This window comes from Suillus fuscotomentosus (genome assembly GCF_016647785.1).
Source record: "Suillus fuscotomentosus strain FC203 chromosome Unknown F5891scaffold_112, whole genome shotgun sequence".
In the NCBI taxonomy this organism is placed as follows: Eukaryota; Fungi; Basidiomycota; class Agaricomycetes; order Boletales; family Suillaceae; genus Suillus; species Suillus fuscotomentosus.
In genome coordinates, this window is record NW_024539624.1 from 1 (window position 1) to 139258 (window position 139258).

Sequence of the window (139258 nt, forward strand, 5' to 3'; positions counted from 1 at the left end):
CGAAGATTGTTGCGATGCTCTACAATATATTGCTTTAAATACCATTCTCATTTGTTCACCGGTTCGCTGATGGTGGTCGTTTGGAGCCATGATGTGGCAATTATGAGACTGCTCGTTTCAATCTATCAGAGACATTGGACGAATTTAAAAAGCTGACTAGACTTGCGAAAGAACACGATAGATCAGAGTCCCAGTGAAAACCCACCTGGGTTTCCCAATAAGTAAGCCATATAAGGCTGGGCGATTACGTGTCTCGACCAGCCTCATCAGATTCTGTAATCTGTAGTATAGACTTTAATGAAGACTTTGAGATTATTAAATTGACTGAAAAGGCAACAAGTGGAGCTTACAGAGAATCTCCATGCCGGACCTGTATCTCAGAAGAGGATACAGGAATTGTGTACTGTACTGCAAGCATTGATGGTGAGCCTATCTCGTAGATTATATGTAGTAGATCTTAGTAGAAGGATCAACTTGGCACTCCAATCATAACATGATTATATAATATCCAGGCAGGACTACACTTGGTAAGTGCGCTCAGTTCAAGCCACCATGTTCATCTCAGCCTTCAATGCGACTTACCGGCCCCTTCTACGGCTATGAGGTGGAGGTACACTTTGAATTCGTACATGGTTGTCCGTGAATTTTGTAGATTAACACCAACCATGAACACTTGAATTGTTATTGAAGAGTCGACAATTGATAAGAACATGCTGCAGTAAATAACTACAAAAGCGTTGGCTGGAAGTAAACCAGAGCCTTCAGCACAAGTACGGTCTGGAAAGTAATTGAGGCGCAAAAGTTGGGCATGGCGAAGGAAAAAGATTGAAGCCTTTATCCTGGAAATAGCCTACGTGTGAACGAAGTAAAAACTCAACAAATATAGATGAGAACAACTTCTTCGGGCACTACTTAAGTAGCCCGCATGTCCAAGCTTCCTCCCAATCGAAGGAGACAGTGAACTGGATGGGAGAATACCCTAACTTAGTACGAACACCGACGGACACAACACGTCCTTCCCCACTCTCGATGTAAGCGCTTATGTCCTTGGGTTCCCAGTAGGCCGAGCGTGGGGGATCGAACAACGTCAACAATTCAACATCCACGTTCTCCTCGCTCAGACACGTCTTCGCAGCGACCGTGAGCACGATTCGCGGCAGCACCAACGAAATTGTTTGAAGGTGTTTAAACGATTCCCATGGGACGCTTGTCATCCATTCAGGCAGTGGGTATTTCCGATGTTCTAAATCATCAAAGCAGGGATCATAGGTAGGGAGTAGATGGGTTTGTGCTCTTGCGGGGGAGAGGAAGGAGAGGCGAGAAATGGAGGCGAGGAAAGCGGATCCCTCAGCAGTGCTTGTGAGAGGGCGCCATCGATTGAATTCTCCCACTAACGTCAAATTGTTGATGCGCCAAGGTGGAGGGACACGGATTGGGTCGTTCGTGTTGACGTGGGAACTCCATGCGGACTCGAGGCAGCCATAGAGAAGCCACAGGCTTTCAAAGTCTAGCGCAAGGGAGGGCGCGGATAGCACCACTGGCGCCAGTAGGCTGAAGTCAATGTCACGCTCAGACGCGGTGGATGAGGCAAAGCTGCTATGGACGGGAGCTTGCGGGGGAGGTTCGCAGATTTGTCCAAACCAAATCCTGTCTATGCGACCAGCGTAATCGAAACGGAGGTCATTTTCTTGTAGAGCGAATACTTGCTGCATGCGCAGAGCACGCACGAAAGCCGTTACATTGTTATATTCCGGGAGCAATATTGTGCGCAAGAGTTCGGGAAGGACGGTGCGTCTGACGACTTTGGAGACGCGGCATAGTGAGAGGGCGGATGCATATGGATTCTTTGGTACATCGTCGCCAGTTTTGACGAAGGTAGGTCTCGCGGCGTGTGCAAAGATGAGAAGAACGAGCTCCGTCGAAAGATTCCCAAATGGAAATGGGGAAGTGGCTTGCATGATGGGAAAGAAGGGTGTGAAGCTGGTTAGATGATGTATAAATTTATGTTGGGACGCACCTTATATACCAAGATGATCCATATGTGGATTGTGGTCCGGGATAAAAAGGGCGTTGAACGCCAAGGTCCAGTCACTGCGGCGCACATTGTCCACAACGGAGATATGCCAGCGCATCTGAGAAATCCAGTCTACGTAAATTTATTGTTCCATTCGGGTGCTCAAGTGCAGTGCGCTGTGGCTCCGTGGAATTCACTTACTTATCAGCGCCCACGAGGAAATTCTGTTCAACTTGAATAGGGTGCAGGCTGTCCTTGATACAAAGTCACTGGCTGAAATAGGAAGAGCCTGGTACAATCTTCCGTAATCATTAGACTTCGTCAGACTTCGTTCACGACCTAATGAAGCCTTCCCTTTGTACGTACTACGTACTCCCACTCGCCAGCGAAAGCGTTTCACAAACCTTCTGAAACACATGGACCTAAATGTTACACAGCAGTACCTCATGCACATGTCCTTCAGCGTGGCCTTGAAACCCGGTTGGAGGTGATGCATATGATGTTACGTTGGCTTTGGCGTGTCGGAGGTCTAGATATTTGTCTTCTCAGCAGATTTTTCAGAAGGGTCTTGGCTGTGTGGCGTAGTTCTTGACAAGGCTTCCATTCTTACTGCTTTGTTACAGCATCCTAGTCTTAATCCATCAGCTCATGAGGAGGCTACTAGCGAACTTGAGATGAGATAGGTTTCTCTGTGACTCGTTGATTGAGCGTGAAGGTAGGCTAAAAGCTCATGGAACAAACGCTTAAATTGACTACTTGGTAATACTGACTCGGAGTATTCAAGTTAGTGCTCTTGAGAATTGCTCTCAGCTCAGACTCGTGTCAGTGTCACTTAGTCTTCGACGCACCACCAAATACCTTGAGCGAGCTAAGCGCTTACTATGCATAGTAGCTCTGCGATGAGCGCTCGGCGCTGGCCGTACGCCATGCGGCCACAGCACGCACAGCAAGTACATACTGGAATCAATTCGAGCATCCATCCGAGCATCCTTCGGATTTGTACTCATTCCACAGTTGCTTCACAGCCTGGTCTTTGCTCAGATCGTTACCGTCAGACAAACTAACGACGCCAATTGTTTCACGACTTATCGATTATCCTTCCCCTCTTCCCTCAAAGTTTCAAGTTGCAGCTTAGGCTTTTTCGATCAACGTTTTCGTGCGTCTTCCCTCGAGATAACCAATATGATGTCTAACATAATCACACTGTTGATTCTTGAACACCAGTGCTGGTGTTTCTATTCCAAAACTCACGGCCGCCCCATCAGTCGTGTCTTATCATCAACCTTTCATGATGAGTTACCACGACCAATGTCAATATTCCATTTCTCAGTGTATCTTTCACATTCTAACCTCATTAACAGTCCGTGGGGATCTTCGATCAATCGAAGGAACCTGGGAGAAGCTTTCCCAGGTTGCTGTCAAGGGCGCTGAATACGACTCCCGTGAACGTCAACCCCATCCAAAATGTCTGAAAGGAACCCGGGTGGACCTCCTCGACTTCATCTATGGGTTATTAGACAAGAAAGAGAAAAATCGTATCATCTGGCTGCACGGCACGGCAGGCGTCGGAAAGTCTGCTGTTGCGTTCACTGTAGCTGAAAAGATGAAAGCTCTGAAAATGACAAAGGAGACGAAAGTAGAAAAACGACTCGGGGGGACATTCTTTTTCTCGCGCAAGCACACGAAACGCCGCACTACTGGATATTTCTTTGCGACGCTTGCCTACCAGCTTGCTACCAACTTTCCCAGCATCCGGGGGGACGTGAACAAAGCTATCATTGAGAATCCCGCCCTTCTAGATCCTGACAAGTCTCTCCGGGATCAGATGGAGTCGTTGTTTCTCCGACCTCTCCGGAAGCTTTTTCTCAGACTTTGCGAATGTCCGCCTTTGGTGTTTGTTATCGATGCCCTTGACGAATGCACATCCGAATCACTCGAATCTGAATCACTCGATGAACCCACCTCCGAAAGCGAGCTCGCCGATCTTATCTTCATGCTTGGCGAAGCTCTTTGTGAACCTGATCTCCCCATCGTCCATATTTTGCTCACAAGTCGCTCGGAAGAGCATATCCGCAAAGCTATGCAGACTGAAGAGATGAAACCGCTGGTATGCGAGATACCAGTGAAGACTTCTGGAAAGGGCGTTGCTGCCACCATCTCATTAGACGGCGCAGATGTTGACAATGACATATACGTTTTCTTGCAGTACTCGTTCAGAGAGCTGGAGAGTCGCCATCCAGATTTCCCACAACCATCGGGCGATCAACTTGCACGGCTAGCGAGCCGAGCGGGGAGACGTTTCATTGTTGCATCTACGATGATGAAGTTCATTGACGATCGAAATCATGATCCCCGTGATCAACTTCAACTCATGCTCGAGCTAACAAGCGAGATGCTACCAGGGACGGAAGTGTACAAGCTCTACGACCGCATCCTCTCCACGTGTGCCGACCCGACGCTAGCATATCTGCACTTATCCGTCATTGCTGCCCTCGCAGACCCACTTCCGATGTCGCAGATCTCAAAACTTCTCGGCCCTGGCCAGGGCAGGGACGTCGAGACAGTACTTACGCAGCTACGATCTATCATAGATGTTCCCACCGACAGCAGTTTGCCTGTGAATATCTATCATTCGTCCGTTCGTGACTATGTCTCCCATCGCTCAAACTGCAGCCTCCGTCAAGTTCAATACACGCCATCACCGCACTCCCTACTCGCAATTTCCTCTTTCCGCTTGATGATGCGAGACCTTCCAGATCGCACGGCCCTCCTAGATGCACTTTCAGAATTGAAGAAGCACAGTCAAGCCACACAACCCCAGGACCCCCAGAACTTGAAAAACTCATTATCCTCCATCGTCCAACCACCAGAGTCAATGCAAGTTCTTATAGGTCTGCTATGGCTTCGTGGACATCGTGGCTCAGAGCTGCAATTCTGGCTAGAGACTCTGGATGGGCATGCCTGGCTGCAGACTCAGGAAGGGAAAGACTGGATGCTGACCGACGGTGGGAGACACTGGTTATCAACCCAGGGGGGAAAGGATTGGTTGCAGACCCCAGGCGGACTAGATTGGCTACAGACCCCAGCCATGAAAGTCTGGCTGCGGACCCAGGGCGGGTCGAATTGGCTACAAACTCAGTCTGGAATAGACTGGCTGCAGACCCAGTACGGACTAGACTGGCTGCAGACCCCAGATGTGGAAGACTGGGTGGAGACTCAAGGTGGACGAAAGTGGCTGCAGACGCCGGGTGTGTGGGAGTGGCTGCTGACTGAGCGCGGACAGATTTGGCTGAAGACACCGGGCGTACGAGACTGGCTGGAGACACCGGGCGGGAAAGATTGGCTGGAGACTGGTAAAGATTGGCTGGAGACCTCGAGCGTACAAGATTGGCTGAAGACCTCGGGTGGACAAGATTGGCTACAGACCACGGCCGGGCGAAACTGGCTGCAAGCCAGGGACCATACAGACTGGTTGCAGACTGCGGGCGGGAATGACTGGCTGAAGACCCCAGGTGGGAACGACTGGCTGCAAACTGCAGATGCGAAAGCTTGGATGAATACCCCGGCTGGGCAATTTTGGATCCAAACCGTTCATGGACGGGAGTGGCTGACGACCCGGGGCGGCTGGGAATGGCTGCAGACCCCGGATGGCGGAGTATGGTCTCAGGCCAGGCGAGCCGCCTGGAATAGACGATACAGAGGGCTCGATGTGATGAGTTTGAGGCGATCTCCGCCGAGCCTTAAGAAATTCGTATACAACCAGTCAAACAACAACTCGGACGATGAAGAGGAGTATTTAAACCTGGACGAGCTAGCCTGGCTGCAAACGGGAGATGGGAAAGAGTGGCTGCAGACGCCAGACAGAAACAACTGGCTGAAGACTATAGTTGGGAAAGAGTGGCTGCAGACCCAGGACGGGCGAGAGTTGTTGCAGACTGCGGGTGGGAGAAACTGGCTACAGACCCTGGGTGGGCGTGCCTGGGTGACGTCTGTGGATGGGCGCGCCTGGCTGCAGACTCCGAGCGGACGAGAATGGCTGCATACCTCAGGTGGCTATGCCTGGATACGGTCATCGGGTGGTCAAGGCTGGCTGCAAACTCCAGGCGTGCAAGAGTGGCTGCAGACCCCGAGCGGTCGAGAGTGGTTTCAGACCCTGCCCGAGTCGTTTACCCAGCCCTCATTGCTATTTTCTGTATCGTATGCACTGATCACCCAGCTATCCTCACAACCATCCCAAAACAAGGGAGATCAGCTGCAAAGCCCGGACGACGGGGCTTGGTTGAAGGTCCCAGGTAGCCTACATTGGCTACAAACTCTTAACGGACGAAAGTGGATGCAGTACCGTGGAGGGTGGGACTGGCTGCCAACCCGAAATGGGAGAAATTGGCTGAAGGACACAGGCGGTCAAGACTGGCTGCAGACCTCGGGCGGGCGAGATTGGCTGCAGACTCAGGGTGGTCAAGACTGGCTGCAAAAGGATGGTCGAGGCTGGTTGCAGACTCAGGGTGGCCAAGACTGGTTGCAAACACCACATGGTCAAACATGGCGTTTGACGACTATCTGGGTGACCATCGAAGAATTTTCGAGCACATTAGAAGCAGTCAGGGAGTACATAACCGCCCCGGAACTGCATTTGCAGCCAGCTTTTCAAGCAATCCAGCAGTTCAAGTCCCTGCCCGATTTCTTGATGTTCCCGGCATTCCTGGCGTTAAGGCATCAAGATCATTCCACCTCCACATTACTGCAAAGTTGCCCACCAGTTATAGAGATCATTCATGCTATGAAAGCTTTTTCAACTTTCGCATACGAAGCACGCGCACGCAGTCGAACAGCTTCAGAAGCCCTCAACTATGCATGTCAACACTGGGCTATCCATCTCTCGCGAGCTCCAAATCCGTGGGACGAGAGGCTCGCCTATCTGTTCAAGTCTTTCTGGAACCATTATCTCCTCTCCTGGCTCGAAAAACAGTGGAGTTTGAAAGATTTGCAGTCTTGTCTCACTATTTTATCCGAAGGCCAGAAACTTGCGATGGTAGGTAGTTTCCAACGTTTCCTAGACTTACAACAGCAAAGTCTGACCTGCGCATATAGGAACATCTTCTCCAGGCTCCAGTATCATCTCAGTCACGAGTCTGAAGGTGACAATCTCAAGATGCGACATGCCACAGTCTTGCCGCTGTACACATATTCATATTTCACGTTGCTCAAGTATCTATAGCATGCTGTACAAAATTGTAATATTTATAGTACCATAGACAGAGTGATATGAACGAAGGATACGAACGTTACACAGGCAGACGTTTGACTGGTCACTGGTCACAAATATCGTCGCGAAAGAGATAACGAAGTCCGACCCCAGAACAGATGCAACCATGCAAGGAAAATACCGCAGAGGCCCCACTGGGCTCTGCAATGAGGCAAGTGCAATAACCTAGCTGAAATGCACAACGCATGTCGATGCGAGATCCTTCGGAACTACAATCGGAAAAGCTCGTCGTCCTGAGATGCGATCACAAAAGATTAACATCCGCGAAATCACGCGCGTGAACTGTCAGTAATAATATGACATAGATGGTGCATTAAGATGTTTTCATACTCGTTCCCCATCAAGCGACGATCCCCCTGCTAAATATAAATCTAGTCAATAAATTATCATCCTGAGAGGCAGAATTGCCTACACAGAACCAACGGCATGGAACAACCAGCTCCAGCAATCAAAACCCGGATATTGCATGAATGAAAATGGGATGATGACTGACTCGGAGATCTGAGACGAAGACTGTTGTGGAAAACCTGACAGACCACAGCAGAAAATGGCACAGGTCCGCACTGGCAGAACAAGGAACGAGAACTTGTGCCCAACACTAACTTGAACTTGAATGTGCCAAGATGCACATGGATGACGTATTCACCACACCTTCATAAACCACGAGAAGTAGGATTGGTCGGAGACGTTGAATCCGAACAGATAGAACCATGAGCACAGGGCTAGCCTTTTACTAGTAGCGGGTCGTGACGAAGAAATCAAGTGTTGCGCACTGATAGTCATTGCTAGGATGAATATTACTGGAATCCATTTAATTTGTCGATTCGCAGGGGTACTGTCATCTCGGATAATTGTATCGAGTAGGTTCCAAGTAGGTTACTGGAAGTTGGAACAACGGTTTTACTTGGCTGACTACGCTAGCCAAGCTTCTAATTATGTAATTGGCGTTTCTGAGAGTATGAGTCGACGGTCCCGGAAATGTGACATAGGCGTATGAGTCAAGTTATCGATGCGCAGTGCATACCTCTCGGCGTATCCGATGATATTCTAGGTTGAAAGAAATTCTCAGCTTCGAATTCACGGACGCTTCACGACACGTACTAGGATCAGGTAACGTTCCAAGACTTGGCACGCGACCCACGCACGAATCCAACGTCCAGTTCAATACATAGAATAATGCTACAGGTATAGTGTATGATCCACAAATGCACAGTACGGACAGCAATGCTAATGACCATGCGAATATAAAGTGTAAGTATGTATGTAATAGCACCACCCTCTCTCACGCGCTCGCAGCAATGACAGGCGGAAGCTCCATCGCCCTGCCCTGCCCTTGTGGACTCGGCTTCTTCTTGCTTCCTCCCGCCATACCTAAGGTCCCTCCACTCCCTGCTGCATTGCTCCCTCCACTCGACCCATTAGTGCCACCATTGCCAGCTCCAGTTCCGCCAACATCTTTGCCCTCCGGGCCAAGCCCATTGAATGCACGCATCGGTTCCACTGGAACGGCATCCGACATACCAGGCCCTGACATTGGTCCTGGCTCCTTCGCTTTGTTCTTCTTCTTGACAGCCCCTGCAGCAGCGCCTGTCTTGAGTACCTGACCCAAGGGTCCAAGCTTTGCCTGTGCAGGTGCGGGTGCATCGTCTGGGATCGTGATGATGCGTGCGAAATCGCCTGACGAATTTGGTACATAAGGTAATGGTAGAACGCCAGGGTGAGGAAGGAAACCAAATTGAGGGCCCGGTGGGAGATAAGGAAGACCTTGGAGGGTGCCAGGAGGTGCGAGTGATGCAAGCCGCACTTGAAAGTAGTGACGCAATAACCCAATCTGGTCGCCCACATTCTTGCTCGTGATAGGAAGTAAGGGAGGTGGTGGTGGATATGGCGGTGGTGGTTCTTTGGGTTTTGCTCTGAGGGTGGAATAAAATCAGGCAACAAATCGGGAGACTGAATAGACAAGACGTACTCGATAGCGGCCCCTGCTGCTCCCCGTGATTTCCCTTTGAGTAGCTTCTTTGGGATAGTGAGACTCGATAATCCCAATTCGGCAGCAATGCCAAGCTCCCGTAATCCGAGAAAGTCATCACCAAGTGAGTCCGAAAACCCACCCATGACAAAGGCACTTTCGTCCTCTTCGTCGTCTTCACCAGCAAACAGCGCATCGTCATCGAGAACTTCTACTTGCGTCTGTGCATGTGGTAAGTACTGGGAATTTAGCCAAGAGTAAGGGGAAAGATCGACTAACAGCTTCGCGGTATGCTCCAACAAGCTTTTTCTCGAGGTCAACAAGGCGTGAACCGTGCCGGACGACATCGTCCTTGATGTACCGCTCGAGATCTTGGATTCTTGTGACTCCACTCTCGAAGAGTGTATGCAGGATGATTTCCTATCATACGCTACTAGTGAGTTCCAGGTTAACGACGAAAGGGACAAGGTGAGAGGTACCTCTGGCGTCATGCTCTTCGCATACTTGTCGCACATAAATCGTAGCGTTCGACCGACGTTAAGAAAATACTCGGACGTTACCCCTACCAACACATCCAGTGCAGCACCTGATGTCCCTGGACACGAAGTAAAAGTAAGTACGCCAGTCTCTAGCCGCCTATCACACCAAACAAGATGATGACGAGCAAAGGAGAATATGGAACACACCTTGGAATCCTTCATGCTCCAACACCTTCCGATTCATCCATTTTAGACATTCGTCAGCGTTCTTCTCACCAACTTCTAGTTCAACTGGTCCCTTCACTTGTCTAAGACCAGCATATCTCGATCGCCAAGGCCGCTCATCTATAACCTCGTCAACCATGCCTTCTTCCCCTATATCTGGCGGCTCATCCCCCATGCCACCTTCTTCTGCGTTAAGGTTGAGCGCGGCAAACTTTGCATGCGTACGTCGGACCCGTTTGAGAGTTTTAATGTTCGTGTTCATAATACTGAGGAGGGTGTTGGGCGCGGGAGTATCTCTGTCCTTGTACTTTGCTATAGATTGGGGGCGGAGTTTCCGTCGCTTGCGGGGCCTTGTAAATTGTGATGAGGACGCTGTGGGCTGGGATTGCGGATAGAGGGTCAATGCAGCGAAAGGCTGGGGAAGGGCTGGAAGTCCATTGGCGAGAAATGAGTCAGATTGAACAGAAGACCACCAGGTCGAGTTCGGGTCGTTTGCCGTGGGAAGAGGCGCAAAGGGAGCAGGGATGAGACGTACGCGTTTACGAGGATGATAAGATGAGCCGTTTCTGCATCGAATAAACGAAGAGGTACCGCAGTCAGTATTTGCCGATCAATGCACGGAGGATGTATGGGTAAAGGAACAAAATGGTGAGGCTCACAGCTTGCGTTTCTCCCCCAAGTCGTTATCTATTGACATTAATGCTTCGTCTACTTCGCTGTCATAATCGTTTGTAGAAGCAGATGAACTGTACCCATTGGGGATGCTTGATGGACCAGCTTCTGACTCAAGTGCACGGAACGCAGCCATACCGTGCGGCGTACGTTCAAGCGCAGGGGAATCGGCAAAGGGGAGATCCATGCGTTGCTTTGAGGATTGTGGTACTGTCAATGACGGAGATCGTCTGTGTGTGTATGCCGTGCCGTTAATCTTGGGCCGTGCCGTTGCGTTAGGTCTCATGGCGACGGGAGAAGCGGAATTTGGAGGCTGGGATAGAGCAGCAGGTAGGGGAGGGTCGATTCGTTCTTTGCGGTCAGTGATATTCTTCAGTAGTCTATCGGCTTTCTTCTTGAGGCGCATTGCGCACTGACGGAGGGGGTGGTCCTGCGCGGCACAGTGGGCCTCACCACGCGTTTTCACGACGGTGATACATACCTCAGTCGCATTGTAGGTGAAACAGTTTGACCATATCAGATCTAGATCATCTGCAAACTCGCGCTTGGACTTGTACTGCTTTGATTTGACCTTCTTGAGCATGGTTTGAAGGTCCATGGGGTTTACGATCACTGGATGGTATGAGACGAGGTATGGTGAGACGGGATATATGGACGCACCATCGTAATAGTCGGGAACGTCAGATTTTGCGACTGGCTTAAGGAATGCCTCCGCGTCATGATTATCCTGTGTATGATGTCAGCGGGGTAAGATAGCGTCGATCCGCCTACACACACACCATAGTCACTGTACGCAGATCATGAAGCAGTCCCTCGAGGGAATCATAGAATGGTTCGGATACCTTGGCATCGAAGCTTTGACGCTAGAGCGATTTAATGCATTATTTCTGCTTTAAGCACAGCACGGAACAACAAGACTCACGCGTGCGTCCTTGACAGCACTCAGAAGTAGCCTAAGGTCAGACGAGGGCTTGACCTGGCTCTCGGTGAGTGTCCTGAGGAGATTCTGCATACTGTTAGTTGTATGTGTGCGGATGGCTTGACGTAGCTTACATTCATCCTCTGGTCGCGCCGGCTGGCGTTAACGGCGCAACGGACTCAGCGGGACAACTGCCTTGTTCAGTCGGAGTTTGAATGCGTATGGAAGTCTCCGACCCAAACAATATCTTATGCTAATGGTGGGTTCAGCCTATGGTGGTTGGCTAACTTTTGAATCGATCAAGTAGTGTCTTGGCCAGGCAGCAAGGTATGTATAGTATAATTATTGTGGACTGTGGACCGTGGTAAGTTTTTGTATTACTAATTTTTGTGCTGTGAGCACAATGATCAACTTGCACTTCCAGCGTATTTTTTAGCTTTTAGAATATGCGATCTCCATGTAGATACTACCAATGACCGAGCTAAGAAAAAACTAAACATATGTGTTTCCCTAGTACTTGCTCGCAGAAAACAAACAACAGATAAGGAACGACCTTGGTCCGAAAAATAACAAAAGTCTTGATCAGGCCAAACGTACAGAAAGTAAGACAACCGATTGCGAGAGAACCATCATAGGAACAATGCGAATGTGGTACAAACCATACTAAGAAAGCAAGACAATATTTGATCGGCGTGGTGATCAACGGAAATGTTCGATATCCTCAATCGCAAGTGAATGTCCGGACTTCTTTGTTTGTGAACCTGCAGCAATATGGATATCGGCATGAACTCCATTATCATAGGCTGTGTTTGATGAGGGAAGACACGATAGAATAAGGTAAACATTAATAACAAGACACGAGACAACATGAGATAGCAACCAGTATAGGCCTATACAAAGGCGTGCAATCGCGAAGTAGGTGTGTCACATCATCAGGACCAACTTGAGGTTCCATGTCTTGTTGTTTGCGACGCCTAGGAATGAGACTCAGAACGTGTTGATACTGAATTAGAGAGAAAGTTTCACCGTAATCAGGCATCTACAGATGCAGCGGATAGGAATGTGCTTCGAAACAAACTTTAGAGAGGTCAGGATAGAATAAGAAGATGAAGGATTCACATCACGATAGTGTTTGGGAGCATCATCCCGTCCTACGCGCTCCAACGAGGGACAACGAAACAGAATGAAAACGCACTAGAAAGTTCTTATACACGATGCTTGAGGATGGACTTCCCCATGCTATATGATGGGACACTCGGCACGAGAAGTCTGTCGCGAGCTAGTAGGACGTCTGAGGTAGCCACCATACGTGAAACCTGCCTGAGGCGTCAGCCGTTAAACAGAGAACCGAGGTACTTAGGCATACTCTTGATCATCAGACGGGAGATACCAGACAGGCTGATTGTCAGGTAGACCACGAACGTTTTTGATACCAGAGCATGCAATGCCAACAAGATAGAACAAGAACATGCGTACAATTAACTATATCGTGATGTGACATTACAGTTGATCCCGCCACTGTAATGTAAAGTACAAACATCTTACCTTCCTCAGCTAAGCGTATTTCCTCTTGACGTGCCTAGCAGTTGAGATCATGCTGAATGAGCGCCATGGCTTTCGCAGAGCGAGGTGTAAAGAACACTTGAAGGGTTTGGGGTGGCTGCGAGTGTGCCTATCCAGATTGGCGCCGAACATGATAAGATATGCAACATACCTGATTGTGCCTGATAATGGATCAACCTCAGGTGTGATCTCGTTGATACCGTTTTCGACGACTTGGAGATATCGAACACGGCCAGCGAGATCGCAGTGGACGTCCGGACAGAAGCTTCAGCAAGGTGGAGACATGTATAATAAATGCAAGCAACATCAGAATATAGGTCGGTTTATCGGCGCTTCTGTGTGTTGTGCAAACCAGGAAAGATAATGGGGAGCAGAGAGTTAGCATGGCACCAAAAAAACTCCACACCTACGTCCCTCAGAGCTAAAGCAAATTATGCGAGGCTGTCTCAGGCTCCAGGCGAAAAAGCGTTCATGGTCGAATTACGAAAAGTGAGCATATCTCTGCGAGTTATTGAGCATGGAATTGGCTGGCATTATATTCTGTTAGAACATCGAATGTGCAAAGGGCGGTACCAACCAAACGTTAGGTATTATCAAAGAATGTAGATACCCATCATCGGTATCGTGCACGATGGGGGAAACATGTTAAGATATATACCATTCGGCAACTAAAGAATCCGTTAAATGAGATACACGGACTGGTAGGGATAACAGCGTGCTATTATGGGATTCGCTGGCAAGCGCACCTCAGCATATGGGAGAAGAGCCTCGGTCTGTGGAGGGAAGACGATCAGGGTCATTTATCCAGCATGTCCATCGCAGTCTTAACAGAGTTCAGGACGATGATGTGCCGACCCAAACCCTTAATATGCGAGATGTCACCAGCAGAGAAGACATTATGATGCATGATGTTGGCGAAATGGGAGGTACTCACCATGCTTCTTGCCCCAGTTCTTCTGTCCGAACACCCGCATTAGCACTGAGAATATATACTCCGACACAGGTAAGGCAAAGGTCAAGCCAAGTGACGTTGATGAGTGTCAACATGTTATACTAGCAGAGGACCAGAGTGAGATTGTGTAGTCCTATCAATTGGCTGGCCATGTGATAATACACCCAAACTTTGCGTAGGCTTCGTTATTGTCTGTAATCAAATATATCATCGACCCCCGAGTAAGCGGAAGCCTGCAGGTGTTTAGATCAACTAATCAAAAACTTGAAAGAGTATCACCAGCCACTGCGTCTGAATTTTCCATTTCACCCATTACCGGCCGGTAGCGAATTGGTGACAGGTAGGAGTTGGGTAGGAGTACTGTGATTTCATCCATGTCATAGTTGGCATCGGGTCACTCTGCAACAAGCCCGAAATGAAAACTTTCCCAACTAGAGTGAATGAAGATTGGCGTGTTATTCCTAGTTAGTTACAGGGGAATAATAGGATTGTATGGAGAACAAGGAGTTGATATAGCTGCTTGAGGGTCTGAATGAGACGAATCAGGTCTGGTAAGTTAGAGACGCACCCAAGGTGATTTCTAGGAATGGGTTTCTTCATCTGGATGGGGATGATAAAGTGGGGCGGCAGTTGTAAGCTGCCGCATATATTTGAAATACCAAACATTTTCAAATTTCGTTCTTGATGAAGAGCTTGACTAAAATATTGTGAGGACGGACTCGGAATGATGTCGAGGGGGGCGTTGTTGATGCTTGTTTATGCGACGACGAAAGCTTTCCTGGACATTCTTTATACAATTCTTCAACTGACGAAATTGCTAATATACTCTCATCCGACGTTACGCTCCGCCGCGTGCTAGACTGCTTTGTTGTGCAGCGGTTTTGGGACATCCCTTGTGGTCTTTTTCATCTATATTGAGAAGGATCAATAGAGATGTCTGCAAACCCAAGGCTACATCAGCAATGATCCGAAAGGCTGGAGATGATCTCCAACTACAACTGATTTACAGGCAAACAGGTGACGGATTTGGACATGTGGAGTGGACAGGTATGTTTCAAAGGACAAAAGTGTAAGTCACAATACAAAATGTACATTCACTACATAACGCTAATGCTACAACTAGTTGCTATTAAACCCCGGTAACGAGCATCGTCGAACTCTTTGGTTCAATTGACGCCTTGCAATCATGTTACTCCAAGTGAGCAAGTCATCTCTTTGCGCCAGTATCATCCTGACCATGATGACCATCACCTGTTGCCTTTTTAGTAGGTGCCACCTACATCACATCACAATGACAATAAGCATCACATCACGACAATACTATAGCATCCCTAACACTCACCACAATCAACCGCGCCTCCCTTGGCACCGCCACCCTCCTCGCTCTCCGTATCTCAAACTCAGGTTTTGTCCTATCGAGTTGCGCGTACGACGGCCGATGGCCGTTCCGGAGCTCGTACGTTGATTGTGCGTGGTGTATCTACGAATATCATGTCAACACAACGATCATACAATAAAAAGCGTGCTCAGACCTGTTGAGTCATATCTTTCAATGCTAAGTTCTAACGCGTAGCTCTCGGCTGGAAGACACGTTTTTTGTTTAGACCCAAGAATTAAATACTTCGCGAGCTGTGGGTGAACTTCATAGCACGAAAATAATTGTCTAAGCAAACGAACAAAAACTTTAGTGGCATAGTGAGTGGCGTCTGCTTTGCTTAAATACCTCTTTCCTGAACATGAGAAGGTCATCACTCGCTCTCCTCACTCACGTTCTAAAATCTTAGCTTGCATCAGATATTTCCAGGACTATATCCTCTTACCGTATAAACGTATAAACGGGTCACACACGTTACAACCACATGGACGCACAACGTTTCGACCCCCTGCGGCGTACAAACATGGTCAGTATTTCTTTTGGTTTCATCACCCTGCGTTTCCTAACATTATTCCTTGTTATTCTCCAGAGACTTGCCTCGCTTTTCAAAACCCGCACTTCAGATTCGACGCCGATGAGGCAGGGCCCTTGCGTCAAGAGCGAGAAAACGAGCGCGAGTGATGTACGGCCGGACCACGAGATTGTAATCGATCCTGTTGAGGGAAAAGATTCTGATTTGAAGGGGTCGTGCCCACCCTCTAAGGACACATGCACTACACGCGTCACTACGCCTGTCGATATACATGACTCTGTCGACAAGGTTGCCACACATACCATCACCCGCTCTGAGCCCAATCCCCGTGGTGGCGCTCCTATAGTATCTGTCACAGAGATAGTGTACAGACGCCCTCCGTCTCACACAGACACCTCCTCTCCCTCTCAATATTCGTCATCTGTGTCACCGCAATCCATCCCTCCTCCAGGCTTCAATGACTCCGCCGAGACGGTTGCCACAGGCACCATCATCCAGTCTGATCCCAATCCCCGTGGTGGCGCTCCTATAGTATCTCGCGCACAGATGATGTCCAGAGGAGTGTGGTCGCACTCTCCGTGTCGCACACAGATGGTGTTCACAGGGGCGGTGTCGCGCTCACTTCCCACAAATGCCTCCTCTCCCTCTCAATCCCCTTCGCCATCTGCATCATCGCGATCCACCCCTCCTTTAACCAATGAGTCCGTTGATGTGCTTACCACGCGTACCGTCACTTGCCCTGATCCCAGTGGTGGCGCTCCTACAGTATCTCGCGAACAGATGGTGTTCAGAGGGGTATTGTCGCGCTCTCCGTCTTGCTCACAGATGGTGTTCACAGGGACGGTGTCGTGCCCTCCGGCTCGCACGAACACCTCATCTCCGGCTCGCACAAACACCCCCTCTCCCTCTCAATCTTCTTCGCCATCTGCATCATCGCGATCCACCCCTCCTCCGGGCTTCATAAGGCGGGTGTTCCGAGCGCTCGACCGTTTCAATACATCCTCAGCTTCTGGTAGCGACGCGGATGACCTGAAAGTGCACAAGAGGGAGAGGCACGTGTTGCTGGCGATTGTTAAGGAGAGAAGGGGGAAACACAAAGATGATCGGGTGTTCAAGGATATCGCGGGGAATGACTTTCCTGCTGCTGGTGTGAGGGACAGCACTTGAGTTTGGGTCCTTGCATGGCGTGGGTTAGATCCTTGTGAATAGTTTTTGCTGCATCGCTGGACGCTCTATTGTATATATTCTGTATTACGCTCATTATTCACTATATCTGCCAGAGAACTGTTCCTATACTTTATTTTATATTGCTACTCATCTCGGACCTACTTGTTCACTATGCAAGTGAGTGTTTACTGGCAGGAGGGAGTTACAACTGCAAAGATCGGTTTCCTGCCCAGTTTTAAATAGGCAATATAACATGAGGCTGAATTTCCGATGTTCGAAAAAGGCATACACAATTATGAGATTTCTAGAGCCCTGAAGGCCTGATGTCTATCATGCTGTGCACACTGCAGGTCGGCAGAGGATGATGCGAGGGCTCACTGGCAGTCCAACAGGCTGTTATCCACAAGGTCGAGCGTGACTTAGATATAAATGCTATACAATGGCGAAGACTACACGTGCATTGGGAAGGTAAGTCCGCGCTGGACCGTCAATTTCACCGTGATCAGCTCTAGTAGACTTCGTGTTGCTGGCAAGACAAGGAATAGCTGCGGAGCAAGTACTATCGTCATAAAATTTTCAACTATGTCCAAATTATGTACCGTAATACAACCCATCGTGTAGTAGTCTGTTCTGACACCCATGCCCGATGCCAGTGAGGCCTCAGAAATATATCAACCTGCCATCAAGAAACAACCATGGCAGAAATCGAACATATGGAGTATACTTCGCTCTAGTCTCGATAAAGCGCTCTGTTTCCTCTGGTGTACAAGGCTCCTGTAGCATGGAAGCAGGGAACGTGAACAACTTCACCCATATACCTGAATCCTTGGGCGCACATTGAGCGACCGGCCGGGGTTCGGTGTGCGGAAGAATTTTGATGTGCGGAAATGCCAACGAGAATGTTTGCAGTCCTTTGAAAAGAACACGCGCGAAGCACAAAGGCTGCCAGTAGGATACAGAATCTTCAAATTCAAATTCGCTAACACAGTTGCACTGGAAGGGCAGGCATTCTTGGAAGGATGTGGAAAAGAGTAGGGTGAGGTGTTGGATGGAAGCGAGGAAAGCATATCCATGGACAGACCCCACGAAGGGCCACCATGTATGAGAGAATATACCCAATAGCGTCAAACTTCCCGTGCTCCAAGGAAGCAATGAATTTTTGTGGTCGACATTTAAGTCGACATCGGAGTTGCACGCATGTTTGAGGCATTTTGAGAGAAGATTTAGATTATTAAAGTGGATTGCGAGGGAGGATGCACCGAGAATGACTGGAGCGAGCAAACTGATATCGAGCTCGCATTCAAGCTCGGGCATAGGAACGGGAAAGTAGGGAATAGGTGGGCTTTGCAAAGGCCCCCGAAAGTCTCCGATTGAGATCATGTGCACGCAAGATGCATAATCAAAAGCTAGATCATGTTGTCGATCGATGTATTTTTTCTGCATACGCAGAGCCCATATGAAAGCAAGCAGTTGGCGAGCTGTTGACAATAACACTGTATGAAGAAGTTCAGGCAGCACAGCGCGCCTGACAATTTTGGAGACCTGGCATAGTGAAAGGGCAGATGAGTATGGATCTCGGGTGAAAGGCGCATGTTGAGCAAAAGGTGGTTGTGCCGCAAGCTTGAAGATGATGAGGGCGAGCTCAGTCGGAAGGCCGTTAAATCCAAATGATATGGGAGTAGGAGGTTCCATGACCGAGCGAGAGACGAACCTGGTTTGGATACTTGTCTCCTGAATTCCGCAGCGCTGGAGGTGATTGGATGAGATGGAGCGCAGGTTCAAACTCCGCTAGGTCGAGTTGATTATGTAATTTTACCTGAATTGATTGTGCCTTGTGTTCGGGCTTTGACTATTACAAGCCTTGGGGATTGTTGGATGCTCGCAGTGGACCCTGCTCGTTAACAATCACGTTGACTAGATCAAGCCAATTGCAATTGCTTAATGTCTGGACTAAAAACACTCCCCTTTTGGCAAGTGACTATGTGCAACACATCAAGACAATGAAGAAGACGGTCCACAAAGAAACCGACAGTGGGTCAACCCAATTTTCTATACTGCCACATCCTCGACAACAAAGGACGCGACACCAGATTTGCCTATCACGATGTGTGAAATGTACGGGGACAGATTTGTGCCTTCGAGGGATGCTGGAGATATGTGAACGAGCTATCACTTGATGGATGAAAGTGGTCCTTCAACTCCTTCAAAATCTCAAATTATACCAACAGAATCGGATGCTTTGAAGGGTCAGTCACCTTGGTTGTACTTGAGATGGCCAGCTGACATGCCCATAGAACAAGCAAACACAATATTTACATCCATACTCCACACAGAAGTGACCCCCCCTTCCCCACGTCGACCCACTTCACCCATCACGGAATTGGGCAGGAGATGTTTTTCATAGATTATTTTGGCAAAATTTAACCAAAAATATGTAGATTATACTCAAAGATGAAGCAATGCATGAGCATCAGCAAAATGACATTTTACGACAAGAAAAGTTCAATTCTGATGAAGACATGCATGTCTTGCAACTGTGATACTTAGTAGATAACTTATTGGAGAATGCCCTGCATCTCTCCAAAACAGTGGTCGCCCGCTGTCTTTGTGATGGTCATTTGCAATGACAACCAATCAGTAAACTAGAGTTACAATACCTTACAATACCCTCATCAGATTGGCATAGTACTGTATTGCAGTTGTCTGAGCTCGACGTCGCGATGGCCATTTACAACGACAACCAATCAATACATTAGAGTTACAATACCCTCATCAGATTGGCATAGTACTGTATTGCAGTTGTCTGAGCTTGACATCACGATGGCCATTTACAATGACAATCAATCAATACACTAGAGTTACAATACCCTCATCAGTTTGGCATAGTACTGTATTGCAGTTGTCTGAGCTCGACGTCGCAATGGCCATTTGCAACGACAACCAATTGGTACACTAAAGTTAGAATACCCTCATCAGATTGACATAGTACTGTATTGCAGTTGTCTGAGCTTGACGTCGCGATGGCCATTTGCAACGACAACCAATCAGTACACTAGAGTTACAATACCCTCACCAGATTGGCAGGTACTGTATTGCAGTTGTCTATCCTCTCAGGTTGTATCCGCCCTTACCACTTTCCGTCAGATACACAAATCATCAGTCATTGCGATGGGGATGACAAGTGTTACATATATATTGATCAAGTACATAGTTAAGCATAATTTGTTAGTATGTACTAGCAAGACTTCAAATTGGCAATCAACAACATGAACACCCCTGATATCATTAACAGAATCACTACCAAAACACGATAGCAAGCAAAACAAATGAGCACGAGGGTGATTTTTGCATTATATCACGTCCACCACGCACGTCTACATGGACAAAAGCAAATAAAATAAGCTTAGGACAACAAGTATACCACACAGATAAACACCCCTCCAAACCACCATGCACATACATTCTATTTTTTGGGGTGGAGGGCAGCCACGACCCCAAGGTCCGCCACGGCCCTGGAATGAACCCCTGGACTCACTGTTGGGCGCACCACCCCCTGGATGACTAACAGGACGATCACCACGCTCCTTCCTTGTCTCAACGATGATCCGAACACTGCCCTCAGGACTATCGAAGCACAATCTGCCCTCACTACCAGTGTTAGTGGGAAGCGATGCAATGATTGCTTTCTTAGCAGCATCAAGGCTATTGACTCGAGGAAAGCACAATCTCGACATCCTTGACGGTACCCAAACGAGCCAGAAGAGTTATCAGTTGCTGTTGCGACATGACTTCTGTTACACCCTAATGAAAGATATTGTGATGAGTGATGCGCATAAATAGTTGTAGGAGGAAGACATACCTTCACGAAGCACTGGGGGATTGTGAGTGCATTTGCAGAAGCGATAGGCGAGTGTGGGTGCGAATGCGAGTGCTCTCTCCGTGGAGCGGGAGAAGGGGCACCACCAGCCGGTGGTGTTGGGGATGCTGCAGAAGCAGGGACCTCGGACATCCCTTTCAACTCAGTAGCCACCTGTGCGCCCCAGCGCTTGACAGCGCCGAATTTTCAGGAATAACTTGTTTTTCAGCCTGTGTGGTCATCGTCAGTTAGCCGCTCTAGAAGAGTGAATAGAACAAACCAGCAGTAAACTCTGAGGCTTAGGTAAGTATTCCAGTGTGTCAGAGTAAACACCTGGTCCGCACCTCAGAACCACCTGAAGGTCCGAAGAAACAAGCAGTTCCAGATTGTGAGTCACCATCAAGATACAAAGAGCCTAAGGCATCTATCAGACCATGTAGGTTGGATTCTGCCATCATAGGTGTTGTGTCGATACTGATCCTGCTATCAGCTTCTTCGTTTGACCATTTATTGGTCAACAGTGGGTGTGGTTGAGTTGAAGTATTGACCTGCAGAATTGCAAGAGCGTCCTCAAAAGAGCGCATTCGTTCTTCCAGCTTGGCGGCCTTGTGGCGCAGATATTCTTCAGCAACACCGACGAAGCTGGTGGAGATGCAATATTCAGACTTGTTACACCCGTGCATGCGGTGGCACCATGCTTACCGGCTACCTTTTCCTGGAGGCATTGTGCCTATGCATCATTCACATGGAAGTTTGGATGTTTGACGCCATGAATGAATTCTTACCATTAGGGCAAAGCATACTGCATCCTCTTTTGACGCAAGTAGAGCATGGCACTGTGGGTACGATCAGTCCGATGTCCAGGACCACTTTAAAGTGAAAGATTTACCTCGCCTGTCACATCGGGCTTTAGAGTCAGCGGCAGCGAGGCTGGCCCACGTTTTTGGAGCTGCAGGTTTTGGTGCAGGAGCTGGTGCCTGACGAGCAGGTGCCTGTTCAGGGGCTGGTGTTGGGGTAACCAGAGCGGGAGGTGCAGGCGCTTGTGGCAGCGCAATCAGAGCAGGAGGTTCAGGCTCTGGCTCAGCTTCAGGAATAGATGGCTCAGGGGTATGTTCCATCTCAGGTTCGTGATGGATCCCGTTGACCTCAACTGGAGCAAGTTCGGGCTCAGGGGGGGCTCAGGGACCATAATGGTTGGCTCTTCGACTTCGGGTTCAGGAGCAGGGGGCGGGGGAGTTGACTTGCATACTGATTCAGGTGCAGGTTCAAAAGGTGCAGTAGAGGAAGCCTCGGGTTCGCTGGCATCATCTTCAACGGTCTCCTCCTTCAGGAAGCGGAAGATGTTGTTGAGAACAAAATAACTGTTTGGCTGCTCTGCAAGGAAGAAAGTTTGCATGAACTTGCGCCAAGGGTCGCCATGATTTGACATTTCGCCGATAACCTGAATGATGATACCACCATTGGCACTAAACTGGGCGTCGACTGAGTGGATGTAGACCTTGCAATCGTCGAAGCCAAGAGAGGTAATCTTGTTATGGATTTCCTACATAACTTATAAGATTTTGGGGAGGGTGAATAGATAAAAATAGAGATACCTGCTGGCCAAAGCATGCCTTGACATCCTCGCCCTCAGTACCATGAATGAAGGTTGAGGTTTTTGTGTAGAAGCAATGCAAATGATTGGGATGCTCATTAACAAAAGTGATCAGCTAGGTGGGAAGCACCAACAAGGAACATGTGACCGAAGCCACACTTACCATGTCAGGACATGGATGTTTCATAGGGTTAGGGTTAGTTTGATTCAAAATGATGGATAATAAGGCATGTTCAATACACTTAGCCCTTCGCTTCTTGAGCCTTGGCCTGGGGTATTAAATGTGATAAAATAATCTAGTTAAGAGGTGTTGCCATCGCGAAATACATAGTGCAAAGGAACCTGAAAGCGAGTGGCTGACATAAGTATGGGCAGGGATCGAAGCAATATTAATGATAATATTCAAGCTATCAAGTTATTCATCTGCTCCGTAAGTAATTGGTTCATTTCACTTCGACATCATCAAATAAGTCCAGGACCAAAGCTGGCGATCATCAATGGAGTTATGAGTCCCGCCCCAACAACGAGGGCCAGCCCACATCCAATCCTTGTGGCTAAGGATAGCACGAAGTCAGCCATGAAGACACCTGCAATAAACCTGAGGATTGAAAATGCCAAACTGTAAGGGTCATGTAAGTGGTACTTGATTGCAATAAAACTTCGCTTACCTTGTCATAAGCAAAAAACTTGGTATACTTGCCAGTATTGCGAAACTGACCATCTTCCCTTGCAGGTAATACATCTATCAAGTTGAGAACATCAGGTCCAGGTTGAAAAAAGATAAACGAACCGCAAATTCAAGCGATCTTAATCTGTGGCCAAAATGTTGCCCCACCGTGCACGCAATGATGCAGTAAACGCTGAGAATGAAGGAGATGGAACACAACGTCTTTGTTGCGAGTTGTACACCTAATTCTGGGATGGCAAGGATGCTGGTGTCTACTGCCATGATGACACTTGCCTGTCACAGCAGATTAAGTCGTAAGTGTTCCTTTTTGGATTTACAAGATAGTACTTACTACCGTAGCTTGAGATTTAGTCTGGGTGGTGAATTCATCTACAAAATCCCTGACGTCCACACCATTCACAATACCATTGATGTAGATGTTCTTGAGGCGTTTGAGGACCACCATCGGGATCCAAAACATAATGACTTCAAAACCAGTCAAAAATTGACAATGTTGCTGGTCTTGATTCCTCTCTGCGAGTGAGTGCGTTCGCATCAGACGAGCTTCAGGTTGACCGTGGCGGTTGAGGTATTCGTGATGGCCTTTTGAACAATTCGATCAGTGCATCCAATATAAGGTATCAATGATGCACGGAGTATATGCAATAATCTGCCTGTTCGTTGTTAAAGATAAGTTTGTGTTTAGCAGTTATTCACAGCTCACGCACCACAGATTACGATAGCTGATTCCGATTACGATAGCTGATTCCTCAATGATCTCACTAGGCTTTGCAAGTTCCTCTGTTTCAGTTATTGAATTGAAATGCAGATTAAGATGAGGACACACACCGGTAATGGCCAACTCAGCGGCCATTTCTTTCATCTGGTTCAGAGTCCAGAACAGCGAAGCCGCCGTTGACTGTTCCATGGTCAACACTTCTGTGTTTCATTCAGCCTATCAGCTCATTCTGGTTGGGCGCTGTGATTCTAAAGAACTTGCCTATGCAGTACCAGTTCATTTGAATCCACAAAGCTTTTACATCTGCGATACACTGTAGAAACAACGATACAGAGAGGAACAAATGAAGCTCCTGACTGTATCTAAAAAATGTTGTAGGTCGTGCATTGCCTAGTCTGCATTACTTGAGGAGACAAGCGCATTCGACCCTAAAGGGAAGCGAGTGCAGTGAAGATCTAGAGGTACACGCTGAAGCGAGGCGTGAGAAAGCGCAGGTGCACGCAAGGTACGAAGGCGCGGGAACGCGCGCGCGTATTAGCGCGAAGCGTGGGAAAACGCGCGCACATGTTCGGAAATGAGAAAGAGTAAGCTTAAGTGAGGATATGATGTAAGACAAGTGAAGAGAGGTGCAAAGTGCAGACAAATAGATTTCAACTATGTTCTTCTAGGTAGATAGTGGGTGGAAAGTATAGTAAGGTGGAAAGTTCAGTAAGGTAAGGTAAGTTCCAAAGTTAGTTGAAAAGTAAGTTGTACTATGTACTGCTGGCGCTTATATAGCGCGCCTAAGCGCAGTCATGCGGAGCCAAAGCGCTACCGAGTAGGTATGTAAGATATATATGGGTGAGAGTCCATGATAAAAATAAAGATGGAACAATATGCAGATGAGAGAAATAGAAATATATGCACTAGAGAACATGGTAGACAGTGGATGGATGCATCTGGATGGCTGGTGCTATAGGGCGCTCAAGCGCGGGAACGCGTGCGCGCGTATACATTGCGAAGCGTGGGAATGGTGTGCGCATGGCGCGCATTGCACGGGAAAGTTGCACCTCATATAGGGATAGCTGCGGGTAGCGCACGGAGTGACACTACAAGTTCGTGCTATGTACTCCTTAGTGAAAACTTGTCATATCACACCATGAGACACACAAGTCTCTACAGCGCATTTCAACTCCTCGTGGAAAATACTCAACATGTTTCCTATGAAAAAAATGAGGTATGTTCTCCATCAAGCTTATCAATCGCTCACCAATACTGGGCCTCTAATTCGAGTCCTGTGCGACTAAGTTAAAATCAAAAGCTTACAGAAAGGAACTTACTTTTGTGGGTCCAATGCCATGCCGTCTTACATTCTTGAAAATGAAGGTATCCACCTACCGGTTCCAACCAGGTAATGATGCGCTTCTCCGGAACCACATAGTAGTATGGAAAGATTTCATTACCTCTCACTAACATTGGCTCGACAACTAGGAACCACTCTTCATTGTTTAGCTTTTTTCTTGATGCGTCGATCCAAGCTTCGAGCCTCATGAGCTGGTCATCTGAGTAAGTCCTCATGTTCATTTCGGCGTATGTTTTCTTGATTTCTATGGAGTTAGTATATGTAACTTGAATTTTAGGAACTACTCACCCATCTTGCATTATAGTTATATACAGCTCCTGACAGATGGACTATCTTGGTCCAATCTTGACGTGTTTCACACCTGTCGATGACATGGTAAACCGATGTCGCCACACACAAAGGTCACAGACCTAGGCATGTCAACCTGCATCATTCCAACGGTATAGTTATGATGGAGAGCTTCCCTACTAAAGCAAGTCAGTACTCATCATTCGTCTCAGGAGAAACATGCGCTCACGGTAGTGTTATTTCGGTGTACCGCCAGAGCTGCATTGGCCATATAGGTACACTGCGCATGAGCAGCTCCTGTGAGTCCATTGCTGCAGTTTTAATCTGGGGATAAGAAGCTGCCAGTGAGTGAATGGCTAAAGCTTCAATGAGACTCAGGACTGAACGTACCGTCGTGGTCATGGCTCGATGTGTCAACGTGGTAGCACTGGTGAGCGGGTAGTTCACACGATGATTGGTTGATTATCTTGATAACTGATTAAAAGCGCCCGCTAGGAACAACCCTGAGATTGTAGATATAATTAGCATACATGCCTTGGTGGAATGATTTAAAAATGGCATGGCACAATGGTCTATTACTAGGTAGTAGACTTGCTTGTATGTAGTCAGATACTGCTTGACAATGCATGATGGTATATATTTTGAAGGCTCTTCGAGCCGAAAAGTAAAGTACATGTATGCGATGGTATAACACAGTGATGGTAGTTCTAGGAATGTGTAGTCGTTGCCCCAGCAGGTCAAACATAACGACTCAGACATGCTACACTACGTGATTGAGAGAGATTCTAATGTACATGATATACCACAGTAAATTCAAACTAGATCTAGAGTGTTCTTGAGAGATCGGTTCTGATTTGAAAATAAAATGTTTACCCGAAGTGCTGATTTCACAGTGTTGGTGGCCTTATTTCTGACGTCGACGAGTTTGGCCTTGATCGTCGTCAGACGTTGTGTTGTCACTGGCGTAGTGATGGCCGATTGGTTGGGTCGCTGGAGAAAATGCTTAAGCCGTCGGCAACGTTAACTCAGTGGTCTTACCGAATCCAACCAAAAGTCCACCTGCGTCTAATGAACTCGTTAGCTATATTCCGTCGATCATACGATACTTACCAACACCTTTCTGCCTTTCATTGGCAGCTGTCCCATAGAGGCTGTGTGCGGTACACAAGACATCGAGTTGTTTGAGATTGTAAGGGTGGGGGGATATTGGATGGCAGCGGCGCACGATTGACGGAAAGGGGCCTGAATTAACATAATGATCAGATTCGTCGTATGATCGGCAATGACAATCTGGCCGAAGCAACAAACAAGCATAAACACACACCTATGAGTTTCAATAGCACGTGATGCTGAGTGGCAGCCGCAACAACACGTGATGCTGAACAGCGTTAGGTCTCCTTGAGATGATTGAGTGAGTGAAGCACTTCGTGGAGAAATGCAAAAAGAGAATGCGACTCATCAGTCGAGCGCGTCATTCAGCTCTCAATAGTATGAATCATGCTTGTCGCTATCGTGTCTCCAAAAGCATGTCAATGATGATTACAGTATTCATTGATACACATACCACGTCTCATATGATACATACAAGTACAAACTGAGTCCTGGACCAATAATCTCCATCAAAGCTCATCCTCGTCAAAGCATGAATCATCCACTGACTTCCCGACTCTTTCCGAATGGAAGGATGTGAAGCTCGCATAGGGAAGACCAGGGAGACATTCATCCACCTGTATGATGGGTTTAACATCCTTCAAAGTTCTGATTCGCTTATTGTTCATGGATGTTCTAGGGCCCAAGGCCTTCGGGTCCATAGGTAACACATTCGCAAACCTGAAAGTTCAATATATCATATCCGACATTAAATTAAAGTGAGGGACACTGACCTTAAAAAAAGCACGTTCCTCATCGTGTCCTGGAACTCGCGAAACTGGTCCAGGTTGTCATACATGTTTGTTAGGGCAGCCACAATTATGTGATACATAAGGAACAGTTTTCATCCAGGAGTCTTGGGTGGGCGCCAAAGATGTAATGTATGATAGATCTAGAACAGTAACACGACTTTTGTTAGTGATACAGGCAACAAACACGCGGGCACTTACGACTGTTACAAGAGTTCCAACGAGACATTTAGCTAGAATGTTCTCCTCCCGAAATTCTTCTGGAAATAAGTCTGTGATTCTGCCTTTGCGGTTGCCATCAGCCAAACCATTCAAGGTTTGTAGCGACGACACCCATAACAGCTCCTTGAACATATGCTCCCTGACGATTTGAAGAATAGCTCGCTCAATCTAAATTTCAATAAATCAATAAGTTAAGTCGCGTAGGGTCAGTCTCTCACATCCTCTTGGTTAGTTGAAATGAAGAGTTCAAATAACTCCTTGACCCTCAAATCCCGCTCTTTGTCCGTGTTACCTGAGAATCCTGTTTCTGACAAAATGCAACCTCGGACGATCTTGCGAAACTCAGAAAGTCTGTTCTCGACATAACTAGAGAACTGCTCACATCGATTAGGAGCGAGCAACGGTGAGGCATGGAAAAAATGCACAGTTAGACGAATGGTGTCCCATCTCAAGGACGACTGCTGTCCGGACTTGGTCTGCACGATTACTGATTGTAACATTAGTTAAAGACTCATATAATTGCGAAAAGATACTCATGCGGTGTGTCAACCATATCTTGTAGCATTGTGTGGTCAAGGGAGATTGCCTCCAAAAAGCAGTTGGTGAGCAATTTTCGATCCTCTCGCTCAGAAGGATCAAACAGATTTCCTAACCCGAGCCAGTGGCTACCAAGGTAAAGACACTTCGTTATAAACATTGGACATTTCCAGGCGGATTGGCAGACCGCTAATTTGATCGCCTTCCTCTCGTCGTTTTCGAGCGTGATATCTGAACCTTTCCACACTAGGGCTTCGTGCGTTACAGTCTTGCTGGTGGGTGTGAAGTTTTCAAAGGGAATGTCATGGGCTCCTGGTGGTAAGGTGAGTGGGTCTTCGGTGTAGTAACCAACAGATGCCATAGTAACAGGGTAGTCGTAATCAATCTCATCATCATTGTTGACGGACCAAACTGATGGAGGCAAGGATACAGGAGTAAACTGTTTGGCCATTGGGGCGTTGTGAAATACCAGCTGGGGAAGAGGTGCAGGGCCAATGATGGTGGGAGGTGGGTAACCATATGGGAATGGTGCTGGGTTGAATCGGATGGAATTGTCCAAGTTACTGACCTATAAATAGAGGAAATCAATCCTCGAACTGCTGCAAGCTGAAGGTAACACTCACAAACCACACGAGGCTGGTGGTCCCTATCACATTTGGTCAACAAAATTGAGTCTCGATTGTCCGAAGAAAATCACCGTCGCCAAAGTATGATTATAAGTCAGGTTCTGAATTTCAATATCATGTATTTCTCACCTGCTTCTCGTACACAGTCCAAAATGCTGTGTTTTCCATGAGGGGGACAGCGAGTACACCAACAATGCCTAGAATGTTGACCCGCTGTAGAAACAACAATACAGAGAGGAACAATGATGCTCCTAACTGTATCTAAAAATGTTGTAGGTCAAGCGTTACCTAGTCTGCTATTCTTGAGACGACAAGTGCGTTCGACCCTAGGGGAAGCGAGTGCAGCAAAGATCTACAGGTACGCGCTGAAGCGAAGCGCGAGAAAGCGCAGGTGCGCGCAAGGCGCGGGAACATGCGTGCGTATGCGGAAATTGATAAAGACTAAGCTTAAGTGATAATATGATGCAAGGTAGGAGAAGAGAGATGCAAAGTGTAGACAAATAGATTTCTACTATACTCTGCTAAGTAGTAAGTGAGTAGCAGGAAAAGTAAGTTGTAAAAATGGAAAGTTAGTTGAAAAGTAAGTAATAGTATGTACTGCTGGCGCTTATATAGTGCGCCTAAGCGCGGTCATGCGGAGCCGAAGCGCTACCGAGTAGGTATGTAAGATATATATGGGTGAGAGTCCATGATAAAAATAAAGATGGAACAATATGCAGATGAGAGAAATAGAAATATACGCACTAGAGAACATGGTGGACAGTGGATGGATGCATCTGGATGGCTGGCGCTATAGGGCGCTGTAGAGAATCATGCCTCTCATGGCGTGATATGGCAGTTTCCACTAGGGAGTATACAGCACCAACTCGCAGCACCACTCTGTGTACTGTCCACAGCGATTCCTATATGAGGCGCAGCTTTCCCGTGCAACGCGCGCCATGCACGCATAACTTCCCGCGCTTCGCGATGTATACACGCGCGCGCTTTCCCGCGCTTGCGCGCCCTTTAGCGCCAGCCATCCAGATGCATCCATCCACTGTCCACCATGTTCTCTAGTGCGTATATTTCTATTTCTCTCATTGCATATTATTCCATCTTTATTTTTATCATGGACTCTCACATATATATATTTTTACATACCTACTCAGTAGCGCTTCGGCTCCGCATGACTGCGCTTAGGCGCACTATATAAGCGCCAGCAGTACATACTATTACTTTACTGAACTTTCACCTCTCACTTTATCTAGTACTTACTACCTAGAAAGTCGCAATAGAACTCTATTCCTTTACATCTCGCACTCTTCTCTTATATTGCATTATATTATCGCTTAAGCTTAGTCTCTCTACCATTTCCACACGCGCGCGCGCGCGTTCCTGCGCCTTCGTACCTTGCGTGCACCTGCGCTTTCTCGCGCTTCGCTTCGGCGCATACCTCTAGATCTTCGCTGCACTTGCTTCCCCTTAAGGGTTGAATGCGCTTGCCACCTCAAGCATAGCAGACTAGGCAACACTCGACCTACAACATTTTTAGATACAGTTAGGAGCATCTTTTGTTCCTAGCAGTATTGTTGTTTCTACAGCACTCAAGCGCGGGAACACACGGGCACGTTGCACGGGAAAGTTGCGCCTCGTATAGGGATAGGTGCGGGTAGCGCACGGAGTGACACTACAAGTTCGTGCTATGTACTCCTTGGTGGGAACTGCCATATCACGCCATGAGAGGCATGATTCTCTACACCGCATCCCCGAGGCACATACTGGGCACTACGACAAATGCGATGAGAGACACGACTGATTTTGATGGTCACTCACATAAATCGGAGAGATTGTACGGTGGTTGTGCGCCATATACCCCATCAGAACATAGCTTTCTGATTCGTCAAAGCCGACGAAGGGGTGCTAAAACGACAAGTTAGAGGGAAACAACGTAGTCGATAGAGAGTAGCAAACTGGGTCATTCTAGGGCAAATGAATCAGAGCGTGACACCTTATACACAATACGGAATTGACATACAGGAAGTTGGATAACCTGGAGAACTCGACTGACTTGAGGAAGGTACAGATAAATCGGAGCAGCGACATCCACTATTTCCAACCGAATTATCAGCGAGAAGTGTTTGTGTCACATTGAGTCAGCTCACTTTGGGTGTCTACCGAGCGAGTAACGAGGGTTTGGAAGAGCAAGACCTGGATGAACGTACCTTTTATGTGAAGCTCCGTTGCAGAGATTGCACCCTGTTACCTGAAATCGGCAGCCAGAGAAAAATGGGGCTTGACCAGAAACGAGCAAGTGCCAAATTACCAAATTACCCCTGAAAATTATGAAGGCTGTGCCAGAATGATCAATGACTGAATTACGCGCTTAAAGACATGAGTTGTGCTGCCGAAATAAATGAATTTTGCGCCAGGATCTAGAGAAGATCGTCAGCCAAAGAAGGACGGGCTAGCTTGACGTACTCGGAGTGATGCTGGCGCAATATGCCAGGAATTAGCGAGAGCTAGCCCATTGGGCCAGCCATGAGTCAGTGATAACTGATCAGGGGTTATTTTGCGCTCAATGTAAGATGCTGAAGATGCTGCGTGTATCATTAGTTTTCATAATCATACTCGTGATTAGTAAACATCTTGTCGAGCACTTCTACAAGTGATTCTGTGCTTCCATTTTGTTCTTGTTGAAAACAAGTCAACTCCTCGACGCCAACATGCTCCTCTTCATCCTCTTCATCCTCCTCGCCTTCGGCAATTTCCTCGAGACTTTCTTCCCTGTCTGTGCATTTGTTTTCCGTCTGTGTTGTCACAGGAATTGCCTTTGCGATCCTCGCCTCATGAGAATACACGTTGTCATGCATGGTATGTGATTCATACCATGTCAGATATATATAGAGAGTGATAAGGAAGATATGAGAGACTGTCTAGCCCTTTGTCACTAAGTTACCTCTCTATTTTTCCTTTATTTCATTGTCTTGTATTTTATTTCTCACTTTACAGGCTTATTTTACCTTGTATTTGTATCAAGCATGTGACCTTCTGTTTATTTCTCATTGTTTATTTTTATTTGGCTTCTTTCAGCCACCAAGTTTTGTATCTCTATTTATTTCTGACTGTTTATTTGTATTTGGCTTCTTTCAGCCACCAGCTTTTATTTGTCATCACATCATGTGACTGGAAAATATTCTGGTTTGTAACATTATTTAAGCTGACTCAACATGTTTAGTCATGATTGGCCATGCTTATGTAACAACATTTAACATGACTCAACATGTTTAGTCATGGTTTGTCATGGTTTCTAATTTCTTTGTAAGATTACACTGTATTTGTAATGTACTTAGTAATAAGCTGATTCATCACCTGGTTTGTAAGCCACATTCTTACCAATCCATCTGATTAATCATGCTTAGTAAGGGGGTTCCCAAAAGGTATAAAAGGACCCCATTTTCACCCATGAAATACAATCCTCCCACTTGACTCTTATCTCAAACCGTGTGAGACCACTAAGACTTAAAGTGCAGGCCAATATAAGTGCCTTGAGATAATCTAAGATATCATTATCTATTCTAAAGTTATATACTACCTTACAGGGGTCGACTATATAACTTTCATTATCATTATTCTACTCTAGGTTATATACTACCTTACAGGGGTTGACTATATAACCATTGAACAGCTCTCATTCTAAGCTTTACGTGTATTCATAAGACTCTCCCTTTCAACGGAAAGTGAGACACATCTAAGGACGACAAAGTTGAAACAGACTTTCATAGGTTGAAACACAACCTACTAGGCTGAAACAAACCTAACGAATTTATCCAGAACACAGAACATTCCACAACAACTTCGTATAAGACTACACAAGAAGAGGACAACAAACTAAATCCTCCCAAGAACTCACCACGTTACCTCCCATGAAGTAGACAAGTCGGAGACCGTGGACTTAAGGACTGGCAAGAAGTCTTCACCATGTATAATTGTGTTGTCATTATACACAACTTTCATATAAGACCCTTAAGTAACAAGACAACGTGCCCCACTCCAAGGCCGTAATGATAACACATTAAGGTGTCTCAATCAGCAAAGCTGGGTGTTCATGTTAGTAATGAATATACAGTGTGAGCAAACACAGACCTGTTGATGTAATACTTGTGCCAGTCATCCTTATCTTTCACAAGAGGGGAAAGACCATTTCCATCACGACTGCGCTGGCCTCTAGAAATGGTGGGTATAATGTGACATGCTCTGAGAACGACTTTAGGGTCTACAAATCCAAAGGTGTTTTCCTTTGCAAGAGGCATGAAACAAACTCGGCCTAGCGTAAATGTCTCCCATGAGTGACTTTGAACGGTTTCGTACCATTGAATGAAAAGGAATTCCAGTCGATGGGATTCATACACGTTTCCCACACGAATAATGTTGACGTGGTGTATACCAAGGACTTTGGCATAGCAATAGTTGTCATTGTCGTCGTCACGATCATCGTGATGCTTAAGTATCATAACATTGCAGTGGGGCGTCTTTGGATTTACAGTGTCCTGCGCCCTGCGAACATCATAAGTCGTATAATTGAATTTTGCGAGGTTGTGGTGATAAAGCCTGTTCTGCTTGAACAGAATGGAGTCGCGCTCTCAGTCCAGATGAGCTGATGTGTGCCCAGGCTCGAGGCGATCCAAAATATGATCTTTTAACCGAGGCAAGAAGTCCTGCGCGCATCTCAGAATGATGTCTATCAAGTTAAAAAATTGATTACCTTCATGGCGGGATCTTTCGCGTGGCTGCGCAGGTAGTGACCAAAGTCATCGTACATCTTTTCACTTTGGCCGATGAAATGATGTTGTTCGGGATTGCTCGTTATTTCATTCACCTCTGCATGTGAGGCTTGCTGTTTTTGCCGTTGCTTGATACGGTGTAGAGAATCATGCCTCTCATGGCGTGATATGGCAGTTCCCACCAAGGAGTACATAGCACAAACTTGTAGTGTCACTCTGTGCGCTACCCGCAGCTATCCCTATATGAGGCGCAACTTTCCCGTGCAACGTGCCCGCGCGTTCCCGCGCTTGAGCGCCCTATAGCGCCAGCCATCCAGATGCATCCATCCACTGTCCACCATGTTCTCTAGTGCATATATTTCTATTTCTCTCATCTGCATATTGTTCCATCTTTATTTTTATCATGGACTCTCACCCATATATATCTTACATACCTACTCGGTAGCGCTTCGGCTCCGCATGACCGCGCTTAGGCACACTATATAAGCGCCAGCAGTACATACTATTACTTACTTTTCAACTAACTTTCCATTTTTACAACTTACTTTTCCTGCTACTCACTTACTACTTAGCAGAGTATAGTAGAAATCTATTTGTCTACACTTTGCATCTCTCTTCTCCTACCTTGCATCATATTATCACTTAAGCTTAGTCTTTATCAATTTCCGCATACGCACGCATGTTCCCGCGCCTTGCGCGCACCTGCGCTTTCTCGCGCTTCGCTTCAGCGCGTACCTGTAGATCTTTGCTGCACTCGCTTCCCCTAGGGTCGAACGCACTTGTCGTCTCAAGAATAGCAGACTAGGCAACGCTCGACCTACAACATTTTTAGATACAGTTAGGAGCATCATTGTTCCTCTCTGTATTGTTGTTTCTACAACGGTGTAAATGCGCTTGGTGACACTCGATCTGTGTCAACTGGTGAACAAAGGCCCGTCAATCAGTACGACAGTACCAGCCTTTTGGGGTATGATGCTCTAATTCTCCCTGAAAATAATTGAGCTAGGGCACAGAGGAGCAGTGAGCTATTGACTGACTGGTTCAGTGCTATACGAATCAGTTGTTCCGAAGTGACATATAGAGGCTACATAATCCCCAAGTGCGTGAAACTTATAGGTCCGGAAATTGAAAGACTTTTTCCTCCGTGGCTGCCTTGGTGTAGGTAGAGATTGAGACTGCTCCGAAGTCGCTTTTTCTTTCCCTTTCACGCTGGTACCTATCCTAGATTTTCGAGCCGCAGTTTTTTGGCCAGTCTGATTCACCTTGTCTGTGGTGTCTGACCGTTTGGCTGCTTTCCTTGCCAGCCGGCGAGACCGAACATCAACTTCACGATCAAGTTCTTGGGTGTGGTATGTGGCACACACTGTCGCCTTAAACTGATGGAAATGATTGCCGAGATCAGTAGTTCATTGGTCCAGGATATCTAGGGTTAGGTCAGAGTGCATATGAAGTTTCGCCAGTCCGTGCCAGTGGGCCATGATGAAAAGAAGATTCATCACGATTTTGTTGTGATTTCCGGGGAGTAGGCCATCGAAAATGGGAATAGAACACTTGAACAAAATTAGACAAAGACCTACAGGAATTGTTCCAGATACATACTTGTAAAAGATCCTCAAAATTTCGTGCTGCCATGTTTGACATCTCAGAAGTATTTGCGGAGAATCGTCTAATGGTTGCTGATCCAAATGAGGGGACTAGTCTGTACCTGTCAAAGTTAGTTGATTGTTAGCTGCCGAGTAATCATCAATAATGTTTGGCACACCTCCTATCAAGTTCATGGATCAACTCCTTGTTGAAGGCGCAAAGAATCCTTAATAAATGAATCAGAAGCATACGCCATACGCCAAGCTCAAACTCATGCAGCAGATCAACCACGAGCACAATGAACATATTGAAACCGAATGAACTAAGGCAGTCCGAAAACGTGTTCTAATTAGATGTTAGTGAACTCACGAAACGAAATCAATGATCATGCTCACAGAGGTTGGTACCCATGAATCACGCTTCAGAAGGTCCTCAACTGCTGTGCTGTCTATGCCGTAGTTCTCCTCGTAGATGAAGCCTCGAGCTGTTTTCACCAGTTGACTCCTTGAGGCATCGGAATGCACAAGAGTCACGCGCTGCTGCCTATCGCGGGTAGGACCTGCGTTTAATGCCGTCACAGCAGAGAATTACAATCCCATGCTCGTATGCCTGTAAGAACTCAGCATCGAGTAAAACCCTCCATTGAGCTTGAAAGAGTTCATGATGGCAATGAGTAGCGCATTCCCGGCTGACTCCCTTGCCTTGGGTGTAAGTACCCGTAAAATCTTTAAATGAATCTGGAAGCTGTCATCCATCAGATTCAATACTGGAGATGATAAATGACCTGCATACCTTATGAAAACATGCTACATGATTACACAGATTGCAGGATGGTTTACACCGACGATACTTCAATTCGTTCCCAAAGTACATGTATACCGGCCACAGTTTCGTGTTACTGAAACTCGTTAGGTGTGTAGCATCAGACGAGAACATGACTGCGACAACCACACAAGGTAAGTCACATCCCGGTTCTCCAGGAGACGACTGAAGTTCGCTGTGTGCATTCATGAAGGCTGGCGAAGTGTATAACTCGCCCTGGATATTGACTTCACATGGAAGATGCGGGGCGCTCCATCGCAGTAGGTAAGGCTCGTAGTGAAATAGCTCGTTGTCCTGAGCATTCGAAAGCTTTTCCCAGATAACAGAAATGAGAGGTCGATAATAAAGTTCCGCTGCGACGTAAGGCCGGGCACCTGGCTGAGCAGTAGTCCGAGAAAAAGGAACCTTGATTGTTACTTGCATTTTACGCCAACCCGCATCCTCATCCTCCCACTCATCTTTTTCATCATCATCATCAACGCTTGCACCAAGATGCGAGTTGATGTTGTCCCATGACATATTTCACACATCATCAGGATCAAAGTCAGGACACCCGACGATACCAATTAGTTCCTTGAAGCTCGTATGTGACTTTTGCGCACTGCCATTCCAGTACCAATGGCCGAGTTGGAAAGAGGATTTGTTGGGGTATGGATGGAATGACACTTTGTGAGACTCAGCATGAATATCTGGTCTTGCTGGAGTAACAGGAGGAATGAAACTGATATCGTGGAGCATAATGACCTCCTCCGGGTCATGAGACGGGGGAGTTGATGAAAAAAATTGGCGTATCAGTCCAAAGATATTCTTTGCTGTGCGGAAAGGAGGAGCCCGCAAGGATGTACAAGTAGAAGTAGTTGTGTTGGCAGGATTCACAGGTGAACTAGACTCCAGTTGTTGTTGTTGGGAGGTCGCACTGGATGGAACACTCGGGGGAGGCTGCAGAAGTACATTGTCGTATTGTCTGTAGCGCAGTGGCAAAGAAATACCAACACGTTGACTCCACCGCTATGCCAGCAATAACCCCTCGTCTATCTCCATAGGTATATTGGTTTGTGAGCTGGGTGCAGCATACGATGAAGAGTCTGCACTCGATGCCTTCGGAGGTGGATGGATTGTGGATGGGGTTGCACGAATGTTAGAAGAATCTGCAGATGACACTGCGTCGATCTGATTGGAAGACGGTGATGAGACTTGTGGGCGGTGAAATCCCATGCTTGAAGACTGTCTGCTAGTGTTGTTGTCAACTCGGGACCATTTCACAGAGCCCAGGAAATCCCTTGCTTTGCATAAAGCGGATGACAAGCGTTTCTTGCCTTTTCACCCTTGGCTGTAAGATTAGACCTAGTATTTGGCAACTACCAGTTTTCCCATAGACACCATCCTTGGCAACTGCCAGTTTGCTTTTTTGACCTATTGCATGGGACTTTGCCAGGGCCCTATTTGGGTGGGTGTTTTGGCTTTCACAGCTGCATTTTTGGGGGTTTTCAAACTCAGCTATGTTTTCAGTCACAAATGTGTTTTCCACATTTGTCAGATGTTTTGATATGTTTTACTCCGCAATTTTGGCCTCCCCACATTATTCCCACACTCCGCATTTTTCGCATTTTTGGCCACCTACTGTGGGAATTACCCCACAACACCCAAAACATCACCCAATATGGTACACCCCACAATTTAATTATTCCCACACCCTCCCCACATCATTGCAGCTTCACCACCACACCACAATAGCTCCCCCTTGATATATAAGTAGTAGTTTAGTATATATATGTATAATATAATATAATAGACTGCTTTTTTTATTTGTTTGTGTGACTGCTCCTCCTCCAGGGGCAATTCAACATAGAGTAGGGTGCAAAACACTTTCGCACTTTTGCCCCTTTGGTGGGGAAGTGTTCTATGATATTCAGAACATATTTATGAGCATATATGAGTAGATTCCCATCTTTATTTGACCCCCTGAAGTGTCCTACATCAATAGATATAGCACATATGCAAGAAAACACAGAATATGTTCCCATTCAATTATTTCTAGGTGAACAGACTTGCAAAAATGATTCCCAGCATCTATTCAACAATAGGAACAATGTATCAGAAGCACAGGACCATAGGACAATATCCTGTTGCATGGTGTGGCCCCCCTCCCCTGGTGGTTTACCCCCTGTGAAATTTTTTCCTGTAGGACCGGACCTCAATTGAGGTAGGGGGTCTATTCCTATGTATATTTGGAGTAGATTTATTATATAGCTGGCCCAGGACACACATAGGATCTTGCTACAGGAACAAAAACATGGAAAATCACATTTTTGACATTTTTGATGTTTTTCAGTATCTTACTCTTGCATATATAATCCAGCCTGCTCATATATCATTATAATAGCATCCCACAGTAGGTGGCCAAAAATGCGAAAAATGCGGAGTGTGGGAATAATGTGGGGAGGCCAAAATTGCGGAGTAAAACATATCAAAACATCTGACAAATGTGGAAAACACATTTGTGACTGAAAACATAGCTGAGTTTGAAAACCCCCAAAAATGCAGCTGTGAAAGCCAAAACACCCACCCAAATAGGGCCCTGGCAAAGTCCCATGCAATAGGTCAAAAAAGCAAACTGGCAGTTGCCAAGGATGGTGTCTATGGGAAAACTGGTAGTTGCCATATATACTAGGTCAAATCATCAGGAAATCGGCGAGAACTTGGCTTTTGTAGATTTAAATGGCAAGTTCGGACCAAAAGTCAACTGGATTATATCCGAAGACAAATGAATATATATGCAAAACATCATGCCATCCAAAGATAAGAAAGTGCAATATGAACCTAACTTTGATGAATGTATACTAATCTCGCAATGCCTTATAACTATGATGCTTGATAGATATACCTTTGTAAGAAGTCCTGCATCTCTCCAATTCAGTGGTCATCTATTGCCTAAGGTAAACTTTGTTATGTTTATTTGCAATTTCAATGAGACGGCAATCGTGAGTTACACGACCAGTGTAATACTTATCCAGAATGGTTGTTACTCATAGTGATGATAGAGCCAGGGCAATGCCTTGTCATACACTAGCATTTTTCGACCGCAATGGTCACCTACTGCCTAAGTGGAACTTTGTGATAGTTCTTTGCGTTGTGAACCAGTTGGTTGCACAAACAATGCCAGATTGCCTCCAAACGGTCTCCCTTTGCAGTTGTGATGGTTCTATAGCAATGACTTGGAAATACACTAGCAGTTATCGATAGCAATGGTCGTTAGCTACCCAAAATAAACATCATTGACGGTTATTTGCAATGCCCACCAGTAAGCTACCAACGTTGTACCAATTGTTACAAACCTGCTGGACAACTACTGTATCCACGTGATGAGTTAGGGTGCCTGTTGGATATACTGACAACCTAGCCCGGTACAGCAAGCATAGATATTTCATATCTTTTGGCGCCTGTTCTTGCGCAAGGGTAGAAGTCAGTAACGGGAGAAGTGAGTGGTTCGCTGATTGGAACCGAGTCAGCCGTTCAGTGTCAACCTTGCTGGCGCCAAAAATTGACATTATATCACATGTATTATTACAGGATAATCAACATTAATAGTACAGGTTGAAGTGAAACTGAGATAAGATATGTACCGTAAGATAAGAACAGAGGCGATCATCCCCAATAACTAGACCCATGTACTCTACTATTGGTATATATCACTTCATATGTTTTGCAGGTTCTACCAGACATAGCTGATCGAAACCCAGATTTACAGTGACAGTTTCGCTAAGTCTAAGGTCAACAGTCTTTTTCTTGGTCCAACAATTTACAACAGTTCCAAGAGCCCCGCGGTGAGCCCCGTCCAGAACGAGGCACTGTTGGTTTTTCTTGCATGGAGGAGCTGGGCTCAGATCACTGGCGGGGATATGATGGTGTTCAATAGCAGCACCTGCGCCGTTGGATGTACAGAATGCGGCCACGTGACCCTCAGGTGCCTGTCCGTTCTCACCACAAAATGAGTCGGGACAAGCTGTCGATACAAATTGCTTGTGTAGCCTACCGTGGAGGAAGTTAGGCGACACCTTCAACAACACGTGATACGTTGAAAGTGTCAATGAAAAGTCTTTTGACATCAACCAAGGTATTGGGCCTAGAATGAAATAAGTAGACATTGCGATGCCAAGACTGAGGACGCACTGTTGTCCGGCAAATTCTCCGCTTCGGCGTTCTGGGTATCGACAGCCCAGGGATCGTGTGTTGACAGAGAGGTGGGATTGGCGGTTGACGTAGGGTTATATGCCTTATCAACATCTAAACTTTCGGACCAGGTGGACCATGCGTTGGATGGCGATGAGCTGGGACCTGTGAGATAAACCACTGGACTGGAAGCAATTTTTTCTTTTTCGACGGGTGGGGTGGTGGAGCGAGGTGGAGGCGCCAAGTATGATCGTTTCCTCATTTCACAGAATGCGGTTAACTCCGGACCTTCGAGCATCGCGCCATTCAGTCTCATTCCATACCTAAATATTGTAAGCTTCAGAACAATTTGAAAATAAGTGTATTACTCACTTGGTGGCAACTTTGTGCAGTTTGAGTCCGGTGCGCTGCTGCCCATGCACAGCAACGATGCAAGTCTCAGAGGAAAGAGAGTGGAGCGTGGCTCAGTAGCCCTTCCGGTCGCCCCCAATAACGAAAACTTCCTGGCCAATATCGTTCTGCAACGAATCCAAGAAGACGTTGCGTATCTTAGTTACAAATCTAATTGGGATGCGGAGCTGTTACACGTGTCAGATGTATTCGAGACGAAGTGAACTATACTTACGAGCGATCGGTCACTATCGCATAATATGGTCAAATGAGCATTTGGAATATCAACGCTGTGCACGACCCCTTTCGCCTGGTACTCCGGTCCGCGGGCAACAGTCACGACATCTCCAGGCCTGACATCATACCCCTTGTCCTTCGTATACTGGATGGTGTGGGTGAGGCTCGTCCGCCGAACCATTGCCACAGGAACTGAGATACTGGAGAGTCCAGAGCTGGTCTCTCTGCCGTCCTGAGTGAGGACATCCCGGAACCACAGATAGGTCGATCTCTTGGCATACCAGTCCACGACGCCGCGTTTCCCCATGTGCCTGCCATCCAGCACTTCTATATAATCTCCAATTTCGATAGAGTCGGACTCGGGGGGAGGCTCGAGATATTGTTGCATGGGTATTTGTGAGTGCATGGTGTGATTCAAGGGACGCCGATCCAAGTAGTACTTGGAAACCTCCACCTATATGTAAATGTCAGTCAATTTCGTAGAAATGTATTTGCGTCAAGACATACCTGTTTGTTGGTGATATCTTGACAAATGTCAAATACATCTTGCCGCATTTGAATAATGTGTCCTTCTATTCCCAAGTATGGACCAGCTACAACTTTGACGGTATCGCCGACCCGGAATACGCGCTCTATTTCTTCAACACGAACCTCTATTTGTTCTGGACGTCCATCGAACGCGAACTCCAAGCTCGCGGAACCAACTGTATGATCCGTCGATATGACCTGACCTGACTCCCCACGAAGAGCACCTTCAACGACCCTCGCCCAATCGCCCATGCGCAAAAATTGCATAGAAAACGATGCGACAGTTTTCTTCAGGAATGGTTTGTCCCATCCGGATTCAAGATGGAGTCGGATGTCGTCAATATGAGGGGAGGCAAGAAGTTCGAGGTTATCGCGGTGGAAATCTTGTAGTAGGAGACCCATGTAGTAGCTTTGTCCTTCGTACGTTCATCCTACTACTTTGTTATCACAAATGATGTCGGAAACGGCCTTGTTGGTCGGAAGGCGACATCGATCAAGCAGAGCTCGAGTTCCGCGAGGCATTGAATAGGGAAAGCGCAATGGAGGAATTAGAACCTTGACCAAATTCTCTGTCTGGGATTCTACTCTGCCTATAGAGCCCCTGTGTGGGCCGTGCCTGATCCTCACCCAAGCTGGGCTAGGTAGTTGGAACAGTGAACCAACGACGGCTTCACGTTCTGCATCCGTGATGCGAAGACATTGCTTCACGGCGAGACCGTGTGAGGCAGGAAGTGAGTCACAGATGCTTTTGGGGCTATCTGCGACTACGTAAATTTGGCCTGCTACCCAAGGCGATACAGTAACAGAGAACTTTTGGTTCCTAAGGTGTTCAGCGATATATTCAACGGCAGTTCCTGCAACGCAATGAGTGGTATACTAAGTAACTGCGAAATAAACATACTTTGAATGTGAAGTAAATACATCCTGCTTGAAGGTGCCGAAACTTCAAGTGAGGATAAAGGGATCAAGGCCGCTCTGGAAGTGAGCCCATGACGACATTGAGATGAGTTGCCCGAATTCTCTTTGAACCTATTGGCTAAGTCGTCAATTTTTTTGGCCAACTTCTCTTTTGCCGATGGTCCTGACATGCGTATAGCCTTCTGCAACTGCTCCGACTCGGAGCGCCAGGCCTCCTCCTCATCACTCCCATCTTCATCATCATCTTCAGCCTCCATGATGATGTATGGATTGTGGGTAGACTATGTTTCCTCTTTAGTATACAAGATTATCAGCCATAGTGTTTTACTTACTTTACGTAGTCCATGTGATCGCTTTCTGCGTGAGTTTGACAAGCGGTTGACCGTCTTCGATGCAGGAGAGGGAGGGGCAGGGGGTACGTGTCTGGCCATGAGTCGGTTGAGGTTGACCAAGGATTCGCTGTCATCTCCTTCGCCAGGAGAACAAGGCACGTCGGGGTTCCACCCAATCATCGGCAGAGTATCTATCGCCAAGGTACGATGCAAGAGCACTATCCATTTCAGGCATCGTCATATCGGTGGTGAGGAACTGTTGGAGAATTCCCCATGCTTGTTTATCGCATAGTGCCGGTGATGTCTGATTGCCTGTATCATACCATTAATGACGATATCGACAACACTGTATTATGACTTACCTTCTTCAATCCTGAGCCGCTTCGAGGCAGGTTCGTCATTATTGGATCGGGCACGTTTGGACATATCCAAGATTCTTTCTCTATGTGGGTATATGTAAACTTGAGAGTTACTAAAATGAACTTGAAACCTCACATAGTATGTTTGATAGTCTATCGGATAGGATACGTTCACTATAGTTATTTGAATATCTGTACACTGTATCGTATCGAGGTAATGGTAGGAGAAAGAGGAACTGCTGATGTGCAAGGTCGATATTTGTAGTGAATCACTATTGTAGATTAGCTAATACTCACTGGTAGTGTGGATTGTGGACATCAACGGCCGGTGCAAACACTGGCCAGTTGTGGTCCGACAGCCTGATTGAATTGTCGAAATGCCATTGTGCTCTTGCCCGCCCTCCTTGGGGCTATAGTATGCTAAATAAGACAATTCCACAGGTGATTGAATAATATACATAACTATTGACGGAACTCAGTGCCTGCCCACCTCACTTGTAAGTATAATATATTTAAATTATTGTGCCGTGCCAAAGCTGCAGGCTACCGCAAGAATATTGGACGTTCTGCTCCACCATTTCACCTTCGTGCTAAATATAGAAGGTTACATTGTAAATATACTTGTGTCGAAGCTTAGACGTCTAGACATGAGTGTAACGAGGGAGTCGAAAAAAGAGTACAACACAAAAAGGACATGGGTGATATACTGAATGACAGTACACATTCAGACCCAGCCGGCGATGCCCGACTTGTCTAGTGGCTCGCTGCCGCTGAATTCCGGCTGAGTTTCAATATGTAGTCATTCAGTATATCAGCGTGCGCTTCCATTGTGTTGCACCTTTCCAACTTCCCAATCGCAAATAAGGCTCAGTAAAGGTAGGTAGGTAAGGCTATTAGTTTTTCTTCTCTTTGCTTCCTGACGAATACTTCAATTGCATAGCTGGGTGGAGCGGGATATGTCATTCTATTTTTATGACTCCGCCTTACCCGAACGGTATCCTCGAAGAATTCAACTCAACCCCACACTTTGATGAGCCTCAGGGACTTGGCTTAAACGTGGCCTGCGGGCACTTCATCGGGCCCGAGGTTAATGTTCATCTGTTGATGCTTTAACGGCTGGTTTGTCTCCCTCATTCAAAGACTTAGCAGAACGTTTTGCTAATCTAATTCAACAGGTCACTCATCTGCTAGAGATACTAAAAAACCGGGGCCAGACACCACTCAGCTTTTGGGAAAGATTTCAGGCAATTCAGAGCGCCCAGTTTTACGGTGGTGAGCTACCTACCACCCCTGACACTGATCACAATTCATACTTGTTCGTGCACATGCTATTGAGTTGCCAATTACATCTACGCTTTGTTTCAAGTCATTCGTATTTTGTTATTTTGTTATCCTTCTGTAGAATTAGGACAAGGGCACCTTTATAAGGGTCCAGACGATGTACTATGTCGCTCATCTTTCAATATCAGTAGTCAATGCGGCTCGAGGGCTATATTAATTTTGATGGCCAGCCAGATCTGTTGACGGCCAGCCAGATCTTTTGATGGCCAGCTGTCAAAATGTATTATTAAAATTTCCAGCATTTGCTGTTGCGAATTCTATACAAATCTCGCTTCAGAATGACCAACAAGACTTAATTTACCCATCTGACTCCAACCGTCATTTGCATGATGATGTCGGCCCCCTCCTGTCTTCCACCATTCGACAGTTTAGCTGCCCGAGTCGGCATGTTTGAACTCTCTAACATACTAACACATGCCAAATGGCTAGAATTTTTCATAAGGCTCATACCAACAGAGAAAGTAAGTTCATAATTTCTACAGCATCTATTGGCATGTTCTGATATTTTGTGTAGCTCCGGACTGAATTATATCTCCTGCACTTTGTACTCAAAGGTCGGGTGTATCTCGGTGACATCTGGCAAATAGTCGCGGGACGTATGTTGGAAGCGCAGAAGGAGGAATCGTTGCGAAGTACTGCTGGGGATAATACAAACCGCTGGAGCATAGAATGAGATTACATGGAAGAGAAGAGAGACCGCTGTCAGCTGGAAGTGTCTCTGTGCAGCCAGGCCATTGATCATATACAGCAGCGCTGGGCTATACGTGAGGGACTGTTATAACTTATCACTGCAAATAGTGTGGTCTGACATAATCACTCAGCAATGCGTCCTATTGCATTACCAGTCAATGACGATGCCTATTTCTCAGCAACTTCACGATGCATCACCAAACCCACAGCCACCTATTCGGGAGCTGCGCGAATCAAGTGTGAAACTTGGTTAAGGAGACAAAAAACCGACCCCATCCCACCTAAAGAAATTACTTTGATCGAAAGTAGCTCGCCCCTTCTCGGCTCTCCTTTAACTATTGGTCAGTTTGCTCTTGTGCACCTGGAACAACGAATGTTGGTGACTGTGAATGTCAGTGCTATCGTTAGTTCGCTTGGTTGTTCTTACGTTCTTTGAAGTACGATGACCCATTGTTCAGCCTGCAAAGTACATGGGTTACGATGTGCCTCCAAGAGGCCTTCCAAGAGGCGCACAAAGTGGAATTATCCACACAGGCAGGACTCATGTCAATGTACCTTGACCTAGGAGGATACCATACTCACCATCGCAATGCTCAATCGGAGCTATTCTTCTTGCGAGCAAAGATGCGCCGTGCCCAAGCTGAGGCAGCTGTTTATACACTGGCCCTTGAAAATTCCCCTGCATCAACCTACTCTGACAGTGGTAAGCGCGAACTGGTCGAAGTTTCATCAATGGCTGATGGGACATTACAGATATAGACTCGTCACAACGCCCAGCTCTGCCGCAGCATCTACCAGAGGAAGTGCATCGCTACATGGAGTGCATGGATGACGAATCAATTGACACTCGCACCAATTCTGACTTATGGTAACCGAGTTGTGTTTATTTCTGCCCGGTGTGATATGAGCATATACCTTTACATTTAACTACGAAAGCTCAGGTGTAGGAATACTTCCATGGCCCAAGGAGTATGGGCCAGAGGGTGCGTCGTCGTATATTTAACGCCACTGCATAAGCCGTCGCAGTGGTTATCAGGCGCACGTATCTTTATATCCCTTTATGTCTTATCAACATGTACCATAGACCTTGTTGTAAGGTTAGTACGAACATCGATCAGGCTCGACTGTACTTGTATTAGTACAAGCAATCTTTTTACCTTTGAACGTTCACTATGAATTACAATGCGAAATGTTTGTGTAGTACATTTACTGTTTTGTCAAGAGTAGACTCAAACACTGAGATAAGTGCACGGCGCATTGACTGCAAACTGCCAAGCACACTGAAAGGGAGCAGGTGGATTTCAGGTGGAGCTCGCACAGAACAGGGCTTGTGCACGTGCAAATTGTTTCCGCAGGATTTAACTTAATTTAATAATAAAATTTAACGCTCCATGCTTACAGACGGTGGAATGTAGCATTATCATCAAATTTGGAAATTGATGACGTGTGTTGGATATTACGGGGGTTGCCGGCTGAGTTTAATTTCTCAAAGTCGATCATTATAAATACTACCCCACTTTCATCATTCTTTCCTTTTCCCATTTTCATCGAATCCGTGTACACACACAGTTACGATATGGCTACGACACTGTACCTATACATAAGTTTGATTAGTGCAAATTTTGTACCAGTCAAGGACGTTCACTTACACTACGTACGAGAGATGTGATTTATATGTGCTCTGAAGTGATTATAAGCACAAATCCTGCAGTAGAGCAGATTCATAACGGTCAGATATGATATAATGTATATGGTTAGCATCAGATTAATATCTGACACAATTTGCAGAGGCGAAATCTGATATTGATGTCAATGGGCAAGGGAAGCTTCAAAGTGTCGAATGACATCATAGGATACTTCGCGAACTTGCTCATGGTAATAGTAAACAGTGTGTATATTCCTAAAAATCGAAGGTACAAGAGCTCATGTTTGTACTCAGCCATAGCAAATGACTTCCTCATATTAATTTCTAGTCATATGGCCAAGGCGGGTCAGACTTATGACGACCTTGAGTTATAAGCATATGAGCGCGCACATGGCTGAGAATGCACACATCTCCAAGGATAGTACACCGAGGGTATGTAGGTTCTATCATAAAATTTCTCAATATTCACTGCATTGAAAATTAGCTTGACCAACGCATCTGTGTATCGACTTACGCATGTAGCCGCAATTGCCCGTGGCGCATTCCGAGACATACTCCCCCTGGCACACCCCTTCAGAGCGCTGAAATATTGATACTTCCACGTATCTGCTAGTTGTCGCGCAAAAACAACACGGGTAGCAAAACATGTGTGCGTCACGGTAAGCCTGAAATAATGAAGGGTGTATTTTCCCTCCATATCGGTCGGTGGGCCTGTAGAGAGAATATGTGTGAGTGACGAACACATTTCCATGATACAAATTCATTGACCATTGAAACATTGTCAGTTCCCCTGTTTCTGCGTGGTAATGAAGTATGCCATGGCGGCATGTGAGGATCCTCACCAACATCTCCAACATTTTGGGATCAACTTCAAATTCTCTGGAATCGAGCGTCGAGCATTCGGATGATGGTGAGGACATAACAGGCTATGTAGAAAATAACCTGAACGGTGTTTATATAGCTGTTCTCCTACCTTGTTATTTTTCCATCCCTATATTCAGCCATCCCGATCGTGCTGGCCCAATTGATCTGGCCGCCACCAAGTGCGCCAGCCCCCTGTCAGGCCGCCAGGTGATTTGGTCATATAGGAATATGGCGCTAGGCGGTGATTACGCTGGCAGCCCTCGTTCCTGTATTAGCCATATTACGTTCAATGACAAATGGTAAGCTCCATGGCTTCGATAATATCTTTTGCTGCTAGCTCAACAGTATGCGCTCGTGTCCGTACCAGATTCATGGCTGGTCTACCAGAAACAGTATTCAAATGCACTTGCACTTGCGAGTTTACTCAAGCCAGCGCCTATATGAAACATCAACATTCATGCACAAAGGGCAAGAAACGACTATTCTCTGCTTTATCAAAAGCGAAAGATTTATTAGGTTCGGTAAAATGGTCTAGACTGTCTACCACTGGTCACAAACAGGATGTGTGCGCTCACACAGCGTCTTCGAGCTCGCAGGTCCGCTGTCCGCAAATCCCTCCCTTATTTTCCAACCAGCCGTTAGATACAGAAGATTTACGAACTTCCTCGGCCATCACCCCCGGGGAGGTGTCGTGTGCAGACTCTTCATTGCGAGCTGATGCACAAATCCTACCACCCGATATCCGACTTGAAACATCATCTACTTGCATAGAAGATGACGGTTTACCATTGGCGCAGCGTAGAAGTCGCCGCATAGGTGTCCCTATGCCCCTCCGCTTCAGACAATATGAGGATGTGCTTCCTCAGCCTCCTAGCGTCCCTAGCTATACCCCACGACAACCAGAGACTGGTTCACCCACAAACATAGTGCCTGCCAGAGCTTCCTCTTCGGTGCAAGCTACTCCTTTTCGCACATCAAGGAATATTTTTGGTCTAGTCCGCCAATTCTTCTCTTCAGTCCCGCCAAGCCATGACCCGGAAGAGGCTATAACCCTGCAAGATATCAGTTATATCCCAACTCTTACTGCAGAAGACTCGGATACTGTTGCAATACCTCTCGATAATTCTTTCCATCCGTATCCCAACGAATCTTCCTTCAAGCTTGGTCATTGGTATTGGAATGGGGGCGCACAGAAATCACAGCAGAGCTTCAAAGAACTGCTCGACATCATCGGACGTCCAGACTATGATCCAGACGATGTGCGGCATACGCACTGGGACAAGATCAACTCCCAATTAGGTGCAAGTGTTGGTGATGAGGGAGAAGAATGGGAGGATGAAGATGCTGGGTGGCATAAAACTCAAGTGACCATCGATGTTCCTTTTTGTCGAACAACAGCTCAGCCGGATATTTGTCCTTATGTTGCGGCAGATCTCTACCATCGGTCTCTTGTGTCTGTTATACGGGAAAAGCTCGCTAGCACTCACGACGATGAATATTTTCATTATGAGCCTTATCAACTGCATTGGTGCCCGCCTCATCTTCCACACGAAGTCAATATCCAAGGCGAACTGTACACATCACCTGCCTTCCTAGATGCTCACCACGAACTTCAGGAATTGCCTGGAGAGGCAGGGTGTGAACTTCCCCGCGTGGTCGCTGCACTGATGTTCTGGTCAGATGCTACGCAGCTTACCACGTTCGGTAACGCGAAGCTGTGGCCAGTCTATATGTACTTCGGCAACGAATCGAAGTACCGCCGATGTAAACCATCATGTAATCTGGGAAATCATGTAGCTTATTTTCAGAAGGTATGACGATCATTATGAGTTAGTCTTCGTCTTCATCCAGATTGACTTATTATTCAGCTTCCGGACTTGTTCAAAGATTTCACGGGGATTTACACTGAAGGGAAAGGTGTTGGCCGCGAATGCACAACTCATTGTCATCGCGAACTTTTCCAAGCGCAATGGAAAATATTGCTTGATGACGAGTTCTTAGAAGCATATGAACACGGTGTAGAAACAACAATACTGAGAGGAACAAAGAAATGCTCCTGACTGTATCTAAAAAGTTGTAGGTCGTGCGTTGCCTAGTCTGCGATACTTGAGATGGCAAGTGCATTCGACCCTAAAGGGGAAGCAGGTGCAGCGGAGATCTAGAGGTACGCGCTTCCCCTTTAGGGTCGAATGCACTTGCCATCTCAAGTATCGCAGACTAGGCAACGCACGACCTACAACTTTTTAGATACAGTCAGGAGCATTTCTTTGTTCCTCTCAGTATTGTTGTTTCTACAACTGGAGCCCACCGCGAGGGGAGCAGTCAGCAAGATCTAGTTTTGCGCATCTTAACACATACAGGTCAATCTCTTTGCATTTTCACAAGCTAACCAGTTTCTAGTCACGCATTCTTGCGCCTTGCGCGCGCGCTTTCCCACCCCTGTGCGCCTTGCGAGCGCACCTTTGCACTTAGCGCAATTCGCACATATAAGGTCAATCTCCTTGCAAATTCAGAAGCTAACCATTGTATAGTCACGCACTCTCGCGCCTTGCGCGCACACAATAGTTCCCACGCCTATACGCCTCGCGCGCGCCTGCACTCTTTCACACTGCAATGCCTTATAGAATGCCCATCCGCGGCACAGCAAACGCGCCCAAGTTCGACGGCACTACAGACAACCTCGCCGAGTTTATTGATACCTATGAGCAGCTCGCTGATGAAGCAGGACTCCAAGGACTCGACCGCATCAAAGGTATTATCCGCTACCTTGAGCGCGACGATCGAGAACTATGGGGCGGAATGCCTGAAGCACAAGTAAGCGATTACAACGCCTTCTTAGACGAGGTAAAGGTAATGTATCCTGGATGGGATGGTAAAAGACGCTATGCACTCGCGGACTTGCGCGCCATCGCGCGCGAATACGCTAACAAACCAATGTCTTCTTGCACAGAACTAAGCAATTACCTGCGCGCATTCAGGAAGATTATGCAGCCACTCATGGATGAAGACCGTATTGGAAAGGCCGAACGCGACCGCTTATTCATGGAAGGAATCCCTAGCGATGCTCAGGCGCAAATCTGCTTGCGCCTTATGATCAAATTCCCTGACCACCATCCATACGACCCCTACCCATTCATGGACGTCTTTGCAGCTGCGCAGTTCCTATTACCTGCGCGCGCTTTTCCCGCGCCAAGCGCGCCAGTTAGCGCGCCCATAGTAGCACCAATTGCCACCTTAGTCACAGCAACTGCGCCAGTGCAAGCTAAAGTGGCTAAGTACAAAGATCAATACCACGCGAGTCGCGCAACGCAGGATACGACCATTAGCGCTAATGCAACAGCTGGACTCTTCTATCGCGCACCCTCAGAAGCTGTACTTGACAAAAGGCCATCAGTTCCTATTCACACGCCTCACGCGCGCGCCTTTCCCGTGCCTTCGCGCGAATCACGCACACCTCAACCATCAACTGCGCCAGCATACAAAGGTATACCAGAATGCATCGCTTTAGATCACGAACTCGAGCGCGCGCTCGCAAAGCGCGCTGCAGGCGCCTCTTCACCTTCATCATCAGCACCATCTCCTTCACAATATCCATCATTATCCGCATCATCATCACCAATCACAGCATCTGTAGTCAGGGATGACTATAAACATCTATTGCACACTAACGCACCAGTTGAAACACGCACGCCTATCGCTAACGCATCGCGCGCGCCTATCGCTATCGCATCGCGCAAAGTCAGGGATGACTCTAAATATCTATTGCACAGTAACGCGCCCATTGTGGACGTTATTACACCGTCGCTTGAAACGCGCCCGCCTATCGCATCGCTTAAGGAAGAAACCTCGCCAATCGCACCATCACCATCACCGCATTCGCCATTCGCATCATTAGAGGTCAGGGATGACCCCAAACATCCATTGCACCTTGGCGCGCCTATAGAGGAGCCTTCTGCCGCATCAGAGGCTCAAGTCGCACCTTGCATCAACCAGAGTTTGTCTCTGGAAATTCCAGATGTCACTCGCGATCACGCGCACATCGCACTTTTTGCTTCCAGTGACTATCGCATGCCGGTAAAGCATCCGTGCATCACGCCATCTAACCACCAAGCAGAGCATGTCTCAGGCGACCCTGGCGCGACTCAGGCGCACCATATTGCGCCTGAGGACGCACAATGCGCGCGCCTAGAGGCACGGTATATTTTTCCTCATCTTGTTTCGCGCTTTTTGTCCCTTTCATGTTTAAAGCTCTTAAGGAGCTATATGACGCTTCCAAACACTTTAGGTTCATCTTCGCACCACCCCTTGTTCACGCGCCATGATTACGCGCATCGCGCAATATGCGCGCGCATTCCCGCGCCTCGCGCATTCATAAATTTAGCAGAGTTTTCACATTATCGTGTTTCAATCACTTCCCCCCTTTTAAATCGCATTTCTTTCATTCAACACAAAACATATTCCAATCAGTCATCCAGGCGCGACTTAGGCGCGCGCCTGACACATACATACGCGCCTAACCCCCCTATTATCACCTTTAACTTCGCACTTCGCACATTGATTCGCATTCTTCGCGCTTTTGCTTACCATGTCAATTTTGTTCCTGCGTGCGCTGATGCGCACTATTCTCTTTCGCCCATGCGCCTTCTGCGCCTTGATATACCACCCTTACAGCCCATTTGCGCAACATTTGCGCCTAATTCCACACTATATACATTTCTCGCTAACACATTTGCAGAGAAATGGCCGTTCCTCGCGTGTTCGGCCAATATAATCAAATTCGCGCGAAATCGCACCAAGGCGCGCACATCGCGCGCGTCCTATCAGCTTGTAGGGCGCCCCTACACCCCTTGCAGCGCCTCCCATTGGCGCGCCTTCAACCTGCAGCGCGTTGTGCAGGAATTCATTCTGCCAGTTACAAGCCCCCCCCCCAAGTGCGCCAGCCTCGCTCATTCCAACCCTACCTTGAGTAAAGCGTCAGCTCGCAAGAGACGCGAAGCGCGCTAGTCACGCGCTCAAGGAGGAGGATCGCGCGCTTCGGTGGCGCACCAAAGAGAAAGATATACCATCACTGTTCATAGGATATCATTCGTTTTACCCTGTGTTTCGTCCAGCGCTCTTTCATTCTCATTTTTTCTCATTATAACACCGTCCAAAAGACTAATAACACACTGATATATATGCATATAGGAAACACCTAGAAGAACATAGAAGAAAAACAACAAAACAACCTTAGATTGTGCCCGCCTAGCTCAATAGTATATTTTCTCTTCGCACGCATGACGCGGCACCATGCCCTTTTTACCTTAGAACGCGCGCATAGGCGCGCAATATTCCCGCGCCCATGCGCCTCATGCGCGCTTCCCGCGCCTCGCTCATAGGAAGGTGTAGATGTCGACAGCCGCACGAAGAAGACAAGTCAGATAGGACATCCGCAAAGTTTACCATTTTTTCCTTCGCATTTTCACATATAGTTTTACTCACACTGTTCAAACCTTACCATCTAATATTTAGCGCGCCTAGCAGGACTTGGTTTGGACATGGATTGGATTGCTCTTGGACCGCGCCACTTCACATCACACCCACGCACACATACTGGACTCCAGGATCATTGCACAACAGGTCCTCACAGCATACAACACATGTGACACTCACGCGCATTCTCGCGCCTTGTGCGCGCGCGCTTTCCCGCGCTTCACGCTGTACATGCACGTCTCACTCATGCTTCGCGCACCACATCCATATCACTCTCACATCATCGCCTCACACCCATGGAACACTATTCACCCCAGAGTCACCCTTGCAATTCGCCATGCTACACTTTATTCCCGCACCTTCACGCATAGCGCGCGCACATTCTCGCGCCTCGCGCGTACCATGCGCGCAAATTCCCGCGCTTCATGTGCATCCGCGCGACAATTCCTGCACTTGCGCATTCATCACCCCACAACCCAAGCATCATACATGCATCGCACTCGCATACTATCACGCAAAATCCTCACCACGCGCGCGCTGAGTGGGGACACTCAGAATTTAAGTCCCTGGGAGATGTAGAGAATCATGCCTCTCATGGCGTGATATGGTAGTTTTCACCAAGGAGTATACAGCACGAACTCATAGCATTACTCTGTGCGCTACCCACAGCTATCTCTATATGAGGCGCAGCTTTCCCACGCAACGCGCGCCATGCGCGCACCATTCCCGCGCTTCACGATGTATACGCGCGCACACGTTCCCGCGCTTGCGCGCCCTATAGCGCCAGCCATCCAGATGCATCCATCCACTGTCCACCAAGCTCCCTAGTATGTATATTTCCATTTCCTTTATTAGCATAGTTCCACCTTTATTTTTATCATAGTTTCTCACTCATATATATTTTTACATACCTACTCGGTAGCGCTTCGGCTCCGCATGAGCGCGCTTAGGCGCGCTATATAAGCGCCAGCAGTACATACTACACTGGACCTACTTTTCCTACTTTTCACTTACTAGTTACTACCCACTTACTACTTAGCAGAATATAGTAGAAAGCTATTCCTTTACATTTTGCACTCTTATATCTCTTATCTTGCTTTATATCACTACTTAAGCTTAGTTTCTCATCTCCGCATACGCGCGCGCACTTTCCCGCGCTTCGCGCTAATACGCGCGCGCGTTCCCGCGCCTTTGTACCTTGCGCGCTCCTGCGCTTTCTCGCGCTTCGCTTAAGCGCACACTTCTAGATCCTTGCTGCACTCACTTCCCCTATAGGGTCGAACGCACTTGCTTCTCAAGTAACGCAGACTAGGCAGCGCGCGACCTTACAACTTTTACAGATACAGTCAGGAGCATCTTTTGTTCCTCATTGTATTGTTGTTTCTACAACGGGATCGTGATTCTGTGTTGTGATGGCATCAAACACCGGTTTTACCCCTGGATATTCACATATTCTGCGGACTATCCTGAAAAGTAAGTCATGTATATCTATAGAAATCAAAACTAACTCAAGCCAGGGTCCTCGTTGCTACAATTCGACAATTGGGAGGTTGTCCATGCTCACGATGTCTTATACCAACAAACAGGCTCCACTGTCTGGGGATGGCTCGCGATAGGGCACAACGTCGGACTCATGCACGATCCGATGTCACGAGGAGTCAGCTTGTTATTACTGCACGCCGTCAAATATATGAGAAACATTACGGTGTAGATAGCACGGTGGTTGAGGCACTTCTAAAGCCTGAGTCTTGGGTTCCGACCCCTGTGAGCATGAATCTTACTTTTTCCCCTCGCCTTTATCAACCTTATTGAGTAGAACATTTTGTCGGACCGCCTGGGCCGATTTGGATTCAATGTATTCATCACGCTCGTCGTTGATTTTCTGCACGAGTTTGAGCTTGGAGTGTGGCGTATGCTTCTAGTGCATTTACTTAGAATTCTTACCTCCATCAACAAGGATTTGGTGCATGAACTCGATAAAAGGTTTGTGGGATATCTATTTGATGATAACTTGCCAGGCTAACACTCAACTTTGATAGGTATAGACAGGTTCCTCCGTTTGGGCCAGCCACCATTAGACGGTTTTCTTCCAATACATCAGATATGTCGAACATGGCCGCCCGAAACTTCAAAGATCTCTTACAAGTATGGAATCAATCTCATCAGTAACCGTGAACTAATATTTCACCAGTGCTCTATCCCGGTTTTTGACGGCCTTATCCCTGATGATAACCACAACAAAATTGTTATCGAACTCCTATTCATCATGTCACACTGGCACGGACTTGCGAAGCTTCGCATGCATTCCGACTTGACCTTGAGCATTCTTGACCAACAGATGACTGATCTCGGAGCACAATTTCGTTTATTCAAAGATCAGGTGTGCCCATCATACCAGACACAGGAGCTAGATCGTGAGGTTGGTGCGCAATCTCACCGACAGGTAAAGGAAGCAGCCAAACGGGCAGAGACTGTTACAGGGAGAGCTCGCAAAGGTGCTAGCGTTAAAGGAAAAGAAAAAGCGACTCCAGAACAACCACCTGATGCACCTGAACTAAAGCAACCACGAAGGAAGAAGTCATTCAACTTCAGCACTTACAAGTTTCATGTGCTCGGGGACTACGTCGCCTCCATCTGTCATTTTGGAACTACAGATTCATACAGCACTGAACCAGTAAGTTGCCACCTACTCTCCATGTATATTAATTTAATCTTTCCAGGGAGAGTTAGAACACCATACGCCAAAAGGCAGATACCGTCGTACTGATCGTAGGGTATTTGTTTGTCAACTGACTCAGATTGAGCGCCGTGAGGCGCGCTTGCGCTGCATCAAACAATGTCAGCGACAGCAAACTATTCATACAGACCTGTCTGACATTGCGAGTGATCCCAAAGTACACCATCACATCGGCCAAAGCGAGAAGTTGTTCGATGAGTTTGGTCAATACCTCCGCAAGCATGCAGGGGATCCTGCTATAAAGGTAAACAGTCGTTGCAACATCTTGAGTCTTTCTGAGATATTGTTTAGGACTTTCTCCCTCAATTGAAAGAACATATTGTTCGTCGCCTCAGATCGGAAATCGCTGAATCCCCTATGGAAAGTCCTCCCGAACAGCACAACATTCTCTTCAGGCGCAACCGGATTTATCATCATAACCTCGCCAGATTCAATTATACTACCTATGATGTTCGAAGGGCTCAAGACGTTGTCAATCCCAGGACTCCTCACTGCAATATCATGTTGCTGAAACACGATCGTATCGATGGTGAGCGTGAAGATAACTATCTATATGCCAAAGTCATTGGCATACACCACGTTAACGTCGTGCTCTCTGCAAACGTGCATGAATCTCGCCGGATAGAGTTTCTTCTAGTTAGGTGGTACGAGTCTGTACAAAGCCACACATGGGACACACGTGGTTTGGGCCGTGTTCGTTTCCGACCTCTGCAAAGCCTGATGGCTTTCGGTTTCATAGACCCCGGAGTCGTTCTGAGAGGGTGTCACGTTATACCGGCCTTTTCTTGAGGCCAACACAATCCGGGTGAACGCGGAATTTCTCCTCTTGCAGGTGACAGGTATGATTGGCATGAATACTACATCAATAGGTGAATGAACTGTCTCAGGCTTCCATCATCTAAATGTCCTCAATATCATCCTACTAGCTTCGTCGATCGCGATACTGTTATGCATTTTCATTACGGCCTCGGGGTGGGGCACGTATACTCTCATCAGGCAAACCCTAGCTCGACACAAGACACCCCTTGCCCTATTGCACAAACACCGACGCAGACAGAAGATGAAGATTTGGATAACGGAGAGAGAAATGAAGCTTTTGATGATGAAGAGGACGAAGAAGATGATCATGTTGGCGCTGAAGAACTCAATTTCTTTGATCAGGGCCTCAGTGCTAGCACAGTGTCGCTCTCACTGGCGCTGGATAATATGTTTCCCATTGACCATACTTTTGACTATGAAAATTAATGTTCCTCGATCTCGCTTACTAGACTGCCTCGCGCGTGACTCGCTTTCGCTTCCCCCCTGGCTTGGCATATCATCCTCGCTTCCCCCTTGCATGTGCATGTGGTAAATCGCCATCGACCTGGTATGTCGTAAAACGTTGTCGCTTCTTCCTGGCGCGGCAGTAGTCGCCACAGCTTCTTCCTGGCGTGATGTTATTCGCCGTCGCTCTTTCTGGCTGTGTAACCCAGTCTTGCTCTGCCTCGTTGCAAATGGCTGGCACGCCCTGGCTAAATTTCGAGTCGCCGTCGGCAAGGGCTGGCATACATCGGCAAGGGCTGGCACACATCGGCAAGGGCTGGCGTACTGCGGTTGAGCTCCGGCACGCCATTAGATGGTTGAAAGGAGTAGATCCGTGCGCACACACTTAGTACAAGTCTGGATACTTAAAGTCACTCGTCGCTCTTTTTTAATACATATCAACATGCAACACTCAAATTTACTCTTAGCTGCTCCAGCTACTGACAGTCCAATCTATGTCTATGTACACAGTGAAAATACGTGCAACTGGGTTCTTCGACTTCTTCCGCTCAGGGTAAGCACAGTTCACTGTGAACCATGATCGCCATCGCTGACGTTTCTGTAGAACGATGAGGTTGGCTATCATCGATCATACCTGTACTTGGCTTAACCTCTATTTCAGCCTTTCCACGGCCTCTCCAGTCGATTCTTATTCATAGGGTATGCCGCCCATGACTATCAACTCGCCCCAATTTATGTGAGTCAATACCTTTTCAGCTGATTCTACGATCTCATCGTGTTCATTTGCAGTGGCCTGAGGAATATCAAGAATTTTTCGAGCCATCACACAATATCATACGTCACATTGGATTGCTGGCATCTGATCATAACTTCTCAAGGTATCCAATATATGAGATTGAGGTGAGAACTCGATATGATGCCACCAAGCCCACTTCTCATAGGATATTATATTAGCCTCATAGTTCTGGATTTCTCGAAGATATTCGCCCACCGTTTTGCGGGCCCAGCCCACAAGGTCTTCTGTGTCCCATCTGGGTGGTGAGTTCCCTTCTCGGTGCCATCACATTACTCGACTCATTTAATCGCATCACATTTATAGCTCGAACGACTGAATGGGATTCCGTTCAACCCCGCACGATTCCCAAACGGTTTCCTGACTCCTGTCCCTCCCAATTCCGTTAACTTACCCGTGCAGGTATCTTGGAACACCTTTGATCCGTTCGTCCAGCAACAATCACTCTCGTTCTCTGAGATGTTGCTCCCTCTGTCCATGGATTTTGACAATGATCGCACTGTCGATCTCACTGTCGCATCTACGGTAGACGACATGTTTGAATCTGCCTTTGACGATAGCAGCTTCCTTAGCAATCCGCTCATCATTGATGGGGCAGATGTTCCTCACGCAGAACTTCATTGGAGGTTGACGGTCAGGGACGATTCCCTTGACTGCAATCAAAAAAAGTCACTCAAACTCGCGTTGCTGACGTCGTGTTGGGGGCGCCCAATCAAGTTGGCAAGTCATATCTATGTGGGCCACATATTGGTTGGGATGCCCGCCAATCCATTCTCTATGCGTGAGCCGGACTGCAGGCAGCTGATAACTACCAGCTTCTTGAGAGCCCTCCATCTCAACCTCAAAACATACGAACAAATACGTGAAATACCTTGTGGGTGTCCCTCTTCAATCACAGATGACATTATCTTACGATGGGTTCAGTGACAGTTGTGAACAATGTCGACAGCAAGACTTGTGTGTATTGGTCTCAATTGAGAACCAGGGTGAGCTTTTCCCGGCGTGCTACATTTACTTATTGCTGAACATTTCGGGTAGTTCCTAGATTACCCCATAGATTTTACTTCCGAGCTGAGGAAAGTAGTAAGGGGTGGGACGACTCCAGATGCCGGGTTTGGGAACAAAACGGAGCAGGAGGCCCAGATGAAACTTCACATCATCGATTTGATGAACTCTGGTGACGAAAACATGGTAAGAGATCGCACATCATACAATCAGATCTTTTGACAATCTTATCCTTCAGATTCAAGAAGCCATCTGCCAACTTATAGCCACTCAAGGGTTTATGGAAATCCTCTGGGCTTCCTTATACCGACCCATTGCTGACTTTCCTCAAGGCCAAGCGCGATTGGCAGATCTTTATCCCGAAGCCATCCAAACCTTGACGGGTTATCTTGGAAAGGGTATCGTAGGTGTACTTGTTACCCTCGTAAGTCTCTTCCCTTCTAGTAATTGTCTGTAAACATTGATAATTTCTCGTATCAGATGTATCAGTCATTCATACCGGCTCACGCGGATAGGATACAGCTGAAAACGCTGGAAGTATACCCTCACATCATGTCTGCCCTAGATGTGATGTATGCGAATCCATTCCGTTTCGAGACCTTTTTTGATGTGGCCCGGAAGCTCCCTCACATACGGTCAGTATCTTGACTTATTTTTTGGTCCTGCTCATTGCGACATATGTCCAGGGAGGCAAATGTGTTGTCCATTGACCCCAAGACTCGTAATGCGAGGCTAATCTTAGACCTCGTCACGAATGACAGGTGAATGAAAGTCATGGACGATGTCAGAGACATAGTTCTCGATCCGCTTCATGATGACTCGGGAGTCCCTTACACACAATTTAGGCTTCCGCATTCGTTTAAGTCCGTAGATATTCACCAGTGTTACTTCACAACGCTTCTGCCTCTATAGTAAAGATTCGGGTAAGGTCATTGATACTATTACAATTGTATTCCGTGATGTAACGAGCACAGGTGGTGTATAGATTAGTTACAGTTGCTTTGAGTCCATGAACGAAATTACACGAGTGAGTAATCTACTGAACGAGTGGTGAGGTGTCATCATACATCGTAAGTCGTGATGTGAGTGTTCTTGTGGTATGTAGGCTAGATATAGCCTATCGTTTCAACACTAGGATGCTTGCCTTGAGTATTTGAAGCTCGCAATTGAAGAAAACTTACTCTCTGCACTGCCGATTTCAAGCGTTGGATCACATGACCGACACCGTCCCTCGAAAACATGACCCATCTCATGATTGGACTCCATAGCGGCGCTTGCGGGACATTCAAGCCGGCCGCCTCCAGTGCCGAAGTCAGGATATGAGTGACTGACATGATCTCAACGCGCACCTTGTATTTTGCCTCTAGATATTCTAGATGAGTCTGTTGAGTGTTAGCGTTGACGAACTCTCAAAGCAAGTAGTACTTACGCAGGCATCACAGTCAGTTAGCTGGGGTCCGTTGATCACGTGTGTCATTTTGTGTCTAGTAGTAACGTAATGTCGATGTCAATTAGCAGATCCGATCGAGGAGATAATTGACTTTTCATACCTTATTTGCCGTAGTTGGTAATTAAAGTTGTTGTTTAAGGAAATAATGTGGATATGTGAAGTATTTGTATTTGTTTATACCCCATAGTTGTTCACTACTAATCGACCTGCACTTGCTGGATTACGTAATTTTCGAACTCTCTCCCTTACCACTACCATCGTTCGATCTGGTCCTTCATTCAGTATCCCCTCCGTGTTTGTAAAATACATTGGTACATTTATTGTTTGCCTCATTCAAGGCCCATCGCAGCACAACACTACATTGACAATCCCGCAACAGGAGAACATGGTGCGTTTAATCGCAACATGCATTTTGACTTTGTCCGGCAGCTCAGGACCTTATACACTAGGCAACGTTAGCGTCCCAACAGCAATCTGCGACGCTGTCTGATCGTGGTATTGGGATCTGGCCGACGCAATTGCCCCGATATGCCGAAGTGGTATCACTGTAAGTACTCATCATTGATTATGAAGTATATTTATTGATTTTTGTATATAGTACAGATGACGCATATGAGGATAACTTGGTCTGCAAGAGGGAAATAAGTGATCCTCCGTTCGTCACCTTATTTTTGACTGGTGTTAAACTAATAAACTCCGGCAGTCCCCTAGTATACGGAGACTGGCAAGAGTTAGTCCATCCATTAGGCAGTACATATTTCTATAATTCCAGAAAGATAAGCACGCTTGTACCCATGATTTACCCTACCTCATGGAAATCTAGAATGCGTATATGTTGACGAACTTGAGGAACTCGAGAAGTCTACAGACACTCGATGGGTTCGTAAATGCATCACGAGCCGCGGCGAAAGAAGATGCGTGGACGTTGGTCGTCCAGCCAACGGTCTTTATGGGCGAAGAAAGGTTTCAATATTATTATGTAGTCCCTGGCAGTCGCATCATTGCCTGGCTGGAGGATCTAGATGGCTACATTCTCTTCCGAGCTTGTGTCAAGCCAAGCGAATGGAGGCACAAAAGTATGTCATTTTTCAATTTTACTTCAGGAGCTTGATCTGAACAACACAGGACTTGAATTAGAAGCTCAATATTGGTGAGCGGATAACATTGGATAGACATTGAGCTGAACATTTCTCGCTCGTTGGTAGGAAACATTTCGAGTACTTTCCACATGATTTGAGAATGTCTCGATCGGAAGTGAGATGTATACGAGGAGAACTGGTTTGCTACCTTGCAGGTAAGCTCTACACTACTGCAGTGATGCTCAAAATAACGGCAAATACAGAAGCAACGACTTTGAGACAATCCACTGTGGCGTCCATATTCTGGACTTTGGATGAGATGAATCAAATTGTCGGTCAACTGGCCTATGTTGGTATGTGTTCTAGTCTCACTGTGCAGCAGCCACGATGAGATTAATTGAGTTTTGTCATCTCCTCTTTAGAAGAAATCACGGAGAATGATCTGGTCCCAGAAACCAGAGTCGTATCATGTTGTTTGTGAGTTTGTGAGACCGAGAATTTCAAATGCTAATCTTTTTAAATAACAGGCAGAATCATGTACATGCTACGTGCGTCACTCTCTTTTGAAGTATACACTATTAATCACGCAGAAACATAGGACATCACCAGTATTTGCACCGCCATAACCAACCTGAGGCTTGCCTAATCCGAACACATACAGTAAGAGAGAAGCACAGAAAGTTCAAACTTCTGCATTTTATGGGCAACGCCGCAGCTACGATGTTCTGCATGCCCATCACTATTGCTCGTGTCAAGAGCACTTCTGTCGACGGTATCATAAATGGGGTAGAAGTTCAGTCGTTTATCAATGATTTCAGCAGTCAGACTCGAAATCAAATCACCCTGGTAAGTCGTATATCAGTACCGTGAACGTCCCATTTAGTCTGCTCTTTTAGGCAGGTATCTCCATGGCCTTGGATATTGCTATTCTTGCCATCCCATGGTTAGGTACAACAACGACTGCACAGACATTGTGCTCCTGCTCCTTCCTTTTAGGTGTCGGCTGTATTTTTGCGGGCACGATAATACACCACTTCGACGAGAGGATGAGATCTTTGGACTTTGCGGTTCGATTTTTTAATTGTTCTGCATCTGAGACTAACATTGCCTACTGAACAGGCCTATTATCTGCGAAAGAAGATGGTGATGCTTCTGGTTATTACAAGCATACCGACTTGTTTTTGCATATTGAGGTGAGCAAAAGTGATTAAGGCTACGATTACTTAGCTTGCTCATGGAATCACCATCAGTGTGACAACTTCGATACTTGGATTTCTCGCAGGTATCACTATAGACTTCAAGCCATCCGCACCCTCAGTCATTGCGTGCTTTGCTATGCTTGCCGTTGTGGTAGGTTCGCTGATTATATTGGTGGTGGCCAGTTACGGTCCAGGCCCAGCTAGGATAAGGCTGCAGTAATGTCTTTGTCCTAAGGGCATTTCCACATGTCTCGCTCGGAAGTCTAGAGGTTAGCTCTAGTAATTAAATAGACGATGTAATTTCCATATTCTTTGTCTCAAAGTACCTACTCATACGTTGTTGGATTCATCAGAATGTTCTGGACGTCTTGGTGCAAATTTTACGGTTCAACTTAACGATATCGGCGACCGCACAGGGCAATTCTTTGTTGTATGCCATCATAATTGCGGCTGCATCACCACGCTACGATATCTTGGTCACAGAACTACCTGGGAATCACCAACATTGTGCGCTGCTGCAACCACTTCCATGTTATAATGTCTTCTGTACTTACTCCTGACCCTCTATTTTGTCGTCCTCATTATCTGAGGAAAGCAGTCAGTTCTTTTCCAGGGATTTCGCGTGGGATGTACTTTGAATGGGGGAAGGGGCATCCCATGCAATCTGACCAGGAGAGTATGTACTGATCCCACTTGGTGCGTATTCTTCCAAGATTTGGACCCGATAACTTTCTTCCAGCCAATGAAGCCTGTAGCTTTGATACAACTCTTGCAGTTTTGAACAGCGCAAGTCTGCAAGCCGTAGTCGTTCTTTGAGATTGGCTACGGAGTCCTCGCCTGTTTCACGGTTGTGCTCCGGCAGAAGAACAGGATTCTTGTTATGCTCCGCTGAAGATATGTTCTTATCAACATCCGTCGTTCTGAACTAACATAAGCTTTGTGAATAAGCAATAGTGGTGTTCACAAACCTTACAATACCAAGCCCCTTAGGCTTGTCCCTCTGATTGGTGTTTCCTACTGCTTCAATCCTAATGGATGACGTTAGTAAATCCTGCCACAAGTGCGTCATCAGAGTTACCGGAGGTTCAAGCTAATGATGTGTCCGGATATGTTAAAGGTTTGGCTCTGAGTCAAGGATTGTTGCATATTCTGGTTGAGCGCAGGCAATTTTATCTTTTAGTACTGGTGAAATTATTTACGGAGCAGCTGCCTTTTGATGGTACGGAATTCACCTCAATTGATTCAACCGAATGTTAATCCGTCGGGTGGTAGGCCGTTGTAGCCCCCGGTCACCACCGCCAGCGCCCAGGCCCCCAATCACCATGGCCAGCCACCTAGCCAAGCTATCTTGGGTTTTGCTTGGCTGCCACCAGGTACGTCGGTTACACAGTCTTACATGTTAGCGTCTGTAATAAAAGCTAGCCTTTAGTACCAGAACTCTGCTACCTCGCCAGCTCCCATGACCTCCGAGAATACCACTTCCAACATTCCGAGTAAACACCCTGCAGTCGGCTCTCCAGATGGGGCCCCGCAAAAAAGCGCAAGTGTTCTTAATGCTTGGTATATTGAGATTTTACAGACTCATCTAGTCGCACAGTTCAACATCTGATCCACTTATCTCCCATGGATGCCACTTCGGTTCGAACAGTATTCAGCTCTGTGCAATTTTCCTTCTCTGCTTACCAACAGGATCCTCAGGTTAGAGCAAATGGAAGATACCTCTTCACTAGAAGACTTCTCTGCTGAGTGAAAATGACTGTGCATCTATATTCGTTTACTGGCTTATTGACGTGTTTGGCAGTGAGCGGCGAGAGCATCGCGTGTTTGAGCACCTCTTAGAATCTTACCCTGGCCTTTTAGAGCGACTACAGAATGGGTCTGAAGAAGAACTTATCCACGTTGGTGAGCTAGTGCGTTTTTTTTTGTGTGCACAGAGGTTGTGTTTATGCTTACTCTCTGCAGATTGGTAAGGGAGCCGCAGGTGCGAGGGGCGACGATACGAAAACATTGAAGTCCGCAGTGCTTGATTGGATTTCCCCAAAAGGAGCAGCAATCCAGCCTCATTTACACAGGAAACTCGAAGATCGACCATGGATTCAATCATGAGCTAACCTGGGTCGTTGCTTTGTCCCGCTGGGTTGGACTGGAAAGACCCAGAGTACAGTTTCAGTTCACTGGTATCTGTGGTCACCACTCATTTTTTACTTCATCACATACAGGACCAGAGAGAACCTCCAAAGCGGAGAAATCTCGGTATGCGGAGATCAATGGCCCGTATTTTTGTATGCCAACTATACTTACGACGCTGATGACCCATGGTGTGGTCTTCTTAGGAATCGCTTACTTGTATCTGTGAGTAGGCACAACTTATTCTATGTTGTCCTTCACTACATATTTTCACTAGGCTTACAAGCACGTTTTCACATCCCCAAGTTCAGTAGACAAAGAACCCAAAGCGACACGGTCTGGAAACACTCGCCTCCATGGCATGAACGCTGTTATGATCGCTTCCATAGCTTATATTGCGACGCAGGTTTGCCTTACAACATTTCCGAAGCTGAACTATCCTGACGCATGACTAAAGGTTCGATTTTCTCTGAGTTCCTCATCAGTGTTTTCACGGACCGATACGACCACAGACTCGGAGACATTCTACCACAGTCTCCTTGACCTGCTCGAGGACCCTGATGAATATAAGGAAATCGACGAGCTGCTGACATGGTGGAACCGGTATGTTACTCGCTCTTTGCCATTTTGCTGGGGCTCATCTGTTATCTTTTACCCAGCCAAGTCTTTCCTACTTCATCTGCCACCAAGCGACCCATCAGCACCAACAGCGCCTTAGCAAAGATCCGACTCAAATGCCTTGCAGTCAAACGGGCTGCAGATTCAAATTCTTTGTAGTCTTCATTCGAGCATTTTTATGTAGTAAATACAATTACAATTTTATAGCAGTCTTTGTGTGCTCTCAGAACAAAGTTAGCACTGAATTGACTACAAGACAAGCCTATCGTCCTCGGATGTGAATTCTTCACTTTGAAGACAACACAATTGAAATTCAGTTATCAAACGATAACTTGTTGTCACTGTGTAGCGCAGTGATCTCCTACTGCCAAATCGACCCATGCGAGCAGGCGCTGTGAGACAATACCTGCAGCTAACTTTATGTTCGAGCTTGAGGGGGATTAAAATGATCAGCTGCAAATGGAATGTAGTGATAACACCCCAGCAGCCAGCTGGCGAAAGTCAACACATCGTCATCACATCGCAACTTTGAACCAAAGTCAGCCCCAGTCCAAAACAGTCTGGCCTCGGAAGGCTATAGAGGATAACAGCATTCAGAGAGTGTTTTTTCAAGATAAAATAACAACCTTCAGTTGCATACCATGATCATCACTCATCAGAGTCAGGGTAGGATGATAACTCACTGTCACTCATTACTTACATTGTGTACTTGAAAAATCTGGACAATGGTGTCTAGTGTCACAATGACTTATCTAATATCAGCAACAAGAGAGATCTTGTCAAGGTTCCAATAGGAAGCACAACTTGCATGTGACAATCATATCAGTACATCATGATATTGCACTACAGTTATTCCACATCCTTTACCCATTGGTGGTGGTGATCCAAAATAGTCCAGCCATATAAACCCCTGTCTGATCTTGAAATTTATTTAGATATTATACAAGAAGAAAACCCTATCAAAAGATATAAGTGATGACCAGGACAGGCCAAAATTGTAGTGTACTGCAAGTGTATGGCACTAATACTCAGATTGGAGACCATGGAGGCTTTCATCGATTTTGCAGCATCTGGCAGGTATTTGCAACAAGACTACCAAGAATACATATCTGGCCATTTCCATCCCACATAGTCCGGGTATTTAAAGCTTTGTAATGTGAAGTACAATTATGATGCATATCGATCAATTTTGCAGCATCTGGCAGATATTACAAAATATACCATCTTGATGACAAGCTGGCAGGTATTTGCAACAAGACTATCAAAAATACATATTTGGCCATTTTCATCCCACGGAGTCCGGGTATTTAAAGCTTTGTAATGTGAAGTACAATTATGATTCATATTGTACATATTGTAGATCAGATAAAGCATTGTATGAGTTTATCATTTTTGTGTCGGTTACCTGATGATCCTACAACTAAGGCTGGCCTTTTGCGCATGAGTGCTGATGCTTGGTGTATGCGCTCTCATGCATGAATTCGTGCATGCAAGTGCATCTGAAAGGCGTTGGACCTGACAGTGAATTTGCCAGGTCCATTCCGGAGAGAAGTTCGCGAATCCTATGACTATGATTGGTTTATTGTGGGTTAGTTGAGCTCTTCTCAACAATCAATTGGAGGGTACCTCACCATTTTCGCTTAGAAATAAAAATTGGGCTGGCAATATCTGGCGGAAATGCCCAATGTGTCATCATAACACCAAGCTCCCACAAAGAATAGAGTTTCTGGCGGAAATCCATGCTGGCACACTTGATGATGTCTTAAATATACGGCTAAAGTAAGTGTTTCATAAAAGCCAGCTTCAAGGAAACAAATCACTGACCATTCAATGGAACCGCTGTCTTCGCCATCCTCTACTATCACCGCCCCACCTAATGATAGTGAAAATGCTATGAGATTAGCCAAAATGATCGCAGAAGCTATGACTTGCTGCTTTGCTCTGCTACACTATGACAGTGCATCCAAATCGATGGTCGAATGGTGTTGGTAAGATGCCTGTTCAATCATGTGTGAATCATAGGTAGTGATACCACTCTGAAATATACAGGCCTGCCGATCACCATGGAACGAAGATTCCGCCGTCTGACTTAGAGAAGTACCGCAACAAATACGAATTTAGGTTTCCGTGCTGCTTGTGCGCTGATAGCGGTGGGAGAGAAACATACGTAGAGGCCGCAGTATACTCTTGGTGGGACAAGGCCACTCAGAGGACCTACTGGACTGCAAGATGTGCCTCTAATATGTGCGGATACCAAGGTCAGCGTTATTCATAACTATGAACACCCTATAATACTGACCATCACCTAGTGAAAATAGACACATACTTCTGCCGGGAGCCTTTGGCTGCCTTCCAATATCCGCGAAGAGGTACGCCTTTCTTCAATGCTGCACCACAGCCTTATTGATGAATGACAAAGTGCAGGAGATCGGTCGTGTTAAACTGGAGTGGAGCTCATCTGAGCAAACTGAGTTGCTGAACAAGCTGAAATCATCATCTGATGATGGGATTACTATGAAGGAGTTTCGTGTTCTGTTCAAATGGTGCACAAAGTGCATGCGAGTAGGAATAAGGCCAGTGATGAATCACCACATTTGCAAAAGGGACGACGACGATTATTATTTGTGTGATCATGCAGTGACAATTTCGAATAGACCGTAATCGTGACCATCAGAGCATGGCCAGCCTTGATCAATATCAGAGTTGTATCCAATACTGAATATCCTGTCTCCTGTCTAAAATTTCACAGAATTTTATGGACCATATCGTTAATAGCATTTTAATTACACACCTTGCAATTGCCCCGCGTCGGATCTGAAAGAATCATCGCGAATTTTACTCAGGGAGCGATGTTGCAAGAATGCCCCAGCGGCCTGAAGCTAAGTGCGGAGTTCAAAAGATGATGGTTCGATTTGCCCCAACAAGTCTGCATACGTACGTCAGACTCACAATGTCATGATGGCAGCTGCGCAGAACTGCAATAGTGTCACTTCTGGCGACATTCTCTCCTTGTACCACCAGTACTATGGATCACAAGAAGAGATTGATTTGATGATTGACTGGGGGTACGCACACACCAATTCTATAATTCCTCCAAATTTTGCTCAGTATTATGCGGTCAAACCACAAACACCTCCCAGGCTGGCAAATTTTATTTTGCCCTGCTACCCTGTCCAACTTCCCTATATGAACCACCAAGGTATTTAAAATATCTCCTGCATCGACAATCTCGCCAGAAATCATTCTAATGCCATCCTCTAACAGTAGTTTGAACCTTGAGATGATCTCAATCGCAGGAATCTCAGAGCTGCCTGAGCCAAATCTCAAATATTCCTTGTTATAATGCAGCAACTCATGCGCACTTTATTCTGAGTTAAGTTCTGACTATTCACAAATTGTTTGCTCACGCACTTGACTAGAGAATTTTACACTTTGGAAGGTGGTAGTGAAATTGAAGTGTCTATGATGTACTACCTCGGTGACAACCTCGTCTGGCTTTTTTTTTCAACTGTTCCAGATTACTGTTTTCATTTCGCTGTAGATGAGGAATCTTGACTATACGTGAAAACACTTAAAACAAAAGGGGTGCTCAACAGCAAGACCGGGATACGAGACAACGACTCGACCCAAAGGACAACCACTGAGAGAAGTTCCTCGAAATAAAGTGGAGGGAAACTCTGTGAGCTAGGCGGGCGCTAATAGGCGCGAGAAGATAACGCGCGCGAAGGCGCGCGTGCGCGAGGCGAAGGCACGCGTGATGCGCTGAAGAGACTCGTGTGTCTCATGGTGTGATATGGCAGGTTTCACTAGGAAGTATACAGCACAAACTCGCAGCGTCATTCTGTGCGCTACCCACAGCTATCTCTATATGACGCGCAGCTTTCCCACGCAACGCGCGCCATGCGCGCACCATTCCCGCGCTTCGCGATGTATATGCGCGCGCGCGTTCCCGCGCTTGCGCGCCCTATGGCGCCAGCCATCCAGAAGCATCCATCCACTGTCCACCAAGCTCCCTAGTGCGTATATTTCCATTTCCTTTATTAGCATAGTTCCACCTTTATTTTTATCATGCATTCTCACTCATATATATATTTACATACCTACTCGGTAGCGCTTCGGCTCCGCTTGACCGCGCTTAGGCGCGCTATATAAGCGCCAGCAGTACATACTATTACTTACCTTTCACACCTTACTTTTCACCCAACTTTACCTAGTACTTACTACTTAGAAAGTCGCAGTAGAAATCTATTCATTAGCACAACACATCTCACATCCTTTATCTTGCTTATATCTTCACATAAGTTTAGTCTCTCTTATTTCCGCTTACACACGCGCGCTTTCCCGCGCTTCGCGCTAATACGCGCGCGTTCCCGCGCCTTTGCGCCTTGCGCGCTCCTGCGCTTTCTCGCGCTTCGCTTAAGCGCACACTTCTAGATCCTTGCTGCACTCACTTCCCCTATAGGGTCGAACGCACTTGCTTCTCAAGTAACGCAGACTAGGCAGCGCGCGACCTTACAACTTTTACAGATACAGTCAGGAGCTTCTTTTGTTCCTCATTGTATAGTTGTTTCTACAACTGGAGCCCACCGCGAGGGGAGCAGTCAGCAAGATCTAGTTTTGCGCATCTTCACACTTCACACTATTTAAACACATAAAGGTCAATCTCTTTGCATATTCAAAAGCTAACCAGTTTCTAGTCACGCATTCTCGCGCCTTGTGCGCGCGCTTTCCCACTCTGTGCGCCTCGCGCGCGCACCTTTGCACTTAGCACAATTCGCACATATAAGGTCAATTTCTTTGCAATTTCAAAAGCTAACCATTTTCTAGTCACGCATTCTCGCGCCTTGCGTGCGCGCAATAGTTCCCACGCCTCTGCGCCTTACGCGCGCACCTATACGCCTCGCGCGCGCATGCGCCTTCGCACGCCTCAATGCCTTATAGATTGCCCATCCGCGGCACAGCAAACGCGCCCAAGTTCGACGGCACTACAGACAACCTCGCCGAATTTATTGACGCATATGAGCAGCTTGCTGATGAAGCAGGACTCCAAGGACACGACCGCATTAAAGGTATTATCCGCTACCTTGAGCGCGACGATTGAGAACTATGGGGAGGTATGCCAGAAGCGGCAGTAAGTGATTATGAAGCATTCATGACAGAAGTGAAGGTAATGTATCCTGGATGGGATGGTAAAAGACGCTACGCGCTCGCGGACTTGCGCGCTATCGTGCGCGAATACGCTAACAAACCAATGACCTCTTGCACAGAACTCAGCAATTACCTGCGCGCATTCAGGAAGGTTATGCAGCCACTCATGGATGAAGACCGTATTGGAAAGGCCGAACGCGACCACCTATTCATGGAAGGAATCCCTAGCGATGCTCAGGCGCAAATTCGCTTGCGCCTTATGATCAAGTTCCCTGACCACCACCCATACGACCCATACCCATTCATGGACGTCTTTGCAGCTGCACAGTTCCTATTACCTGGGCGCGCTTTTCCCGCGCCAAGCGCGCCAGTAAGCGCGCCAGTTAGCGCACCCATGGTAGCGCCAAGCATGCCAGATACGACCATCAGCGCTAATGCAACAGCTGGACTCTTCTACCGCACACCCTCAGAAGTTGTACTTAACAAAAGACCATCAGTTCCTATTCACGCGCCTCGCGCGCGCGTCCTTCCCGCGCCTACGCGCAATTTACGCGCCCTTGAAGCATCAACTGCGCCAGCATGCAAAGCTATACCTGACTGCATCACTTTAGATCACGAACTCAAGCGCGCGCTCGCAAAGCACGCTGCAGGCGCCTCTTCACCTCCATCATCATCTCCTTCATCACCTGTTTTGCACGCTAACAATTCTCCTTCGCAATCCGCACCATCACCATCACCATCAATCGTATCACAAGTCAGGGATGACTCTAAACATCTATTGCACACTAACGCGCCAGTTGAAACATGCGCGCCTATCGCTATCGCATCGCGCGCGCCTATCGCCATCACCTCGCCAGAAGTCAGGGATGACTCTAATCATCTATTGCACACTAACGCGCCAGTTGAAACACGCGCGCCTATCGCTATCGCATCGCGCGCGCCCATCGCTATCATATTGCCAGCAGTCAGGGATGACTCTAATCATCTATTGCACACTAATGCACCGCTAGAAACACGCTCGCCCCTCGCTATCGCATCGCTTAAGGAAGAAACCTCGCCAATCGCACCATCACCATCACTGCTTGCATCACCAGAGGTCAGGGATGACCCTAAACATCCATTGCACCTTGGTGCGCCTATAGAGGAGCCTTCTGCTGCATCAGAGGCTCAAGTTGCACCTTGCATCAACCAGAGTTTGTCTCTGGAAATTCCAGATGTCACTCGCGATCACGCGCACATCGCACTTTTTGCTTCCAGTGACTATCGCATGCCGGTAAAGCATCCGTGCATCACGCCATCTAACCACCAAGCAGAGCATGTCTCAGGCGACCCTGGCGCGACTCAGGCGCACCATATTGCGCCTGAGGACGCGCAATGCGCGCGCCTAGAGGTATTGTATATTTACCCTCGTCTCATTTCGCATTTTCTGTCTCTTTCATGTTTAAAGCTCTTAAGGAGCTATATGACGCTTCCAAACACTTTAGGTTCATCTTCACACCACCCCTTGTTCACGCGCCATGATTACACGCATCGCGCAATACACGCGCGCATTCCCGCGCCTCGCGCATTCATAATTTTAGCAGAGTCTTCGCACTATCGCGTTTCAATCACTTCTCCCCTTTTAAATCTCATTTCTATCATTCAACACAAAGTATATTCCAATCAGTCATCCAGGCGCGACTTAGGCGCGCGCCTGACACATACATATGCGCCTAACCCCCCTATCATCACCTTTAACTTCGCACTTCGCACATTTATTCGCATTCTTCGCACTTTTGCTTACCATGTCAATTTCATTCCTGCGCGCCTTGATGCGCACTATTCTCCTTCACCTATGCGCCTATTGCGCCTTAATATACCACCCTTACAGCCCATTCACGCAACATTTGCGCCTAATTCTTCACTATACATGTCTCTCGCTAATGCATTTGCAGAGAAATGGCCGTTCCTCGCGTGTTCGGCCAATATATTTAAATTCGCGCGAAATTGCGCCAAGGCGCGCACATCGCGCGCATCCTATCAGCTTGTAGGGCGCCTCTACACCCCTTGCTGCGCCTCCCATTGGCGCGCCTTCAACCTGCAGCGCGTTGTGCAGGAATTCATTCTGCCAGTTACAAGCCCCCCCAAGCGCGCCAACTGCCTCGCGCATTCCAACCCTACCTTGGGTCAAGCGTTAGCTCGCAAGAGACGCGAAGCGCGCTAGCCACGCGCACTCGCACGCGCTCAAGGAGGAGGATAAAGCGCCTCAGCCGCGCATCAAAGGAGGAACATATACCAACGCTGTTTCATAGGATATTGTTTGTTTTACCCTGGGTTTCGTCCAGCGCTTTCATTTTCATTTTCTCTCATTATAATGCTGTCCAAAGAACTAATAACACACTGATATATATGCATATAGGAATCACTTAGAAGAACATAGAAGAAAAAAAACAATCATAGAACGTGCCCGCCTAGCTCAATAGTATATTTTCTCTTCGCATGCATGACGCGGCACCATGCTCCTTTTTACCTTAGAACGCGCACATATGCGCGCAGTCTTCCCACGCTCACGCGCACGCGCGCGTGTTCACGCACCTTGCGCGCACATGCGCTTTATGCGCGCGCTTCCCGCGCCTTTCTCATAGGAAGGTGTAGATGTTGACAGCTGCACGAAGAAGACAAGTCGGATAGGACATCCGCAACGTTTACCATTTTCCCTTCATATTTTCACATATAGTTTTACTCATGCTGTTCAAACCTTTAGCAACTAATATTTAGCACGCCTAATAGGACTTGGTTTGGACATGGATTGGATCGCTCCTGGACTGCGCCACTTCGCATCATCCCCACAGAATACAACACATGCGACACTCACGCGCTTTCTCGCGCCTTGCGCGCGCGCACTTTCCCGCGCTTCACACCATATGCGCGCGCACCTTCCCACGCCTTTGCACCTTGCGCGCGCCTGCGCTTTCGCATACATTGCATATCACGCGATAATTCCTGCACTCGCACATTCATCACCCAACAACCAAAGCATCGTACAAGCATCGCACTTGCATACTCTCACGCAAAATCCTCACCACGCGCGCGCTGAGTGGGGACACTCAGAATTTAAGTCCCTGGGAGATGAAGAGACTCGTGTGTCTCATGGTGTGATATGGCAGGTTTCACTAGGAAGTATACAGCACAAACTCGCAGCGTCATTCTGTGCGCTACCCACAGCTATCTCTATATGACGCGCAGCTTTCCCACGCAACGCGCGCCATGCGCGCACCATTCCCGCGCTTCGCGATGTATATGCGCGCGCGCGTTCCCGCGCTTGCGCGCCCTATGGCGCCAGCCATCCAGAAGCATCCATCCACTGTCCACCAAGCTCCCTAGTGCGTATATTTCCATTTCCTTTATTAGCATAGTTCCACCTTTATTTTTATCATGCATTCTCACTCATATATATATTTACATACCTACTCGGTAGCGCTTCGGCTCCGCTTGACCGCGCTTAGGCGCGCTATATAAGCGCCAGCAGTACATACTATTACTTACCTTTCACACCTTACTTTTCACCCAACTTTACCTAGTACTTACTACTTAGAAAGTCGCAGTAGAAATCTATTCATTAGCACAACACATCTCACATCCTTTATCTTGCTTATATCTTCACATAAGTTTAGTCTCTCTTATTTCCGCTTACACACGCGCGCTTTCCCGCGCTTCGCGCTAATACGCGCGCGTTCCCGCGCCTTTGCGCCTTGCGCGCTCCTGCGCTTTCTCGCGCTTCGCTTAAGCGCACACTTCTAGATCCTTGCTGCACTCACTTCCCCTATAGGGTCGAACGCACTTGCTTCTCAAGTAACGCAGACTAGGCAGCGCGCGACCTTACAACTTTTACAGATACAGTCAGGAGCTTCTTTTGTTCCTCATTGTATTGTTGTTTCTACAGCGCGCGTGAGCGGGAGGTCCGAGAATGCGCGCGCGCGAAGCGAAGGCGCGCCTAAAGCGTTAGAGGCAAGATCTTACTGAGGAGTGAGTGCAAAGGTGGAGGATTGACAGGAGGATATGATCAGATAACAAGTGGGGAGGTGATCTATTCACTTTCCAGTACACAAAGATAAGGGAAAAGTAAGTACCCGAACTCAAGGAAACCCTTCTGTATTTAAGAATGGAGAAGGCGCGCTTCCGAGCGCGCTCCCGAACCGAGTAACCATATCAACTCTAATTATAACTAAGTTTAAATAAACTTTCCATAAGTAGCGCGGATGTCGGACCGAAGATTTTATTAGTTCAATGGATAAGATAGAAATAACGCACCAGCGAATCAGTAAGGACATGGGACGGATGGACGGACGATAGCGCGAAGACCTATGAGGAGGCGCGCGAACGCGCGCGCGAAGCGCGCATAGCGCGTGCGTAGGTAAGGCGCGCGTAAGTGCGCGCGAGTTCGGATAAGGCGCGCGCGAGTGCGCGCGAGACTGGTCCTTAGGAGTAGAGCTGTAATGTATAGGAATGTATGGTTAAAGGCCGGATATTCGTCATTGAGACGCGCGAGTCTCTACATCTCCTGGGGACTTACATTCTGAGTGTCCCCACTCAGTGCTATAATGCAGGATCTTGGACTTAGAGAGGTGGTGATAGACAGGGATCAGGTGATCGCGAGAGTAGGGCCGTCCTTTGATGATCGCGAGCATCGATGATGTAATCGGAGGAGATGTTGATAAGAAGATGGACGCGTTCTCGCGATCTCTTGACTTCTTTGTTATCAGTTTTTCATCATGCCTACTTTCAACGTTGCTATGCTGAACTCTACTCCTTCCCCTGAGCCTGTTCCAGTGGCGCAAGGGCTTCCTGAGGACGCGCCTATGCACGACGCTAGCGCGGAATCCGATACCGACCGCCTCTTGGCCGCTTGGGCCTCCATCCTCATTTCCCTGGAAGGATGCGTGATGTCCGCGCCTGAACTCAAGGCGGAACTCCTCGAGGATCAGGAGATGTGGTTGCGCGAGTGGTATTCTGTGCTGGTGAGTGCGCTTACATGTCTAGATCTATTGTAGCCTAAGGTTTCTAGGCAACCTTGAACGGCTGTTCCACGCGCGCGGGTGTGTTAGCGGTGGCGCTGGAGATGGATGATAAGAGCGCGGAGTTGTTGAAGCAGGGGCGGAAGAGTTGCAAGGAGATTGAGGCGGTTGTGAAAGATTGGAAGGCGAAGGCGATTGCGTCAGTTCCTCAGGCGCCTCCCATGCAAGCTGCGCGCGCCACTGGCGCGTCCGAAGTCGATGCGCGCGCCACTGACGCGTCTGGTACTGATGCCAGCAAAAAGGTGCGCCTCTCTATTTCCTGTTGGCGCGCCTCTCTATTAACGCGTTTGGTTGCGCTAGCCGCGCGTTGGGCGCATGTCTGTGACCAAGGCGCGGCGCTGTGGCGCCTGCATTGCCAAGGACATTGACTGTGGAGGCGCGCCTGGTCGACGGTGCCCTCCTTGTGATGTTTCCAAGCGCGCTTGCACTTTCTGTAAGTCGCGCCTATTGTCTTTCATTGGCGCGCGCCACTGACTGCTGTGGATTAGCTAAGCGCAACCTTACTGATGCGCCTAAGGCGCGCCCGCGCAAACCAATGCCCAAGCGCCCTATCGCAGAGTCTGCAAAGGAAACCGCTTCCTCTATTGCGGTTGAGGATGAAGAAGAATCCGAGGAGTCGGAGATGGATGTGGAGATTGTTGGGGAGCGCTCTGTGGAGGAGAAGGTCGTGCGCGCCTCGCGCGATATTCCAGTGCGCGCCGTTGGTCCTTTGGCGTCTGGTTCTGCGCCTAAGGGAAAGGACAAGTTCAAGGATCCAGCGGTGGAGTTGAAGGAGGCGCGCGCCGAAGCCGCGCGTTTGAAGGAGGAAAATGCGCACTTGCGCACTTCCACTCTCCAGATGCGCCAGTATGCGCGCGCCCAACAGGCGGACCTCCTCAACTATTCCAACAAGTTTTTCGCTATGTCTAACGCTTGGGCTGAACTGGAGAGGCAGATCAACGACTCCCTTAAGTAGATGCACTTCTCTTTTGTTTTTCTTGTCTCCTAAGCGCCAATGCGCCTGTGTACTCCTTTTTGAGCGCCAATGCGCCTGTACAATGTATCCTGTGTTGCCATGTCCATGTCCATGTCCTTATCTGATTCACTGGGCTTAAGAAATTAAAATGATAAGTATGTAAGTAAATGACAAGCGCGCAACGAGATCAAGGTAATGCAATGGACTTTACTGAATTTTCTGCGGGGTGCGCGCCCGTCTTGTCTTCTTCGCGCGCCTTCCATCATCTATTCCTGCCGTGTTGCGCCGCGCGCGTCGAAACGATGACACGCGCGCGCTTGAATGAAAGTTAGAGAAAAAAAAGGTGCGCGGCGCCGCGCGCGTGTTAGAAAGTGAAAGTCTAATGAGGTGATTATGCGCGCGCTATACAATTAAGGTAGTGATCAGTATGTACTTGCGGGGTATTAGCGTGTTTCTTAGTGCGTTGGTTATATTCTAGAGTCTGTGGGGTTTATGTGCAGGCAATGCGCGTTATATGAACAAATGATATGAGAGATATCACCGGACGAAACCCGGGGTAAAACTGAGAGTATGTACTTAATGGAATATTTTTGTGTTCTTCGTATTATCTGGTGTTTTTGTTTTTATGTTTTTGAGGGGCGCGCGTTCGCGCGAATATGATTCAGTGATGCGCGGGCGCGCGGAATATGGTCGCGCGCGCTAACCGTCTTGCGCGCGCTCGGGCTCGTCTTCATCGGGTTCTACGGTTTCATACGCTTCTAGTTCGTCGATGCTCTCGTCGTCTACTCCAGTCATTTGGGTTACCGATACGCGCTCCTCGCTACGCGGGTAGTAAGGAATGACGCGAAATGCGGCGAAGCGAAGTTTTGAGATTGCGCCGTCCAACTCGGCCAACATATATGAGCCTCCCTTCGTGCGACGCACTACGATCATAGGTCCCAAATAGCGTGGCTTCGTCTTCTTGCTCAGCTCGTATTCGACTTTCGAGTTGCGTACCAACACTAAAGCGCCGGGTTCGAAGTCGTGCGATTTGATAGACGCGCGGAAGCGTCTCTCAAAATCGCGTATGGACTTGTAGCGCGCCGCGACTACTTTATCCCTAATCGCGTTAATATCTTCTACGCGCTTCTGCAATTGGCGCGCGCGCCATGCTATAAGATCAGTAGTGGTGAACGCGCCTCGGCTTGGTAAAGGCGCGAGGAACGTCGCTTCTGCAAGATCAAAGGGAAATATTGGCTCGACGCCATGCATCATGAAATAGGGTGATAAACCCGTCGCTTTATGAATGGTGACGCGCTCGGCCCAGAAAACTGAATGAACTACCTGATACCAGCGAGAATCATCTCCGTCGCAGCTTTTAATGATGGCCTCCCGGACATCACGGTGTCGTCTTTCGACTATACCGTTTGCCTGAGAATTATATGGCGAGATGCGGATCGGGTGAATCCCGTATTTGCGCGCGAGTTCGTCTACTGCGAGCCTATATGCGGGCGCATTGTCCGTCACTATTTCTGTGATCGGGCCCCACCTACACAAGAGCTCCTCGAAAATAAAAGCGGTTAGCGCGTTAGTATTTTCTTTGCGCAGCATGCGCCATTCCGGATACGACGTTAGCGCGCATCGCGCTTGCACGAGGTATTCATATCCGCCCGCCCTGGGCATCTTCATCGTGTCGATGTGCGCTTTGCGAAATAGACCTCCTGGTATGGGGACGATTGGAGGAATATGCAGCCTCTTCGTTTGGCGAACTTGGCATTCGTGACACGTTTGTCCATACCATTTGATGTCTTCGATGATGCGCGGCCACCAAAAGCGTAGCCGTAGGCGCGCGCTGACGGTATAGATACCCTTGTGCCCTAGGTCGTCATGCGCCTCCTTGAGAACGCGATAGCGCTTGTTTGGAGGTAACACTAGTTGGTGTTTGCCGTGCGATGCTCTGCGCCATAGGTTGCCTTCCAGAACGAAATAACGCGCCGCGTTGTTCACGAACTTCTCGAATTCTTCATCTGAAACGTCAGTGGGTCTTTCGCGCGTGGTAAGAAACTGTTCTATAGTGGTCATCAGCGCGTCTTGCGCGCGCGCCGCGTCCGAGCGCGGAATATCTGGTTCTGGTTCTTCAGTCTGTGCGACATCAAAATATACGCGCAACGCTGGTACGCGCGCGCTCTGCGAGATGAAACATGTGCGATGTGCTTCGTGGCGTATGTCACCCGAACCACCAGCTATACGATGCGTGCGATCGTTTAGAAGCGCGATAGCGAACGAGTATGCGCGATCAATCCAATCCTCATGATTATCGTCCTCTATGGGATCGTCCTCGGCGACTGGTCTCCTTGAGAGACCATCGACCCCTTTATGCTTTTGCGCGGATACATGAACGAGTTTGAATGAAAATAAAAGGATACCCGCGATCCATCGGTTGATGGTCGCGTTAGGCTGCAAGTCCGGATTATTGATCATACCTTTGATATACTTCGAGTCTACCTCCACCGTCAGATTCTTTACCCCGAAGATGTATACGCGCACCGCGCGCAACGCGCGGAAGAGTCCAAAGAGTTCTAGTTTCGCTTGAGAGTAGCGCCTTTCCACGTCGTTTAGCGCGATTGAGCCAAATCGATTTGGATAGCGTTTTCCGTCTTCGCCTATCTGCAGCAAGATAAATCCTACAGCGATATTGGAAGTATCGACTGCTAGGATGACTTCGCGCTCGCTATCATAGTCGATGCGCCTTAGCGCGGGCGATTCTAGAATTGAGTCCTTGAGGGTCTGCATGGCTTCGCGCTGTTCAGGGCCAAATATAAATGGCGCGTCTTTCCTGGTGAGGTTAACTAGCGGGCGCGCGATGCGCGAGAAATCGCGAATGAATATGCGCAGGACACCGCAAGTTCCTAAGAATCCGCGCACTTGCGACTGATTGGTCGGTTCTGGCCAGTCGCGAATCTTCTGTACCTTGGATTCTTCTGGTACGCGCCCTTCAAACGTGCATTTGTGTCCGACGATGATTGCCGTAGGCGCGGCTAGAACAAACTTTGATGCGGATACGGTTGCGCCTACGTTCTCTAGGCGCTGTAGAATGCGATTGACAACAATGCAATGCTCCCAGATGAAGCGCCGGATTCCTGCATTTTCGGGTATCGTCTCGTAAGAACCGTCTTCGCGCTGATAGCGCGTTCGCACTGATTTGATCGGAACATCATCCACGAATGGCGACGTGAATTCTGGAATTTCGTGTTGCAAGATAAACGCGGTATCGCCTTGGTAAACCTGTACAGCATTAGCATGTCCTTGAGGAAGAGTGGTTAGCCGATGAGGACCCAAAGGCGTTCCAAAGGTCGTCAAGTCGCGCGAATCTACGTGAAGCGCGCGCTGGTCATAACCTGAATATAAGTCCAATACAGCGTACACCGCGTATCCGGCGAACGCTTCCGCGAGAAGTTCAACAAAAGGCGGAAGCAACGCGTCGCGAATTGTTACCGCATTAAGCGGCTGCAAGTCGTGAACTAGGCGCAAGGATTTTCCATCTTTCTTTACTACGCAGAACCAGCGCGAGCGATACGCGGCCGTTGATGGTTCATATACTCCCGACGAGATCTTCTCCTTGATGATGCGCACTACTTCATCTAAGGTGGCTGGCGGGATCGGAATATTGCGCTGAGACCAAGGCGTGTGCGGAACCGTAGGAATCTTGTATGGCGGGAAGTAGGTCTCATTGAGGCGCCCGCGCTCTGAGGCGTCCCATGCGAATGCGAGTTCGTGTACGCGCACGAGCCAGCGCACCAACTTGAGTTCTTCTGGCCATAGCCAATTTGCTGGGTCAAGGTCTAGTTTATCTGCGCGCGCCTGCGTAAAGCGCGCGCCTGGCGTGAATTCTGGAGGATGGGTGGGTAAGTTGGGTAATCCTGCTAACGGGTCATCTGGTAATTGGCGCACTACCCTATACTCTGCGGGCATAGTGGTAGGTACCGTGCGCACTTTCTTCGCGACTGGTTTATAAACCAGCGCGTGAAGTACGGGATCATAATAATAAAAGGAATTAAAGGCGTCGATAGTCGCCTTATCTATAACGGTCTGCGTGGATGTTAGATGCGCGTAACGCGCTGAATACTGCGGGATAGAAGATGAAGAAAATTGATGCGTAGAGACTAAAGGCGATGCGTTGCTGCTCCTTAAGAGCGAAAAATGGGACGCGCTATCCGCGCGCGCTATGCGCGGCGCGTTAGGCGTGATGCGAGAATGCGAAACTTGATGCAATAAGGAAAATACTTGGGAAGACGAATGCGTATGGGCTTCTCCCCGCGAATGCTGCAGATCATCGATACTTAAAAACCCTGTTCCTCCTCCTTGAGCGCGTGCGAGTGCGCGTGACTCGCGCACTTCGCGTCTCTTGCGAGCTGTCGCTTGACCCAAGGTAGGGTTGGAATGCGCAGTTCTTTGCGCGCGTTAGGATCAGTCAGTATGAGATCCTGCTCTCCGTCGGGCAGATCAAATGTGCGGCACGAGGTAAGCTTAAAGAATGGGCGCCCTAGTAAAACTTCAAAGGTCGCGCGCTCGATGACCTGGACTTGGAAGTATAAGGGTCCTGCGCCAAAATCAAGCGGGACGTTCTCTATGACTCCTAGCGTCGCGTCACGTGACGTGTTTACCGATTCCATATTGAGGCTATGGTCCGACCTGAGCGGTACGCCGAGCTCTTTCCATACTTCCCTTGGCATGACTACTACTTCCGCGCCTTGATCTAAGACGCAGGTGAGAGTGCGCCCTTCCAATGTCTTAGCGCGAATACAGCGCAGGGGCGCGAAGTGATCCGCGACGATTTTACCGTCGTCGCTTCGCATGCGCACATCCTCGTATTGCTTGAGCCATTGGTCGGTTGCGGGGTGCCCAGATAATTCGTGCACAGATACTGCGCCTACTGTGACGCGCTTCTTGGTCGTAAGTTCGCGGAAATGTTGGCGAACGTCGGGAGATACAGCTAATAATTCCCTTACTGGGATATTGAGATTGGAATCGAGAAGGCGCTCGACAACGCGTTTGTCGGCCTCCTTGTCTTCAAGCGCGAATGCATAACGATATGATGATGACTGTGCTGGTGCTTGGGTTGGTGTTGATGACGACGATGGTGGCAATACTGAAGATTGAGATGGGGATGACGACGATGACGATACTGGCGCGGACGATGATGGTGTTGACGATGCGGGCGAGGCGCCCTTAGGAGGCGCCTTGGCGCTTGTTGGCGCGCTTATTGGCGCGCTTAACGGCGCTACTTTCGCTACCTCTTTTCCTTTACCTTTGTCAGACGAAGCCTGTATTTCGGGAGAGATTATCTCCTCCTCTACCGTGGCTTGCTTAGATGCAGGTCTCGGACGCGCGCGCGTTTCGCTGGGTATTTCTACACCATCGAAGCGCACACTTTTACCTTTGGCATTGCGCTTCTGGTCGCGCCTTGCAGCTACATAGGCTATCGCTTCTGTCATGAGATCCACCGTCTCGTCGTCCTCTTCGAGTTCCGTTTGCGCGACTGTGTGCACAAACGCAGATGAGCCTACATCAATTACCGCGTCGATCTCGTCGGACGCGCGATAGAATAGTCCCGCTGTCGCGCCTGTACTAGCGGTCGTATCTGGTGTCGCGCGACTTGCGTGATGTCGATCTAGACGATCCTTGAGTAATCCTCGGCCTGGAATCCAATCGCCATTTGGCAAAACAAGCTTGCGCGTCTCTTCGCTAACCTTACATTTACCCGCGTCAATATACCTTTGTTTCTCTGCGCAACGAGGGTAGTAATGTTCGAGACTGCCGCAAAAGGCGCAGTCATTGAACGTAGGCGCGTCGCGCTTATATTCGCGCTTGGTTACTGTGCCTTGCGCGGGTGATTGCGCTGACGTGGTAGCTGTGACTAGGTTAGTGAATGGCGCTGCCGTAGGCGCGCTAGGCGTCGCGCTTGCTGCAGGCGCATTCGCGGGCAGAACGAAATGTCCAGCTGTAAAGACGTCCATGAACGGGTATGGATCCTGCGGGTAGTGATCAGGAATTTTAATCATTAGGCGCGTGCGTATTAGCGCCTGAGTATCCTTGGGAATCCCTTCCATGAATATGCGATCGCGCTTGGCTTTACCAATGCGATCTTCTGCCAATAGCGGTTGCATGACTTTCTTGAACGCGCGAAGGTAGTTGCTTAACTCCTGGTACGAGGGCATCGTCTTGTTCGCGTATTCGTGCGCGATGGCTTGTAGGTCCGAAAGCGCGTAGCGCCTTTTGCCATCCCATCCGGGATACATTACCTTGACTTCTTTCATGAACGCGTTGTAATCGCTTACTTGCGCCTCCGGCATTCCGCCCCATAATTCTCGGTCATCGCGCTCAAGGTAGCGGATGATACCCTTAATGCGATCGAGACCTTGTAGACCTACGTCGTCAGCGAGCTGCTCGTATAGGTCGATAAAGTCGGCGAGGCTGTCGGTTGTGCCATCAAATTTAGGCGCGTCCGTTGTTCCACGGACAGGCATTCTGGTTCTTACTGTGGACATGACGGGCGGTTGGGAAATTGCAGGCGCGGGGATCTTGTGACTGACAAGTGCTTGGCGCGTGTTCGCGAAAGGAAGGTTTGATATAACGGTACCGCCTGGGATTGAAAATGGCGCGCGCGGGGTTTCTAAAGCTTCTTGCTTGATCTTAGGTATTCCCGTTGTAGGAAGCGCGTTCTCGCGCGCAGGAACTACTGGCGCGTTAAGTGGAGTGTCGCTAGAGTCGTCAAGCTCGGTTAGCGCGCTTAGCGCTGACAGGTTAGAAGTATTAAAAGGAGGTTGATTGGGCGTGTGGAGGAATGCTCCGGGAAGTTGGCTCCTTGGGTTATCTATTGCTTCGAAGCCGTCGGATGACTCTTCCTTGACGGATTCTTCAGGCGAGGGCGTGACTGGCGATATCAGTTGTCTAGGCGCGTGCGCGAAGAGCGCTGGATCTGGTCGCGGAGGTTCTGATATATTGCGCGAACGACCGCGCGTGTGTTGAATGAATAAGGGTCCTGGTATAATGGATTCTACCGCTCTGTCGAATGCGGCGATGGCTTCTTCTCTGGCTATGCGGCGACTGTTGGGTCTGAGGCGCCGACCTTCTATCTCAGAAGTGTCCCTCGCGGTGGGCTCCAGTTGTAGATGAGGAATCTTGACTATACGTGAAAACACTTAAAACAAAAGGGGTGCTCAACAGCAAGACCGGGATACGAGACAACGACTCGACCCAAAGGACAACCACTGAGAGAAGTTCCTCGAAATAAAGTGGAGGGAAACTCTGTGAGCTAGGCGGGCGCTAATAGGCGCGAGAAGATAACGCGCGCGAAGGCGCGCGTGCGCGAGGCGAAGGCGCGCGTGATGCGCGCGTGAGCGGGAGGTCCGAGAATGCGCGCGCGCGAAGCGAAGGCGCGCCTAAAGCGTTAGAGGCAAGATCTTACTGAGGAGTGAGTGCAAAGGTGGAGGATTGACAGGAGGATATGATCAGATAACAAGTGGGGAGGTGATCTATTCACTTTCCAGTACACAAAGATAAGGGAAAAGTAAGTACCCGAACTCAAGGAAACCCTTCTGTATTTAAGAATGGAGAAGGCGCGCTTCCGAGCGCGCTCCCGAACCGAGTAACCATATCAACTCTAATTATAACTAAGTTTAAATAAACTTTCCATAAGTAGCGCGGATGTCGGACCGAAGATTTTATTAGTTCAATGGATAAGATAGAAATAACGCACCAGCGAATCAGTAAGGACATGGGACGGATGGACGGACGATAGCGCGAAGACCTATGAGGAGGCGCGCGAACGCGCGCGCGAAGCGCGCATAGCGCGTGCGTAGGTAAGGCGCGCGTAAGTGCGCGCGAGTTCGGATAAGGCGCGCGCGAGTGCGCGCGAGACTGGTCCTTAGGAGTAGAGCTGTAATGTATAGGAATGTATGGTTAAAGGCCGGATATTCGTCATTGAGACGCGCGAGTCTCTACATCGCATCAGTGTTGCCATACTCATGCAGCTGTGCAGCTAATATGTCTGTTGAATTCCAGTATGCGGGCAATTTTTTTTGGTTAGGTCTCTACAACTAATACGGAAGCTCATCTCGGCTCATATCCACAGGCCCACTATTGTTGACAACGAAGAATCTAATGTTTTGCCAGATCATTTTGTTGGCCGGATCACTATTTGCTCGCGAAGTCCGCCAGCATCAGAAGATCTTAGATCTAGATATTTGGTCGCCACTACAAATAGCACAAGGTCGACACCTAATAGTAGTTCCACATTTTTCTCCACATAAAACAGTTGATTCCGATGACAACTTGTATTCCACCATGTATTCCAACTTTGCAACTATTTGACGACTCAGCTGCTCGTATCAATATTTTTGAAATCTCGAACTCACTAGGCATTGAACTGCTGGACGCCTACATAGGTCTGATTGCAAATGATAAGGCCCATTGTAGAAACAACAATACAGAGAGGAACAAATGAAGCTCCTGACTGTATCTAAAAAATGTTGTAGGTTGTGCGTTGCCTAGTCTGCGTTACTTGAGGAGACAAGCGCCTTCGACCCTAAAGGGAAGTGAGTGCAGCGAAGATCTACAGGTACGCGCTGAAGCGAAGCGCGAGAAAGCGCAGGTGCGCGCAAGGCGTGGGAACATGCACGCGTATTAGCGCGAAGCGCAGGAAAGTGCGCGTGCGTATGCGGAAATGATAGAGACTAAGCTTAAGTGATAATATGATGCAAAATAAGAGATATGAGAGTGTGAGATGTAAAGGAATAGAGTTCTATTGCGACTTTCTAGGTAGTAAGTACTAGGTAAAGTGAGAGGTGAAAGTAAAAGTAAAGTAAAGTAAAGTGAAAGGTAGGAAAAGTTGGAAAGTGAGTAGTACTATGTACTGCTGGCGCTTATATAGCGCGCCTAAGCGTGGTCATGCAGAGCCGAAGCGCTACCAAGTAGGTATGTAAAGATATATATGAGTGAGAAACCATGATAAAAATAAAGGTGGAATGATATGCTAATAAAAGAAATGGAAATATACGCACTAGAGGGCTTGGTGGACAGTGGATGGATGCTTCTGGATGGCTGGCGCTATAGGGCGCTCAAGCGCGGGAACGCGCGTGCGCGCATATACATCGCGAAGCGCGGGAAAGCTGCGCCTTGTATAGGGATAGCTGTGGGTAGCGCACAGAGTGACGCTACAAGTTCGTGCTATGCACTCCTTGGTGGAAACTGCCATGTCATGCCATGAGAGGCATGAGTCTCTACACCATCTTGAATAAATATGCATTTGTTTGTATTTGCTGAATTCTTTTGTACAGCTCCGAGCCGACTTACGGGTTATGTCATTTCTACTCAAAGATCGGGTATTTGCAGGTGATCTTTGGGATATTGTTGGAGAGTGCATGATAGAGGTGCAGCAAGAAGTAACACTATGACAGCACCAGAACACTTGCGTTGGTGGATTAAGGCATATCGTGTTAGAGCACCTTCTCATGGAAGAGCGAAAGAAATGAAGTCAGATGGAGGTATCTTTGTATAGTCAGGCGATCAAATACTTGCACCAGAAGTGTGAGCTCCTTCAAATTTTGATGCCTGAAACAGTAACCTGAACACACCCTGTAATGCTACAATGCAGATCTCTGCACGCCATCTACAGTTAAGCGTGACATCGGGTCCCCTCCATGCCCTCGAGAGATAACCTTTCCTGGTCACCTCTAGCCTGTTCAACGGCTACGCGAGAGAAATGCGAAGCTTGGTTACAGAGACGGGACCCTCATGCTGGACCTCTGATGGAGACTTGCTCTTCTTTGGATACCTTCAACACTTTAGCGCCTGAATTCGCTGCTGCGCACAGAATCAAATGGATGTCTGTCATTTCAAAAGTTGGTGTATTTAATTATTTCCATCGCCTGCTCTCACTTTCTTTGAAGTGCATCGGTCCTTCATCACCCCTGTTAAAGACATGGGCCACCATTGACGTCCAAGAAGCCTTCTATAGTGCATTCTGTGCGGAGCAAGCCTGCCAGGCAAGCTTGCTGCCACAGCCTTATATGGTCAAGGACGCATTCGCAGCGCAACATCGGCTTGGAGTTGATTATCTTGCAGTCAAAAATGAACCGTGCTCAAGCTGAAATAAGCTTGTACACAGTGGCCATTGGAATCGCCCGTGAACGCGACTTTCCTGACAAGACTGGTAGGTGTGAAGCACTTTGTTCTCTCTCCAAATACTGATCACCTTTTGCAGGCAAACCATTGTTCTCCGATCGATTTATTCCACCTCCTCTACCAGACGAACTATGTTACTATGACCATGACATTGACGATGAGGCGAACGATTGCAATGACTTCAAATTCTAACTGCATCCTCAATTGTCTAACAGTTTCAGTCTTCATCTATATTTAACACTGACATACGGACAGTTGCTAGCACCAATTATGTAGATCAGTGTATGTATTACAGTAAGTACGCTGTTTTAACATTGTTACACATGCGAGACACAGCGGACACTGCATCTCACCTCTCAATGGAATTCCCATGGCAATCAATTTCTCACACCTAAATATTCTGCACATACTACTACCAGTGGCGCACGGCAACAGGGTAGCACTCCATCCAGCTCATTCCCTGCTTGACCTCATGAAATGTCATGTAAAAAGAGTCCTGACACTGACATCTTGCAATTCTATGAGGTGAATTATCTACATGGGTGTCTTTAATATATCGGCTTTTACTAACGAGCAGACTTTGCTCAGCGCACAATTTGAGTCACCTCAACAATACTACGATGTTTCTTCTGGGTTTAAGCATCTTTGTCATCGCCTGGACAGGATCATTAGTTTGTCAGATGAGCACATGTCGGACTTACTTTGGATAGGAGAAGGAGTCTCCCATGTAATCTGGTGGGGAGAACAAGTATCAATTCCAGGTGGTGCGTATTCCTCCAAGACTGTTGCCCGATAGTTTTCCTCCAACCAACGAAGACGGTATTTTTGACATAGTTCTTGAAGCTTTGAGCAACCTAACTCTGCAAGTCGTAGCCATTCTTTGAGCACGTCTATGAATTCTGCTTGGCCTGCTTCATGGTTTCTCACTGGCAGGAGGAGGGTCTCGGCCTGTAAATTGTCATCAACATCTACACCGCTAGTCTGTGGTGAGCTTTCGGAACGACTAGTCATTAATGACATTAACAAACCTCAGTTTGACTTGATGATTAGTGTAATTTCCTTCCCTTCTATCAGTGTTGCCCGCAATCCCGATCCTAATGAAAGGCGGGTATTCAAGTTAGCAAGTGGCGCCGCAATGTAAGTCATCTGGTTTACTGTATGTTCAAATTAATGTTATGTTCTTGCAGCTCGAAGGTATTGCATGAGGATTGCGGCATATTGGTAAATGTGCTCTCTAGTGTCGAACTGCCGCAAGAACATGTGCACCAGGCTCTTATCCTCCCTTTTTCCAAAGATCTTGAATACAAGTTCACGGCACCCCAATAAATCAAAACATTTGGTGCAATTAGCTGCTGGGCCGATGCCCCAGTTTCTGTGCTTGGCCGCCACCACATTGACACTGATCGCCCCTGGCACAATTTCCTGGCACAATTTCCTGGCACAATTTCCTGGCACAATTCCCTGGCACAATTCCCTGGCACAATCTGCCATTCACACACCGGCGCTAATAGTCGCCAACAGGTTCAACCCTTTGCTATGAATAAAAGCCAGGTTATAAATATGCGGAGTCCCATCTTTTCCCTCTGCAACACTCATGTCCATCGAGGATGTCACTTCCAGTGTTCTGAGCAAATGTCCTTCATCAGCCCTTCAAATGGCACCGCAAAAAAAAGTGTGAGCTGTCTCCAACATTTGCCACTGTTTTTGCAGATTCATCCTGTCAATTAGCTCCACATCTGATCCATTGGTCTCCCACGGACGACACTTTGGTTGAACAGTATTTGCGCTGTGTAATTACCCTTCTCTACTTACCAACGGTATCTTGAGATTAGAACAGATGGAAGACACTCCACTGGAGGACTTCTCCGCTGAGTATTATAAGATGTATCTGTTTATTCTCTCGCCAATTGACGTATTCTGCAGGGAGCGACAAGAACACCATGTCTTTGAGCAGCTCTTAGAATCTTATCCCGGTCTTCTGGAACAGCTGAAAAATGGGTCTGATGAAGACATCCTTCTCGTTGGGGAACTAGTATATCATTCTGTTTATGGTCAGAGTCCTTACTTACGACTTATAGATTGGCAAGGGAGCCGCAGGCACGCGAGGTGATGATACGAAAACGCTCAAGTCTGCAGTCCTTGATTGGATTGTCCCGCAAGGAGAAGCTATCCAGCCTCCTTTGCACAGAAACTCGAAGATTGACCGTGGATTCAATCATGACCTTACTGGATTCCTACTTTGTCCTGTTGGATTAGATTGGAACGACTCACAGTATGTTTTTGCTTGATGGAATATGCAGTCCTGACGGCTCATTTTGCCCTTCTTTGTAAATAGGACTAAAGAAAATCTACGAAGTGGCAAACTATGGGTCTGCGGAGATCAATGGCCTATTTTTGTGTATGCCCATCATACCTACAACTCTGAAGATCCGTGGAACGGTGAAGGTACAACAATTCAGATGGTGAGTCTGAACAATGTGTTGGGTCTTGCAGAACCTAGCTGCTATTCGACCCTAAAGGGTTTCTGGACTAGGCTTAAGGCTCAGAGGAGAGGAAATATCATAAAAACTACTGAGGACTCTGACTCATACTGGTAACTGGTGAAAAGATTGCTTGCTTATGTAAGCTACAAAAGTGCCAACATAAGGTAAGGTAAAAACAGTCTCTACAAGCCCAGCCAGAAATGAATCCCTACAACGGTCTCCTTAGGAGCTGTTTACTGGTATGCGTATGTGATGTCCCATTATTCAAGGTTCCTCTACTAAACTGTACACCATCAGGCTTATAAGCATGTGTTCACGTCTCCAAGCTCTGTCGAGAAGGAGCCGAAAGCCACGCAATCTGGCAATGCTCGCCTCCATGGCATGAACTCGGTCACCACCGCTTCTATCGCATATATTGCGACTCAGGTTTGTTGACTGTCATGCGTTTGAACGCAAGCGATTTTGATATTGACTGCAGGTCTGATTCGCCTTGAGCTCCTCCTCTGTATTCTCGAGAACCGACACGACCACGGATTCAGAGACATTTTACCATAGCCTTCTCGACCTCCTTGGAGACCCTGATGAATCTAAGGAAGTCGACGAATTATTAATGTGGTGGAATTGGTATGTTATCACCCTCAGATCATGTTGCAGATACTCATATGTTGCCATCACTAGCCAGGTATTTCCGACATCTTCTGCTGCCAAACGACACATCAGCGCCAATAGTGCACTATCGAAGATTCGTCAAAAACACCTTGCTTTGAAACAAATTTCAGGTTTGAACACAGAGTCTTTGTAGCTTTCATTCAAGTATATCTCGTATAGTCAATATAATTACAATTTAATGTTGGCCTGTTTTTGGCTTTTGCAATATGTTCGCCGCTGGATATCCTTCTAAGACAAGCCATGCACGAGATGATATCACTGGCTAAAATATTGCTGGAGGCAGCCTTGAAACAACAAGTGCGATGCTTCTGCTATGTTGGTTGCCATACTGTTCATATATGCAACATTGATCCACAGGAGCGAGCCTTGCAAGTCAAGAACTGCAACTAATATATTGCTTGCTCTAGATGAATAAAAGCAATGAGCTGATTTTGTCATGCAGCGATCATACCTTGGCCAGAAGGGACCATGTTATCAATCATCAGCGCCCTGGCACCTGTCAACAGCCGTTTACAATGCAGTCCGATATCTGGGAGTCCTATCTCGGTACGGCGTAATGGGAGAGTTTATCGAGACCTAACATATTGCTTGCTCTATATTAATAAAAGCAATGAGCTGATTTTGTTATGCGGCGATCATACCTTGGCCAGAAGGGACCATGTTATCAATGATCAGCGCCCTGGCACCTTTCAACAGCCGTCTACAATGCAGTCTGATATTTGGGAGTCCTATCTCGGTATGGCGTTACGGGAGAGTTTATCGAGACCTAACATATTGCTTACTCTAGATGAATAAAAGCAATGAGCTGGGAGTCCTATCTAGGTACGGCGTTGCGGGAGAGTTTATTGAGACCAGATTGATTGCTTTGCCTTACATGTCATGACCATACTCCAGCAATCAGGTGATGGCAGACACCACCCTATGTTTATTACAGTGGGAAGTAAATGCCCCGCAGTATTGGACTAAAGGTAGCTCTAATCTCATTCAGTCTGATGTTGAAAGGTTCCAACATCTGGAGAGAGTCTGTAGACAATTAAATAGCCCATCAATTTTGCTAATGGTGGCAAGATCTCATCAGGGTTGGCAGGCATGGTAGTAGACTATTTCACATCACCTGAATTGTGCACTACCAGCACTAAGGGAGCTCTGGTGGAGGATGCAACCACAAGCTTGGCTTGCAAAAGACAATCACATTTTTATAGAACGGTATTGTCTTGTAGAAAGTCCGCACCCTTGGGCTGTTGGCGGTGTTGATCCAATGCAGTCCGGGTATATAAAGTGTTATCTAACACTGGCGTCTGTTCAGAAATTGTGAATGAAGTAAAAATTATAATCCCACAACCAGGGCAGAGCCAAATTGTAGCGCATTGTCATCAGTCCTCACCTGGGTGACAGTGGTCACTCTGAACAAATTTGCTGTAGCTGGTGAGTGCTACAATATGTGCCACCATGACCCCAGCTGGCAGGCAATTGCAACTAGACTGTCAAAGAGGTGTATTTGGCGGATTCCACAAAGTAAGTCCGGGTATACAAAGCTTTCTTAAGTGGTGTACAATTCTGATATATATTATACGAATTTTGGATCAGATATAGCTTTGTAAGAGTTTATTGATTTCGGGTTGGTTACCTGATGCCCCAGTGACCTACAACCTCTTCAAGTGCAACAACAACACTCCCACCTAGTACACTGACCCATAAATGTATATTTCACTACACCTCACTGGCAACATCAGCAAACCCCAGCATGCCAACTCACAGATTAGACACGCCAACAGACGAGGCCTATTCCATGAGTCCTGTCCAAGCATAATCTCAACAACTCCTTGAGTCCCCCAGAAGACAACTGTGCAGTGTCTGCAAAACACCCTATCGTGTTCTCAACGCACCAGAACTGGCAGATGATTTTTACCTCAACCTTGTGAATTGGAGCAATATGAATGTACTTGGTGTTGGACTAGGGAGCTGTGTATACCTATGGACAGCACATAACTCACCAGTCTCAAACGATACAGTTGGCTCCGTTTCATGGGTCCAAAAGGTCCGTATATATCCCCTTTTAATTAATTACTTGTGATTTGATGCTTTGATGTATGTTGCTTGCTATCGGAACTCTCTCAGGTAGAATGCACATCTATGATGCTAATACTCCAACTACAACATGTATATAACAATGCCCACATTCAATGCATCAGTGCTCTCGTCAGGATCGCAAGACCGTATGGTGCACCATCGAGATGTCCGAGAAGCCTCTCACCATCCGTTCAAGTGGTGTGCAGGGCAGAGACATAATTATTCACTATATTTAGGGAGTGTTTGTACACTTTATTTTATAGTAACTTTGTTGCTACTCATCTGGTATTCTACTTGTTCACCATGCAAGTGAGTGTTTGCATGTGATCACTGGTAGGAGGGAGTTCAACTGCAAGATCGTGTTCCCTGCCTAGTTTTACATAAGTAGGCATGTAAGACGAGGCTGAATTTGTTGCCCGATGTTCAAAAAGACATATGTACAATACTATAAGATTTCTAGAGTCCTGATGTCCATCATGCTGTGCACAGAGGTCATGTCTTTGACTTGAGCAATGATATCACAATCCGATGTGATCCTCTTGTATCCTCCACTGCGCTGCTGGGCCAGCAAAAAAGCACCAAACGACTGTCCGAGGTGAGCGATCAATCGCAATGCCTGTGAGTAAGGTTCCGAATCAGTCAATTCCTCTTTTCCAAGCAAGCCATCAAGAGACCCAGGCTCAGACCAACCTCCCAAGCTTTGTGCATCATCTGAGTCTGTGAAGTTGGGCAGCTCGAGTAGGCGACGATCCCAAGGATGGACAAGTAAGAATGTTTGTCAAGTTGGTCTGAGCAGCAAAAATTGGGCAAGCCTCTCTTCAGTGGTGATCAGCAGATCATCAAACCCATCTGCTTTGACTCCGTATGAGAACAATGTCCCTTCGGGTGCACCAGGCCTCTGCCTGACTTCAGTAACAGGAAATACGATGCAAGGCAGACGCAGCCTGCAATTCGCGAAGCCAGGATAGCTCATGTTGTTGAGCTGGTTGTAAAGTTTCAAAGCTTTATCCATAGCTACAGTGTGTCGTAGCAAAGAGATTGCTGTCTGGATCTCATCTTCAGACAAATATGGTAGGACACATGGCGGATGTCATATCCTGTATTCTGGATCTACATCCGATAATATTCCCACGCCTCATCCGGACCTTCGGATGTCCTATCCATGTCTCCAGTACCCATCCAGATCCCTTATCCTTCACAGCTAGCCTGCATCATTCATCCTTGTCCCGTTGCCCTAATGCCACATCCTATATATCCACGCATCTCATCCGGACCATATCCGATCCGGTCCGATCCGATGTATAGATCTGTTTCCTATCCGATATACGATAAGCTTTGTAATTCATTTCCTGTGCATATAATGTTAACACAGCCTATCTGATATTCCTTGTTACCGGTACCTCGGTTATATCTATTACCGGTATGCTTACTGATCTGTTAACCTATGTTCATTTCCGACTCGTGTTTGTCAACCTTTGCATATGCTTCATACATAGCCTCGGACTCTGCTTATTGATCCTTCCATTATTTCTCTTAGTATATAAACTTGTGTATATGTCTTGTAGTACCTCAGTCTGAATATCATATTAGTCCTCGCACTAGTCTTCACTCTAAGTCCTCATATCAGTTCTAGTCTTCCAACTTAGTTGTTATCCATCTCAGGCCTAGGGAGTTTCTCCCTAGGCCGGAGCTCTGCTTATCTGATACTCTGCTCATCCGCTCATCCGATCCTCCGTAGTTTCCGGAAGTTCATCCGGATCTTTCCCACGGTCCTCCGGACCTATTCTGCTTTGGACTTTGTCCTTGCAGCCTTTCCTCTGTTTACTTCTACTCAGGACAAGTCCTGAGTAGCCATTATACATATCTGTATCAGGACAAAATCTCATCGTAATTTCCGGAAGTTCCTCCGGAACTTTCCCGCACTCATCCGGAAGTTACTTGCACCCATCCGGAAAGTCCTTCCGAAGTTTCCCATGCCTTCGGATGTCCTTTGGATGTCTTCGGACGTCTTCGGACTTTCCTCGGACACCAATCTGAAATTAAGGGCACATACCCGGGTAAGGGGCGCAGCGCACGAGCTGAAGCCAAGCCCCTCAGAATCAGTCCTACCCTTTGTGCATGGTCTTAACAGCGGAGCTGCATATGCGGTGATGTCAGCTGGAAGACAACTATTGAACTTGGATGGTTGTCTGACCCAGTCGAGGACAGTGATGTCCCATGAATGAGCCACGATCTCTTGCAGGAGTCGCCCGAGTGCATTTTGCGCATTTTTGCCATAAAGGATGGGTAACTGAATGCCAAAGATACCAAACAATGAGTATGCAATGTCTTCTGGCACAGTGGTGACACACGTAGACGCCCATTGTAACTTCTCTCGGACATCTTTCATACCTGGTTGAAAGGCAACAAGAGCACATGCATCTATGCCTGTCGCATCCTCCAATTCATGCATGATCTCCACAGACTCCTTGTGGTTGAAAGAGATGTCATCGAGGTATGGAGTCCAATCCTGTTGGTAGAAGTGAATGACTTTAGGAGCGAGGAACTCCGGAACAGTCCATCCTTGGGTGTTCCAGACGCTCTTAGCCAGTGCCCCAGACTTGGACAAAGATGGGACATCTGAGAGGTAGACAACCATGAACGCAGAATTGTGATACCAGGAAAATGCGGAGTTGAGTGATTTTTGGAGCTCAACATGGTTTTTCTGATCAATGCAACACATGTCAACCCAGGCCCAGTGAAATCCCGCTTGAAGGACAACTTTGCAAAATGACTGCAACTTCATGAGACCGGCTGCATTCAACTTGTACACGATCTTGTCTTGGATGTCATGCAGCAGCGGCTCATTCTCACCCCATTGATGGGATAACATGACATAACGGAAGTACATCGCCACCGTGTCTGTGATGCACCCCATTGGGATATCTGCATGCTTCATAATCAATAATCGAAGCTGCTTGTACTCTGTGGTCATTTTGAAGGCATTTATTTGTGCCTCTTGATCACATAAGATCCCGGTAGTTGTGTCAAGCATTTGAAGTGGTGTGGGGTCAAGCTGAATGTTTATGACCTTTCGAATGGCACACTCTGCTTCAGAGGGACTGACAGACTTGTCGCGCAGTTCTGAGGAAAGAGTTGAGCATTGGAATATGTGTGTTACATAGAACTTACTTCATATTTGCATGCTGTGAGTACTGGCCAATTTTGCAAGCATCATCTTCAAGGCCTCGATTGCTTCAATATAGTGTTGTGTGCTGTGAAGCGCCATGTGCTTCAACTGATATCCAACATGAGAGGAAGGCTCGAGCTCAATGACCTATGTATCGCCAAAGTGAGTATTAATTAACACACTACCTGAGCAGATGTCATTGTACCTTTTGCACATCAAGAAGGGCTTCCTCCCATAGCAATTTATCCAATTTTGCCTTGCTGCAGTTTGCAAATATGGTGCTGCTCATAGAATTCAGGGTTAAAGAGGGCTGCATGATGATGGAATTTGTGTTTAGTGCGAGAATCTGTGTCACGAAGCACGCTCGATTTGTGTTATCGGAACCAAGCACAGAAACACACCTTTGAAATAGAAACTTGGGCCTTGGTAGTGAGATGAGATGGCAAAAGGGCAGGAAATCAACAGAAACATGCCAATGATGCCAGTTTCTCTGGCAAAGCATCCTCGGGCACTGCCCAATCTGATATCATCTTATCCTGACCTCCACTCAGAATGTGCTCGCCATCTATGTAGATACTAGTGGTATCCAGTGTCCACAAGGTTAAGTGCTGGAAGGAGATGATGGTTCGATCTGAGAGCCGCTGAAGATAAGTATGATTGTTGGAAGATCCAGAAACGATGAGTGTGCCCACAAGGGGATGTCTGACTTGTTTCCAAGGGACTGTATCCAACTCCCGTATTGTGAGTGTCAGGGAGCAGCTGTTTGATGATGCACCGCATTTTCTTGAATAAGTGAAAGAGGTCAATGCATTCCACATTTGGATAAGAACTATATGATCAATGGAAAGAGGGGGTGGAAGAATTGAATGAAAGGTACTACTAGGTGAATGAGGTGATGTACCTCTCTCCCTTATATATGAATTGCCTTGTCATGGAGCACTCGAGAAAGGTGGGATATTGCTCATTGCTGTAGTACTGTTGAGTATTGCTTTATGACGTAGAATCTAGAACACCCGCCCAACTAGTTAGTATTAAGACTGCCAACTCCATACAAGTGTGGGGTTTGGTAGAATGCAGTCAACATCACCGCAGCTTCGACCTCGAGAATAGGTGACCAGTGAATGTCCTAATTATAACTGATGGTCTAGATCAATCCTGTTTTTTGTGTCAGCCTTTCAAAGTATTTGGCCGAGTACAGCACTCCACATGCCTGTACAACTCCAATCGTCTCAGTCCAGGCTATCTATCATACTGACTCCAACCATCCAAGCCCACACAAAACCAGTATGCCACTTTCAGTGCTCTCTAATCAGTTCAATCATGGGAGCAAAATGTGATTGTGCCGCATACTTGAAGATGATGAGGGCGAGCTCAGCTGGAAGGTTAAATCTAAATGAAATGGAAGGTTCCATGCTTGACATGCGAGTAAGACACGAAGTTGGTTTGACTCATTTTACACAGTACTTGATGATAGCAGGTGGATAGTTATTATAGCCTAGTATAAGCGGCAGCCACCTCAGTCGGATACTGACGCGCACCTTCAGTTGAGTTGATTATGTAATTTTACCTGAATTGATTGCTTCCACGCTCACGTGCACAATGAAATAAAAAAATTCTTGTTGGGCCTAATGCACAGAGACCTAAGGTATACACTACAGTAGATGCAATACGAATATGTGTTGCTGTTGTGTTGTTATTTAGCAATAAGTGAAGATTGTGCATTTCCCATGGAACGACAGTAGCATATGTTGATATTCAACATCGTCATTGCTCTCGTTGTATTTCCTTTTACGTTCGTCATCTTCCTCTTTTGTCTTTGATATTCCGGACTCTATACAGTACTTTATAAACCTCTTCGTTTTCATCTCTCATACCTCAGCGGTTCTTCTACCACACGCTGAGGTATGTATCTTAATGTTTGCACGCCGACTTTCTCTCATTGTATTCTGTCCGTAGATTGTCTTCTAGGTATTATGAATAGTAGCGGTTCTTCTACCACACGCTGAGATTGTCTTCTAGTTCAACATCCAACAGGTTATGAGCCCTGGCTCTTACAGAGCCCTCAACTGAACCTACTAGACAAAGCTTCTGTACTTGCTCGCCGCTCACTCATTCACTTCTCGCTTCATCACTCCTCATGACGGTATCGTCATGGGAAAATTTGATCATATCCCCGAACTGCTAGGATCGGAGAATTACGTCGGGTGGTCCACCAAGATGCAGTACGCCCTCGCCTGTGAGGACCTGTGGTGCCACATAAATACGGTCGTAAATCCTGCAGACCTCCTCGGGACCCCGTCCATGTTGCCAACGCCCGCCGACCCAGCCAACGTCACGGCTGCTGAAACAACAGCAATGCGTGCATGGCTGTTAAACGACATAAAAGCAAAGGACCTCATCACACGTCGCCTCAGTCCGTCAGTCGGGGCATTAGTATCACGATCACATGCTGTTTCGGCTCGAAAGGCATGGCAGACGCTCGCTGAGCATTTTAACAGAACCGACACGAGTGCGCAATACCAGCTGCGTCAACGTCTTGACGCCCTTCGAATGAAGGATTCGGCAGACGCGACGAATTACGTTGGGCAGCATGCCGTCCTCCGTGAACGTCTTCACGATTCAGGAGCTCCTCTAAGAGACAGCGACGCTATTTACAGCCTGCTCATAGGTCTACCACAGACTGCCATGTGGCAGCAATTCAAGGCTATGTTGGAGCAGCGGATGCACGATGAGATAATGACTGCCACAGCGACTAATCCTCCCACCTTTACCGTTGAGAGTTGCGTCTCCCGGATCACAGCAGAGGCCGCACGGCACGTTCACACTCGCGCTATCCACTCCGCACGTCCTGGCTCCGAGTATGCTAACGCAGCCACGGCACCCAACGTTAATACATCCGGCGTCAACCCCATCACTGGTTTGCGCAAGCACAGGCACAATCCTGACGGAGTATTTTGCACGACTCCCGGGTGCAACAAAGGTGACCATGACCATGATCATTGCTATGGTAAAGGAGGTGGGATGGAAGGTCAGGCGCCATGGATGCGGGCTAAGAAGAAGGAGCATACGAAGGAAACAGCTGCTGCTGCCATCTCAACTCCTCCTATACTCGCCCCACCAGTCCCAGCAGTGGCCGCAGCCGTTACTCCTACCGCTCTTACCAGTCTCTACGACGACGTCTCCTTCACGTCCATTACAGCACTCACCGATGACGCCTCTTGTGCCGTTTCTCTGCCTTTCGCCACGATCCTAGACTCAGGCACTACAGTGACCCTGGTAAAGGATCGCAGTTTCTTCCATACGTATTCCACTGCTGAGTCTGTGCCAGTGCACACGGCGAATCACGGCATCCTAGAGACAACAGGACGCGGGACATGTGTAGGATGGCTTACCATCGGGAAACGTTGTCTCCGGCTTCGGCTGTCGAATTGCTTGCATGCTCCGAACGCCATGCTTAATTTGCTCTCCGTGAGTTGCATGAACGCCAAAGGGTGGGATGTCAGTTTCAGATCCAACATGACGTGTGAACTCGCTCATAAAGGGAATCATCTCGGCGCAATCCCTGCCACGGGTAAACTCTACGCCGTGGATCTTGACTTCATCCCTTTCATCTCACCTTCGACAGCTCTCATCCGTGAACCGGAGATATCAGCATTTGCGCACGTTAGACTTATGGCATGCGCGGATAGGCCATATAGGCAGAAACGCCGTCACTCGCCTGGAGTGCACCGCCAAGGGAGTTGTTGTAGAATCTACTAAACCTCTCTCTCACTGCGAGTCTTGCATCGTCGCTAAACATCCTCACCAGCCTTTCCACACGTCCGAAACTGGACGCGCTTCCAACTTCCTCGATCTCGTTCACTCGGACATCTGCGGACCGATTCAGCCGGTCACGCCCCACGGAAAACATTATTTCATCATCTTTCTCGATGACAGCACTCACGCTCTCGACTTGCAGTTGCTGGCGACGAAGGATCAGGCGTTAACTGCGTGGCGGATGGTCCGTGCACGCTGGGAGAATTTGTCTGGCTCTCGTGTCAAAACCTTCCGCTCAGACAATGGAGGTGAGTTTATGAGTGATGCCTTCACAGCAGACCTCGAACATGCTGGAATCACACGTCAACGCTCCGCACCTTACGCTCATCAACAAAACGGGAAGGCGGAGCGTGTGATGCGCACAATCGAAGGTCGCATGTACGCCATGCTGGACTTCGCACGCTTACCAAGATCTCTTTGGGGTGAAGCTGCGCTCACTGCCTGTTATCTCTTCAATCGGACAGAATCTCGCGCGCTTCCTCCAGGCAAAACTCCCTACGAGATGCTCCACGGTAATCAGCCTAACCTCGCTCATTTACGCATTTTCGGGGCGCGTTGCTTTGCACGCATCCCCACAGAGCAGCAGCTGAAGCTTGGACCACGGTCCCGTGAAGCTCAGTTCATGGGCTATCCACCTGGGGTAAAGGCTTGGAGATGTCGTGACACGCACACCGGCGCGTTCTTTAATTCAAGGGATGTAATCTTTGATGAGAGCACTATTAATCATTTGCACTCTGACAGCGACGATGACGAGGAGGATCCGCCTGCTTCCTCACATGCTGCGCCTCACCCTGCTTCTCCACCTGCTGCGCCTCAACCTCTCACGAGAACCCAGCCTCCTCACCTTGACATGATACGCCGCTCGGGCAGAATTCCTGTCCCTACGGAGAAAGGTCAGGAACACAAGGAGCGTATCGCCGCAGTGAAGGCACGGCTTACAAGGCAAAGAGAGGTTCGCACCGCGCGGATTACTGGTGCCCCTCCACCTTCCAATGATGCTCTCGTGCCGCCGGCTCCCATCGTCACAACGCCGACTCCCATGCCTGAGCTCCCAGTCCCGACAGCCCCAGACCCTGATGCGATCGTCCCTGAAGACGATGAGATCGGCTTCTCCCAGGCACTCGCCAACCTCATCATAGTGGAAGTGTCCTGTTTATCGGTCCGTAGCGACTCACGTCGAAACCCATTGACCCCCGGGTATGACCTTCGTATCCCTCCAGCAACTTACGACGAGGCTATGCGCAGGCCCGACAGCGACCACTGGCGTGCTGCCATGCATAAAGAAATGAACCTGATGTCAGAAATGAACGTGTACGAACTGATATCACTGCCTGCAGGTCGTCGCGCAATTGGGTGCCGCTGGGTACTGGAGTTCAAAGAAGATCTCAAGGGTGGCCCTGTATTCAAGGCGCGCCTGGTGGCCCAGGGGTTCTCTCAAATTCCGGGCGTCGACTTCGGACGAACGTTCGCACCTGTAGCGAAGTCTACCTCTATTCGCGTCCTATCCGCGCATGCTGCTGCCAATGACTGGGAGCTTGATTGCTTCGACGCACGCCGGGCCTTCCTGTGGGGGAAACTCCAGGAAGACGTGTATATGCGTCAACCCCCAGGCTTCGAGCGTGTGGATGTGAAAGGTCTCCCACTGGTGGCGCATCTGCTATCATCCCTTTACGGACTCAAGCAGGCAGCATTCGACTGGTACGAGCTGCTTCGTGATGTGCTCGGTCGACTCGGATTTTTGCGCTGCGAGGCCGATTACGCCGTCTTCATCTTCGATCACGTCAACGGCAAGGGGGTGAGAGTGATCTGCATTATAGCGTGGCACGTCGATGACGGACTTGCGGGATCAAATAATCGGGCATTTCTCGACCGCACGAAGGGACAGATAGCGGAACGCTTCGGCATCACTGATCTCGGGCCCGTAACGAAGTACCTTGGGATTCAGTTCGTCCGCGACCGCAAGACACGTGAGCTCTGGATGCATCAAGAGGAGTACATAACGTACCTACTGGCCGAACACGGCATGTCCAACTGCAACCCAGTGTCCCTTCCTATGGACCCTAGTTTCCCCTTCGGTCGTCCAACCGACGTCTTCCCTCACGTCGACGATTTGCAGACAGAGTATCGCAAACTGGTCGGTGAGCTCCTTTACCTGGCCATGTACACTCGGCCCGACATCGCGCTTACCATCATGCGCCTGGCTCAACATAACGTCTCCGCTGAGCCAAAGCACTATGTGGCAGCAAAGCACGTTCTGCGCTATCTTGCGGGCACATCAACCCTCCGAGTCCATTATGGGGGTGCAGGGATCAATGCATCCCTGCACGGCTTTTCAGATTCAGACTGGGCGTCCAGTCCTGAGGACCGTGTGTCGATCTCCGGGTACGTTTGGTTCTACAACGGAGGCCCCGTTTCGCACTCTGCAAAGAAACAAACCACGCAAGCGCTGTCGTCCACCGAAGCCGAGTATATGGCACTCACCTCCACCATCCAAGACGGACTATGGCTCCAGTCCTTCTTTGGATGCCTCAGCATCCCTCTGTCACTGCCACTACAACTGTTTGCAGACAACGCCGGCGCCATCGCCTTGTCGAAGGAAGCGGCCAATCACACCAGGACGAAACATATCGATCTGCGATATCACTTCATTCGACGACACGTTGAAGAGAAGACTTTCACACCTATTTGGCTGTCCACGCACAAAAATACTGCAGATATCTTCACAAAACTCCTCCCACGACCTGCCTTCACCCACCATCGTTCCGGTCTCGCGTTAGTACATTGTTAAGTCACCCCTCTCTCGAGCATTGCCTCGTTGAGGGGGTGTGTTGATATTCAACATCGTCATCGCTCTCGTTGTATTTCCTTTTACGTTCGTCATCTTCCTCTTTTGTCTTTGATATTCCGGACTCTATACAGTACTTTATAAACCTCTTCGTTTTCGTCTCTCGTACCTCAGCGGTTCTTCTACCACACGCTGAGGTACGTATCTTAATGTTTGCACGCCGACTTTCTCTCATTGTATTCTGTCCGTAGATTGTCTTCTAGGTATTATGAATAGTAGCGGTTCTTCTACCACACGCTGAGATTGTCTTCTAGTTCAACATCCAACAGCATAAATATTAAAGATTCAGATGTGGCCAAGATGCGGCGGCTGCCTGACTTGCCCACGTTCGAACTCCGCTGGGTTGAGTTGATTATGTAATTTTACCTGAATTGATTGTGCCTTGTGTTCGGGCTTTGACTACAAGCCTTGGGGGTTGTTGGATGCTCGCAGTGGACCCTGCTCGTTGACGATCACGTTGACTAGATCAAGTCAATCGCAATTGCTTAATGTCCGGACTCAAAAACTCCCCTTTTGGCAAGCGACTACGCGCGACACATCAAGACAACGAAGAAGACGGTCCACGAAGAAACCGACAGCGGGTCAACCCAATTTTCTATACCGCCACATCCTCGACAACAAAGGACGCGACGCCAGAGTCGCCTATCACGATGCGCGAAATGTACGGGGACAGATTTGTGCCTTCGAGGGATGCTGGAGATATGCGAACGAGCTATCACTTGATGGATGAAAGTGGTCCTTCAACTCCTTCAAAATCTCGAATTATACCAACAGAATCGGATGCATTGAAGGGTCAGTCGCCTTGGTGGTACTTGGGATGGCCAGCTAACACGCCCATAGAACAAGCAAACGCAATATTCACATCCATACTCCACACAGAAGTGACCCCCCCTTCCCCACGTCGACCCACCTCACCCCAGCGACCTACAACCTCTTCAAGTGCAACAACAACCCTCCCACCTAGTACACCGACCCGTAAACGTATATTTCACTACACCTCACCGGCAACATCAGCAAACCCCAGCACGCCAACTCGCAGACTAGACACGCCAACAGACGAGGCCTATTCCATGAGTCCCGTCCGAGCAGAATCTCGACAACTCCTCGAGTCCCCCCGAAGACAATTACGCAGTGTCTGCAAAACGCCCTATCGCGTTCTCGACGCACCAGAACTGGCAGATGATTTTTACCTCAACCTCGTGGATTGGAGCAATACGAATGTACTTGGTGTTGGACTAGGGAGCTGCGTATACCTATGGACAGCACATAACGCAGCGGTTTCAAAACTATGCGATCTAGCAGGCTCAAACGATACAGTTAGCTCCGTCTCATGGGTCCAAAAGGTCCGTATATCCCCCCTTCTAATCAATCATTCTTGATTCGATGCTTTGATAGGGTACGTTGCTTGCTATCGGAACTCTCTCAGGTAGAATGCATATCTACGACGCTAATACTCTCCAACTACAACGCTTATATAAGAATGCCCACACTCAACGCATCGGTGCTCTGGCTTGGAATTCGCATATACTCTCGTCGGGATCGCGAGACCGTATGGTGCACCATCGAGACGTCCGAGAGCCCTCTCAGCGTCCGTTCAAGCGGTGTGCAGGGCACAGACAGGAAGTTTGTGGGTTGAAATGGGCGAGGGATGGGGGGCCGTTGGCAAGTGGGGGGAACGACAACAAAGTGTGTATATGGGATCTACGAGGTTCAAAACGTGCTTCTGTTGCTGGAAGTTCAACGTCAGGATCAGGGAGTGTGGAAGATGCAGGAGGAAGCGGAAGCGGAGACGCACCACTCTGGAAATTCCACGAACACACAGCAGCAGTCAAAGCGCTCGCCTGGGATCCACACGTGAGCGGGGTGCTTGCGACTGGAGGAGGGACGCAGGATAAACATATTCGCTTTTGGAATACGTTTAATGGGACGATGCTCAGTGAGCTTGATACTGGGAGTCAGGTGTGTCTTTCCTTCCCCCCTTCTTTCCTTGCCTATTTCTATTCACTCCGCTTTAAAAACTAAACTTCGACTGACACAGGTCTGCAACCTTATCTGGTCCCTAACCTCCCATGAACTCGTCAGCACCCATGGTTTCAGCAGCACCACAGCCCAAAATCAAATCTGTATCTGGAAATACCCGACGCTGAATATGGTGGCGTCTTTGACGGGGCATACGCATCGGGTTTTGTATCTTGCTATGAGTCCAGATGGTGAGTCGGCTTTCTTTGATGTCATTCAGGTCCGAACCTAGAGATGGAGATGCTCGGGTGCCGGGGTTGGTGCTGGGATGAGACGCTGATTCATGTTTCTAGGTGAGACGATCGTAACGGGTGCTGGGGATGAAACGCTTAGGTTCTGGAATGCGTTTCCGAAGAAGGAGGGTGGGGAGAAGCGGGAGACGAGGTTGGATTATGGGAGGCTTATCAGGTGATCTCGCTGCTCGAGGCTATGGGGAGATCCCGAACTACGCATGGCAGTTTCCTGAACCACGCAAGGCGGATTCCTAAGCTACGCATCGCATCCAGGGAATTCGGTGGACGTTGCTCAATGCGTTTGGCGCAGACGCTGCACAGGACGTCAAGCGCGGACACTGCACTCCCGACGTCGCGCTCTCATTTATACACTATATCCGCAAGTTAACATTCACACACCACATCATGGCATATGACTACACTACGCCACACCACTTTATCACTCACTCACTCAAACCAAACCACACCAAATCAACTACCTCAACAACCCAAACCAACACGTCTACTCGGCTCGCTCAGTGCATATATGCACCCAGCTGATCCACTTTACATGCTCAGTGCACATGCCAAGCTCACATCATCACATCCATATGTCCTTTGTTCGTATGTTGTATGTCGTTTCCGATTTCAATTCCTCGCTCGAGTCCTACTTCGTTTTTTGTCTTTTCGATCTGTGAACTCACTCTTTCGTCGTGTCTCATCTTGTAAGTCACCCTCGTCTTCGTGAATAACACATACTCACTCGCTTTTTCTTGCTAGCGCTCAAATCAATGCTTCTTGTAGGGCTATCTGTTTGCTTTTCTCGTTTCGTTTGTTCTAGCTATACTATGGGCATGTCATCGTTTCCTCTTTTTTTTCGCGTTGTACTTGGAATTTCATGATGCATCGACGACGATCAACGATTTGATCATGATCACTTGTACGTGAGAGTATGTACCGGTACACCTGCGGCCCCGTACAGGGCGCTGAGACAACGCTCATACCAGATATATACTTGTCGAAACCATTTTATGACACAAGTTGTCGGCTTGAGAACAGCATGCTAGTAGCCAGCTTCCATAGCAACCACAGGGGGTCAGCGGCCAGGATTCATTAGTCGTACTTTGACTATGTCGGTCCTGCAGCATTGGTAATCCCTTCATGAATGTACTGAGGGACCTTGGGGAATTGTCTGAATCGGCAGTCCAACGACGAGTAGATGAACCAATGCATTCTATACAGATGAGTTATTATGTAAATAGAATAATAAAAACATGGATAGGACATATGACAATACATCATTATCATGTGAAGGACAGATGCCCGGATATAATGATACTTTTTCGAAGTGGTAAATAAAATAGGGGTATAACGCGTGGAAATGGTCAGAATTGAGAGATTTGAATGCTCGATGAATTTATAAATCATGTGAGTTGGAGGGTGCAGTTCCCTAGCCACGGCTAAATTGGCCAAGCCAAGCCCTTGAATATGTAAGCTGTACCTATGTAATGGCTTGGCCAGCCGCATTTCAGTTTCGGCTAAAGCCGGGCTCGAAGCCGGCGCCGCGGCAACACTACTTGTTGATCCTATTTGCTATCATAATCTCGGCTGCAAGTGATAATCAATGCATGATCAGGCCCTGGATCAAATGATGGTTGGACTGTCTGCGTCGTAATGACCCGCGCAAGTGTCGTTTTCAGTTACAAATATGATATACTACATTGCATGACTCGGAGGTATACAGGAATGAGCTGTGCTCGTAAAAATTGTAAGTAATGAACGAATATCCCGACCACTACGCATCCAAAAATATTTTGGAGAAATACTTCTTCACGCCTTCTGTACCATGGACTATCGCCCCAATCACACCATCAGGCCGTATCACAAACACTTTCGTCTGGCCAGCCTCCACGAGATAAGCCGAATAAGCATAGCCCTCCCGATCAACAAGAACGAGGTCAGGAGATGGGACAGGCGTCACTGATGCCGATGATGGCAGAACGACTGCCGATCGTACGACACTTTTGTCGTATGCCTCCAGTGCACCCAAGATCGAGGTAGCATCAGCGAGACTCGGCGCAAATACAAGCATTGTGTGGTACCAAGATCTGTACAGACCGAAAAGCGTCGTTGTGTTGAGCTCTGCGCCCCCCACCTGCAACATATTGGGCGCATCAGGCGCCCTATCCCCAGCTTCCAGATGCCCCTCATCAAGCACACCATATGCGTTGATAGGCTTCCTCTCAACTGAAGAGACAAATTCATCGAGTACGATGGTGCTGAATCGGCAGTTGATGCCGAGCATGCAGAGGACGGGACTTCGTCCGGCCGACCAGTCCCTAGACGCTGTTGCCTTGTCGAGCATCGAGGTGGTCACCTCGAGCATCTCGGAGATCACAGGCAGACGTTCGGTGCTGTATGTCTCGAGAAGAGATTTGTTAGCGAGCCCTTTCTGGACGAGCGCAAGCTTCCATCCTAGATTGAACTGGTGTAGGACGCAGTCAGTCATAACACACATGCTGCATCTACCCGACTCACTGCATCTTGTACACCTGAATTGAGTCCCTATTCATAGACAAATCAGCAACAATCAGCAACAATCAGATCAATCATACCTGACCGCCCATTGGACTGTGGACACTTGGATGTGTTAGCAGCAATTTACATAGAGGGCACTCAAAGATAGACATACTGAGCAGCATCTACGACGACATGTATGAGTACAGCCACACACATCTCAAACAGAACTACATACCACCCGCAACGAACACTCGACCCTCGCTAAACTTATTCACCATCCGGATATTGGCCCTGGAACAAACCGATGAATGTGCATCAACACAGACAGGTTCACAAAACGTACCGGAAGTCGCTCATCCAGACCACCTTTTCGAATGTAATCTCCGTTGGTATTAACAACGCGATGGTTTCAAAGACAAGCTCTTCGCTCTCAGCTATCTTCGTGAGATCTAGTTCGCGGCCGTAAAGGAAAAATTGCCAGCCATCCTCGGCAATTTCATCTGTTGCACGCAATGAGAGGCTGCATGTCGTCAGTATACACATCTCCAAGCTTCAAGTGAACATACCCTCGTTCATTAAAGTTTCCAAACCGGTGCCAATGCTTCAAGACTGGTTTAGGATAGCTTTTCATCGAATATAAACTAAACGTACCACTTTATGGAGGCCAACGCTCGTCAAACGGATATCCCCAGTCACAATCCGGATATCGTCTCTAGTCTCACCCAGAAATGTGAGTCCAAGTTGCTTGCGCACGACGCCTGCAAAGCCGCCTTCAGTCTCATTCATCCCGGCGGATTGAACTGCGCCCCACTTTTAGCACCGTCAGCGCCGATAATCCACTTCGTATCAAAAGTCTCTGATATGCCGTTCTTTGCTAGAATAGCAGTGACACCCTCGTCGAACTGTTCGAATGAGCACAGTTTGGTGCCCATCTCAACAGAACAAGAAAATTTTTCTAGATGGCGTCGCAGAATCACATCTAGAAGCTGTTGACCCATCAATTTGAGGCCATGCTAAAAAAAATTGAATCAGCATGAAGGTTTGATTAAGCGACGGTGTTACGCACGAATGGTATTGCTGGACTAGGTTCCATATGCGGGTCCATCGATGAGTCTTTCAAAGGTTCCAACGTCCCAGGCTTGTACGAACGGAGGGGAGGGGGTGATTTTCCCTGGCTATTGACTTCTGAAACGTCCAGGAAGTTGTAGACTTCGAGGGAGCGTGGCTACATAGAGCATGCATTCAATGAGATCACGGGATGATGTGACAAGTGGATGTACGACAAACCCATGTTCCAACACCACGCTGTCCGATGCGGGGGTGGTGGTCTTCATCGATGATGCGGACCGGGATACCGTTTTGAAGGAGCGTCAACGCTGCTACCAGACCCACTGGCCCAGCACCAACCTAATGGCAAGGAATTCAACTGAGGTGCAAACACGTATCATAAGCACGTCACTTACGACTAGTACGGGAGGATGAACAGAAGTCATTTATAGCGCTCGAGATACTGGCAGGAGGATTGGTTAGTATGAATTCCAAGGATTTGGATCAGCAGGTCCTTATAACATTATGATGGGGATGGGGCTGGGTGTTGTGGTAATGACTTGTCATTCAGCTGCCGCTGAGCTGTGTATGACTAGTATCCTTACAAAACAACTTACCCATCAACGACGATTCGAGTCATTCGATATGACTCTTGACGTTACTCTTGTACATACGGCACTCACTTTTACATACGCAATCGCTCCTTGCTTCATACACGTACACGTTCGTTCACCTTTGATTAATCATAATTTTCCGTCTTGACAATCAGCGTATTTCCCCTCGGACAATAATTCAATCTCCCTAGTAGGACTGAAGTCAGCTGGATCTCTTATTAACGGTTCTACTTACATTTTCCTGACTATTGTGCTTTTCCCGTTTACACATCCCATCAGATGATTTGTCCAAGCGCTCACAATATAATTCATGACGGAGACTGGACGGCTCGCTTATGATTTATTTGAGCCAGTACCATTGGGAAAATTGGTAGGAAGAAATTTACACTCAGCGAATACATACAATTGAACAGAGGTCGAATTGACTGACTAGCAGGCGTCACGAGTCTATTGACTGACGACAAAGCAAAACAAACACGTACAATTTACTGCGTAATCACTCGGCCAATGAGTAAGCCCAATTAAACTTGGTGACAACTAACAACACTGGCAGTGACAGCATCATATAAATCACGCCCCAAATGCCCATTTTACTTCACAGCTCTCCTCCTTGCCCCGCTCCAAAGAGTAAACCCTGTTCGGCCATAGATCGCTGAAAGTGGATCACCTCAAACTCTTTTTCATCATAATCAGGATATCTTTCATCGCGATCCTCGCCATTCCTTTCCTTTTCCTTCACGCTAACTCGTGCTTTCATAGCACCTATATTCCCCATATATATAAAAATACGCCTGTCCTGTTCATATTTTCAGTGAATTCATTCATTCAAAGTCATCGAACAAAGTATACCGCACACTCAGCTTCTTGTCATCTGTATTCCCTTCAAGCTTGTCAGCATTCGAGTGATACACGTTGTATCTGCTCTACACAGGGACCGGCCTCAATGATGACAGTTAAATGTGAAGCAGTCCTTCGCTGACTGAATATTGTTGGTCTGAGTTGCATTGATTACCGGGGTTAGAAGATCTCGACTGGACTCATGCATGCGACGCATTGCCTAGATACTTAGCTTGCAAATTGCGTTGGTGATATCATCGCGTCATCTAATATTTCCTAAGTGCTGTCGTGACTTACCTCTCAATATTGGAGTTTGATTCGTTGACCTGGGAGACGCGTGTTCGAAGTGTCACCTCCTTGCGGAATCAGATACTATGATGTTGAACGTCGCCAATCGAGGTGACTGTTGCTATTTCGCGCGCGCGCCGTCACCATACATGAATTAAGCAACACGAATCTGCTGCGTAAAAGCCCTCTCTCCTCAGAGATTTCTACTCCCGTTGTATGACAGCTAAGAGCCCAAGACCTCTGAGAAGTGCGTATTTAAGTTGTGGGAAATCATTCTATGTAGCACGACCAGCGTTATTGGGCATGAACAAGATATGCATGCTTACCATGGCAATCGTCACGTAGCCGATGTACGGAAGAAACCTGGGGATGAAGTGTGATGAAGTGTGAGTGAAGTAGAAGCGTGGTTAGAAGATTGAGTAGGAAAAGAGACGTATCAGGCTGCGCAAGTTGTGCCTCAAAACAGGAAGGAAAAATGTGAAAAACACATACCCGCGAACTTTGCCAATGATATGTCTTCGGTCGAGCCATTCAAGGCCCCGGTAGAGGTCAATATCATCGACATGATTGTTGTCGCCTTTCGTGAGCATCAATTGATGTTCCCCGGGAGGTAGTTTGAGTTTGGCTAGTCTGGGGCGGGGTATAATTGTAGTTAGTCATCGGATTTCATCGACTTGACCCCCACAACAAACCACGTACGGCATACTGAAGATACTCACCTGTTGTTGACGATGCGGTTCTCCGTAGTCAAATGGGATAAAAACATCCCGGGTCTCCAGGACGCGGTGCACGATGGGTATTTCGGCGCCAGGGATCCTGTATACTGTTATATCACCCGTATGGTAGCGTTGGCCTGGAGGGTTCGTAAGAAAAAGAAGGTCGCCACGGTAGAACCTAGGCATGTTTGACTACATGTCTGATTTGAAGGACATAGCGACGCCCAAGATGCTACAAAGTTTGGTTTAGTGTGCTGGGGATAACTAGCGCGGCACCTATACCTGGAATGCTCGCATTGAGGTTGGGATGTTGATTCAGAGCTTCGGCCATGACCACCGCAAAGCCGCTACATAGGAATGAGCTCGTGGCTCAAAGATTACCTGTGCATACGTACTGGTTCAGATGGAAGTCGATGTGGCTGGTAAACACATCATGAGATACGCAACAGAGGATGTAACGAGAATACATGATCACTAATGAATAAACCACGGTCCAGAATTGTCCGTGACGAAACGTATTGTAACGTTGTCCCCTGTCGATCCCATACTTACTGTGTCTCTCCAGATTGGGTTGACGAAGTTTGTGGTGCTGTTTCCCGAAGTTCTATGTAACAACGGCAAAAGTTTGCTGTCGAGTGCGTTAGAACGGAGAATCACACAGGAACGGCAGAACGACGCACTCCATGAAGGTGGATAGGATGCTATAATGATGGTGTGTAACAGGAGTGAGAAACACTGGGGCCTTACTGGACCTCCAAAAAGTAAACCTGTGTTGGGCAAGGCGATTTCCACTACTTTATTTGAGGGAAGCTCGTATACGCTTCCGCCCGGCAATAAATCTGAGGGATGCTGCGCTCCACTGAGCATTTGCAACAGGACCGGCGTCGGAGGGTTGTGGTACGTAACATTGTTGACCTTTAAGATACCATTCACAGTGGTGGCAAGTAAGTTGATGTGGACGTCTGCTTTGCCAACCTCGGGGAAACCGGAGACAGGGATACTGAGCAAAGAAGCAAGCTTCCCTTCGTTAAATGGCAAGATGTAAGGTCCAGGAGTGCTCATAAGATCTTCAGCGGGCGTGCCATTGTACCTGAGGATGGCTTGACTCAAGCCACCTGCAAACGTTTGATTTGCAAAATCGGATGGTGCGCAAACCTAGCGCCCCAGACCATCGGTGATCGATGAGGGTGGAGTTGAATGTGGTGGGGCCGAAAATTTTGTTTAACTTGGGCGTAGGATCGTGGTGCCTGAAGGAAGCGATGATATTTGGAATGCAAAAGGCTGACAAGATAACTCGAACCAGTGGACAACAGCTATAGCAGCGCCGTCTTTCATGGCCATTGTGTTACTAGAACAGCCTATTCCGAGTCAAGCGTTCGCGTTATGACTGAGCGCTGAGCGGTAGTCTCCGAGCTATGGCGGAACCGACCAAACCAATTCTACCCTTCCCACGCAAGATCTTAGATGGGTCCGTCGATCTCAATTTACATGCAGGTGAATCGCCGTCAATGATCAGATTGGGCTACCAAGTTCGTTGTCCTCGTATTTGACATTTGATCATCTTGACTATTTCTATCACGAATGACTTTCGGAAGTAAGCGGTCTATCATATTCATAGAGGAGATCTACATCAGGGAATCGACCCTAAATTGATATGACCAGATATAATTGGTAATCAAACAACATTATTATACACCATGTTTTAGCCTTAGATATTATTATCTTGGTGTCACACATATCTAACATATGATAAGACTATGCCAGAAAAGCATCGCCTTGATGCATGTTTTGCAAGCAGACAGCAGTGTGATACCAGCCTTGGATATTATTGTCGTAGTGAAGCACATATCCAACATATGATATGACTATGCCAGAAAATCATCGCCTTGATGCGTGTTTTGCAAGTAGACAGCAGTGCGATACCAGCCTTGGATATTATTCTCGTAGTGAAGCACATATCCAACATATGATATGACTATGCCAGAAAATCATCGCCTTGATGCATGTTTTGCAAGCAGACAGCAGTGCGATACCAGCCTTGGATATTATTGTCGTAGTGATGCACATATCCAACATATGATATGACTATGCCAGAAAATCATCGCCTTGATGCATGTTTTGCAAGCAGACAGCAGTGCGATACCAGCCTTGGATATTATTGTCGTAGTGAAGCACATAGATATGACTATGCCAGAAAAGCATCGCCTTGATGCGTGTTTTGCAAGCAGACAGCAGTGCGATACCAGCCTTGGATATTATTGTCGTAGTGAAGCACATATCCAACATATGATATGACTATGCCAGAAAATCATCGCCTTGATGCGTGTTTTGCAAGCAGACAGCAGTGCGATACCAGCCTTGAATATTATTGTCGTAGTGAAGCACATATCCAACATATGATATGACTATGCCAGAAAAGCATCGCCTTGATGCGTGTTTTGCAAGCAGACAGCAGTGCGATACCAGCTGTTACAAGTAACATCGGCTACATGGCCCCCCTATCATTTTTCCCCTTCGTCCTCGCACTCGTATGCCTCCGGCTCGTACTTCTCTACCGACTATCCGTTGACCGGATCCTCGGGACCGTTCCCGTCCCTCGCCTCCCCCTCCTATCGCACCAACGTGCGCACGTGCCTTCGGGCTATGACTTGTTCTGACTCGTGCCACCAATGTGGCTTTCCTTATCTTGTCTTATCTTTCCTTTGACTCGTGCACGCTGCACATTGTATCATTTACCGTTGGCTCGTTCCAACGTTTCTCGGTCTCATTCCGCATTCGACCTTACATCACTAATCAGGCTCTGCCACCATCGTACCTATACCCTTTCCGTTTCCCCTTTGCCCTTACCCACAGTACGGTAGCCTTGCCCTTAACCCTTTCCACTTAGTATAAGTAGTCGGTCACTCTGTACTAGATTCCCTAACTTGAATCTACTCAATCTTCCCTCAAACATACTTCCCTCTGAAGCCCCCTCAGCTTCAGTCTCTAGTATCTTTTCTTAGGTGCTCATCGCGCCTAAGTCCATCTCGATCGACTACTCATTGTTCGGACAAGACTGTCCTTACTTTGAGATCGTCAGTGACTTTGAAGACATCCGTCTTAGAAGTCACGTGACACGCGCGTCTCTGATATCTGCCGACTCGACGTCGCCAGTCTCAGTCGCTACACCGGACCCTTCCGGTTACGTCACGAACGTTAGCGGACGACGCCCCTCTTAGGGCTCCGTATAACAGATCTATTTGAGTGCGTAACAAAAGATTCAAGTTTCCTTTTTTTGCGCCCTGCCATCTGCACGGCCATTAACCGACAGACACCACGACTACCTGGACTCCGAAGTACCCTTGGGAACGCGATCCCAACACTCCGGACTCCGAAGAAGAAGAAGAATCGGAAGAAGACCATACGTCCTCCGACGAGTTTCCCGACGAACAACCGTATGGCAACCTCAACTCGAACCCTGGAACAAGAATGTCCGGAGGCCCCACCCCACAACCGACAGTGGTCGTATCCAGGCCTGAACTAAAGGCTGGAGTACCACAGAACTATGGAGGAAGCATCGATGATGCCGAGCGCTGGATGTACTCGGTGGAGACATACTTCCTCATCAACTCGACGATCTACAGCTCCGACCAAACCAAGGTCGCTGTTGCACTCCAGTATATGAACGATGGAGACGCCCGCGTCTGGGCCGACACCTTCTACCGAGCAGCCTTCGACAAAACCCCCGTCGACTTCGGCAGCTGGAAGGACTTCAGGAAGGCTTTCACCGAATCCTTCCACCCGGTCGACCGGATGACTGAGGCTCTAACCAAGCTTCATGGTTTGACCCAAACTGGTGACGTGATGCCCTACATCGCGACGTTCAAAACCCTGTCGTCCACTGCTAGTCTCAAGCAGGACGTCGCCCTCATCCACTTCTTCGAACGAGGGTTGAAACCAGGACTTCGAACCGCCATCTACACGAAGGAGGTCGTCCCCAGCACCATCGATAAATGGTACACTGCCGCGACACAGTTGGAAGCCAACTACAAGCGATCAAGAGCAGTTGTGTCCAACAACAGATCGGTGCGCCCTTCCGGGCACCGGCACGTCCCCAAGCCTCAGATCCGCCAACGCGATCCTGATGCTATGGACGTTGATCGTTCCCTCACGCCTGAGGAACGACAGAAGTGCTTCGATAAAGGCCTTTGCTTCAAATGCAAGGAGAAGGGCCATCGAGCAAACGACTCCCGGTTCCACCCGAAGGTGCGCCGAGGAGACAAGAACGACGAAGAAGACAAAGGCAAGAAGCCAAGCAAGTCTGGCGTCCGCCAGCTTGACGAGTCTTCTGACGAGGAAGACATGGAAGTCAACCTTGTCAAAAGAAAGGATTTTTAAAGAGAGGGCTTGTCGAACGGTCAATTCCCTCTATCTGTGCATTGTATACTAAAGCTGTTGGGAAATCCAACGAGTTTCGTGTCCCGGTGACACTTTTCTCTTCTTGCAGTGCCAAAACCGTTCAGTCGACCGCCATCATCGACTCAGGGGCAGGTGGGACTTTCATTAGCTATGACTTCGTCAAGCGAAATGGGATCCGGACCCACCTACTCAAGAAACCCTTCCGGATCACCACAGTAGACGGAAGCCCGTCCTCGGCAGGACAGGTAACCCAATACTGCATGCTATTCATTCGTCTCGATCGGAGACTTATGTATGGAAAGTTCAACGTAACGAAACTTTCCAAGCATGATGATCTACTTTTTGGAAAACCTTGGCTTAGTGCCATGATGCCCAATATCGACTGGAAGGCCAACACGATCTCCCTGCCCGCGACCAATAGGTCAAAGGAGGTGGAGAGGGAACTCAACGCCTCCCGACGAGAAAGCAAGGCCAAGCCATATCTCTTTCGTGGAGAAAAGGCTGTCCTAGAAGAACTCGACGACGAGGACTTTTCGCCCCTCAAGCGACTCCCCAAAGGCACTCAACATTGCCTCGAGGAAATCAAGAAACGCAAGAAGCGTAACAAGAAGAAGACGGCGCCAATCATCGTGCCCTTCGAAGACACTGACTTCAATACCATGGACGATGTCTGGGTCGGACAGGCCCATCTCGCGGATAAAGTTGAGGAGATCTCCACTTATCCCCTCACTGACGATGAAGTTCTAGTGGAATATGCTTCGGACGGAACATCCGTCCGGATCATCGAGAACATCTCTTTCGACACTCCGCTCACCAAGGACGGGACCTCGAAGAAAGAAATCCGGAAGGCTCTCCATCGACGAGCAAAACCTCTCCGGAACCTCTGGATCCTCGCTTCTCAGCAGGACTACACGAAGACCTCCAACAAAGCTCAAGAATTTGCTATGGAGGATGCGCAGGAGAAGAAGAAGAAATCATTTGAAGAACTGGTACCTTCCTATCTTCATGATTTTGCTGACATCTTTGCAAAGGACGGTCTGAACAAACTTCCCCCCTCACGGCCGGGAGTAGACCACAAAATCGAAACGAAGGAAGGCTTCATTCCGAAGTCTTCTCGAGCCTACCCGCTCTCACCGAAGGAAACCGATGCTGTCAAAGCATTTTTGGACGAACACATCGCCAAAGATTTCATCCAACCCTCGAAGTCTCCTCAAGCTGCTGGATTCTTCTTTGTCGGCAAGAAGGACGGATCTCTCCGCCCCTGCCAGGACTACCGATACATCAACGAATGGACGATCAAGAACGCGTACCCACTCCCTTTGATACCACCCTTGCTTGCGAAACTCAACAAGGCGCAATGGTTCACAAAGGTCGACGTACGATCAGGATATAACAATATCCTCATTCATCCCGACGACAGGTGGAAAGCCGCGTTCTCCACCTCATACGGGCTCTTCGAGCCCAAGGTAATGTTTTTTGGATTGTGCAATTCACCCGCCACCTTCCAAGCTTACATGAACCAGACATTTTCAGAAGAACTGAATGAAGGATGGTTAATCGTCTATATGGACGACATCCTGATCTTTTCAGATAACCTGGACGAACACCGGCAGAGGACCCGCCGAGTGTTGGAGAAACTCCGCAAAGAGTCTCTCTTCCTCAAACCCGAGAAATGTACTTTCGACTCTCAAGAAGTCGAGTACCTCGGTATGATCATTCGACCCGGACAGGTCGCTATGGACACTGCCAAGCTGAAAGGCATCAGCGAATGGCAACAACCCTCTTCAGTCAAGGACGTGCGGTCCTTCCTCGGATTCTGCAACTTCTACCGTCATTTCATTCCCCACTACTCCGACATCGCACGCCCTCTCCTAGACCTAACCAAGAAGGAGATCCCCTTCTCTTGGTCCGACTCCACCGAAGCTTCATTCCAGCATCTGAAGAAGCTTTTCACCACCGAACCGGTTCTGCGGAACCCTGACTCCTCGCGACAGTTTGCACTTGCAACTGACGCCTCGCTCTTCGCGACCGGAGCAGTCTTGCTCCAAACGGATAGCAATGGGGATTACCACCCCTGCGGCTATCTCTCCCAGTCCCTCAACGCGGCCGAACGGAACTACGAGATCTACGACCGAGAACTCCTTGCCATCATCCGAGCCCTCCAGGCTTGGAGGCACTTCCTCGAAGGAAACCCTCACCCGGTCATTGTCTTCACGGATCACAAGAACCTGATCTATTTCCGCTCCGCGCAACGACTCACCCGACGACAGGCCCGGTGGCACCTCACGCTCACCAACTTTGATTTGGAACTTCACCATGTTCCTGGAACAAAGCTCGCTGCACCGGATGCCTTATCCCGCCGTCCGGACCATGCTATAGCTGGTCAGGATAACGAGGATCGTATCCTCCTCCCCGACACCCTGTTCACTCGTCTAATCGACGCTGAACTCGCAGACGAGTTTCAACGACTCTCCGACGACCCCTCCGACCAGACTGTGAAAACAGCCTTGGACGCCCTCTCCGGGGTGTGCGCACCCCCCATGAAGTCTGCACTTTCCGATTGGAGGTTCACCGATGGTGTTCTCTTCTATAAAGATCGTGCTTACGTTCCCCCCGACCTCCGGCATCGCGTGTTGTCTCTACATCACGATCACCCAACCGCCGGGCACCCCGGACGTTCTGGTACCGAATGGAACGTCAAGAAATCCTACTGGTGGCCCGGAATGGGCTCCTTCATTAGGAAATACGTCGATGGCTGCGCCATGTGCCAGCAAATGAAGGTTAACACCCACCCCACGACACCTCCCCTCACCCCGATACCCTCCTCGGCCCTCCGGCCCTTCGCTCAGGTTTCGGTTGATTTAATCACCGACCTCCCCGAGAGCGCCGGCTATGATTCTGTCATGGTCGTGGTAGACCATGGGCTTACGAAGGGGGTAATTCTCTGCCCTTGCAGAAAAACCATCACAGCGGAAGGAGTAGCTGAACTTTTCTTCAAAAAAGTGTTCATGCGCTTCGGACTCTATGACAAGATCATCTCGGACCGAGGCCCCCAATTCGCCTCGAAGCTAGCGAAAGAGCTAGGACGACTTCTCGACTACCAAGTCGCACTTTCCACTGCCTACCACCCTCAGACAGATGGCCAGACCGAACGGCTCAACCAAGAGCTCGAAACCTACCTCCGGATCTACTGCCGGACGACCCCCTCCGAATGGACAAAGCACTTGCCTATGGCCGAATTCGTTCACAACTCCCGACGACACTCTGCCAGAAACGCCTCTCCCTTCTATCTCATGATGGGCTACGAACCACGAGGCATCCCCCATCTCTTCCCCGACTCTACCCTACCGACCGCCGAAGAACGAGTCAAATCACTCGCCAAGATCCGCGAAGAAGCCCTGGCATGCCACAGCCTCGCGCAGCAACGCATGGCTGATCGTTCCTATGGCCAGCGTTACAAGCCATGGAACGTTGGTGATAAGGTATGGCTATCCGCCACGAACCTGATCACCGGATTCCCTTCTAGGAAACTCGCCCCGAAACGATATGGACCCTTCCCAATCCAGAAGGTCCTCTCCCCCATCACGTTCCAGCTCAAGCTGCCTGCCAGCTGGCGTATCCACCCCACGTTCCATGCCTCGGAACTTTCCTCCTATCAGGAGACAGACGTGCATGGACCGAATTTCACCGAACCTCCTCCTGATCTTATCGATGGAGAGGAACACTACGAAGTGGAAGCTATCCTCCAACACAAGGGTACCGGATCGCGTCGCCGGTACCTCGTGTCTTGGGTTGGCTATCCTGCCTCCGAACGAACGTGGCTCCCCGAAACAGAATTGAAGTCCGCAGCGGAGCTCCTGATGGCGTATAAGAAGCGACTCAAGATCGCTTCAATCGCCATCTCATGTTGATCAACAACCGCCACCGCAACTTCTCCTACCGCCCTCACTACACTAGGGCTGACCCCACCAGCGAACCCATCCACACCGATACCAAAAACTTCCATCGCCAACGAATCCGCAATCGCCACCGCCCCACGAAACCCAAACCCATCGACAAACAGAGACCCATTACCCAACACCCCACCTACGCCACTACCCAAGGAAAGACGCTCCACTATGTCGGCCTCAGCGTCGTCTGTTTCCTCGCACCGATCCGCTACCTCTCATGCGTCTGCCTCCGACCCCGACCCGACGAGCCAGCCAACGCATGGCCATGATAGGCCCTCCTACACCGTCTTCCGACGACCATCCCTTCGCTCAGTTGTCCAAGACAGGCAACGGGCCTACTGGGAAGCAGTCATCTGCGATCCCCAGTATGCAATCCGACTCGACAATTATCTCAACCGCACCAACGACGACATAACCATGAACCTCGTCCAGGCCTTCAGGGCCACTGACGCCCTCACCGGCGATATCGCCAGGATCGACCTGGCTAGGGAGACCTCCCTATCCACCGTCTCGACCAGATACAATCAAGGCAAGATCAAACGAGCCTTGCTAAATCTGTTTGAACTCAGGAACTTCCATGCCGCCGTCATGGCTGTCGAGGAGGAGCGGGCATTTAATCCCCCTCCCGACCCGCTTGCAGTCGTCGAGCGTGCTGTCTATGACAGAGCTCCAACCCCCTTCCTTCCCCAACTACCCCGCTCTGAATCACCAGAGCAGATCCCCAATGTCACCCAGTTGACCAACCCCGAAATCGACCGTCTCTATAACGAATACGAACGCGAGCTCTACGCTCCACGTAACCCCTCCCCCATCCTTGATACCGACACCATCTCCATCATCATCCCAGAGTTGGATGAATGCCCTCCCGCATCACCTGTTCTCAACCCCGACGATTGGGTACCCACCGAGACGGTCCCACACCTCTCTATTGGTTCTCCGGAACCCCTTCCCACTCCGCAACGCCGAAATCACCGTGCTCGTGCACGATCCATCTTGTCCCTAGGACTACCCCTCTCCCATGCGCATCGACCGCGCACCCAGAACTTCACTAGGCACTATCCTCGCGAGGAAGCCCAGGAAGACGCCATCAACGACGCGCGTCGTAATGCCACCGAGACCACCCAGGTCTACCGCAGCAACGTTGTCTGCCGCCAGTGCCGTGTCTACGGACACAAACAGAAACACTGCGCGCAATACTTCTGCCGCATTTGTGGGCAATTTGCCCCAAAACATCTCACCCCCTTCTGCCCTCGACTCGACGGCAGAAAGATCCTTCGCCGTGGAACCTCTTCCGACCGGTTCTACAGGGACATGCAGCAGCTTGAAGCTGCGTATGACCAGGACGCTGCTCGCCTTGAGCAAGAACGCGAAGAGAATGCAATCGAAGCCGCCTCCTGGCTCGAAGACCTCGACTTCGACCCCGCATGGTATAACAACCAGGACGACTACGTTCCTCTGGACGACGATTAAAGAGTTCGTGGAACTCTACCTTGAAACGGGGGTAATGTTACAAGTAACATCGGCTACATGGCCCCCCTATCATTTTTCCCCTTCGTCCTCGCACTCGTATGCCTCCGGCTCGTACTTCTCTACCGACTATCCGTTGACCGGATCCTCGGGACCGTTCCCGTCCCTCGCCTCCCCCTCCTATCGCACCAACGTGCGCACGTGCCTTCGGGCTATGACTTGTTCTGACTCGTGCCACCAATGTGGCTTTCCTTATCTTGTCTTATCTTTCCTTTGACTCGTGCACGCTGCACATTGTATCATTTACCGTTGGCTCGTTCCAACGTTTCTCGGTCTCATTCCGCATTCGACCTTACATCACTAATCAGGCTCTGCCACCATCGTACCTATACCCTTTCCGTTTCCCCTTTGCCCTTACCCACAGTACGGTAGCCTTGCCCTTAACCCTTTCCACTTAGTATAAGTAGTCGGTCACTCTGTACTAGATTCCCTAACTTGAATCTACTCAATCTTCCCTCAAACATACTTCCCTCTGAAGCCCCCTCAGCTTCAGTCTCTAGTATCTTTTCTTAGGTGCTCATCGCGCCTAAGTCCATCTCGATCGACTACTCATTGTTCGGACAAGACTGTCCTTACTTTGAGATCGTCAGTGACTTTGAAGACATCCGTCTTAGAAGTCACGTGACACGCGCGTCTCTGATATCTGCCGACTCGACGTCGCCAGTCTCAGTCGCTACACCGGACCCTTCCGGTTACGTCACGAACGTTAGCGGACGACGCCCCTCTTAGGGCTCCGTATAACAGATCTATTTGAGTGCGTAACACCAGCCTTGAATATTATTGTTGTAGTGAAGCACATATCCAACATATGATATGACTATGCCAGAAAATCATCGCCTTGATGCATGTTTTGCAAGCAGACAGCAGTGCGATACCAGCCTTGGATATTATTGTCATAGTGAAGCACATAGATATGACTATGCCAGAAAAGCATCGCCTTGATGCGTGTTTTGCAAGCAGACAGCAGTGCGATACCAGCCTTGGATATTATTGTTGTAGTGAAGCACATATCCAACATATGATATGACTATGCCAGAAAATCATCGCCTTGATGCATGTTTTGCAAGCAGACAGCAGTGCGATACCAGCCTTGGATATTATTGTCGTAGTGAAGCACATAGATATGACTATGCCAGAAAATCATCGCCTTGATGCGTGTTTTGCAAGCAGACAGCAGTGCGATACCAGCCTTGAATATTATTGTCATAGTGAAGCACATATCCAACATATGATATGACTATGCCAGAAAAGCATCGCCTTGATGCGTGTTTTGCAAGCAGACAGCAGTGCGATACCAGCCTTGAATATTATTGTTGTAGTGAAGCACATATCCAACATATGATATGACTATGCCAGAAAATCATCGCCTTGATGCATGTTTTGCAAGCAGACAGCAGTGCAATACCAGCCTTGGATATTATTGTCATAGTGAAGCACATATCCAACATATGATATGACTATGCCAGAAGATCATCGCCTTGATGCGTGTTTTGCAAGCAGACAGCAGTGCGATGCCAGCCTTGGATATTATTGTTGTAGTGATGCACATATCCAACATATGACAAGAACATGCCAGAAGATCATCGCTTGATGCGTGTTTTGCAAGCAGACAGCAGTGTGATACCAGCCTTGAATATTATTGACATAATGTCACACATAGATATGACCAGGTAGAGCTGACCAATAAAACTCATTATGACATATCTAATCTCTAGATTAGAATCCCATGATATTATATTTGTGCAACATGTGTATGAAAGAATATCATTTTGATGTGCATCTTGTATGTAACATATGCATGAATATATATCTATACTAATGCCATCTCATTTTGATATAGTGCGAGGTAGATTTGATTTTGATTTACTCTTGAAGGCGGACTGACAGTTGAACTCTATGCATTGTAACTGATCTGCGCCTGCAGCAAACCTTCTTACATATCTAACATTTCTCACGCTGATCATGGTTCCATAACAGATACTATCCATTACGGTTCTATTCGTGACGGGCCTCTATTTCGTGAGTCACACTCATGTCACGAATAGTAACGGACAGTCACATTTACGATCCTAGAGCTAATTATTGATAGTTTTGTAGCATCCTATTGAAAGTTATGAGCATCCTAGCTGCACTGGACATGTTTTTTGAGGCTTAATATCACACAATGTTCAGATCAATTAGGTTTCACTTGGAACTGGGTATCAGGACGAGTACAGTGAAGTGTAAGATGTAAGGAATGAGCGCGGTGTTACTATAAAACAATATGATGACTAGAATCGGCCTCAGCAGTCTGACTCGGCGCTGCTCGATGGTCGAACACAACTTAGGGATCTGCACGCTGGGCAGCGTTGGATCAGCGTGGCCGTCGCTCGAACGAGGATCGACACACTCACAAACTACGAACGGTGGGCAAAGACTTGGATCAGCATGGCCGTCGCTCGAACGAAGATCGACATACTCACAAACTGCGAACGGTGGGCAAAGACTTGGATCAGCATGGCCGTCGCTCAAACGAAGATCGGCACACTCACGAACTACGAACGGTGGGCAAAGACTTGGATCAGCATGGCCGTCGCTCGAACGAAGATCGGCACACTCACGAACTACGAACGGTGGGCAAAGACTTGGATCAGCATGGCCGTCGCTCGAACGAAGATCGACACACTCACAAACTGCGAACGGTGGGCAAAGACTTGGATCAGCATGGCCGTCGCTCGAACGAAGATCGACACACTCACAAACTGCGAACGGTGGGCAAAGACTTGGATCAGCATGGCCGTCGCTCGAACGAAGATCGGCACACTCACGAACTATGAACGGTGGGCAAAGACTTGGATCAGCATGGCCGTCGCTCGAACGAAGATCAGCACACTCACGAACTACGAACGGTGGGCAAAGACTTGGATCAGCATGGCCGTCGCTCGAACGATGATCGACATACTCACGAACTGCGAACGGTGGCCGACGACTTGGATCAGTATGGCCGTTGCTCGAACAAGGATCGACATACTCACGAACTGCGAACGGTGGGCAACGTAGAAGAAGGAAGGATGTGGTAGAAGAGGGAAGGATGACGTGTTCAATGTTGAACGTTCGAATGTTGAAACTAAAAGTCACGTGAGTCAAACAAAAACAAATACACGCAAATGTTGAACTTGTAATTTGTTGCTCGCTATATCGTGCCTATGACGCGGCACTGTCAAGTCTTGGGCCAGTTGGTATTATTTAATTTGTAGTCACTAGTACATGTTTTTCGTTTAGTTTGAATGCATACGCGTGCAACTCGTCAAAAGCTGTTCGAAGATAGGTAGAGCTCTTGATACAATTACCCGCGCTAATCCCTGGCATACTTTTGTGACTTTGCGCTATTTATGTACAAGTTTTGAAAAATTAGAGAGCTTAGGTCAAATTTTACTAGCGTAGCGAGCTTAAGTCAAATTATTTCTTGACATGCTCTAACTGAATGATACGCTCGTCGATGGTGCCCCTCGTGATTAAGCGCTGATAGACAGTCACTTGGCGCGTCTGACCGAGGCAATGAGCGCGACTCTGATAGTACGTGGCCTGCGCATTGTTTGATGGGTTCCGATCGTGATCGACAGTGTCTCCTGCGGTCTGGTTGATTCCGAGTCTGACACCACCCGCGCACGTACTTGAAACAAATATGAAGATGGCCGAGCTATAGAACATTGATCAAAGTCGAGAATATACAATCTAAGTTAAACACTGACCGTGTCTGCCAATCCATCGGTTCCTTGATACAGAGTTGAGCGACGCAGCACGCCACGCCACCAAAAGCAAGCGCAAACTTAAACCATATCCATCGTCGAAATCGAAGGTCAGCTTCATCCATTCGGCTCTTCATCGTTTTGGGAGGGTTGCGCAGGGGTCGTATTGGCATGAGAATGCTTCGCGTGAGTTGGTCCGGGAAAGGCGGATTAAGCAACAGGAGAACATGCGAAGCTATGTAAACATTAAGAGTCATGGGCCTGATAACGGGCTCAGATAACGCAAAAGGCAAAGTGTTCATGCTGGTCTTGCTTACCGGTCACCAAAGAAAAACTTCTGCACATTCAGTAACTTCGCATTAAGAGTGGCAAGAGATGCTCTCGCTTGCGCAAATAGTACCTGTAAGACAGTAGTAAACACCAGGTCCGTTTAAGTAGACGAAGATAATTTTATGTTGTCCTGTTCAAAAGCAAGCGCATACTCGGTTTTAGCCTGGTCGTCTTTCCTTGGTCCTTTCCCGAAGGAGCGCGATCGATGTATCTCGCGTATAGTACGTGCAGGGACATAGTGGTGCTGCGAAATTGGAAGCATGGTGGGATTTTTGAGTTTCCCGAAGTTGTTGTCGTCCAAAGAATAGAACGAATATGTCTATTGGATCGTCAACCGTTGAACTGCCTGCAGAGTATGTCATATACTATGTACTTACCTGGGAGTCCCCAATATTCGCCTCAACCTGCGAGTACCAAGCCGTTCGCTTCGTTCTGTGTAGTACGCTTAAAGACGCGTCGAAATCCCATGCGCCTGATGAGGTAGACTTTGCTAGCAAAGAAACGAAGAAACTGATGGCCGGGACGGATGACACTGTTGCATGGTCCTGTGTGAGGAAGGGAAGCTTTTCTATAGCATAATGTAGTAAACGCACCGCTATGAGACACATCCAAGTCGTGGTTAGTACATCTTCGTTGTTGCTGTTGGAATAGTATTGCCTTCGTAGAATAAGGAGTGCGGCGGGTTACAGGAGGGGAACCGAGAGGGGACGTCTTGTGATATTGAAATATATCTGAAGGTGATGGCCGTGTCTTGGGGCACGCAGCATTTCGAGAACTCCGGTAAGTAGTCGCAAAGATATTTTTCATAAGTAAGGAAGCGGCAGGTGAGATCGCTCGAGGAAAGAATTTGAATGAGCCTGAGGGGGGTAATAGAGCGATGGAGAGAAGATGTTGCATCAGTATGTTTTTATCGAACGAGGCGGGAGAAACCAGATTCCAGGATCCGCTGGATATAGTTGCGTGGCGCTAAGAAGTTCCTAAATTGGTCGATATCGTATTAGTTTTACATTGAAGCTGGTCCCGCTAGAATAAACGCTAACCGTCAACGAGAATCATTACTTTCAAACTATCTTCCATGGTACTGTACGCCTAGGTATCCCATGCTCGACATCTATTGATGCCCAACATAGATTTTCCTTTGCGTTTTTATAATTGTTAGCCTTTCAAAACACTGCAGGACGACCAAGCTACTCAGATTACCGCGGACTCGTACTGTCTCTGAATAGGATCCATGCTTCTCAGTCATTCCCTTCATCCACCTATCATTCCCGTGCCCATCGACGACTCCAACAACGCACTAGCAAGCTCTTTCACGTCATGACACCATCCCACACACTCTTCTCTGTGACCACGGCGAACCGAAGCTTATCGAGTGTATTATTGGCGTTTGAAATGAGCTCCTGCAAGAACACGTCCCTGAGGAAGTGGGTTCAGCAAAGAGTGTTGATGAACGTGAACTTCGCAAGGGTACTAACGAGCGCATTGCGTTCGAGGTCCGAATCGAAGGAGTAAACTATGCGGATGGCATTCTTGAATCCGTACAAGCAGAGATCAGCTATCTCAAGGCCATCCGTAGTTTGAAGTGGGCTAAACAATCCAGCCAAGAAGAGTATCCGTGCCACCTCAAACATCAGCCTAACATGGATGAAGCGTGACGCGCTGAAGTGTTGGTCTCCAGTACGAGATCATCTTCGTTGAGGACGCATGAGCGTTTTGAATAGTGACTACAAGATATCAATCAGCGTTCAATTGTAAGACTAGCAACTTACTTTAGTATTGTTGGCCATGTCATTGGACTGCATCACACATGCCTGGTCCCTCCCCGCATTCGTCAACACATTAGTAAGACCAGGACCTGTCGAGGGCAAGTTGATTGTGACATCTACACTTCGTCTTTCATCCTAATCCGTTGCCCTAGATGTGACGAGAATCTATCCGGAAGACTCTCCATCGTTGATAGCACGGTAATCCTTGATGAAGTCAGCCTTAGTCGTGCGATTTTTAATCTGAGACTATGAGCATCGGTATTGAGCATAATGATAGAATACCCGAGAATAAAGGCAGCATCTATTCAAAGGCAGGTAAGTAATCCGAACAAATTAGGCAGATGTCCACAAACCTGCAAGCGTTTCCGGCGATGTATCATTCCGCGCACTTGAGCATGAAGCGATCGATCATCTGAGCTTCTCCAGGAAGGCGGAATGCCTGCAAAAACATACAGCGTCCAGCTGAAATCTAGAAAGTCGACAAAAGCATGCATGATAGCAACATTGTGTTCATCTTTGCAGTACAGTGAGAATCGTTAGGCAGTGTCCATTTGCGACCACCTTCACTTCGGGTATGTCTCCACTTGCAACGTGCCCACTCTCCAGTGCTTTCTTCAAACCCTTGTCAAACATTCCATCACTCTTCTTCGCAGCACCGAATCCTTCCAGATCGTGCAGACCGATGTCTAACACTTGGCCAGTACGTGGGTCCCTGTCCGCTGTACCGTACGACTCTTGCCTGGAAAAAGATAAACTTAAATGTGACAGAAACGGCGTGAGAATGAACCAACAGAGGAATGTGGAAGAACATCATAGCATTAGGCTTGGCTAATTTGTGCATCGTGGGCGTGATCTGATCGGCCTGTCTGTTCCATATGGAACCAAAGTCCTTGCCAGTGTCTGGTGTGAACGGACGCTGTATAGCCTGGATCTTGGAAGATTCTTGCAAAAACCAGTTGATTTGGTCCTTGGAAATATGAGCGCAATTGACATAACGATCACAATTATATCAAGGGACACCGACCTCATGTATCCAGTCGTACTCCGTTGGGAAGAAGTACCCGAGCCAGTCCAAGTAACCGCTCGAGTAGGATCCAGAGTCCAGGAAGTACAGCATCAGCAGCGATGTCTTGGAGCTACCAAACGAGCTCAGCTTGCACTCTGCTATCCTCAAATGGAAACACTCACGCATCAGCACTCTTCACGTCTAGAACATAATTTCCAACACCATGAATGTCTTTTGGACCCCTCTGCACCAAAGAATACGGAAGGGCATTCATCATACGTACTTGCTCCTGCTTCACATCGCCGTTCTCTTCGTCATGATTGCCGAAGATAGCTGCGACTGCAAACTTTGCTAAAACGGATTTAGGATCCCAAGACGTGCCCTGCCCGTTGAGTTGGTCGCCGGAGAAGACGACAAGATCTGGCTTTTCTTCGTCCATAACATGTCCGAGGAGCGTATTGGTGAGATTATCGGAGTTGACGCAGGGATCAATATCGGTTTCCCGACAGATGCCCCTGGAAACAGAAAAATGCAGGTCTGCAACTTGCAAAATCTTGAATTTTCCGTCCCGCGAGAAGTGTAAAGGATGGGCTTGAGGGACCGCTGCAGACCAAATTCAGTACACTATCGGCATAAAGGCTGTTCATGCTCACATTGCGCGCCGCGGCGGTATGTCACATACACGCTCTCTAGTTGCCCTTCCTTTTCCGGAGTTACGGCAGGCTCTATTTTCTCAAATCCGTACCAAGGCCTATCCTCTCCAAAGAGTATGTCGACTTCGGTAATGAGACTGGATTTCTCTTCCGCATTCATTTCATTCATCGTTTTGCCCAGGAGGTACCAGAGGTACATTGGTTCCGCACGCATAACACCATAGCGTATGGAGAGATCTACTTTTACCCAGGAATCTGATAGAGGTTCAGGAATTTCATTGGCAGGAAGGAGGCGCAAGTCGGTAATGAGAGGTATGTCAAGACGGCGCGTCCATCTGTAGTAGATGTTCTAAGGTGAATGTGGTGAGTCATGGAATACGTAACATAAAATAGTGGTGCGTGCGTACCAAATTCCAGAGACCAGCTTGCTTGTTGAGATCCCGGTCCACTCGAACCCAGTTACCCTTGATGGCATCCTGCTCGACGGTTATCGTGGGTGCACAGAGGTTTCCGACAAGGCTCGGTGACATCATACAACGCGTGATAGCAATTTCAGACACTGTAAATATGAAATTGAAATAAGTCCCTGACAAAATTGGCGAGCATACATACGACCGGTATCGTGAGATAACAAGGGAGCCCATACGTCAAGGGGATAACTCTCTATATCATCGGTAGTACCCCAGGACTGATTTTTTGTGGTTTCCCACCAATCTGTCTCATCATCGTTGACTGGAATTGGTTGGCCATCCGCTGGGTCGCCAGTGACTGTTGGCTTAGAAGGTTCCTTATCGAAGTAGTCAACTGTGGCGACCGCATCCCAAGCTTGCCAGCCTAGACGCTGGACAATGCCGGGTCCGACGATGGGCTGGTATAATACAAAGAAGTATGTCAGGAGGCATGAGAAGCCAATGACAGCTGCTGTGGGAAGCAATATGCCCCTCATAGATCGGCCAACGCAAGAAAATGGAAACACAGCCATTATGGACCGTCGAGTTCTGGATAAGTGAGCGACCACGGTCAGTGGATTTAAGAGAGTTAGCGAACAGATTACCTATAGCTATAGGACAGTGATGACCAGGAGCTGTCGTACCGTGAGGGCTGCGTGTTCAACGAAGGGGGTCACATATCTAAATCGAGCAAATAATTGGGGTCAGGTCACAAATTCTTCATTTTGGGTTTCCGAAGAAGCTTTTATGGATGATGATGTATTGGAAGTACTCACCCTTCAGTAAGGTACTCGTCAATCATACTTTTGCCGAGGCCATCAGTGGTCAGTGAGAACTCTGTGATATCGCGAGGCCACGAGCTTGGAATGAGCTACGTCTCCCCCAAGAGTTGAATGCCCTAAGAGGAAATCAACTTTGCTCGTTTGCAAAGAGTGAGAGGAAGAACCTGAAATAAACCTTATAAGAGTGACGAACCTGGTACATCCGACAGAGAGTGGTTCCCCATGGGAAATATCGTGTAACAATCTAGGAAAGCATATCACAAAGTATTGAGAAGTTAACAAAGATATATACCTTACATCGAAGACACATCCACACGCATACTGGCTCGAGATACTGTTCATAGTTTCAATATAGATACAACTTTCAATATATTGCATCACCTTCAATAAGCTGGGGAAGGAAATGTGCTTTCAAGCGACTATTGATAATGTCGTTCACATATACTCTGCAGGTGATGATAAGTTAGTTATTTGAACAAAGAAATTATATGAGCGTACAGGCAGTGACTGCAAGTAGGTTCAATGATGGCGCAGAAGAACCCTCCGTAGATGGCAATATTAAGACACGTCTCCCAAGGAATGACCCTCGACCTGCACAGGATAAGTTTCTGATATTGAATTCGTCAGTGTGATCAAGGCATCAACATGATCTTCACCTTATTTGACAAACCAGTCGAGAAGTTGCAGCCCCACTGAAAGAAACCTTGGTCAGCTTGAACATTGACCATGTAGATCTAATACAGACCGTCCTATATGCTCGAAGATTGTACCAGTATGTTCGATTGCGTCGCAACCACGTGCGGTGGCACGAGTCGATTTGTTGCACAACATAAGTTATTGTTGGGGCAACGAGCGCACTTTCATTTCATAAGAAAGAAGGTTTTGACAAAAAGAGCTATGAGGGACTCACAGTTGAGAAATACGATGTGACAATGACACTAGTACCATCTTTAGAATCCCTATTTGATGGATTCCACAAGGGGTCGGAGAGTATCTAAGTTACAATCCCAACCAGAGTGACTGCATGAGAAGGATTGAAGGCAGAGAGTACGATAGACTTAGCTTCATATTGTGCGCGAGCACAAATGACATCGAGGAGCTGCTTTCTATACCGGGGAATGTATTCTGGTATTGAAATAGGGGGGGCGGGCTGCAGCTTGGTATCCGAAATAGAGCGATGCTATTCCGAGGTAGAGTATATAGACGTAGGCGTAGACAGATACAACGGGCCCAGCATTTGCGCCTCGACATGCGAGAACCCCGCTCCAGGATCATCATAAAATTATGTTTCGGAATGATACAAAAACTTGTCAGAAGCACGGACACCAAGCACATGCTAATCGGTAATTGAATAGATAAAAATGGCGGCAGAGGCAGTACAGATAGCGTAGATCAAGTCCATGTACAAATACCATTACAACAATTCACTTCAAGTGGGCGATCTGCAACTACAGGAGAGCTTCAATAGAGCGCAGAGGCATTGGAAGATCCAGATGACATCGAAAACCCATCAAACCAACCATCAAACCAATCATCAAAAGAATTGTCAGGTAGACATGATTCATATGTCCCGTCAGAGCCATGAGATGAGCACATGCCTACATTTATCTTAGTACGAAACTTCAAGGAAAGCTGCAAGCTCACCATTCTCAGTCAACCGGGGCCCCGTAGTGCGTGATATGGCTTCAGAAAACATCTCCACTTCGGCTTGTGCGCGATGTTTCTTCAACTCTAAGATGTGGAAATCAGATTTTAGGACGTCCGGGGTTTTTTCATTCTTTGCTTTAAGGCTATCGCCAATGCCAATACCTAGGAGCTTGGTGTCTGCACAGTCGGCAGAGGATGTGCTGATGTAGGCGCGATATGTGACGTTATCAACCCAAGACTTCATCAAGAAAGGAAGCGAAAGAAATCGATCATTGGGCTGCATAGTATGAGAATGCAGAGTCTGGTAATATGAATAGCGCTCACCCTTAAGACGTTTTCGTAAAGCTGGGGAATTTCTTGAATTTGCGGGAAATCCACAAATTCCGATGACGTGGAAAGCCATTGCTGGCATTTGAGATGCGCAGCAGTTGGAAGCCAAAAGCCTTCAAATTCGTCCGAGCGAGGTGTTTGGCATGCACTTATAGTGCTAGTGTACTTTGGCAGGGGTGCTGGAGCTAGGAAGAAATTGTGATTCAAGTGTCATTTCTCGAACAGTATGGCTTACATGGGCGACATTTCGTATTAAACTCTTCGCACAAGTTCGCAATAGCTTTGTTGAACAAAGTGACTTCCATCTGAGCACGATACATCCTCTCCTCCATGTAGCATCGCCCTCCTTGCAGAAGGAATGAAACGCAAGTGAGCTCTTCTTGCTGGAAGAGTTCTTCCATTGCAACCACTCTGAGGCTCACTTGTAGGACAGCTATGAGGTCAAGGGGGTTGACCCATGCAAATAGCACGGAAACCGTGACGAAGAGGGAATCTGGAAGCTGATGTTGATGTCGTAGGATACCATCACAAAAATATGGAAACCCACTAACAATTTCGCGTCCCCATTTCTGGAGCCAAGACTTGAGGGCATTCTCGGTGTGTTCGATCTCAAGAATGTGTTTTGTCGAAGGAGTGGTGAGGGGAGGAGGACACGATGAACTACTATTTAACATGCTGAAGTGGAGTGGTAAGAAAGGGTTAAAGAGAGGTCCATACAATTGTTGAGGCCTTACATACAAGAAGGTTTGGCAGCGGCTATGGGATAGCGGTCTGCAAGCCGATCAACGGCTTTGGTCAGCGGTGGCTGTGCAACTGTAGCGGTCTATAAAAAAATATTTAGAGATGAAAATCATTTGCGCCGACGAACAACGTCATCATACCTCACAATTCCTTGTTTGGAAGTCAGAAAAAACCTGTGCAACGTTCGTAAGCGACTCAATATGTTACAAGAGACTTTGATACTTATAGCGCGTACTATGTTCCTTGGTCTGACTTAGTCATGTGATGGTGGTGGTCTTTGGGATCTTATTCTTAAGATATCACAGGAAAGTTCACAACACAGCAGAGCGCTGTACATTTCCAAACAGACCAAGCGGACAAAATATGGAAGACAATTGTCCTTGGAAGGATTATTTACGAGAAATCCGATAGACATCGTTGTCACTGCGACGCATTCCCCATTAGCTGTTAGTATAAAGATGAACTTATGTAAACTCACAGGATGTTACAAAAGCTCGCCAAGCGGTTCACGAATGCTGGGTGTTCTGGGTCGTCTTTCTGTGCCAATAGGAGAGCAACCGCCTGAAGGAGTTCATCATATATATCACTGACCGGCGGATATACTGATAGGTCGATAGCTGGGAACTCCCCCTGGTCTGACATCATCTTTAAAATATCCGCTAACCATTGGATAATGGCGCTATAACACTAATGCAATAGGATTGCTTAGATGAACGAAAGCTCGTAGAGTAGAACTTACGGAGGCCCCCACAAACGCTAATGTCTCTGCGGGCGGGTGTGGAACGTTCCTGAAGATGTCCGGCGCAAAATCAGCCATTACAATCGGTATGTAGGCCGATACGCTACGCCGGAATACGAGATGAAAAACGAGAGATTTCGCGATCTCCTTCCTGATAAACCATGCAAGGCCATTGTCCTGCATGGTAAAGAAGTAAGATCCTGACAACCAAAGTTAACTCGAAAGACTGACCGCAATTGGCAAACGACCCGAATCTGGACGCAGGAAGTGTTGCAGCAGGGCCACGCATCTCTCAATGAGTAGTGCCCGGGGGCACAGTTCTGCGAGGGCAAAGCCTAGGGATGGTCGAGGATCTGAGATTGCGATTTTTGCTAAACGTTTGATGTCGGAAATCAATGTCGACACCCATTTACTGGCCTATTCAAGGTCAGACAAGTAAATAGAAACGACGGAGAAAACATACCATCGCCAATATAGCTTCTTCTGTCACTTCAAACGCATCATCAGCCGACCTCACTAGAAAAGAGTCAGTATCTACGGAACATAGTAGATCAACGAGTTACTGACCGGGGCACATGGTTGTGCGAGTTTCTCCGACTTCAGCCAGGCTTCGATTGAAGAGATCGGCGATGAAAAGAGCTTTCTGACTTGCACCAGTTGTTGGGGCGAGTAAGAACGGGTTCCCGTACTCCCCGCACGATATAGCGACTCTCATGAGAATCCGCAAATGAACTAAAACGGTTTTCCATTGCGGATACTTGCGCTGGATATCACCCAAGCTATTCGTGTCAGCCTGGACGTTAGTGTCCTTTGGTTGGGTATCATCGTGACTGCATGTGATAGGCGAGAGCCTGGAAGAGTCTGGCACAACCGATGAGGCCACTGAAGAGTCTGGAACAATTGATGAGCCCCTGGAAGAATCTGGGACAACTGAACCTCCGTGATACGACTCCAGCATGTTCGACATTTCTGCGAGAGCATTACTATCAAACTCGAGATAAGCTTCAGGGCGGGGTTGGTGTCCAAATGGAAATAGAGCTTCAACGATAACAGTGTTATGCTCATTGCCCGACAAAGGCTTCAACGTTGTTAAACGAGATAACTTTAAGATCGCAATGTGAGCTTACCCATGTATACACGTGTAGAAGGGTACCATCATTGCTCGGCCTTGACCAGAGGGCATTCAAGTCCACGTTCATGGGCGGGTCATCGGGCGAATAAAGATTCTACAAGACATATCAGTGGGAAGGCGAAGTGCAGTCCAGAGCAACTGAATACCTTGGCGAATATAGGTACCTCCATGCACGGTTCCCATAGGGAATTGTGAGGATTGATCGGCAACACATGAGCTATGACTTTGACATGCGACTTGAGCTATAGAAAAATCAGTATATGACGCCCACAAAATGAACCACCTACAGCCTCGAGGCGGGTGTCTGAACACTGCAGCCCATGATGAGACACTAAAAACTCTGAAGGAATACAAATAATACTTACATAGAGCGCATAGAGGACTGGTTGAGGCCCAACCGCTAGATATCCTGTAAAACAAAAAGGTTTCTGTAAGAGAGTGAGGTCGCCCTGGAAGGACTGAGTTAGTAACATTGAGATTAGAAGCCACAAAAAACGCACTGAAACAGGCTGAAGACTAGACAGATCGTCCGGGAAAAAATAAGAATGGAAAATTGGAGCTGCCATATCGTCCTCAGAATTGGTTCCAAGAGAGAGAAAACGGGCACTTTAAATGCGATTACGCACGATGTAAAATTTTGATTAAAATGCATTGCCATGCAATGGTTATTACATGTAAGCTGTCGCGTCTCGCCTAGAACGATTGACCGCTGTTATAATGCCATACAATCTTAGTATAACATGCAAGGCGGCGATAAGCTGTGCTCGCGCTGCAAGGTTACGCCGGTAGTCTAGTGGGCGCTATCGATCGACTTTGCGCTATCGGTCGACTTTGCGCTATCGGTCGACTTTGCGCTATCGGTCGACTTTATTCAAGTAATCTAGTTCTCGTAATCGAAGGCTACCTCTCTGTCGTACATCTCGTCGAACTGATCTAACAACGATTCATTGCTAGAACTAAACCATTGCTCAACATCCAATCCATCCTGAGTACCGTCATCTGCTTCATCATCTTCACTGTCCTCTTGATCCTCAATTTCATCTATTTGCTCGAAATCTTCAACATCTGGGGTAAAAGATGCATGCGCTGCATTCTCTGGCTGCGTGGGGCGATGGTGAGAGTATACATGACCCACTCCCAGACCAAAGTGGAAGCGCATGAGCATGTCCCGGTCGACAAACCTGAAATAATGAGCTCGGTGTTATGAAGTGGTGCCCTAACTTACCGATTAACATAGTATTGGCACCAATCATCCTTGTCGCCCGCACATGCCGAAACTCCCAAACCATTGGGATGTTTCTTACCATCGGCAAATGATGGTATAATATGACAGCCCCGAAGTACATCCGCTGGATCAAGAAAGTCGAATGAGAAGTCGTCTGCCATGCGTGGAAAGCGGAGACGATCCAGCATCGAAGTTTTCCAGGTGGCGAGATCACCAATAGGAGTGTACCAGCATACCCATAAAAACTCTGTTCGGAGAGGAGTGTAGTCAACCATACTGTTTCCTATGAAGATCACGTTGACGTGGTATATACCAAGTACCTTTCCATAAAGGTATCTGTGACCTTGGTGCCCAACATCGTCGTCAGCGCGAAGAACCATGATATTGCAATGGGGAGTTCTGGGGTTAATAACATCTTGAGATCTGCGAACATCGTACGTCGTATAATTGAACCTAGCGGTGTTATGGTGATACATGCGATCGTCCTTCAAAATAATGGAATTGATGTCGGTCTCTTCTCCAGTACCTGGAAGATCCCTGGATTGGTTGAATCGGTGCAATATATGATCCTTCAGTTTCGGCACAAAATTCTGCAGGGGTATTAGAAGTTACTTGAAAATGTATGATTACACTTACGGTGATTGCAGGATCACCTGCATGATCACGCAAGTACGATCCTATATGTACAGGGAATTTTTGCGTGAGACCGATATGGTGATGGACATGCGGGCTTCTCGCTATCTCTGCGATTTCGAGGTGAGGGCGAGGAACAATTCTGTCCCCGATACGACGAATACGAGTCTGGCGACGTTCTATCTGAGTGAGTTGTTTGACGAACGTGTTGCGATCGGTACGACAGTATCTGGTCTTGGGAGAACGGTGTTCAAGTTCACCCTAGATAAAGTCGGTGAGTCAAATCCGGAGTCGAACATTATGGGACTGACCGGTTCGGTGCTGTACGAATCAGACGTGCCATACCGGCGGATGGTAGATACATAGTCTCCCAAGGCATGAAACTTATACGTTTGAAAATTAAATACCTTGAGTCGCTTCATATTCTTGCCTGATTTTCCTGATTCTGGCTCCACAAGGGCCGCTCGTTGCTTCCCTTTCTGTCCTCCCCGTTGCTTGGCCGCCTGCTTTGCACCACGTCGGGTACGAGCCTCGACCTCCTGAGGAAGTTCATGGGTTTCGTAGGCGGAACAAACGGTGGCCTTGAAATGACGAAACTGATAGCCGACCGCTGTAGTTACTTCATCCATTATTTCTAAAGTTAAGTCCGAGTGCATACGGAGCTTAGCCAACCCGTGCCAATGAGCCATGGTATATAACAACCGAAGAACAGTGCTGTTGTGTGGTTCTGGAAGAAGGCGATCAAATACAGGGATCGAACACTTTGTTTAGATGACGTCAGGCCATGAACTTCATTGATAATCAACTCATACCTGGAGGAGGTCTTCGAAATTCCGGGCCGCCATTCGTTTCATCTCGGAAGAGTTCGCGGAGAACTTTCGGATGGTAGCTGGGCCAAACGTCGGAATTTGCCTATATCTGGTGGAAGTGGTCAAGGTGAGGTGAGCAATGCAAAATGATGGACCTTACCTCTGGTCTAATGTATGTATAAGGCTCTTGCCATGCGCCGATATGATGCGCAACAAGTGCTTAAAAAGCATCTTCCAAACGCCGATTTCAAACTCGTGTAGTAGATCTACTACAAGCGCATGAAAGATATTGAAACCCAAACGACTCAGGCGATCTGAAAATGCATTCTAACAGATTGTTAGTCATTGTCAGTGATAGAAATTCAAGACTTACGGAGGTGGGAACCCACGACTGTGGCTTAAGAATGCGTTCTACAGGTGCGCTACCAACCGCATAGTTCTGCTCATAAATCAGCGAGCGCGCCTCGCTAACCATCTTTCTTCTCCTTTCATCATCGCGTCCCAGAGTGACACGCTGTGTTCTATCCCGGGGCATACCCATATTTTGTATCCGTTCTTTGGGGATCAGGCAACGGGGACACGGACAACCTCCTAGATTTTGAACCGTTGCTACAAGTACTCTATACAAACAAAAATCAGTGTAATTCGACGTGATAGTTTAGTTTACTTACTTCTCAGGATAATCTGCTGAATAAGTGAAGATCTTGGGGTAGAATCTGCGCTGAATACCGTCGCAACAAAGAACAACGATCCCATGCTCGTATGCCTCCAAAAATTCATCATCTAACAATATTTTCCACTGCTCGTGGAAGAACTCTCTGTGACAATGTGTTGCGCACTCGCTATTGATTCCATTAGCGCCTGCAAAATCTTTGAATGAATCAGGAAGCTGCCAATGTATTTAAGCATACTTGATATCAAACTCTGGATGAACACGTACCGTTTCGAAGTAAGCAACGTGATTACTCAAATTGCATGAGGGCTTGCAGCGGCGATACTTCGACTCATTGCCGAAGTACATATACGTAGGCCATAGTTTAGCATTGCCAAAAGAAGCTAGTTGCGTCGCATCGGACCAAAGCATGAGGCCAGCTATAACCCGGGGTAAATCGCATTCAGGTTCCCCGGGTGATTCTTGCAAGTTGCTGTGAGCTTCGTGAAAGGCTGCGGATGTGTACAGGTCCCCGTAGATGGAGACTTCGCCATCCAGATGGGGAGGAGCCCAGCGCAGTTGATATGGCTCGTAATGAAATAGCATATCATCTCGGGCCTTGGCAAGCTTTTCCCGCAAGACAGCGACAAGGGAGCGATGATATAAATGTGCGGCTTCATAAAGCCGTGGGCCTGGTAGTTCGGCGGTACGTGAAAATGGTACCTGGATGGTGATGGCTGTCCTTTTCCATCCCGCATCTTCGTCCTCCCACTCTTCTCCATCTTCCTCGTCGTACTCATTGGTTCCCAGTTGAGAATTGATTTTTTTCCAACAAGTGGAACTTACGTCGGCAGCATTGAAAGTACTGCCGCCCAAGATCTGCAATAGTTTTTCATAGTCCCCTTGAGACTTTTGCAAACCATGATTCCAATACCAATCACCGAGCTCGAAGGACGAGCGATTGGGATAGGGGTGATATTGAGAGTTGTTGGTGGAAGCGGCAGGTGCATGTGATCCTTCAATGGTTTCAGGGCTGCCCGGTATAAACGAGAGGTCTGTTATAGTGACGTACTCCTCTGGATCATGGGATGGTACCCTTGAGGAGAAGTATTGCCGTACTAATCCGAAAACATTTGAGGGGGTCCGAAATACAGCGCTAACTCGTGAAGCAGGTCGCTCTGAAGCAACGAGAGACCCCACAGATTCTGGCAGCCGCTCACGAACTTCCACTGGTACAGTTGGTGGAGGCTGAGGGAGCACGTCCCTGAACTGCATGGGCAACTGACGATTCTGGCGTCTAGGGCGGCGCTTTGCCAAACTCATGCCATCTTCTTTGCCTATCTGCTCTCCTTCACATGCAGATGTCACATCACCTCCTGCAACAACGAGCGATGGGAGGGGTAGAGGAACGACTGGAACTTCAGGATGTTGTGATGCTGTGAAATCCTCGACTTCACCAGAGGTAAAATGGCTGGTGGATGATACATCATTCGATTCAACGAGTCCCGCAGGCCCAATCTCATCTTGTGAGATGCGCGGCTTTTTCCTACGGCTTAGAAGCTCCTTGACAGAGGACATCGCCGATGAAAGACGCTTTCTCGCTTGAGAGCATGAGCGCTGATGTTGGCTAAAATAGTGTTGCTCTGTAAAAGTGCGCTTGCAAACGCAGGTATAACGAGAAACTGACATTAAGAAAAGACCGCAGGATCTGTGAGCGACAAATTATAACGCCCAGCCAATATGATGGCGTAATCGTAACCGAGTACGCTAGACAGATAGCGGTTGCGCTAGCCGAGCCGCTGGAACTGCTGACCGAGTAACTCAAAATGGCGATCGCGCAATAGCTGACCATCGAAAGAACTGCAGGACTGTATAAAGACTCTGTAAGTTCAAGGCACCTAGATCTGCAAGCCGTAAAATGACCGTACCTTCGTCTCCATCCTCTACATGCTCAGAGCTCGAACCAATGGAATTTACAGCTGACCCCAAGGTAGTCAGACAGCTGGTCCGGATTTTGACTTGTCGTCACGGTATATTGCATTATCACGGCCAAACTGAAGAACTGGCGACGTATCAGTGGTAAGTTAATTTTATGGGAAGGTGCCCTACGCTGACATACTCACCGAAAGGCCGACTGATCACCAGGGGCAAAAAATCCACCCATCACAATTCAATGCTTATCGCCGGAAGCGTGCATTTCGCTACCCTTGTTGCCTTTGCGCCAGGGGTGGTAGCTACATCGAGACTGCAATACTTCTGCGAACTAGAGGACCAAATATAGGGCAGTATGTTGCTGAATGTGCGACCAGTACTTGTGGCTACTTGTGCAAGTTGCTGATTTCTATGTGGAATGGCGAATGGCTAATATTTAATACAGTGAATATAGAAAAATTCTTTGGAAGAGCCTGCGTATGGCGCCAGCCATCCAGAAGCATCCATCCACTGTCCACCAAGCTCCCTAGTGCGTATATTTCCATTTCCTTTATTAGCATAGTTCCACCTTTATTTTTATCATGCATTCTCACTCATATATATATTTACATACCTACTCGGTAGCGCTTCGGCTCCGCTTGACCGCGCTTAGGCGCGCTATATAAGCGCCAGCAGTACATACTATTACTTACCTACTTTTCCTACTTTTCACTTAGTTACTACCCACTTACTACTTAGCAGAATATAGTAGAAAGCTATTCCTTTACATTTTGCACTCTTATATCTCTTATCTTGCTTTATATCACTACTTAAGCTTAGTTTCTCATTTCTGCATACGCGCGCGCACTTTCCCGCGCTTTGCGCTAATACGCGCGCGCGTTCCCGCGCCTTTGTACCTTGCGCGCTCCTGCGCTTTCT

At 47.9% G+C, this 139258-nt stretch overlaps 28 protein-coding genes across 28 annotated transcripts; 11 read left to right on the forward strand and 17 right to left on the reverse strand.

Annotated features, from left to right (window-relative positions):
* Positions 1–541: 541 nt before the first annotated feature.
* On the reverse strand, positions 542–2269 carry F5891DRAFT_70254 (uncharacterized protein). Its single transcript, XM_041372868.1, has one exon. It carries the CDS (start codon positions 1956–1958, stop codon positions 909–911), a length of 1050 nt encoding a protein of 349 aa, XP_041218528.1. The 5' UTR covers positions 1959–2269; the 3' UTR covers positions 542–908.
* Positions 2270–2895: 626 nt separating this feature from the next.
* On the forward strand, positions 2896–4956 carry F5891DRAFT_986280 (uncharacterized protein; the record flags this gene model as incomplete). Its single annotated transcript, XM_041377729.1, has 4 exons — positions 2896–2964; positions 3029–3170; positions 3376–4895; positions 4939–4956. 4 exons carry the CDS (start codon positions 2896–2898, stop codon positions 4954–4956), a joined length of 1749 nt encoding a protein of 582 aa, XP_041218529.1.
* A 2348-nt stretch (positions 4957–7304) lies between these two features.
* Positions 7305–8076, reverse strand: F5891DRAFT_1068196 (uncharacterized protein). The gene is made up of 4 exons (XM_041363179.1): positions 8054–8076; positions 7932–8002; positions 7693–7878; positions 7305–7639 (listed from the first exon to the last, which is right to left on the reverse strand). Exons 2-4 carry the CDS (start codon positions 7990–7992, stop codon positions 7605–7607), a joined length of 282 nt encoding a protein of 93 aa, XP_041218530.1. The 5' UTR covers positions 7993–8002; positions 8054–8076; the 3' UTR covers positions 7305–7604.
* A 167-nt stretch (positions 8077–8243) lies between these two features.
* On the reverse strand, positions 8244–11637 carry F5891DRAFT_1209440 (uncharacterized protein; the record flags this gene model as incomplete). The annotated part of the gene is made up of 9 exons (XM_041369137.1): positions 8244–9193; positions 9250–9470; positions 9529–9669; positions 9729–9844; positions 9936–10519; positions 10613–11237; positions 11286–11352; positions 11405–11488; positions 11548–11637. 9 exons carry the CDS (start codon positions 11635–11637, stop codon positions 8563–8565), a joined length of 2559 nt encoding a protein of 852 aa, XP_041218531.1. The 3' UTR covers positions 8244–8562.
* A 4062-nt stretch (positions 11638–15699) lies between these two features.
* F5891DRAFT_1068213 (uncharacterized protein) lies at positions 15700–17397 on the forward strand. The gene is made up of 2 exons (XM_041363180.1): positions 15700–15960; positions 16024–17397. Exons 1-2 carry the CDS (start codon positions 15919–15921, stop codon positions 17131–17133), a joined length of 1152 nt encoding a protein of 383 aa, XP_041218532.1. The 5' UTR covers positions 15700–15918; the 3' UTR covers positions 17134–17397.
* Positions 17398–18165: 768 nt separating this feature from the next.
* F5891DRAFT_910387 (uncharacterized protein) lies at positions 18166–18810 on the reverse strand (the record flags this gene model as incomplete). The annotated part of the gene is made up of 1 exon (XM_041373614.1): positions 18166–18810. A coding segment is annotated over one exon (645 nt), but the record flags the coding sequence as incomplete, so codon positions are not given.
* Positions 18811–19111: 301 nt separating this feature from the next.
* Positions 19112–19294, forward strand: F5891DRAFT_963651 (uncharacterized protein; the record flags this gene model as incomplete). Its single annotated transcript, XM_041376025.1, has 1 exon — positions 19112–19294. A coding segment is annotated over one exon (183 nt), but the record flags the coding sequence as incomplete, so codon positions are not given.
* A 1136-nt stretch (positions 19295–20430) lies between these two features.
* F5891DRAFT_1209450 (uncharacterized protein) lies at positions 20431–23731 on the reverse strand (the record flags this gene model as incomplete). Its single annotated transcript, XM_041369138.1, has 9 exons — positions 20431–20507; positions 20594–20819; positions 20857–20934; positions 20993–21178; positions 21465–21469; positions 21879–22155; positions 22176–22532; positions 22585–22698; positions 23603–23731. The coding sequence occupies 9 exons, from the start codon at positions 23729–23731 to the stop codon at positions 20431–20433; spliced, it is 1449 nt and encodes a 482-aa protein (XP_041218535.1).
* A 1503-nt stretch (positions 23732–25234) lies between these two features.
* On the reverse strand, positions 25235–28727 carry F5891DRAFT_986284 (uncharacterized protein; the record flags this gene model as incomplete). The annotated part of the gene is made up of 15 exons (XM_041377730.1): positions 25235–25263; positions 25309–25567; positions 25620–25692; positions 25742–25795; positions 25849–25943; positions 26010–26046; positions 26293–26384; positions 26493–26609; positions 26730–26770; positions 26845–26861; positions 27279–27449; positions 27503–27546; positions 27719–27907; positions 27958–28215; positions 28290–28727. The coding sequence occupies 15 exons, from the start codon at positions 28725–28727 to the stop codon at positions 25235–25237; spliced, it is 1914 nt and encodes a 637-aa protein (XP_041218536.1).
* Positions 28728–39757: 11030 nt separating this feature from the next.
* F5891DRAFT_986285 (uncharacterized protein) lies at positions 39758–43462 on the reverse strand (the record flags this gene model as incomplete). The annotated part of the gene is made up of 12 exons (XM_041377731.1): positions 39758–40071; positions 40102–40191; positions 40239–40561; positions 40611–40648; positions 40864–41319; positions 41373–41809; positions 42053–42247; positions 42295–42592; positions 42644–42834; positions 42863–42955; positions 43006–43155; positions 43300–43462. 12 exons carry the CDS (start codon positions 43460–43462, stop codon positions 39758–39760), a joined length of 2748 nt encoding a protein of 915 aa, XP_041218537.1.
* Positions 43463–44675: 1213 nt separating this feature from the next.
* Positions 44676–46209, forward strand: F5891DRAFT_986286 (uncharacterized protein; the record flags this gene model as incomplete). The annotated part of the gene is made up of 8 exons (XM_041377732.1): positions 44676–44804; positions 44858–44939; positions 45165–45424; positions 45472–45736; positions 45787–45901; positions 45970–46016; positions 46118–46130; positions 46173–46209. The coding sequence occupies 8 exons, from the start codon at positions 44676–44678 to the stop codon at positions 46207–46209; spliced, it is 948 nt and encodes a 315-aa protein (XP_041218538.1).
* Positions 46210–57508: 11299 nt separating this feature from the next.
* F5891DRAFT_986287 (uncharacterized protein) lies at positions 57509–62749 on the forward strand (the record flags this gene model as incomplete). The annotated part of the gene is made up of 29 exons (XM_041377733.1): positions 57509–57567; positions 57696–57750; positions 57804–57892; positions 57977–58052; positions 58114–58681; positions 58732–58793; positions 58846–58998; positions 59051–59236; positions 59293–59447; positions 59499–59573; positions 59684–59735; positions 59798–59839; positions 60081–60135; positions 60180–60203; positions 60601–60650; positions 60712–60809; positions 60861–60917; positions 60974–60992; positions 61086–61338; positions 61388–61412; positions 61468–61556; positions 61605–61694; positions 61764–61818; positions 61869–61889; positions 61932–62187; positions 62238–62289; positions 62461–62534; positions 62569–62695; positions 62724–62749. 29 exons carry the CDS (start codon positions 57509–57511, stop codon positions 62747–62749), a joined length of 2943 nt encoding a protein of 980 aa, XP_041218539.1.
* A 341-nt stretch (positions 62750–63090) lies between these two features.
* On the reverse strand, positions 63091–63686 carry F5891DRAFT_1196996 (uncharacterized protein; the record flags this gene model as incomplete). Its single annotated transcript, XM_041368408.1, has 4 exons — positions 63091–63125; positions 63174–63460; positions 63509–63568; positions 63619–63686. The coding sequence occupies 4 exons, from the start codon at positions 63684–63686 to the stop codon at positions 63091–63093; spliced, it is 450 nt and encodes a 149-aa protein (XP_041218540.1).
* Positions 63687–64112: 426 nt separating this feature from the next.
* Positions 64113–66286, forward strand: F5891DRAFT_1209452 (uncharacterized protein; the record flags this gene model as incomplete). Its single annotated transcript, XM_041369139.1, has 7 exons — positions 64113–64286; positions 64342–64450; positions 64503–64552; positions 64781–64892; positions 64945–65073; positions 65125–65274; positions 66221–66286. The coding sequence occupies exons 1-7, from the start codon at positions 64168–64170 to the stop codon at positions 66284–66286; spliced, it is 735 nt and encodes a 244-aa protein (XP_041218541.1). The 5' UTR covers positions 64113–64167.
* Positions 66287–66912: 626 nt separating this feature from the next.
* Positions 66913–68528, reverse strand: F5891DRAFT_986290 (uncharacterized protein; the record flags this gene model as incomplete). The annotated part of the gene is made up of 7 exons (XM_041377734.1): positions 66913–67027; positions 67110–67234; positions 67453–67522; positions 67612–67684; positions 68077–68164; positions 68235–68308; positions 68363–68528. The coding sequence occupies 7 exons, from the start codon at positions 68526–68528 to the stop codon at positions 66913–66915; spliced, it is 711 nt and encodes a 236-aa protein (XP_041218542.1).
* A 17594-nt stretch (positions 68529–86122) lies between these two features.
* F5891DRAFT_986291 (uncharacterized protein) lies at positions 86123–86798 on the forward strand (the record flags this gene model as incomplete). Its single annotated transcript, XM_041377735.1, has 4 exons — positions 86123–86323; positions 86372–86494; positions 86547–86634; positions 86686–86798. The coding sequence occupies 4 exons, from the start codon at positions 86123–86125 to the stop codon at positions 86796–86798; spliced, it is 525 nt and encodes a 174-aa protein (XP_041218543.1).
* Positions 86799–87241: 443 nt separating this feature from the next.
* Positions 87242–87823, reverse strand: F5891DRAFT_986292 (uncharacterized protein; the record flags this gene model as incomplete). Its single annotated transcript, XM_041377736.1, has 4 exons — positions 87242–87261; positions 87308–87609; positions 87635–87700; positions 87762–87823. The coding sequence occupies 4 exons, from the start codon at positions 87821–87823 to the stop codon at positions 87242–87244; spliced, it is 450 nt and encodes a 149-aa protein (XP_041218544.1).
* Positions 87824–88200: 377 nt separating this feature from the next.
* On the forward strand, positions 88201–89856 carry F5891DRAFT_1209455 (uncharacterized protein; the record flags this gene model as incomplete). The annotated part of the gene is made up of 7 exons (XM_041369140.1): positions 88201–88280; positions 88530–88638; positions 88685–88878; positions 88942–88975; positions 89387–89515; positions 89631–89713; positions 89772–89856. 7 exons carry the CDS (start codon positions 88201–88203, stop codon positions 89854–89856), a joined length of 714 nt encoding a protein of 237 aa, XP_041218545.1.
* Positions 89857–91207: 1351 nt separating this feature from the next.
* Positions 91208–92202, forward strand: F5891DRAFT_986294 (uncharacterized protein; the record flags this gene model as incomplete). Its single annotated transcript, XM_041377737.1, has 6 exons — positions 91208–91273; positions 91352–91440; positions 91610–91796; positions 91951–92026; positions 92092–92137; positions 92166–92202. 6 exons carry the CDS (start codon positions 91208–91210, stop codon positions 92200–92202), a joined length of 501 nt encoding a protein of 166 aa, XP_041218546.1.
* Positions 92203–102047: 9845 nt separating this feature from the next.
* On the forward strand, positions 102048–104389 carry F5891DRAFT_1068217 (WD40-repeat-containing domain protein). Its single transcript, XM_041363181.1, has 4 exons — positions 102048–102450; positions 102499–103001; positions 103054–103617; positions 103697–104389. The coding sequence occupies exons 1-4, from the start codon at positions 102147–102149 to the stop codon at positions 103907–103909; spliced, it is 1584 nt and encodes a 527-aa protein (XP_041218547.1). The 5' UTR covers positions 102048–102146; the 3' UTR covers positions 103910–104389.
* A 1295-nt stretch (positions 104390–105684) lies between these two features.
* On the reverse strand, positions 105685–107902 carry F5891DRAFT_1197008 (FAD binding domain-containing protein; the record flags this gene model as incomplete). Its single annotated transcript, XM_041368409.1, has 12 exons — positions 105685–106374; positions 106428–106454; positions 106505–106520; positions 106582–106591; positions 106645–106700; positions 106753–106929; positions 106976–107010; positions 107061–107167; positions 107221–107422; positions 107476–107634; positions 107697–107816; positions 107873–107902. 12 exons carry the CDS (start codon positions 107900–107902, stop codon positions 105685–105687), a joined length of 1629 nt encoding a protein of 542 aa, XP_041218548.1.
* A 1496-nt stretch (positions 107903–109398) lies between these two features.
* On the reverse strand, positions 109399–110097 carry F5891DRAFT_963661 (uncharacterized protein; the record flags this gene model as incomplete). Its single annotated transcript, XM_041376026.1, has 4 exons — positions 109399–109470; positions 109522–109558; positions 109688–109820; positions 109926–110097. The coding sequence occupies 4 exons, from the start codon at positions 110095–110097 to the stop codon at positions 109399–109401; spliced, it is 414 nt and encodes a 137-aa protein (XP_041218549.1).
* A 46-nt stretch (positions 110098–110143) lies between these two features.
* F5891DRAFT_963674 (Cupredoxin) lies at positions 110144–111039 on the reverse strand (the record flags this gene model as incomplete). The annotated part of the gene is made up of 4 exons (XM_041376028.1): positions 110144–110258; positions 110307–110330; positions 110387–110515; positions 110648–111039. Coding segments are annotated over 4 exons (660 nt in total), but the record flags the coding sequence as incomplete, so codon positions are not given.
* An 11174-nt stretch (positions 111040–122213) lies between these two features.
* F5891DRAFT_1197012 (uncharacterized protein) lies at positions 122214–122825 on the forward strand (the record flags this gene model as incomplete). The annotated part of the gene is made up of 1 exon (XM_041368410.1): positions 122214–122825. One exon carries the CDS (start codon positions 122214–122216, stop codon positions 122823–122825), a length of 612 nt encoding a protein of 203 aa, XP_041218551.1.
* A 420-nt stretch (positions 122826–123245) lies between these two features.
* F5891DRAFT_902774 (uncharacterized protein) lies at positions 123246–123455 on the reverse strand (the record flags this gene model as incomplete). The annotated part of the gene is made up of 1 exon (XM_041373492.1): positions 123246–123455. A coding segment is annotated over one exon (210 nt), but the record flags the coding sequence as incomplete, so codon positions are not given.
* Positions 123456–123465: 10 nt separating this feature from the next.
* F5891DRAFT_963672 (uncharacterized protein) lies at positions 123466–124452 on the reverse strand (the record flags this gene model as incomplete). The annotated part of the gene is made up of 4 exons (XM_041376027.1): positions 123466–123775; positions 123832–123894; positions 123955–124163; positions 124222–124452. 4 exons carry the CDS (start codon positions 124450–124452, stop codon positions 123466–123468), a joined length of 813 nt encoding a protein of 270 aa, XP_041218553.1.
* Positions 124453–126120: 1668 nt separating this feature from the next.
* On the reverse strand, positions 126121–128362 carry F5891DRAFT_1068242 (Metallo-dependent phosphatase-like protein; the record flags this gene model as incomplete). The annotated part of the gene is made up of 8 exons (XM_041363182.1): positions 128324–128362; positions 127882–128267; positions 127677–127828; positions 127270–127618; positions 126799–127219; positions 126635–126746; positions 126402–126577; positions 126121–126349 (listed from the first exon to the last, which is right to left on the reverse strand). The coding sequence occupies exons 2-8, from the start codon at positions 128249–128251 to the stop codon at positions 126121–126123; spliced, it is 1809 nt and encodes a 602-aa protein (XP_041218554.1). The 5' UTR covers positions 128252–128267; positions 128324–128362.
* Positions 128363–129961: 1599 nt separating this feature from the next.
* F5891DRAFT_1197016 (uncharacterized protein) lies at positions 129962–133655 on the reverse strand (the record flags this gene model as incomplete). Its single annotated transcript, XM_041368411.1, has 17 exons — positions 129962–130098; positions 130145–130424; positions 130472–130662; positions 130713–130977; positions 131029–131140; positions 131212–131300; positions 131359–131368; positions 131697–131905; positions 131958–132134; positions 132189–132374; positions 132421–132473; positions 132525–133035; positions 133085–133183; positions 133236–133331; positions 133377–133400; positions 133455–133538; positions 133590–133655. 17 exons carry the CDS (start codon positions 133653–133655, stop codon positions 129962–129964), a joined length of 2589 nt encoding a protein of 862 aa, XP_041218555.1.
* Positions 133656–139258: the final 5603 nt, after the last annotated feature.

Excerpts from the sequence above, each read along its gene's own strand:
- F5891DRAFT_1068213 (XM_041363180.1), top strand. The coding sequence starts at position 15,919 with ATGGACGCACAACGTTTCGACCCCCTGCGGCGTACAAACATG. Across the intron at positions 15,961-16,023 it reads CCCTGCGGCGTACAAACATG|AGACTTGCCTCGCTTTTCAA; the intron begins GTCAGTATTTCT and ends GTTATTCTCCAG.
- F5891DRAFT_1068196 (XM_041363179.1), bottom strand. The coding sequence starts at position 7,992 with ATGGTTCTATCTGTTCGGATTCAACGTCTCCGACCAATCCTACTTCTC. Across the intron at positions 7,879-7,931 it reads ACTTCTCGTGGTTTATGAAG|TGTTGGGCACAAGTTCTCGT; the intron begins GTGTGGTGAATA and ends AGTTCAAGTTAG. Across the intron at positions 7,640-7,692 it reads TTCCATGCCGTTGGTTCTGT|CAGGGGGATCGTCGCTTGAT; the intron begins GTAGGCAATTCT and ends ATTTATATTTAG.
- F5891DRAFT_70254 (XM_041372868.1), bottom strand. The coding sequence starts at position 1,958 with ATGCAAGCCACTTCCCCATTTCCATTTGGGAATCTTTCGACGGAGCTC.
- F5891DRAFT_1068217 (XM_041363181.1), top strand. The coding sequence starts at position 102,147 with ATGTCCGGACTCAAAAACTCCCCTTTTGGCAAGCGACTACGCGCGACA. Across the intron at positions 103,002-103,053 it reads CCGTCTCATGGGTCCAAAAG|GGTACGTTGCTTGCTATCGG; the intron begins GTCCGTATATCC and ends ATGCTTTGATAG. Across the intron at positions 103,618-103,696 it reads AGCTTGATACTGGGAGTCAG|GTCTGCAACCTTATCTGGTC; the intron begins GTGTGTCTTTCC and ends CGACTGACACAG.